Here is a 110,303-nt window from a genome sequence, read left to right on the forward strand (position 1 = left end):
CTTGGATAGGAAAATAGAGCGGGGGCAACGGGGGCTTCAAGAGATATGGGCTGACTCCTTGTCATATTGCTGTGTGACCTTGTAGCTACGGAGATTGAAAATGGTGGCTCACCACCATCTTCTCAAAGGTGATTTGGGATGGACAATAAACACCGGCCTTGTTACTGAAACCTTCATCCCAACATGAATAGGTAAAAGAGATGGCATTTCTCCTGATGAAAGGGATGGAACCAGACCAAAAAAAAATCCTTCTCATCTGGGAGCTGGTGAAGAGCTTTCATGAAGCATCATGTGATCAATTGAGTTGAAGAATACAAAGAAAAACGTTAGCTTTGTCAGACTCAAATGTCAATATGTATTTTTATAAGAACTGTTGGTAGTAAACTAAGGATGTCATTGGAAGAATTCAAACATGAAGGTCAAGGAAGAGTAGACATTAATTATTGAGACTAGAGCATAATCAAAGATTTTTTTAAATTTAGAGATACAGCATAGAATAGGTCCTCTGTCCCTTCGAACTGTGGCTCCCAGCAACCCCAATTTAACCAAGGTCTAGCCTAATGGAGTGACAGTTTACAATGACCAATTAACCTACTAGTGGGTATGTTTTTGGACTTTGGGAGGAAACCAGAGCACCCAGAGAAAACCCATGCATCCCAAACTCCGACGTCCCAAGCAGTAATAGCGTCACACTAACTACTACATTACTGTAGCAACCCAGGGAAAAGGAAGATGGCAATGGGATAGTATTTTACAAAGACAGGCAAGGTAAAAATCAATTAAGTTTCTGGTGTTCAGTGTGGTCATCACTGGATAGAGTCAGTCACCTTAGAGGGAGTAAAGCAGAAAACGCCTCAAAGGCTTGAGGGAGATGAATAGCATTGGATTTAAAATGAGAAGTTTTAGATAGAACTAGGCTGGGCAAGAGGGCAAAGTTGGTTTATAATGCATGTACTGTATATAAATGCAAAATAAATATGTTGAATAACTGCAAGAGTAATTAGCCATAAGATAATGATGTGCTGCACATTGGAGACTGAAATATGGCAGGACTAGGTATAAGATATACCTCTTTAATATAGAACAGTACAGCATAGTTCAGGCCTTTTGGCCCACAATGTGATGCCAACCCTTTAACCTACTCCAAAATAAATCTGACCCTTCCCTCTGACGCAGCCCTCCATTTTCTTTCATTGATGTGCCCATCTAAGAGTCTCTTAAATGTCCCTAATGAATCTGCCTCTACCATCACTCTTGGTAGTACATTCAATGCATCTAATAACACTCTTTGTGTAAAATACCTACCTCTGACATCCCACTATACTTGCTACCAAACACTTTAAACTTATGCACCCTTGGCATTATTGATTAAAGAAAATATTTTAGTGCTAGAGAGAAAGAGTATCCTAGAGTGCCCAATGACAAAATCTATTTAGCTCAAGAAATGAAACAGTAGATATGTCTACACCAACGGGAGAAGATTGAAGGTGGTCAATCAGTGATAAGGTATTGGAGGCTCAAATTTCCGCAGATTTTGGGTAAGGACTTGAAACAAAACTTCTTGCAGTACTGTAGGGGGCAAAGAAGGAAGTAGAATTCCTGGGTTACTCATGACTTGATCATCCAAATGGCCTTCTTCCTTTTGAGATTATATGTCATGAATAAATTGGATGTATTTTTATGCCAATTGGATCATTTCATGCTCAGTATTCCCTGCATGTTCATGTCCCTGTCTAAACATTACGTTATTATTTACTTTCACCACCCCCAATGCTCTCTGTGTAAAAACACCTGCACTATACATTTTGTTTACACATCTCCCCCCCCCCCCCCATCTGAAGCATATGCTGTTGGAGAAAGACTGATCAGTTATGGCTCTCATAGTGTTAAAAGCTTCTGTTCAGTGTCACCTCAGCCTTCAACAATCCAGATAAAGCAACCCACGTTTGTTCAATTTCACTTTACAGCTTATGCATGAGCAATTCCTCTGCAATCCAGGCATCTTGCTCTCCTGTACCATCTCCAACTCCTTTACATCCTTCCTGCAATGTAGCTACCAGATCTGAACACAGTGCTCCAAATGTGGCACAACAACAGCTTTATACAGCTGCAACTTGACTTCTCTTTTGTTCATTGACTTCAGCAAGTGAGACAGCGTACATGGGCTTAGGACTTGCATTTAAAATGAGGAGGGTATGTTCAAAGAGATCTGCGGGGCAATTTTTTTTTACACAGTGGTATAATCCTGGAATAGTCTGCCAGAAGAAATGGTGGAATCAGATAAGAGAGAGGCAGTTAAGAAACTTTGGTGGAGATGGTTGTGAGCTTCAAGTTCCCAAGTGTAAATGTCACAGACAATCTGTCCTGGTCCAACCACGTGGACACCATGACCAAAAGAGCACCAAAGCACCTCTACTTCCTGAAAAGGACATGTCCCCAATGACTCTCACCGATTTTTGCAAATGCACCATTAAAAGTGTCTATCACAGCTTTGTATGGTAACTACTTGGCCCAAGACTGTAAGCAATTGCTGAGTCTATCAATAAAATCAACCTTCCCTCAATTGGCAGTCTGCATTTTCTGTTGCCTTGGGAAAGTAGCTCATATTATCAAGAAGCAACATATTCCTATCCTAGTCATTGTCTCTTCTCCCCACTCCCATCAGGCAAATGCAAAAACTTGAAAACACGTACCACCAGGATCGAGCACAGCCTCTGTGTTCCAAGACTGCAGAACAGACCTCATATGTGATTTAAATGAATTCTTCATCTGTCACCTACCACAACATAGTAGGTTATTTGTTTCCCTGCACTGTCCTATCTCTATAACTGTTACACTGTATTCTTTTTCCTTTAGTACTAACTCAATGTACTTACTGTATGTATGGAATGATCTGTCCAGATATTATGCAAAAAGCTTTTCACTGTATCTCATTACATGTAATAATAATAAGTCAATTAGCATTATTTTTAAATGTGAGTACATCTGATCCCTAAGAATTGTCTCCATGAACTTCCATACCATTGATGTAAGGTTCACTAGCCAATAATTTTCTTACACAAAAAAACAAAAATCTTGCGACCTCACGTATGGCTAGAGAAAATACAAAGATCTCCATCAAGCCTCAACAATCTCCTCTCTTGTCTCTCACAATAGCTGGAATAGACCCCATCAGGCCCTGAGGAATTACCTTTATGTTCTTTAGGAGACCAAACACCACTTCCTTCTTGATATGAACATGTCCTGAAACATTAGCATACCCCACATTTATCTCACTTTCCTCCATGTCCTCTTCAGTGATACTGATCCAAAGTACTCATTCAGTACCTCTCCCAGTTCCTCTGGCTGCAGGCATAAATTCCCTCTTTTGGCCTTGACTGGTCCAACCTCATCCTAAGACTATCCCGTTTTCAATGCCTTGTGATTTTCCTTAATCCTACTTGCCTATGGTATTTCCAATGTAAATAGTTGTTTCTTTACATTCCTTAAATGCCCTGTCCAGTTTTAACTTCCTCACCGTACACAAGCTGCTTTATCTTTCCTGACTCCACTCCTGCACCAGCAGGCCCAGGAAGAGCTTCTTCCCTGAGGCTATGACCCTGCTGAACCTCACATCACAGCACTAAGCAGTATTGCACCCATATTGTACTTACTGTCTCAGTACTTTTATATCTGTGTGCTGTAGCACTTACTTTTTATTTACAGTTATTTTGTAAATAACACTATTCTTTGCATTTCTGGTTAGATGCTAACTGCATTTCATTGGCTTTGTATCTGTACTCGGCACAATGACAATAAAGTTGAATCTAATCTAATCTAATCTAAATGGACAACATCTCACATTATCCAAGATTCTCAAACCTTGCATCCTTATCTTTTTTTACATCACTGGAACATACCAGTCCTGAATTCAGATCAGCTGGTCTTTAACCTACTCTCACACGTCAATGAGGATTTATCAGCTGCTCCCATCTACTCTCCCCAGTGGTTGCCTGATGTTTTCCTTTGCTTCCCCTACTTTAACACTTTCTCCCAATGTCTACATTTATCCTCATCCATTAAAAACCTTAAAATTTAAGATAGTTCCCACAATGCTTTCCTTGAAAGCCCAATCATGTGACCTGGTTTATTTCCCAATACAAAGTTTACTATGGCCCTCCCTGGTTGATCCATCTACATCTACATGCTTTAAAATGCTGTGACTAGTTGACTGTGATTCATTAATTTGTTTTTAGTGGTACTAGTTAAAGAAAAAAAACTGCCAAAATATTGGAAGAATTCTTCTTAGACTAGTACCACAGATATTTAGATATATAAAATGAAATCTCACCTCCATATTATATACCAATAATAGGTTATCTGTTTGATAAATAGTTGTGTATTAGTTCATCCTTACTACATATTTTTCATCTTCTTTGAGAGCAATCATCAATTCTTTGCAAAATGTTTTAAATAGACTGCCAGATGGCTGTGTTCCATGAAATTAATGAAGACTTTTCAAACAAGCCAATTGGTTTTAAAACTGAAGCTAAACAAGCACAAATGGATTTCTTGATAATTGTGAAACATTCCGTCCTCTTGACAAGCAAAGTACAAGAAATTATTGTTGAGCTATCTAAATAAGGGGCATGGGTCAGGTATAAACTCCCACACTATTCAGCTTAATATTCTAATATCATAAACAGTAATTAAATTTATTATGATTTCATATGTGGCTAATGAACATAGCAAGTAACATATTTTTGAAAACAACATTTAAATTTAATGAAAGTTAAATTGATATTCTTGTAAACAAACTAGGGAATCTTGATATATGTAGTGTATTTAATATTGTCAGTAATATTTGAATAACATTGTAAATATTGTTTAAGCATTCTTTGCTTACATAATTCATTATAGGTTTATGTAAGTACATGAATGGCATACATCATTATATCATCACATCACACGTAAGCACCTCATTACAAGAAAGGAAAGAGAAGAACTAAGTAAACGTGTCCCGGCTCATGCGTTTTTCGTTCAATTAGCTTCTGGAGTTTTAAAACAGAACAATATATTGTACAATAATTTAAGTTCTTTTACATTGGGTTGCAGACAACATATTAAATTCATTCTGTCTCTAGTTTTAAAAGATGACTTTAAGCATCCAGCATGTCTTGCACTGTTTAGCGACAATGTATCAAATATCACTGATGGATGGCACTAAGCAGCCTCCTCCTCTTAAAGGGGAGTAATACTGTGAATTCAAGAAGTGGAGGGTGTTTTCTCACAAGTTATCTGGTCTGTGGTAGTCTGAGCCACCGAAAATGAAAATGAAATGGCATCATGCAGTTAAGATAACGAACTGCACGTCTTGGTGGAAGAGTTGGAAATGAACATGGCTCTTCAGTGTTGTAGGAGCCTTTCAGACATATGCTCAGGAAGCAGTTGGGATAAGCAATAGTAGAAATAAATGCCAGGAATGTTGCTCCAACGAGAAGGGCTCGGTAGAAACTTCACAATCTGGCAATCCAGCTTAATTCTCTTAAATAACAGAACATACCATCTGCACCACCGTTTTTATCCACTGCTCAATTCACCCACTGCCTCCCAACAAGCTCTATCAATCAATACTCAGCCGTGAAGTAAATATGCCTTATCTCATCCTCACACAGCTTGCCCTGTTGCAAGCCTTCCAGCCATGATTTATGGCTCGCATGTACTGGCAGCTGCTCAAAAAGACATCCACATCACTCAGACATGACATTCAATCACACATTTCATTCTTGCTTACAAGAAAAGGTTGCGCATACTAGCAGATAACAGGAATGAACAAGAAAGGGATAAGTGCATCTATAAGTTCTAACCTTTTTTAACTCCCCTTCTTCAACACTATTTAACCCTGGTCCCTTTTTCATTTCAGAAGTGAAAGAAGGCACTGAAGGTGCAAAAGAATTATTTAGACTTACACCAACAATCGCCATCTCAGTAGAAGACTGAGTGAGTACAAGTGCATGAGAAAGCCTGCCAAACAAATCCTATTCCCAATCACAAGGAGCATGAAGAATCCAACACTGATTTGGCAGAGGACACCGCACAGTCTTCGGAATTCATCTACTATGATGTGGATTTTGATTGCTAATGGCATTGTATCTAACACAAAGAGCTTTCGTTGTATGAGCAAGGTCCAAGTTCAGCCAAAGAAACCCTGAATGCTGTCTTGCAAATTCAGTCAGCTCACACTATGGCTGTAACATGCTCCCTGATAAAACATGAAGCCAACAAACAGCTTGGTCAGTATTCATTCTGGCACTGCAATGTAGGAACTAGACAACTCCAGGCTGATGTGCAACAGCATTAGAATAACTTCAAAAGATAAATAAACTGATCAAGAGTGGTACAAAGAGAAAATCAATAACAGATTTAGCCGTTGCAAAGGCAGGATTGGCTGCTTGGGTTCCAAGGTTTAGTTGTTTCAAAAGAGACAAAGAGGGAGGTAAAATGGTGGTGGGGTAGGGGGAAAGAAGTGCTGCTAATTAAGGATAATTTCACAGGTGCAGAAAGGGAGCATGTTGTGAAGGGATCGTCCACTGAACCGGTGTCGGTGGAAGTTAGAAACAGCAAGAGATTAAGCACTCTACTGAGAGTATTCTATAGCACTCCCCTTCTCACCAGTAGCAACTGGAACACTGAGGAGCAGATAAGTAAGCAGATTTTATTTATTTAGCAATACGGCGCAGAACAGGTTCTTCCAGCCCATCAAGTCCGGCTGCATAGTAACCCACCTATTTACCCCTAGCTAATCACATGGGAATTTACAATGAACAATCAATCCACTAACTGGTATATCTTTGGACTGTGGGAGGTAACCAGAGCACCCAGAGGAAACCCACACAGTCATGTGGGTGAGAGCATACAAACTCCTTGCAGATGGGGCTGGAGTTGAACTCCGAACTCCAACACCCTGAGCTGTAATAGCATCGCAGTAACTGCTACACTAACGTGGCAGAAAGTGTGTTGCCATGGGTGATTTCAGGTTTCCTGATTTTGATTGGCACCTCTTCAGGCACCATTAGCATAGTTTTATGAGGGCAGATTATGCTTCACAAGCCCGAGTTTTTTGAGGAGTTCATAAAACAAATTTCTAAAGGTGGAATAGTGCTATATTGATTTTAGTAAGACATTTGACAAGGTTCCCCATGGTAAGCTCATTAGAAATTCATTAGGCATGGGATCCAGCGAAACTTAGCTGTATGGATACAGAATTGGCTTGTCCACAGAAGGCTGAGGGTGATAGCAGATGGTGCATTTTATGCCTGGAGGTCAGTGACCAGTGGTGTTCCACAGGGATCTGTTCTGGGAAACCTGATTTTTGTGATTTTTATGAATGACTTGGATGAGGAAGTGGAATTTTGGGTTAGTAACCTTACAGATGACATGAAGGTTGTGGATAATACAGAAGGCTGTTGTAGGTTATAACAGGATATAGACAGGATTCAGACCTCGGCAAAGTGGCAGAAAAAGTTCAGTTGGAAAATTGTGAATTGGTTCATTTTGGAAGATCAAACTTAAAAGCAGAGTAGAAGGTTAAAGACACGATCCTTAGCAGTGATATGTGTAAACCAAATGGGCACATGTACACAGTTTGTTGGAAATAATAGAATAAACAAGATGCAGGTGTTTTAAGAATTGTCAATGTCTCTTAGTGACTCATTATATTCCTGGCACTGGATAGCATTAGAATAAGGTCTGTGCAATTACAAGTTATCAATGAGAACATAAAGATCAAACCTCACAGGAAGAAAGACAACACAACTTGTGTCAAATCACAAAGCAGGCCTACAAGCCGATTGCTGAGGTGGTCTTGGTGGCAAGTTAAAGAACAATCAACATTGTTGACAGTTAATCCTGATCGAAGAGACAATAGCAGCCAAATCATTGCACAAGGTGGATGACCTGTGTGGCTTGAGATGTCGCTAGGTGAGTACTTTTGGTGAAGACCAGCACAACTCCTAATTGAAAGAATGGGATTACACAGATACAGAATAATTACTGGAATTGCTTCATATGTGTGTATATGTGTGAACTTTGGTAAGAGAGGTTTCTACTGATCCAAAGCACAGAGCTCAAATTAAGGGAAACATTGCAGGTTAGTTTAATAAATCAAAAGGTGCAATATTGAACTCAATAGGCTCTCAAGTGATGAGGAATTTCACATAATCTCTTAAGATATGATCAGTTATGACAAAAATGGACAAAAGGACATGCTCGTTAGAGCAGTTTGGCACAGTGTCATGATGTGTATATGAATGCCTTGATGGATATGAGCAGATGCATTATCCTTTCTGAAAAGCCTACAACATTATTCCTTCTGTTCACACAAAAGAATTATTATTGTAGAACAAATAACTTAGTGGAAATTATCAGTATGTGTGAGAATGTACCTGTGCAAAATGATGCTATACAAGAAAAAGAATGTTACATGATTCATTGAAGTGAGATTGAGAAACATATAGAATGTCAGCAAAGCTTCCAATATCCTGAAAGTAGGAATCACAAATCACGTCAGACTGGAAACAAGTACATTGCCCCATTAATGACTTTGGCATTTTCTTAGAGCCTGATTTGTTAGACAAGTCTGTTTGTGTTTTATTCCAAGAACGAGATAAATTACTAAATTCCCACAATCTCACTGTTGATTTTGCATGTCATATTATGAAATATTTGGAAATAGCATCGAGGAATCACTAATAAAAGTATACAATGTAAGCTAGAAATGCAATGGTCATTTACAATCACTGAGCAATATTATTGTGAATTTAAGGTTTCAAACCAAAGTTTGAAACACATGTGCAAAACTGACAAGAATACATGCAATATGACCCTTCATAGAGATAACTAAAACAAGAAGACATAGGTTCAAGGTAATAGGCAAGAGGTTTAGCAGACATCTGAGGAAGAACTTTCATCACCCATGTATTCTTGTCAGTTTTGTCAGGAAGGAGGTTCGGAAGCCGGAAGGCAAACACTCAGTGATTCAAGAACAGCTTCTTCCCCTCTGCCATCTGATTTCTCAATGGACACTGAACCCATGAACATTACCTCCCTTTTTTATTATTTCTGTTTTTGCACATTTTTAATTTAACTATTCAATACACATATTTACTGTAATTGATTTATTAATTTTTTTCTATTTATCATGTATTGCATTGTACTGCTGCCACAAAGTTAACAAATTTCCCAACATACGTCAGTGATATTAAACCTGATTCTGATTCTGAAACTTCCTTCAAGAAAGATCACACTGCTGGAGCTTTCTCAGGTTTAGACTTACACATTGAGGATGTGTGCCCTTTTTTCTTACATTTAAAACATCTTGCTGTTTTGAATTGATAAACATATTATGGATTATTCATAATCTTCCATTATTGAATCCTAGAATAACAACTTGCTTTTTGGCCCATCTTGTCCATGTTGGTCATGAAGTACTCTTCTACACTGATCCCATTTATCAGCATTTGACATGTAGCTGCCTATGCCTTGGCATTTTAGGTGCTTGTGTAGATTCATCCCATGGCTGATGAGAATACCTGCCTCCACCAGCCACTCAGGCAGTGTTCTCCAGTGTTCTTGAATTGCTGAGCATTTGCCTTCAGACTTCTGTACCTCCTTCCTGACAGTAACAATAAGAAGAGGGCATGTCCTGGGTGATGGGGATCCATTTTGAGGCACCACTCCTTGAAGATGTCTTGGATACTATGGAGGCTTGTACTCTTGATGGAGCTGACCAACTTTGCAACTCTCTGCTTTGATCCTATGCAATAGACCCCTCCCCGCCATACCAGATGGTCATGCAAACAGTCAGAATGCTCTCAAGGTACATCTGTAGTAGTTTTCAAGTGTTTTAGTTAATAAACCATCTCCTCAAACTCCAAATGAAATATAGTCCAATATCTTGCCTTCTTTACAGCTGCATCGATATGTTGGGACCAGGCTAGATCCTTAGAGATATTGACACCCAGGAACTTGAAATTGCTCACCCTCTACACCTATGATCCATTTATGGGGATTATTTCATTTTCCCTCATCTTACCCATCCTGAAGTCCACAATCAGCTCTTCAGTCTTACTCACATTTAGTGCGAGGTTGTTGCTGTGACACCACTCAACTAACTGGTATATCTCACTTGTGAACAACCTCTTGTCTCCATCTGAGATTCTGCCAACAATGGTTGTATCATCAGCAAATTTATAGATGGCAATTAAACTATACCTAGCCACACAGTCATATGTATAGAAAGAGTAGAGCAGTGGACTAAGTGCACATCCTTGAGGTGCCCCAATATTGATTGGCAATATGGGGAGAAAAGATCAGATACAAAGGCAAGCTAGCCAAGAATATAAAGGAGGATAGTAAAAGCTTCTTTAGGTATGTGAAGAGGAAAAAATTAGTTAAGACCGAAGTTGGGCCCTTGAAGACAGAAACGGGTGAATTTATTATGGGGAACGAGGAAATGGCAGACGAGTTGAACAGGTACTTTGGATCTGTCTTCACTAAGAAAGACACAAACAATCTCCCAGATGTAATAGTGGCCAGAGGACCTAGGATAATGGAGGAACTGAAGAAGATTCACATTAGGTAGAAAATGGTGTCGGATAGACTGATGGGACTGAAGGCTAATAAATCCCCAGGGCCTGATGGTCTGCACCCCAGGGCACTTAAGGAGGTGGCTCTAGAAATCATGGACGCGTTGGTAATTATTTTCCAATGCTCTATAGATTCAGGATCAGTTCCTGAGAACTGGAGGGTAGCTAATGTTATCCCACTTTTTAAGAAAGGAGGGAAAGAGAAAACAGGGAATTATACATTATAACAGGTACTCACATTTTATTGACTCTGCCTCTCGCCGCTTCTCCCGCCAAGCTCTGAAGGCGACTCTCGCCGCTATGAGGAGGTACTTGGTGTCCCTATCCCAGACCCTTCCGCACCTTCGGGACACTTTCTTCGCCGTCTGTAATGGTCCTACCCGTTATTTCATCCTCCGTCGGATTCATGCCTGCAATCGCCGTTTTTTTGACTTTGTCATGTTAGGCAAAGATCGCAAGATCCTACATCTACGGACTCCAGAGCCTGCTGGCCCTGTAACTAGCAGGCATGAACTTCAGATTGCGGCACTTGCCATTGATCTCGCCGGCTCCAACACCTCAGGACATATTCAAAACCCGGACTCCAGCAACGACCATGGACACCTTCACAGCGATTGCGCAACCACCAACTGCGTCTCCAGCCTTGAACTCCAGGCCGGGTCTTTATGTGCTGCTGTTGTGACTCCCGTCTCCCCTTCCCCCACCAATACTCAGCAATCCCGTCTCCTTCAGATCCCACCGTCAACTCCTGGGTCCTCAGAGGCTCCATCTTCCTCTCACCCCAACCCTCCCCTCTCCATTGACACCCCCAGCCTCCCCTCTCCCCCCTCTGATCCCAGCTCTCATCCGTGCCGGGTCTTTACCATCCCCTCTGACCTTCAACTGTCGGAGGCAGAACGCTCTGTCCTCAGTAAGGGCCTCACGTTTGTCCCCCTTCGCCCACACCTCAGCGAGCTCCGTGTTCGCCACGATGCTGAACTTTTCTTCCGCCGTCTCCGTCTCCGAGCCTACTTCTTCGGCAAGGACTCTTCCACCCCCACCGATGACCCCCTCTCCCGTCTTCAACCCTCCTCTTCTTCATAGACACCCCGCTCTGGTCTTCTGCCTGCTCTGGATCTCTTTATTGCCGATGGGACATCAACCGTCTCGACTTCACCGCACCTTGTCCCCATTCCAACCTCACTCCTTCAGAAGCTGTGCTCTTCACTCCCTCCGCACTAATCCTAACCTTATTATTAAACCCGCCGATAAAGCGGGGTGCTGTTGTAGTCTGGCGTACTAACCTCTACCTTGCCGAGGCACAGCGACAACTCGCGGATACCTCCTCTTATTTACCCCTCGATCGTGACCCCACTAAGGAGCACCAGGCCACTGTCTCCCACACCATCACCGACTTTATCCGCTCAGGGGATCTCCCATCCACTGCTGCCAACCTTATAGTTCCCACACCCCGCACTTCCCGTTTCTACCTCCTACCCAAGATCCACAAACCTGCCTGTCCTGGCCGACCTATTGTCTCAGCCTGCTCCTGCCCCACCGAACTCGTTTCTGCATACCTCGACACGGTTTTATCACCCCTTGTTCAATCCCTTCCGACCTATGTTCGTGACACTTCTCACGCTCTTAAACTTTTCGATGATTTTAAGTTCCCTGGCCCCCACCGCTTTATTTTCACCATGGATGTCCAGTCCTTATATACTTCCATCCCCCATCAGGAAGGTCTCAAAGCTCTACGCTTCTTTTTGGATTCAAGACCTAATCAGTTCTCCTCTACCACCACTCTGCTCCGTCTAGCGGAATTAGACCTTACTCTTAATAATTTCTCCTTTGGCTCCTCCCACTTCCTCCAAACTAAAGGTGTAGCTATGGGCACCCGTATGGGTCCTAGCTATGCCTGCCTTTTTGTTGGCTTTGTGGAACAATATATGTTCCGTGCCTATTCTGGTATCTGTCCCCCACTTTTCCTTCGCTACATCGACGACTGCATTGGCGCTGCTTCCTGCACGCATGCAGAACTCGTTGACTTTATTAACTTTGCCTCCAACTTTCACCCTGCCCTCAAGTTTACCTGGTCCATTTCCGACACCTCCCTCCCCTTTCTAGATCTTTCTGTCTCTGTCTCTGGAGACAGCTTATCCACTGATGTCTACGGTAAGCCTACTGACTCTCACAGCTATCTGGACTTTTCCTCTTCTCACCCTGTCTCTTGCAAAAATGCCATCCCCTTCTCGCAATTCCTCCATCTCCGCCGCACCTGCTCTCAGGATCAGGCTTTTCATTCTAGGATGAGGGAGATGTCTTCCTTTTTTAAAGAAAGGGGCTTCCCTTCCTGCACTATCAACTCTGCTCTTAAACGCATCTCCCCCATTTCAGGTACATCTGCTCTCACTCCATCCTCCCGCCACCCCACTAGGAATAGGGTTCCCCTGGTCCTCATCTACCACCCCACCAGCCTCCGGGTCCAACATATTATTCTCCGTAACTTCCGCCACCTCCAACGGGATCCCACCACTAAGCACATCTTTCCCTCCCCCCTCTCTCTGCATTCTGCAGGGATCACTCCCTATGCAACTCCCTTGTCCATTCATCTCCCCCATCCCTCCCCACTGATCTCCCTCCTGGCACTTATCCGTGTAAGCGGAACAAGTGCTACACATGCCCTTACACTTCCTCCCTTACCACCATTCAGGGCCCCAAACAGTCCTTCCAGGTGAGGCAACACTTCACCTGTGAGTCGACTGGGGTGATATACTGCGTCCGGTGCTCCCGATGTGGCCTTTTATATATTGGCGAGACCCGACGCAGACTGGGAGACTGCTTTGCTGAACATCTACGCTCTGTCCGCCAGAGAAAACAGGATCTCCCAGCGGCCACACATTTTAATTCCACATCCCATTCCCATTTTGACATGTCTATCCATGGCCTCCTCTACTGTAAAGATGAAGCCACACTCAGGTTGGAGGAACAACACCTTATATTCCGTCTGGGTAGCCTCCAGCCTGATGGCATGAACATCGACTTCTCTAACTTCCGCTAAGGCCCCACCTCCCCCTCGTACCCCATCTGTTACTTATTTTTATGCACACGTTCTTTCTCTCACTCTCCTTTTTCTCCCTCTGTCCCTCTGAATATACCTCTTTCCCATCCTCTGGGTCTCCCCCCCCCCTGTCTTTCTACCCAGACCTCCTGTCCCATGATCCTCTCGTATCCCCTTTTGCCTATCACCTGTCCAGCTCTTGGCTCTATCCCTCCCCCTCCTGTCTTCTCCTATCATTGTGGATCTCCCCCTCCCCCTCCAACTTTCAAATCCCTTACTCACTCTTCCTTCAGTTAGTCCTGAGGAAGGGTCTCAGCCTGAAACGTCGACTGCACCTCTTCCTATAGATGCTGCTTGACCTGCTGCGTTCACCAGCAACTTTGATGTGTGTTGAGGGAATTATAGACCAGTTAGCCTGACATCAGTGGTGGGGAAGATGCTGGAGTCAATTATAAAGGCTGAAATAGCGGCACATCTGGATAGCAGTAACAAGATCAGTCTGAGTCAGCATGGATTTACGAAGGGGAAATCATGCTTGACTAATCTTCTGGAATTTTTTGAGGATGTACCTATGAAAATGGACAAGGGAGAACCAGTGAATGTAGTGTACCTGGACTTTCAGAAAGCCTTTGATAAGGTCCCACATAGGAGATTAGTGGGCAAAATTAGAGCACATGGTCTTGGGGGCAGGGTACTGACATGGATAGAAAATTGGTTGGCAGACAGGAAATAAAGAGTAGGGATTAACAGGTCCCTTTCAGAATGGCAGGCGGTGACTAGTGGGGTACCGCAAGGCTCGGTGCTGGGACTGCTATTTACAATATACATTAATGATTTAGGTGAAGGGATTAAAAGTAACATTAGCAAATTTGCAGATGACACAAAGCTGGGTGGCAGTGTGAAATGTGCAGAGGATGTTGAGATAATGCAGAATGACTTGGACGGGTTGGGTGAGTGGCCAGATGCATGGCAGATGCAGTTTAAGGTGGATAAATGTGAGGTTATCCACTTTGGTGGCAAGAACAGGAAGGCAGATTATTATCTAAATGGAGTCAAGTTAGGAAAAGGGGAAGTACAATGAGATCTAGGTGTCCTTGTTCATCAGTTACTGAAAGTAAGCATGCAGGTACAGCAGGGAGTGAAGAAAGCTAATGACATGCTGGCCTTCATAACAAGGGGAGTTGAGTATAGGAGCAAAGAGGTACTTCTGCATTTGTACAGGGCCCTGGTGAGATGACACCTGGAGTATTGTGTGCAGTTTTGGTCTCCAAATTTGAGGAAAGACATTCTTGCTATTGAGGGAGTGCAGCAGAGGTTCATGAGGTTAATTCTGGGAATGGCAGGACTGTCATATGTTGAAAGATTGGAGCGACTGGGCTTGTATACTCTGGAATTTAGAAGGATGAGAGGGGACCTGATTGAAACATATAAGATTATAAGGGGATTGGACATGCTAGAGGCAGGAACCATGTTCCCGATGTTGGGGGAGTCCAGAACCAGAGGCCACAATTTGAGAATAACGGGTAAGCCATTTAGAACGGAGTTGAGGAAAAACTTTTTCACCCAGAGAGTTGTGGATCTGTGGAATGCACTGCCTCAGAAGGCAGTGGAGGCCAATTCTCTGGATGCTTTCAAAAAAGAGTTAGATAGAGCTCTTAATGATAGCAGAGTCCAGGGATATGGGGAGAAGGCAGGAACGGGGTACTGATTGTGGATGATCAGCTATGATCACAGTGAATGGCGGTGCTGGCTTGAAGGGCCAAATGGCCTACTCATGCACCTATTGTCTATTGTCTATTGATCATCAGTGAGGAGTAAATGTTGTTACATATCCACACAGATTGTGGTCCTCCAGTTAGCACGTCCAGGATCCAATAGTAGAGGAAGGTACAGAGGGCCAGGTTCTGTAGCTTTTCAATCAGGACTATAAGAATGATGGTGTTAAAAGTGTTAAATCATCAACAAACAGCATCCTGACATAGGTGTTTGTATTGTCCAGGTGATCTAAGGCTGCATGAAGAGCCATTGAGATTGCATCTGCCGTAGACCTATTGTGGCAATTGGCAAACTGCAGTGGGTTTTCACATCAAAAGGACATGTTGCAAAAGTTTACATGGGATTGAATCCAGAGACTGCAATGTAAAATTGGACATGTATAGCCATTGTGCATATAGGAGGTGAGTCTTTATTAATTCATATTTGCCCAGTCCATGCAATGAAATCTACATCTGATGCTTTAAATTGTGGTCAGAACCTGTCATTGTTCATGTAATAGATAATGGTCAAGAGAAAACAGTTTTGTTTGCATAACATATATAGATGAGGAGTGGGGTGAAATGAACTTAATTTGAGAAAGAAATGTTATTTGTTTTACTTGAAGCAAATATGTTTCTATTCCTTACACTGGTCACAGTCCTGAAGCCTTTGCTGCCAATTCTTGGTTGCAGGTCGGCAACACTAACAGTGATTGTGACAAGAATACAAAGGTAGGCTATTCTCTTTGAGATGCCAATTCAAATATAGAACTTGAAAGCATAATGCAATTGCAGATGCGTTGTCAAGGTTACCATTTGAGAATTCACACACAGGCACTGAGAGTGTGATTTTCACACTGAAAATAACAAGAGGTTTTCCAGTTCACAGTATTGGAAATGGTTGAGTATACAGAAAAAGATTTAATTGTCAGATTTATTTATAAATAAAAGGTGTGTTGAATCTTACAAATGCTCAGTTAAATACATGAGATCAAGCTCTATAGTCAATGAAATACCTTTATTTTGCAATCACTATTTCAATGTATGAAATACAGCTGTCAACCTGCATACAAGGTATCATTAACTATGTGAATATGACATACAATGTTCAATTTTCAGCCTACTCAACTTGTTGAACCAAATGTTTACATTATTATACCAGTTCCACAGCTATCCTTAATATGGCTGACTACAGTGGAATGATGCAATATATGTGCACTTGAGGAAGAAAGCGGGAGGGCTAAAAGAAGGCATAAGATTGCTCTAGCAGGCAAGGTGAAGGAGAATCCCAAGGACTTCACAGATATATTAAGAGCAAAAGGATTGCAAGGGATAAAATTGGTCCTCTGGAAGATCAGAATGGTAATCTATGCATGGAGCCAAAAGAGTTTGGGGAGTTCTTAAATTGATTTTTTGCATCTGCATTTACTCAGGAGGTGGACCCCAGAGTCTATAGAAGTGAGGCAAAGCAACAGCAAGGTCACGAACCCTATACCTATTACAGAGGAGGACATGCTTGCTGTCTTAAGGAAAATTAGGGGGGACAAATCCCCAGGGCCTGACCAGGTGTTCCTTCGGACCCTGTGGGAGGCAAGTGCGGAAAATGCAAGGGTCCTAGCAGAGATACTTAAATCATCCTTAGCAACAGGTGAGGTGCAGGAGGATTGAAGGATAGCTGATGTTGGTCCGCTATTTAAGAAAGTCACTAAGAAGAAACCAGGAGATTTTAGGCCAGTGAGCCTGACATCAGTAGCGGGGAAGTTATTGGAAGGTATTCTGGGAGACCGGATATATGAATATTTGGATAGACAAGGACTGATTAGAGATAATCAGCATGGCTTTGTGTGTGGTAGGTTGTGTCCAACCAATCTTATGGAGTTTTTCAGGATAATACCAGGAACATTGATGAAAGTAAGGCAGAGGATGTTACCTACATGAACTTCAGCAAGGCATTTGACAAGGTTGCCTTGCATAGGAGGTTGGTCAGGAAGGTTCAATATTGAAGTTGCACAAGGTATTGATAAGGCCTAATTTGGAGTACTGTGTGCAGTTTTGGTCACATACCTACAGGTAAGATGTAAATAAGTTTGAAAGAGTGCAGAGAAAATTTACAAGGATGCTGTAGGGACCGGAGGATCTGAGTTATATGGAAAGGTTGAATAGGTTAGAACGTTATTCCCTCAAACATAGAAGATTGAGGGGAGATTTGAAAGTGGTACAGGGTATATGAAATTATGAGAGATATAGATAGGGTAAATGTAAGCAAGCTTTTGCATTGAGGTTGGGTGAGACTACAACTAGAGATTATGGGTTAAGGATGAAAGGTGAAAGTTTAAAAGGAACATGAGGGGAAGTTTCTTCACTCAAGAGTGTGGTGACAGGGTTGAACAAGCTGCCAGTGCAAGTGGAGGATGCGATTCCGATTTCAATGTTTAAGTGAAGTGTGGATGGGTACATGGATGGGAGGAATATGGAAGGCTATTGTCCTGATGCAGGTCAATGGGACTAAGCAGTTTAAATAGTTCACAAAGGCTTGATGGTCTGAAGGACCTGTTTCTGTGCTGTAGTTTTCTATGACTCTATATGCCCTGTCGTTGGAAACAGTGGAATAAAGAAGGTGGAAATATATTATTATCAGTTCTCCGTGTCTCTTAGTGATTCATAATATTCTTGGCACCACTTGAGATTCGAATAAGCACCCACACAAAATTACACTTTTGCGTCAGGGACATGATTAATGTACCTCATGAAGAGATGGTGCTCAGTGCCACTAATTTCCATTTGAGTGATTTATAAAATAAAATGGTATTCAGCACATATCTGTTTCACAGAATCAAACAGCATCAAATGGCATAGTACAGAGATCGCTGAAAATTGCCAAAGAAGCAAAAGTTCCCAAGTGTAACAATGAAACATAGATTAGAAAACCTCTTGCTAAATTACATACAATATCCACATTCCATACAGGTTATAAATGGACCAAAGGCAAAGACACAACTGTATTTGGCTTAGTCAAATTTTGATTAAGGAGGAAAAGAAGCAGTTGAGACAGAAACACAATTATGTCTCAAAGATTTTAAATAATATGACAGAGCTTACACATTAACATCACCTTAGAACTATGGCATCTAGAAACAGGGCATTGAAATATGCATTGTAGAGGAACACATTGTGAAAACAAGAGACAGAATTATAAATCCGGCAAGTTATACATTATACCAAAGAACTATGTGATCATGAGAGCATTCCAGAAGTTAATCCAATGGATACTGTGCTGTAGAAGAAATGGCACAAAACTCTACTAAGTCCTGTCAAGAAGTAACAGCTTCCCCAAGATAAGAACTGGATACAATGCCAAAATCACCGCATTTGAGAAGTTCAATGAGGTGTAACCTATAGAGTTGTAAATCTACAAATAATGCGTACACGTGAACTGATCTTTTCTTTCAAAAAGTAAAAGCAATGCAGCATATGAAGTGTATAATGAGGTCTGTGTACGTGAACAGAGTAGTTGGAGAGAATACATTAGGCAAGATGGGAGTATTTTAGCATTTCTCCATGTTGCTTCAGTATATTCCTAGTACTATATATTGGTGTAATAATAACAATAACATCACTACAATGACAGTTTTGCTGAGCATTTCTTTGTAATGCTGCTGGTGACACAGCCAAATTATTTATATAACAGCAGCGCTGCCAAAGATAGGACTGCTGTCAGTGGTGGTATTGTGAGGTAGATGCAACCCATTTCTAAGATAGAGCAGGGTTGCACCACACAACACAGTATTTTTCTACAGTTAGGAGCCTGGATGGTCCATATCAAGAAGTGCATGTCAATTTTAAAAATGATTTGTGCCAGAAATGACTTGATGCAGTATTTACATGGCTGTGCTGTGCATCAGCCCACTTGAATACTCCTGCGGTGACATTACAAGTGCACAGGTTTGTAAAGAAGGCATATGGCATACTTGCATCTGGAAGCCATGTAGTAGCTGAGGAACATTTTTGTTAGGCTACATTTGGAGTATTGTGTGCAGTTTTATTCACCACTGTAGGAAGAAAGAGGAGGAGGTGCAGAAGAGGCTTACCAGGATATTGTTTCGTTTGGTGTGTACAAGCTATGGGGAAACGTTGGACAATGGTGAATTGCTTTCCCTGGAGTGTTCGAGGCTGAAAGGCGGCCTTAGAGAAATGTGTAAAATTAAATGAGGCCTGGATAGGGTAGAGAGTTCGTTTTTTTTTTGCCAGGATAGAACTGTCAAATACTGGAGGACATGAATTTAAGATGAGAGAGGAAAAGCTTGCACATTTATGAGGCAAGCTTCGTATGCAGAGAATGTTAAGTGCTCTGCACACACCACCATGAAAGGTGTTGGAAAATATATAGTGGTGACATTTAACAAGCACTTAAATAGATGTATTGTCTAGTGGACTTTGGTGATACAAAGCAGAGTAGTTATTTACTGCAAGGACGTAGGTAGTAATGATCACTGCAAAGGGCACTCACTTCCAATGAAGGCAGAACTTGTCCACAAGGATTTTAGTAAGACTTTTAACAATTCCCTCATGATAGTCTTACCCAGAAGATTAATATGCACAAGATCCATGAAGACTTGGCTCTTTTAATTCAGAATTGGTTTAACCATAGAAGACAGATAGTATTGTAAAGTAAAAAAATTATTATCAGAGTACATACATCACCACATACAATCCTGGGATTCTTTTTCTGCGGGCATGCTTCGCTAATCTATAGAACAATAACTGTCAACTGTAAACATCAGGAACTACTAACTGTAAACAAACTGTGCAAATGCAAGTCTAAATTCATAAATAGCAATAAATAACGAGCATGAAATAACAATATAAAAGAGTGTAGTTATCCCTTTTTGTTCAAGAGCCTGATGTTTGAGGGGCAGTAACTATTCTTGAACCAGGTGGTGCAAGTCCTGAGGCACCTGTACCTTCCACCTGATGGCAGCAGCGAGAAAAGAGCATGGCCTGGGTGGTGAGGATCTTTGATGTTTGATGCTGCTTTTCTACAGCAACATTTCATGTAGATATGCTGAATGGTCGGGAGGGTTTTATCTGTCAAGTACTGGGCCGAATCCACTACCTTTTGTAGGATTTTCTGCTCAAGGGCATTGGTGTTCCCATACCAGGCCACCGCCAGTCAGCACACTTTACACCATACAGCTATAAAAGTTTGCAAGGTTTTTGATGACATGCCGAACCTACGCAGACTCCTGAGGAAGTAGATGCACTGTTCTGCTTTCTTCACAATAATATTTATATGATGGATCCAGGACAGGTCCTCTGAGATAGTGACACTCAGAAATTTAAAGTTATTGACTATCTCCATCTCTGACTCTCTGATGCTTACTGGCTCGTGGACCCCTGGCTTCCCTCTCCTGAAGTCTACAATCAGTTCCTTGGTCCTATTAACATTTAGTGAGAGGTTGTTGTTATGACACCACTCAGCCAAATTGTCAATCTCCCTCCTGTATGCTGATTCATCACCACTTTTGATACAGCCCACAACAGTGGTTTCTTCAGCAAACTTGTATATGGTGTTGGAGCTGTACTTAGCCACACAGTCATAGGTGTAAAGCGAGTAGAGCAGGGGGAGACCACAGCCTTATGGTGCTCCTGTGCTGATGGAGATTGTTGAGGAGATGGTTTTACCAATGCAAACTGACTGGGGTCTGCAAGTGAGGAAATTCAGGATCCAACTGCACAAGGGGGTATTGAGGCCCAGGTCTTGGAGTTTACTGATTAGTTTTGAAGGGACAGTGGTATTAAATGCCGAGCTGTAATCAATAAAGAGCATCCTGATGTATGCATCTTTGTTGTCCAGATGTTCCAAGGTTGTGTGAAGAGCCAATGGGATAGCATTTGCTGAAGACCTGTCGCTCTGGTAGGTTGATGGAACCTATCCAGGCTGGAGGTTCATGATAGTGGTGTTCTGCAAGGATCCGTAGTGAGACCTCTGCTGTTTATGATATATAAAAATGACATGGATGAAAATGTAGATGGGTGGGTTAGTAAATTTGCAAAGATTGGTGATGTTATGCATAGTGGAGGATACAGCAGGTATAGATTGGTTGCAGATAGGGGTGGAGAGATGACAGATGGAGTTTAATCCAGACAAATATAAGGTCTTGCACTTCAGGAAATCAAAAGTAATCGGGAAGTACATGGTTACTTAACAGTGTTGATGTACAGGGGGATATTGGGGTCCAAGTCCATAGGTCATTGAAAGTGGCTGTACAGGTTGATATGGTGGTAAAGAAGGCATACAGCTTACTTGTCTTTATTAGTTGAGGCACTGAGTTCAAACATCAGGAGATTATATTGCAGCTTTATAAAAATCTGTTTAGGCCACATCAGGAGTATTGCATTCAATTCTGGTCACTCCATTAAAGGAAGGATGCGGAAGCTTTGAAGAGGATGCAGAAGTGGTTTACCAGCTTGCTGCCTGAATTAGAGGGCATGTGCTATGGGAAGATGTTGGACAGGCTTGGGTTTTTTTTTCTGGTGTGGCAGAGGCAGGGGGGAGAACTGATAGAAATTTATGAGTAATTAGTGATATCTCTTTCCCAGGGTTGAACCACACTCTCAAAAACATTCCTTACTTGCTCAAAAAAATTTACACAACATTCTCTTAACAAATTCACATTGATAGCCCTTGATTAACCCAGGCTTCACTAACTGCTGATTTATGCTACAAATCACAATATTTTTCCATAGTTAGTTATTCCTCTTTAAGTAAAATTTACACAAACTGTAATTGTCTAGCCCCAGATGAGCAATGAATAATTACAATAACAAGAAGACAGCAAAACTTTAAGTGCAATCAGCATACTGCAGTTCAGTTGACCTTTACACTCATGTCCAAATATCTGTGATAAATTATAATACCAGAAAAACAAGGCTTTTCTTTTAAAATATGTTCTTTTGCATCGTTCTTATTCTGTAAAAAGAAAATCACATTATGTTGACTATTATTACGGACATAACAAATGAATTTTATTGGATATTCAGTTGCAAGTCGAATTTACTGTTCCCTTGCATAATAAAACAGTAACACTACTTTTGAAATCTTGAGCAAGATATAGTGTGTCAAAAACGATTAATTAAAAGAATTAATAGTTCAAATCAGGTCTTTTATCTTCTTCAGTTGCAGCATTACATAGTGTCAACCATGTCTGAATTATTTAAATGCTTAATTACATTTTGTCTTGGACACCACTGGGAACATTCAACTAAAATTGTTGAAGGATTTCAAACCACATTTGTTGAAATTTGTTAAGTCAATAGTATAGCTGGGAGAGTCAAAGATTGTTAAAGTGATCATGTCAGTCAAATTATGTGTCATACTTTAAAGTACCTGGACAAAGGCATCCCATAATCTAAAAAGCCTCTTTAGAGTCTATCGGAGCTTAATTAGATCACTAATGTACTTAAGAAAGTCATATTTTCTGTGCATACTGCAGTAATTTTAATGCAGTGTTCCATGCAATACTATGTACCAGAATCAGTTAACTTAGAGCAACCAGCAATGACACAGCAATATTCCTGCATGTTATAACGTATTGATGCAGACTCACTTTAACTTTCATTCCTTGGCACTGAGCTTCAGGTCCAGTTTGATTATTTGGAAATATTGTTTTGCCCTTTGGACATCAGAAGTACTAAGTCTGAAAATGGTGCTTACTTGAGCAATAAAATGAAGTCTTCATTCCTGATTAAAGTAATCCTTGTGAACCAACATGACAAGAAAAATCTATTCAGTCCTGAGCTCACCAACCTATCATTTGAAGATGACGCTGCACATTACAGGAATGACCACTGCACAGTCCTTGCAGAAACAAAAATCTCATTTTCACACCAAAGACACTACCAATATACTAAATTGAATAGGCTCACAACAGATCTCGCAACTTCACATGAAATGCATCAGAAGCAGAAGGATTGTATTCCACCACATTTTAAAACCTAATCATTTTGAATCTATTTCATACTATCATGATCATCAAGCCAGAGAACCTTCAGTGATTCAATGAGGGGTGTAGAGGAGTACCCTAGGAACAGTGCCAGACAAATCTAAAAATGAAATTAAAAAAACAAAGATGCTGTAATCCTCAGCAGTCAGGTAGCATCTGTGGAAAGAGTCCACTCCACCATTTCATCGTGGCTGATCTTGGATCCCATTCAACCCCATACACCTGCCGTCTGACCATATCATTCGATGACCTGACCAGGGATCAGGAATCTATCAACTTCCACTTTGAAGATACCCACAGACTTGGCCTCCACCACAGTCTGAGGCATAGCATTCCACAGATTCACCACTCATTGGCTAAAAAATGTTCTCCTTACTTCTGTTCTAAAAGATTGTGTCTCAATTTTAAAGCCATACCCTCTAGTTCTGGATAACCCCATCAAAGGAAACATCATCTCCACATCCACCTTATCTAGTCACCTCAACATTCAGTAGGTTTCAATGAGATCCCCACACATTCGTCTAAATTCCAGTGATTACAGGCCCAAAGCTGCCAGACACTCCTCATATGTTAACCCCTTCATTCCCAGAATCATCTTTGTGAAACCTCCTCTTGACTCTCTCTGTTGACAATACATTGTTTCTGAGATAAGGTGCCCAAAACTGTTGACAATACTCCCAGTACAGCCTAACTAGTGTCTTATAAATCTTCAGCATTATCTCCTTGTTTTTATATTCTATTCCCCTTGAAATAAATGCCAGCATTGTATTTGCCTTAATTACACAGACTCAACCTGTGAATTAACCTTCTGGGAGTCTTGCACGAGGACTCCTAAGTCCCTTTGCACCTCTGATGTTTGAATTTTCTCCCCATTTACATAATAGTTTGCATTATTGTTCCTTTTACCAAAATGCATTACCATTCATTTCCCAACACCGTATTCCATCTGCCACTTTTTTGTTATCCATTCTTCCAATCTGTCTATGCTGTGATCATAAAGTCATGCAGCACAAAAAAGGGTCTGCACTGACCATCAACCGCTACTTACAACTTCATTTCCCCACATTCCCATCAACTGCCTCTTGCTCCAGTTCCACTACTCATCCATTCACTCAGGACAAGTTACAATGACCAATTAGCCTACCAATACACGTCTCTAGTACGGAGACTGGAGCACCCTGAGAAAACCCAGGCACAAAATGTACACAGACAATGTTGGAGGACAGTATTGAATCCTGGTTGCTGGAGGTGCAAGACCGCAGCTCTAATATCTTTTCTTCTCCAGTCCTGCTGAGGGTCTCGGCCCAATATGTCAACTGAACCCTTTTCCATAAATGTTGCCTGGCCTGCTGAGTTCCTCCAGCATTTTGCACATGTAGCTCTAATCTCTGTACCATTGTGCATTAGAAATGGCTGCCCATGGGATTGTTAATAGGCTGAATGCAATTTAAATTATCTGCTAGCATTTATCAGGGCAACTGCAGAGAATTTGATGGATGACATTTGATCTGATGCTCGCTAATAGCCATTAGATGATGATGTCTTTGGATGAACATTGAGAATAAATATCAGTAAGTTTCAAGTTTTGTACAGTAGCATACTTTACATGTTATTTAATGTGCAGTGTAGGTAACATGTTATCATATTGAACACTTCATTGTTGTCACTAAGACAAAAGTGAGCTCTTGGAGGCTGGCAATTTTCTGGGAGACTACCTTCACCTGAAAGATGAATGGGACTGAATCCTACCAGAACATTCTCTAGAGGTGCCACACTAGGATCTTAAATGCTGCATCTGAGAGTGCAGAAGGCACAGTTCCTAAGCTATACTCAGCTCAATACATCACAGACACGTCTCCCCAAAACTGAAAAAATTTATACCTCAAGAAGTTAATATCTACAAACAAAGACCCCCACTATCCAGGCCAGGACATCTTCTCACAGCTATCGTTGGGTAGGAGATACAGAAGCCTGAAGTCCCATTTCACCACGTTCAAGAACAATAGCATCCCTTCAACCACTGGTTCTTGAACCAAGCCGCACTACAATGAACTGTTTTTTATTCTAATGTGTTCTTTCCTGCACTATTTTGTATAATTTATGCATAATTCATGTTTTTTTCTGAATATTGTGCCTCTAACGCTGTATGTCTATAATGTTTCTGCAAATAAGTTTTTCATTGCACTTGTGCATAGGACAATAAAATGACTTGGCTTGATACCAGCTGCTGTGTCAAATTGTACACAGAATGGAGTGAGTGTAGGTCACATATAATGTACATGCTAAAATTCCCTTAGCTTTTCAGCTTTTCAAATTCGCTGTTCAGTGCCAAAACATTAATGTTTTTATATTAGAGCTCTAGGCAAATTAAAATTATTGGAAAATCAGTAATTAAGATCAAAATTCTGTGCCAGACATCCAACAGGCATATCCTATTACAGTTACACAAGTGGTTTGCAATCTTTATACACAGGAGACAATTAAAATTGTTGTTTCAGTTAATTTCTTTTGACAGCACACACAGAAAGATAATCACTCAAGAAAATAAGGTCAAGGTTTCCAGTTAGGAGAACCCAAAATCATGCAACAATACATTTATCCTTGCTTTGATTAAGAACTTAGAGAACTAAAATAATATTTCCAAACCCTGTAATAATGGAGAATTCAACCAGCAAGAAACATTTTCTCCAAAATGCACTGAAATAAATGAAATATAATTGATATAACATAATAAAGGAATGGGGTTAATGTTCCACATCACTTACATTTCATCAATGCTATCTGATCTACTGAGTATTTTGAGCATATTCTTTCCAGATAACTGGAAGAGTGGATTACTTCACGAACAATCCCCATCTTGTCAAAGTATCTGCGGCTTCTATGCCAGCCCTGTTAGCCACCCAAGAACACAGAAAAATGGAATGGAATTAATTCATCCTCAATTCCAAGGGACTGCCTAAGAAGAAAAACAAGGAAGAATAACTTACATTTATCTGCATTAATTTGAGTGAAAGTACAGTCAAAAGTTGAAATGTTGCCTTGGGACTGAATCCAAATGAATTAATTTGACCTTATGGTTTACCATTATAATGGTCTTTGTTATGACAAGTAATAAAAGCATTCATACTACCTGCAATCAGGCTCACAATAAATGATTTAATAGAAAATGTGATCTATTGTTTTGCTTTAAATTACTTAGATGCCTCCAATAATTAAGTGGCTACATAAGTTACTAAAAAGATACTGATCATACATATCTGTAAAGTTCTACTTTCACAATTAGTGTTAAATTAATTAAGTTCAGATAGAGCACAACAGTTTATCTCTGTACAGGAAGGGCCCAGAAGTATAGAATCAAAGAAACTTTACGATACAGAAGAAAAGCAATTTGGCCCATCATATTCAAGATGGCCAAAACATTAATCTCACTTTCCTTCCAACAGTTGGTGCACAGCCCTGCAAGTCAAGATTCATTAATTGCACATCCAGGCATATTATAAATGTGGCAAATGGTTCTGCCGCCACCACCCTTTCAGGCAGTGAACTCCAAACCTCCTTCACACAGTAATTTTGCTCTTCTCGCTTCTAACCGTTCTGCCAATCGTATTAAACCTAGGCCTCACTGTCTGTTGACCTCCCAACCAAGGGAAATTGGTCATTCCTTTTTCTCTCCAGACACCTCAAAATTTTATACACCACAATTAAACCTCCTTGGTTTCAAAACAAAACGACGGCCTTCCAAATTTTTCATCAAAGCTAAAAGAAAATCGTCGTGAATCTTTTTATGAAATCGCCAGGAAATTTTAATTTTCGAGCCACCTCTTTTGAAACTTGCGAGCCAGAGGCAGTTTTATAAGTCAGTAATAATTGGTTCCACAAAATTATATGCCGTCTTCCATAGAATCGATCCATTCCAAATTACTGTATTTCTAAAAGAAACAACGGAGGACCCCTATTGCCCATTAAACTTTGCTTCCTCCCGCAAAACAGATAACAAAAATTGCGTATTCCGGATTAAATTAAAATGGTTCAAAAAATAGATGGCAAAATGTATGTTTCGATCCACCCAAGAGCACTGTACTGAAATTATAAAAGCACCATCTGTTCATCACAGTGGTCTAATACTACAACAACAACTGAGTTTACACAAGGTTATAAAGATCAGAATGGCTTGATAGTTCTGCAAATCTGCCCAATCCTTTTCACATTCCCGCCTTTATTGCAGGAGAAAAACGAAATACAGTATAAAAGTGATGTGTCGAAGTTCTTGCCGTAAAGCTCATATCTCGATTAGTTTTCGAAAACGGAACAACCTATCATTTTAAAGTGATGTACAGAGTGGCTGGTGCGGGATGAAATAGAAATAAAAGGATCTATATGCTCAGTGCAACAGACGAACGAGCTTCTCGCAAAAGAAGTCAGACTGGAGGGGTTTGTCAGCATTAGGAAAAGCAGATTAGTACAATCGTATTTTGAAGAGACCAGTAATTGTTTCTAAATCATAAGTGAATTTCGTTTACTATCGTAAAATCGTATTCAAGGGACTATTTTCATGCAGATGGATTTCATGATCAAAAATAGCTTTATTGCAATGGTTGTGCGAAATTGCTTAGTGATGGAGTAGGCTGGTATATTTTGAGAAAAAATAGTTTATTAGCGTGTAGTAATTTATCAATGAATATTGCTTGTATTGAATCGACGGCACTTATACGATATGAGTAGCCTACGCACATACTTGAAGGGCATACAGCGGTGCAGTACATTTTAAGGGCCGGATTAATTTTGTGATATTAGGTGTGTTTGGGTTAAAACCGTGGATAGAAATTTTCTTCAGTGACCTGAAGTGTAATTTATGTTAGGAGTGGGTGTTGCTGTGTAGATAAACTCATTTCGAGAGGTGACGATCTTGGCTGTTTGCAGCGTGTATATGTGTATGGAGTTCTTATACTTATGAAGCGTTCATGAATGGTACAATAGTAACCGAATAAAGGGGGAGCGACTGCTGCACTTATAACGAGTGTGCTTGCAAACCGAGATCGGCAAACTGCGCACCGCTGCCGGAGAGCCTCCTCCCACCTTCATTGTTGTCAAGTGGGTGACAGCGCACGGTACTGTGTCCCGGGCTCGGGCTCCTGTCCGCGGCCGGTGGCCGTGCGGGTGTGTGGCTGTTGAGGGAGGTGGGAAGGAACGCCTGGATCCGCTGGCGAGGGGCTGCCGGTTTGTCCCGTGCGGAGCTCCGTAGTCCCAGGGTGTGATGGGAGAAACGATGTCGAAGCGGCTGAAGTCAGAAATGGAGCTGGAGATGGAGGAGAGGTCGTTCGTCAACCCGTACCCAGACAGGGGCGACGTCGCCGCGGCCGGGGGAGCGGGACCGCCCGAACAGCAGCAAGGGATAGATTGCTTCGACGCACATGGGAAGGTAATGGAGTCAAGACAAATATATTGGAAGGTGCTAACAGTGAGCAAGTATGGCGGGGAGCGCGGCTGAAGCGAACCTTTCCCCACAGTACAAGTGGTGGCGAAAATGAAGCTCGGCCAAGGTGGAGGGGAGGGACTGTGCCGGGCCAGGCTGCTTTCTGCCTGAAAATACTGAGTAGTCCCTCCCCCTTCTCCCCTGAGCCCGCTTGGGTCATTGCACAGGGAGGAGGTGTCGGCAAAATAAATTGCCCGCTGATTACTGGAAATATTACAGCACGCGTGGGGCCGCTGCAATTGATGTGTGAGGGGAGAGGTTTTTACGTTAACCATCACATTTACTCGGAGAGTTGTTTTGGATTGCAGATTGAAGCAAAACGGAATATGCCGGAAGCGCTCAACGAATCAAACAACATTCTTGAAGAGAAAAGAATCAATTGGGATAGGTCCATTCATGATCATTTGGAACTGGAAACGTTTTTAAGTTGTAGAGAAAGGATGGGGAGCTTTTGCGATGGGGCGCGTACCAAAATTGTAAAGTTAACTTTGAATACTGTATTTACAGTGTCCACCAAACAGCTATTTCTATATTTCAAAGATCACCCATGAAACACTTCCATCTTCGTGTATTTGGAACTCACAAGTAGTCTCCACTACTTTTTAGAAACCATGCAGATTGGATGATTGCTCCATATGTGAGGGTGACCCATGCTTTCTGCCCATCTATTTTTTCTATTTCACCCCCACTCTGGTTTTGCTATCTCTGGCCAGAGATGCCCAATGTATAGGAAGATCATACTGTTGGAACTCAGTGGGTCAGGCAGCATTTGTGGAGACTGAAAGATGGTTGATGTTTTGAGTTGAGACCCTGCATCTGGACCCACTGAGGTCCTCTAACAGTTTGTTTTATCTTGCTCCAGATTTATACTGAGTAGTTGTTTTATCTGTGGTCTCTTGTATTTCCATTCCCAGTTTAACCTTGAGGAACTCTACCTCATCTTCCATCTGGGCATGTTCCAGCCCTTAGGACTCCATTAGTAATTTTGGTATTTAGCTTTTTATTCTGTCATTTTCTTTTTTTCATCTTTCTCTAGTCTAGTTGTTAGTGTTTAAAGTCAATAATTTTAGCCTGCATTCTGTTACAAATATTGCTTGTGTTTTCTTGCTCTCATTAACTTGCAACAAACTTATCTTCTCACTTTTCGAATTCTGAGAAGGGTCAGTGATTTGAATTATTAACTGTATTTCTCCTTCCATGAATGCTACATGATGTGCTGAGTGCTTCCAGCATTTTCTATTTCTGTATCAATGTTATAGGTTTGGTTCCTGTCATTATTGAAAGACTGCAGTGTGACCTTTTTTTGCACCAAGTTCAACATCATGGATTTTAAATTGTCAAGTGCTAATTAAAATATTCAAGGCATGAGATTAACCAGGATGTTGTCTGCATTGGAGGATTTAGGTAAGGGAAGAGGTTGGATAGCTTGGATTTGTTTTCTCTGGAATAAAGTAGGCCAAGGAGTGACCTAACAGAGGTGGAGAAATTAAGAGAGGTGTAGAAAGAATTGACCTTGCTTGGTAGGATATAAAGAATAAGGATGCAGAACTGGGCTGAAAAGTGGCAGATGGGGTTCAGTTTGGAAAAGTGTGAAGTGATTTATTTAGGAAGGTGAACTTGAAAGCGGAATACAGGGTTAATGACAGGACTCTTAAGAGTGTGGAAGAACAGAGAGATCTTGGGGTCATGTCCATTGATCCCTCAAAGTTGTTGCGCAAGTTGATAGGGTGGTTAAGAGGATTGTATTGGCCTCAATTAGTTCAGGGATTGAGTTCAGGAGCCTCAGGGTGATGTTTCAGCTCTATAAAAGTGATTTGACTGTCCTTGGGGTGTTGTGTTCAGTACTGATTGTCTCATTTTAAGAAGGATATGGATGCTTTTTGAGAGGGTGCAGAGGAGATTTACTAGGATGCTGTCTGGATTAGAGTGTCTTGTGAGGATAGGTTGAGTGAGTTTGGGCATTTCTCTTTAGCAAGTAGGAGGATGAGAGGTGACATGATGAAGGTTTGCAAGATGATAAAAGAATTACTGTAGATCGAGTGGATAGCCAGAGACTTTTCCCCAGGTTGGAAAAAGCTAATGTGAAGAGGTACAACATTAAGATGATAGGAGAATAGAACAGGGAGGATGTCAGAGGTAGTCTTTTTCACACTGAGAGTGATAGGTGCATGGATGAACTGCCAAGGTGATGGTAGTGGCAGATACATTAGGGACATTTAAGAAACTCTTATGTAGGAACATGGATGATTTTTTAAAGATGGAGGGCAATGTGAGAGGGAAGGGTTGGATTGAACTCGGAGTAGACACAACAACATTGTGGACAGAAGAGCCTCTACCGTGCTGTAATGTCTTATGGTGTGCAAACATCAACTTGCAACAGTTGCAGTATGAATTATTTAATCAAGCTTTCATACTAACATAATTTTCAATTAAATCATCCATTTGGACATGGAGCAAAGTAATAATTTCTTCTCTGAAACTCTGTAATTCAGTGATAGTCCCATTTTATCCACAAAAAGTAGCATTGTACTACTTGCATCTTCAGTTTTTAGAGCATTGGAAATCTGTGACAAGGAATAGCCAGTATTAAGAAACTTTAGTACAGTGTGGAGGAAATAAAAACTCCAGTTTCAAAAAAAAAACTAATTTCAATATGGTATCCAAATCAGTGTAATTTAGTATCATGTTACTCTGCATCTTCCATCATGGTATGTAAACGTACAAGGTTCTTGAATTTCAAATAGGGTGAAGCTGAATAAAAATGACGACACAAGAAGAATAGTAAACTAAACCAGCCACATTCATGAGAATGAAAGCAGTAAGTTCTCTGCTAAGAATATGGTAGGAACTCCAGAGCAAAATTTGCCTGTTAAATGTTCAAAAATTTCTCAGATATCATAATTGGGTATTTTAGTTTTATGTTTGAAACAACAGTATAGTGGAGTTCCAGCCTTGAATTTTAGAAACACTTCAGGAATTGAACGAGCAACACACACAAAATGCTGGAGGAACTCAGCTGGCTAGGCAGCATCTATGGAAGAGAGTGCAGTCGACGTTTCGGGTTGAGACCCGTCGGCAAGACATCCTGCTGAAGAGTCTCGATCTGAAACCTTGACTGTACTCTTTTTCATAGATGCGGCCAGGCCTGCTGAGTTCCTCCTGCATTTTGTGTGTGTTGCTTGGATTTCCAGAATCTGCAGATTTCCTCTTGTTTAAGTATTTAACTAATTCACTTGGATGACTCAGATGTCATTAACTGCCAATCAACCTCAACATGCAATTTCAAAGGGCACTTTTTTTTTTACTATTGTATCCCCAAAACCATGCAAAATGTAGAGGTAATTCCACAATAATTTTTTTCTAAGATTCTGAATTCCTCATGAGAAACATTCAGTGAAGTGTAACTTTTATGGTGCTTTTATCTCTATACTTGTGCTTTCCAAAAGCCAATAAAGTTTTGTTAACAATAAATAAAATGTTCTTGCTTTCTAAAGCAAAGCTGCAAGAATGTTGCCTTGATAAATAAAACTACCAAACAAGTTAAAGCTTTTTTGAATACCTTCACAGTCTTATACAGACAGAAGCATCCTTTGGCCCAACTCATCCACACCAACCAAGGTGCCTACCTGAGCTTGCCTGCATTTAGCCCATATCCTTCTAAACCGTTTCTGCACACGTACTTGTCTAATGTCTTTTAAAGGTTGTAATTGTACCCGCCTCTAATACCACCTCTGGCATTTTGTTTCACCTACGCATCACCTATCTGGAGAAAAGTTGTTCCTCAAGTCCCCTTTAAATCTTATCAATCTCACCATAAACCTGGATATTGTAAGAAGAGATACTGAATTTAATGTTATAATGAAATGGGGACAGACATGTCCCAATTGCAATTACTGGATATATTATTAAATATGAAGCACGGATATGGTAAGGCAAGTGACTGTGTCCTTTGCTGTATATTACAAAGGAACACAATAAAATAGGAATAGAAGTTGGCTATTTGGTCCCTCCAGCCTGCCACTGACATTCAATATGATTACTGCTGATCTATGCTGGCCGCAATATCTCTTTATGCCATTTCACTGTAATCCTCAATTCATCAGAGTCTTAAATCTGGTTCCTCTCCATATTGTGAGTTGGAAATGGATTTTTTTCCCCACATAATGAAAATTACTTAAACTTGAAAAATTTATTTCTGATCTTTGAATGTTGGCAGTCCATCAAAATTTTATCAGGTATTATGAAGATCCTATTTTTTTGCAGGGAAAGTATGAAAGTCCTGTGGAGTGAGCCTTGAGCTTTTCTTTTAAAGTATATTTCAGCTGTTAGAGTTGTGAATAATTGATCATGTACAGCTAACAATGTAATTAACTCAGAAAGCATTCTATTTAAAGTTTAGAGGAAATGGGACTTGTAAAAGAGATTGTAATAAATTTCTTTCTCGCCAGAAACGCAAGCACTGAAGATTAGTTAAATTATTAGTTCAACCTATTGCTAAAAATTGTGATAGAGAGTCTTGATTAATGGTGGTATTATCCACTGGTGCCCAATGTCTAGTAATTGTCACTTATTGTAGTCTCTTTTGGAAAAGGTTGCAGGTTAGACCATAAGACAAAGGAGCTGAAGCCGGCCATTCGGCCACTCAAGTCTGCTCTGCCATCTTATCATGAGCTGATCCATTCTCCCATTTAGTCCCACTCCCCCGACTTCTCACTATAACCCTTGATGCCCTGGCTACTCAGATACCTATCAATCTCTGCCTTAAATACACCCAATGACTTGGCCTCCACAACCGCCCGTGGCAACAAATTCCACCATTAGTTTTATCTTCACAGATGTTTTGTGACCTTTGCTGTTTTTCACTCAGTTGTACAAGCTCTGTTCATCTTGTAAGGAAGGGAAACGCTTGCTTATCTGTATTAGTCAAAAGTATTTAAATTACATCCTGGTTTATATACATTGTTGTTTTTAGTATTCTGATCTAAAATTCCATTGGAAAAACAATAATTTTAAATGTTGCTGTTTTGATCAATCATATCTCCAAATTGTTACCAGTGATTCTACTCTCTATTTTAATTTCTATCCTAGATAAGTACATTCAAAGATGGTCAACCTATGGCATGTTTGCCCAAGATGGCACATGCTAAAAAATTTTGTTGACCGATGGCATGCAATGCTGCCCCTCACTCTCTGTCCTTTAAAACTCATCCATAAAAAGATACATAATGATATCTTTACTGCCAAAGCAAAAATTCATTTTATTACAACCCATAAATTCATCCCTTATTCCTTACAGTGCATGATCATTGTTACTAATTAATTAATGATAATCTCTGAATGAAATTACCATGATACATGCGAAAATTATCTAGATTATCACCAATTTTGCACAGTCTCAGAAAGGTTCACCAGTCCTGAATATATCTGAATATAAAAGTATAAAATTAGATTTACTATAAATATGCAGTATGAATTAGGCTTTCTTTACATATCTGAGTGAAGAAGGTCAATCAACTGAAGACCTGAAGAGTACACTACACATTTCCTTAAAGCGCTAAAACCTCCATAATATGTTAGTAAATGGACATGTCATAATAAAGTAGTTTTGTTACTGGACAGATCAAATAGAAGCTTGGATTTATATTTTACAGAGTAATTATCTCTTTTTTTCCCCTCTGACCTCAGAAGCTACCCAAATGTAATTGAAGAGCCCATCATGTTTATCTTTATCCAGTCTTTCAACAATGTATTGATCATCAGGCTAAAACCTTGTACCATTTTGTATTCAGTGTAATTTGTTAACTACATTTTGCTTGAATTTACTTTTGATTTCAGTTTTACTTCTCTTGAATATGTATCTCCACTTCTATAAAGCCCATTATGACTTAAATATTTTACCTAGGCATCTTTGTCCACCCTTTTGAGTATATACAGGCTTGTAATTTTAAAATTACAAGCAGTGTCCTAGAACAGATGGAAAGATTACTTACTAGATACTCTCCTTCTTTTGCTCCAGATTGAGATATACACTATATATTTGTCAGCAAAATAGGAGAGCTACTTGATCCTTGCTGACATCATAGGCACGTTGCAATTTCCACTGAGAGAGATGGGCCTCATTTCAATATGTCGTTCTTAGATCGGCAATTCCAATTATGTACCACTTCTTCAGGATCATGTTGAAATGTTAATTTAAGGAATGTGTTATAATATCTTGATTGTAGTTTCACAGAACAACCTTCATGAGTATAGCAAATGCTCTTTTTAGCCTACCTGTGAAGATTTTCCAGTCATGCTTATTTCCCCTCATCTGAGAACCAAATGGTATTCTGATTCAGATGGACCATTGCACACACTATTTTGAAACTGGAAAAAGGTAATTTTAGATCTGTTTCATTATGTGGAAATCAAAACGTCTAGCCAGCTCTACAATCTACAAGACATTTTTATGTTGGGCACACGTTTCATCCTTTGGTATATACAAAGAAGTCCTGTGTGTTAAAATTCTCATTTATACTCAGTAATTTTGTAATAATAGACTAACTTCAAAACTGTATGATATGTTTGTATTGTATTTCCTTTTGTAGATTTGTCCTGCCTTCATAAAGCGGATTCAGTCTAAAATCAAAGACCTTCTGATGCAAATGGAAGAAGGTCTCAAGACTGCAGATCCTCATGACTGTTGTGCTTACACTGGCTGGACAGGTGAACATTATATTGCTTCAGTCACTTGCAGTTTCAGATTTCAGACTCTAATTTACAATTTTCTTATAAGGCAGATCAAATGTCCAGGTATCCCGATTTCTTTAAAGATTTGCCATATTTTATTATGGTCCACACTGTCACAGGCTTTAGAGTAGTCAATAAAACATAAATACTTTTCTGGAAGTCCCTTGATTTCTCCATTATCCAGTGTGGGTCAGCAATTTGGTCTCTGGTGCCTCTGCCTCTTCTAAAACCAGCTTGTACATCTGGCATTCTGGTTCCATATATTGCTGGAGTCTTGCTTGCATGATATTCAGCATTACCTTACTAGCACGTGAAATTGTTCAGTAATTTGAACATTCCTTTACATTTCTCTTGTTGGGAATTGGGATATAAACTGATCTTTTCCAGTCTAAAGGCCACTGTTGGGTTTTCCAGATCTGCTGGCCTCTTCACGGACTGTTACCTTGTCATGGTGAGGGGCCTTGTGTATCTCAGTGATGCTATGAGCTATACCATGTAGAGCTACACAAGATGGCAGTAGGTTTTTGGATTGGATATTCTTATGAGCCAGAGGAATGAGGGCTCGTGACCCCCTAGGTATGTGAATCAGCAAGTCCGGAGTTTAAGGCCTAGTGTCCGGTAGTTGATATCAAAGGTCGATTGGCAGTCGAGGCCCAATAACCAGTGCCTTAATTCTGTGAATCTCTGTGAGTCATTCTGCTGGGGAAGTTGAAAGCCCAATGTCTGTGAGTCTCTGAGTCCACTGGAAGCAGAAGATGGCTTGGTGTTGGAGGACTGTGTAGATGGGTCAATGGGTGGAAGGGAGGAACAGGGCTTGTGTTGCTGTTGTTATGTCACTTCTGTTCTGTGTTGTTTTGCAGAGCATTGTGAGCATGCTTTGTTGGCACCAGAAAGTGTAGCGACACTTGCTGGCTGCCCCAGCACATCCTGGATGTATTAGTTGTTAATGAGAAAGACTCATTTCATTGTATGTTTTAGATGGACATGTGATAAATAAATCTGAATTTGAATCCTTTCCAGTCTTGATGAAGTGTCTTGGGCCGAAATGTCAACTGTTTATTCCCCTGCATAGCTTACTGAGTTCCATCAGCATTTTGTGTGTGTTGCTTCTATAACCTTTTATGTCAAAGACATGCTTGTAAATTTGCAGATGCAGGCAACCTGTCACAATCACCACCCAAAAACTTGAGATGCAGAGTGAAATAACGTCTTGCAGTATTTAAGCAAAAATATAAATAACAGGCTTTTCCATACACTTTGCATTTCTTGATGTATGTGCAGATGTGCTACTGTGTTACAGAAAATCAAGCTATTGACCATTTTCTAGGAACTTAACTCACCTCTTTTCAACCTCCCCATAATGTAAGTGTCACCAGTACATCATTATAATTACTTAGTACTACTTTTCCATTTGTTCTCAGAATGAAGGTATCTCTGTCTAGCTGGGTTGGGGTGACCTCTACATAAGGGACAGGTTGTATCTAAACTGGAGGGGAACCAATATCCTGGTCAGGAGTTGCATTAGTGCTACTTGGAAGAGCTTAAACTCATTTGGCAGTTAGATGGGAACCAGAGCACCCGGTCAGAAAGTGGAGGGATGGAGAGAATGGTGGATGTTAGGACCAGTAAAAACAGGCAGTAGCAGAATAGTAGATACGATGGAACAAATGGTTTGAAGAGTGTGTATTTCAATGCCTGGAGTATTATAGGTAAAGGTGATGAACTTAGAGCATGTAGTAGTACATGGAACTATGATGTTGTGGCCACTCCAGAGACTTTGTTGAGATAGGGACAGGAGCTTAATATCGTAGGATTTCGATGTTTTAGAAAAGGTAGAGACGGTGATAAAAGAAGTGGGGAGTTGCACTACTAATCAGGGACAATATGGCATTGCACTTAGAGGGAACTTAATGGAGGGCTCATCCACTGAGTCTATGTCGATGCAATTCAAAAACAGGAAGGGTGCAATCACTCTGGGATTGTACTACAAATCCCTGGTGGCCATTGGAACATTGAGGAACAGATATGTAGGCAGATTAAGGAAAGATGTTAAAATAGTAGTATTGTCATGGGGGGATTTCAAATACCCTAATGTAAACTGGGACCTTAGTGCAAAAGATTTAGATGGGGCAGAATTTGTTAGGTGCATCCAAGAAGGTTCCTTTTATCCATATGTAGATAGTGCAGCAAGAGGAGGGGCTGTACTCGACCTGGTGTTGGGTACTAAGACTGGCCAGGTGACTGACATTTTTGTGAGTGAGCAGTTTGGGAATAGTAACCACAACTTCTTAAGTTTTAAGATTGCTATAGATAAGGATCAGTATGGGCCTTACAGGAGAGTATTAAACTGGAGCAGGGCAAATTACGAAAGCATTAAGCAGGAACTAGGAAGAGTTAATTGGGAACAGCTGTTTTTGGGCAGGACCACATCCAACATGTGGAGGGTGTTTAAAGACTGACTGCACAGATTACAAAATTATGTTCAGAATCAGGTTTATTATCACCGGCATGTGACGTGAAATTTGTTAACCTAACAGCAGCAGTTCAATGCAATACAGAATCTAGGAGAGAGAGAAAAACTAATAATAGTAAATAAAATAAAACATAATAAATAAACAAGTAAATCAATTACGTATATTGAATAGATTTTTTAAAAATGTGCAAAAGCAGAAATACTGTATATTTAAAAGAAGTGAGGTAGTGTCCAAAGATTTAATGTCCATTCAGAAATCAATGGCAGAGGGGAAGAAGCTGTTCCTGAATTGCTGAGTGTGTGCCTTCAAGCTTCTGTATCTCCTGCCTGATGGTAACAGTGAGAAAAGGGCATGCCCTGGGTGCTGCAGGTCCTTAATAATGGACGCTGCCTTTCTGAAACACTGTTCCCTAACGATGTCCTTGATACTTTGTAGGCTAGTGCCCAAGATGGAGCTGACTAGATTTACAACCTTCTGCAGCTTTCAGTCCTGTGCAGCAGCCCCTCCATACCAGACAGTGGTACAGCCTGTCAGAATGCTCTCCACGGTACAACTATAGAAGTTTTTGAGTGTATTTGTTGACGTGCCAAATCTCTCCAAGCTCCTATTAAAGTATAGCCACGGACTTGCCTTCATTATGACTACATCAATATGTTGGGACCAGGTTAGATCCTCAGAGTTCTTGACACCCAAGAACTTGAAGCTGCTCACTCTCTCCATTTCTGATCCCTCTATGAAGATTGGTATGTGTTCCTTTGTCTTACCCTTCTTGAAGTCCACAATCAGCTCTTTCATCTTACTGATGTTGAGTGCCAGGTTGTTGCTGTGACACCACTCCACTAGTTAGCATATCTCACTCCCCTACACCCTCTTGTCACCACCTGAGATTCTACCAACAATGGTTGTATCATCAGCAAAGTTGTAGATGGTATTTGAACTATGCCTAGCCCAGTCACGTGGAGGATATGTTATCACCAATCCACACAGAATGTGGTCTTCCGGTTAGGAAGTTGAGGATCCAATTGCAGAGGGAGGTACAGAGGCCCAGGTTCTGTAACTTCTTAATCAGGATTGTGGGAATGATGGTATTAAATGCTGAGCTGTAGTCGATGAACAGCATCCTGACGTAGGTGTTTGTGTTGTCTAGGTGGTCTAAAGCCATGGGAAGAGCTATTGAGATTGCATCTGCCATTGAGCTATTGTGGTGATACGCAAATTGCAATGGGTCCAGATCCTTACTGAGGCAGGAGTTCAGTCTAGTCATAACCAACCTCTCAAAGTATCTCATCACTGTCGATGTAAGTGCTGTCGGGCGATAGTCATTAAGGCAGCCCACATTATTCTTCTTTGGCACTGGTATAAGTTGTGCCTTTTTGAAGCAAGTGGGAACTTCTGCCTGTAGCAGTGAGAAGGAAGGACAAGGATGGCAAGGTAAGAGAATCCTGGATGTCGAAGGAGGTGATGAATTTAGTCAAGAAATAAAAGGAAAAGTATGTAAATCTTAGGAAGCTAGAATCAAACAGAGCCCTTGTGGATTATGAAGAAACCAGAAAAGAATTCGAGAAGGGAAATAGAAAAGCCAAGTGGGGCCATGATAAAGTCCTTGCATGTAGGGTTAAGGTGAGAGCATTGAAAGATAAAGGGGGAATATCTGCTTAGATGCAAAGGATGTGGGTATGATCCTTAAATACTTCACATCAGTATTTAACAAGAAGGACGAGGCGGATAGGGCAATCAGTGACGAGAGTATTGATATGCTAGCACTTTTCGAGGTAAAGGAGGAAGTAGTGTCTTAAAGATCATTAAGGTAGCTAAGTACCCTGGGCCTGATGGGATGTACCCCAGGTTATTGAGAGAGGCAACAGATGAGATTGCTGGGTTTTTGACCAGTATCTTCGTCTCCTCTCTAGCCACAAGCGAGGGTTCAGAGGATTGGTGAGTAGCCAATGTCTTTCCATTATTCAAGAAGGGAACCAGAGATAATCCTGGAAACTATAGACTAGTGAGTCTCATGTCATGGTGGGGAAGTTACTGGAGAGAATTCTTAGTGTTAGGACTTATTAGCATTTGGAGAACCATGGCCTAATTAGAGAAGACCAGCATGGCCTTGTACAGGGCAAGTAATTTCTTACTAACTTGGATTTTGTATTTTAAGAAGGTGACAAGGGTGATTGACGGAGGTAGAGCTGTGGATATTTACATGAATTTTAGTAAGCCATTTGACAAGGACCCTCTTGGGTGGTTCATCCAGAAGTTTAAGATGCATGGGAACAATGATGAATTGGCCATTTGGTTTTGGAACTTGCCCATAGAAGACAGAGGGGTAGTTGCCCATAGTTGTCAAAGGGAGGTCTGGTCTGTCATCAGTGGTGTTCTGCAGGGATCTATTCTGGGACCTCTGCTGTTTAGGATGTATATAAGTTACCTGGATACAAGTGTCCTGGATTGAATTGTCTAATACAGTACCAGAAGGCATGCATTTAAGGGAAGGGCCAAGTTCTTTTTTACAGGGAGGGTGGTGGGTACCTGGAATATGCTGCCTGCTGTAGAAGCAGAAACATCAGGGACTTTTAAGAGGCATATGACTGAGAGGAAAATGGAAGGATATTGTGTAGGCAGAAGAGATTAGTAAGCCACTTGATTACTAATTTAATTGGTTTGTTATAACATTGTGAGCCAAAGAGCCTCTTCCTGTGCTGTGCTGGTCTCTGTTCAATGTTCTGTCTAAGTCAGGGTTTATTGGTCATCCCTCATTTCCCTTGAATTGCTTGTTGGGCTGTTTCAGAGAGCGGCTAATGACTAATCAAATGCTAAGATGAGTACTTCAGATTTCCTTCAGTGAAGAAAATTTATGAACCAAATGGATTTGATGACAATTCACAGTTCACTTATTTAAAGTTTTCTAGCTGCCACTGTGGGATTCATCCTTGTGCCTCGGATCAGTAGATGATTTGGGCTCTGGATTCTGAGCAGGTGTGATTCTATAGTAAACTATCTTAAAATTCCATTCATCTGCCATACATAGGACTTTGGTGCTGGATTGGCATATTTTCTGCATGTGGGATATTATTCTCAACCAATAAGCCAACATTCTTAAGTTACTTTTATTTTTTTGATGTTGCACAGTAGTTATACATATAGGATTAACACCCCTTCTCTGAAAATCTGAAAACCTTCAAAATTGAAAACTTTTTTGAGCACTAACATGACACTGCTAATGGAAAATTCCACAAGGTGTTGGAAAGTTGATTCGCAGGTCTCTGCACACCACAGATCTAAGTGATGTCACATTGGGGCACTGTTGGCACCAGTTTATTTTCAGCAGTCATTGTAGCCAAACCTTTGTGCATTATGCACCATGATTACCATGTGGTTTGCACATATCTTCACAGCACAGCAGAGAATATTGTCGAAAATGTCAAAAAGGTTGCAGTTACCCCAATGGTAATGGCGAAAAGACAAAAATACATTTATGTTTATCTATTACATAAAGTCAAGTTGTCGGAAAAACTTGAGAGTGGTGTAAGTGTGAAGCGTCTGATGAGGAGTATGGTGTTGGTACATCTGCAATCTACAACCCGAAGAAACAGATAGATAAACTTATGGGGGGTGATTGGTAAGTTTGTGGCCTAAGATAGGAGGAGTCAATTTTAGAAAATATGGCACATTTATTTTTCAACATAGTCCCCTCCTACATGTACATACTTAGTCCAGCAGTCGTGGCACATATGGAACTTGGGCCTCCAGAAAGCGCCCACAGATTGGTGATTGAAAAGTTTGTGGCCTTCTACCTTAGGCCATGAACTTATCAATCACCCCCGATGAGTTATTAACTTCAAACTTTCTGCATAATCACTCAGAGTTGAACTGCATGTGCATGTAACGAGAGCTGTATAACTCATCTCCTACCTTAGGCCACGAACTTATCAATCACCTCTGCTGTGGACACTTTCTGGAGGTCCAAGATCCGTATGCTCCACGACCGCTGGACGAAGTGTGTAAATGTAGGAGGGGACTATGTTGAAAAATATATGTGCTACATTTTCTATATGAGAATAAACCCTTTTGTCAGAAAACGTAGTGCTGTTCTTGGAATATTTGTTCATACAAATTCTAATTTTCCTGATTAGGTTGTCTTAAGTTGCTGATTACAAAAATGTTTTTTTTTAGAAATTGTGTTAAAAGATACATATGCCATTTCTGTAGATTAGGCATGCTTTCAATTTAATTGCAAAGCTGATGTATTCTCTTTTTTGGGACTAGGGATTGCTCTTCTTTATCTGCAATGTTTCCGTACAACCCAGGATCCAGCATATCTCCAGCGATCTCTGCATTACGTGAAGAGGACTCTGCGTAATCTGAATGGTCGAAGAGTCACCTTTCTATGTGGTGATGCAGGACCTTTAGCTGTTGGTGCAGTTGTACACCACAAGCTCAAGAATGCAACAGAATCACAGGAATGCATTGCAAAGTAAGACCCGTTTTTCATTAAGTTCAATAAATGAATTTTTAAACTGAATTTGAAGCTTTGTTGTAACTGTTTATTCAGAAGTTCATGAGGTTATGATTTTTTTAGATGAGCTAAAGCTGAATAGTTTATATTTTCTTTCCTTCCATTATTATATTTGAGGAGCATGCCTTATGAGAATAGGTTGAGTGAGCACAGCTTTTTCTCCTTGGAGCGACGGAGGATTAGGGGTGTACAAGATAATGAGAGGCATTGATCATGTGGGTAGTCATAGGCTTTTCCCCAGAGCTGAAATGGCTAGCATGGGAGGGCATAGTTTTAAGGTGCTGGGAAGTAGATACGGAGGAGATGTCAGGGGTAAGCTTTTTACGCAGAGAGTGGTGAGTGCGTGGAATGGGCTGCTGGCAGCAGTGGTGGAGACGGAAGCGATAGAGTCTTTTAAGAGACTCCTGGATGGCTACGTGCTCAGAAAAATAGAGGGCTATGGGTAAAGCCTAGGTCGTTCTAAGGTAAGTATATGTTCAGCCCAGCTTTGTGGGCCAAAAGGCCTGTATTGTGCTGTAGGGTTTCTATGTTTATATAATGTACGTATAACATTTGCAAACAACAGTTTGGAGGTTTTAATTTAAGATGCACTAAGTGCTCTTAACAAATCCAAACTGATGAAATTGTCCTTGTTCTTTCCAATCTACCTTTGGCTTATGCACCTGTGTTGAACAAAACTGGTAGGAGTAACTACTGTACAAGCACTGTGGAGGCAAATTCTGTCTTCACACTGAGCCCTTTCTTCACAAAACATTGCAACTATCATAGACATTGCTCTTTAGCTTGTAATCTTCTTCTTATCATGTCCATGGTCAGTCTATACATGGCCCAGCCAGAACTGGACATATTTTTGTGCCTTGTTGTTGAATTCGGCAAGATCTGCAACAGTACAGGCTTCCTTTAGTGATGGGCATTGCAGGAGATGTTGCATAGTTTGTGGCTCAGTTCCACATTCACAAGTTGTCGGGCTGATTGTATATCCCCAATTGCTTAGTGACACCTTTGAACGACCTACACCAGTCCTAGGTCTGTTAAGGCACTTCCAGGTTGCCCAGTTGCAATTAGCTCCAGGGGGAAGACTTTTATCCGGTGGAATTTCCATCGTTGGGGGTTGTTTGAGGCTGGCGAGCCGGTCTTTCCACAAGGCGATGCGGGCTTCAGATGGAGTTGATTGTAATGGAACAACACTGTCCATGAAGCTCTTCCTTGACTTTAGGCAGCTGGGTGTAGGTGTATGACCATGTAGAGGGTACCTCTCATCTGATGTTTGACGGAGTCGTTCTTTCTTACTGGCTACCGTTCTCCTTATATCACGGGGAGCGATACCCGCCAGGATATATAAGCTGTTGGCGTTTGTTGGTTTTAAACAGCCTGTGCTAAGTAGGCAGCTTGCATTCAGAATGGCATCGATCTTCTTAGCATGAGTAGATCTTTCCCATGCAGAGCAGGCGTATTCGACAGTGGAATAGCAAAGAGCAAGTGCACTGGCTCACAATGTTTTCAAGCTTGCTCCCTATTTTGTGTTAGTGAGCTTATTCAGGATGTTGTTTAATGCGCTCACTTTTGCCTTTGTCTTATTGATGTGGTTCTTGAAAGTGAAGCATCTGTCAAGGGTGACTCCTAAGCAATATTCCCTCTAATTTTTAGTAGTCAATGTGCACAGAAATCTTACGTTGTGCAAATTTTTTTTCCTGTGACAAAAGTATGTGTATACTGAATGCACACATGGCACAGTTTATGTAGGTTTACAAAATATTTGACATAAAACTGCACAGAATAACAATAAAATAACATACATATTTAAGTCACTCAGTTATTTTTTCTGTCTCCTGTCTTTGACATTTACCCATTCTTTGTAAACTCTATCTAGATTAATAGAACTTCCATCCAATTGACAGCTTTTGATTCTCATTAACATATCCAAATGACATTCACCTAAATGGTTTCTCAGCTTGTTTTTGAGTTGATTCATTAGGCTAAAACCTCTCTCACAGTCCGCACTAGAGGCAAGAAAGGTTCCCCCAATGTCCAACGACTGTGCAGGGTCGCAAAACTGTTCATTTTGAAGTACAAATGCCACCATTTGAGCAAAGTTTGAAATCAGTTTGGATTTAATTTTTTCTTGCACAGAAAATTTGAAATCATTAAACTCTAACTATTACAGGATTTTCAGCTAGAAAACCATGATATTTTAGACATAAGGCATTAACTTGTTCATTGCCAAATGCAAAGTCACAATCTGTAATAGCAGAGAAATCAAAAGCTGACCATTCTTGTACCTCATCTTCAGGAAGCCTAAATGAACACAAAAACTATTTATAAAAGTCAACAGCGAACTTGTATCTACTGTGACGTTTTCTTCACGTTGTTGACTTAGCAAAACTTTAACTTTGTCACTCCATGGAACATTGTCTCTCAGATACTGCTTTCTTATCTTGTTAATTGCGCCTCATGCAAAATGAAGTGAATTCATCGGTGTCAGGCCTCTCTTTTGCAGAATCTTGCACAGTTCAGCCAGTTCATCAAAGACATCACTTAAAACCTGTAAAGCTACTTTGTATATGATGTTTATCAATTTCTTGTGACAGTATTTAGCCACAGGGTCATTTGACTGATCTTTTTCAATAAAAACTTAGTAAGCTATATGTTTGCTGGCCTAGGTTAGCATCAGTGACATCAGCAAGTGGTCTGCCACCTGCCCTCAGGGGAAGGAGAGATAAGGAACAATGGAGCAGCGTCTGGAGATGTGTAATGAAGGGACGGGGGAGAGAGAGCTGTCTGGAGCGGCTCCCCCCTTTGAACCTTGAACTGTTTGAAGTGATGGACAGGCGATGCCCCAGCAGGGGGATAAAAAGGGACAGGTTCGCTAAGGCAGACACACACGCCACCCGAGGTAACGAGACCCTGGAAGCGGTACGCTTCTCACGAGTCGGTGGGAAGTACCAGACAACGGCCAGGGTGGAAAGGTAGGATCAGCAGGAACCCGGTGTGTGTCCACCCTTGCCTGGGTGCCGGGTTCACTGCAGAGGATCGACCGCATCTGGAGGAGGGGTCACAGTCGGTGACCTCAGGTGACATCACAAAGGACCTACCCAAAATCGCCGGTCTGTGAGTGAAGTCGTGTCTGAATGATCAGTTGTTCCTGTTCTCTCTCTCTCTCTCCCCCCACGTTGTCCATCACCATGGCAACGATTACTGCGAACTGAACTACTAAACTGGACTGAACTTTGAGTCACTTTGAAATTTGGTCATTTACCCCTAGACAACGATAGAGCTGGATTGATGCTGTTATCTTAATTCTGTGCACATGTGTGTTTATAATCGCTGAACTGTTGCATTTATTATCCTTTCGATTACTGTGTTGCTTGTTTCTTTAATAAAACTTTCTTAGTTCTAGTACTCCAGACTCCAACTGAGTGATCCATTTCTGCTGGTTTGGCAACCCAGTTACGGGGTACGTAACACAGGCCATTCTTTTGCAGAATCTTGCACAGTGCAGCCAGTTCATCAAAGACATCACTTAAAACCTGTAAGGCTACTTTGTATGTGATGTTTATCAATTTCTTGTGACGGTATTTAGCCACAGGGTCATTTGACTGATCTTTTTCAATAAAAACTTAGTAAGCTATCTACAGGATTTGAAACAGATCTTTGTAAACTTTACGATATGATCACTATCCGCCAAAGATGGCTGCCGCCGTGATACAGCTGTACAAACTGGAACAGGAAAGGTGAGGTGACGTAAATTAATGATGTGCATTGTGGTATTTGAAAAACTGACTAACTAGTTAACAGAAACATTCAGCTAAAAGATTATTTTCAATAAGTATAATTATTAATTACTACATTATTTTAGGTAACTAATCTTTTGTGCACACATTAATTTCCTTTGTGCGCTGGTTGAAAAATGTGTGTGTGCACGCACACGCGCACAGCTAAGTAGATAGGGTGCCGGCAATGCATCAGTGTTGCTCCACACCAGGTTACTTTAAGCTGTCGTTTGGCTTCACGGTGTCGTTTGGCTGAGGTGGAATGCAGGAACTTGTGTCTTTGATGGGTTTGCGCGGAGGTGGTTTTCTTCATAGTAGGACGTTAGTCCCTTCAAGGCCTCAGAAAGCGTTTTCTCCACGATGTTAAAATCAGTGCTTTGGGCAGTGATGCATAAGTCATCAGCATATATAAAACGGCGTGTGACATCATCTGTAGATTGGTCATTCATGTAGATGTTGTACATCGGTGGTGTAAGCACACTTCCCTGAGGAAGACCATTCTTCTGAATACGCCACCTACTGCGCCTCCCACCCAGTTCAACATAGAACCGGCGATTCTGAAGCATGCTTTCAAACAGCTCTGTTAAGTGAATATCTTTTGTCAGAGAATCTCTAGGATCTTGCAAAGGAGATGTGTATGGTTTACTGTATCGTAAGCTGCTGACAAGTCTACAAACACAGCACCTGTTACCATCCCTTGCTCACAACCATCTTCGATATATTGTGTGAGGTTGAGCAGTTGGCTTGTTGCTGATTTGCCGGGGCGGAAACCTGCCTGCTCTGGAATGATCTTCTCATCTACAGTTGGTGCTGTCCTATTGAGTAGCAGGCGTTCAAACAGCTTATTGATGTGGCAAAGCAGTGAGATTGGCCGAAAACTCTTAGGATCTGAGGGATCTTTTCCGGGCTTTAACAGTGCTAGTACATGTGACTTCTGCCAAATATTAGGTAGCTTGTGTGTTGCCAGACAGTGGTTGAACAATTGTAGGAGCCATTTCTTTGCTTGCTGTCCAAAATGCTTTATCTGCTCCGATGCTATGTTGTCAAGACCAATTGCTTTCCCGTGTTTTAGACTAGATATACCAATTTCCAGCTCTTCCATGGTGAATGTTCCAGTGAAGCCAGGTTCATCGCTGTACTTCTTCCTATCTAGTTGTGCTCTTGCTTGTTTCTTGTTGGTTTTTCCATTTGGGAGCAACTGGTGTGCAACTTGGTTAGCAGACACATTGAGATGTTGGGCAGCGTTCTTGGGATCGGCTCCAAGTTTGCGTATGAGGGACCATGCCTTGCTGTTTTTTGTAAGATCTGTTGTCTCTATCAAGGTGTTCCAGGTGTTTTGACACTCTTGAGAGATACTTAACATCACCCTCTCACCAGTAGTTATTGTTTCCTCTGAGAAGGGGTCAGGTTCAAACATTGAGACATACTCCCTGTAGAGTTCAGCATTCTCTTTGGTGAGGCCAGAGATGTAATGTGCTCTACAACCTTGGGGGATCTTCCTTTTGGCTGTTTTCTGGACAGCTTTTGCAAACAGGTTGTAGTGCTCAGGTAGTGGTTTAATACGTTTAACCTTATGGTCAAGTGCTCTTGTGAACCCGTTCCAATTGGCCTTCTCGTAGTTGAAGCGCCTTTTGAATGGTACGACAGTTGGTAACACGGCTGCGTTTATCTGAATACCAATAGGACGGTGCTGTGTCTGTGGTATTGGGCCTGTGACAGGCTTCTTGCAGAGGCCAGCGATGTCGTTGCTGACAATGGCAAGATCTGGGTTATAACTGCACTTCCAGCAGGCACTGTGGAAGGAGGCTGGCAATTTAGGATCATGGATGAGACTAAGCTGGGTAGTGTCCATCCATTCTTCGACTGTTTCTCCATCGTTGTTAGACTCCTTGTACCCTTATTGGGTACTGTGGCTATTAAAGTCTCCAATGATGATCTATGGTTTACTGTGCAGGTTGGATACAGGGTCAGAGAAGCTGAAAACTGTGCCCGGTGGCTTGTACGCTGAGGTCACTACTACCTTGTTCAGCTCTACAGTTAGAATTTCAATGTTGTCCTCCTCTGTTTCAGAAGTGGCTTCTATGACTGAACCATCTCTAACAAATACAGCACTGCCATATTGTCGATGAGGTCTTTCAATAACCAGGAACATTCCTGGAATTTTTGGGTGGTTGTTTTCGCTTCCTCTGTGTCCCCTGCAGGCAGAGGATATCACACTGCAACTTGCTGCATAATGCAGCGAGGATTTTTTGTTTAGCTGCAGAGAATCCTTCAATGTTAGCAGATATAACAGTCAATGCCGGTCTTGAAAAAGACCCGTGTTTCTGACATCAATGACCTCTGTCTTCAGGCATGATCAAATCAATGGTACAAAAATGTTGAATACACTACTTGCTGCGCGTGGTAAGTAGTGTAATAAGTAGAACTAAGCGATTTCGTAACAACAGATCATATTGATGCTTTGTAAATCTGCTTGTCGTTAATGTTGATGGAGTAGATTTCTAAAAGTGGGAGGTCGCAGCGTTTGACAGGTTTGAAATACTTGCTATCGCATTCAGCCAGAATTGCTGAGTGAATGATTCATTTTGGCTTCCTCCTTCCTGTAAAATCCACCATCATAGAAACTAGTTGTCAATGAATTTAATTTGCACCAGTGGATCTCAAGACGTGGCTTAGAGCACTGGATTCACCAAAAACTTTGGGAATAGACAGCATCCCATTTGTTGTCCTACAGTATAGGGCCACCCACATATCTACCCACACTGTGAAATAAAAGGAAAATGGCCCAGGTTGCCCTGTCCACAGAAATGGAACCTGGTTAATTACTGCCTTACACCCAGTCTTCAGCTACATATTGGAAGATGTTTTCATCAGTGTTTGGCTGATGCTCAGTTTGAGTTTTACCAGGGCTATTTCACCTCAAGACCTCTATGCAGCTTTGATCAGATCAAGTCAAGTCGCTTTTTATTGTCATTTCAACCATAGAAAACTACACTAGACTAAGTGAGACAACTCAAGGCTACACTAGACTATGTAAGACAACACAAAACTACACTAGACTACAGACCTACACAGGACTACATAAAGTGCACAAAACAGTGCAGAGCAGTACAATAAATAATAAACAAGACAATAGGCGCAGTAGAGCAGGGGTCCGCAACCTTTTCTGCACCGTGGTCCGGTTTAATATTGTCAATATTCTTGCGGACCAGCCGACAGGGGTGGGGGGGGGGTTGGTGTTCAAGTTGGATTAAACTCACCTCAACTTGTCTTTTACAGTTAGGGTTGCCAACTTTCTCGCTCCCAAATAAGGGACAAAAGTAGCAGTCAAATACGGGACACTTGACTTTACTCAAAGAAAGACTACCATGACCATGAAGCCTTGCGTGGGCACCTCTGGACGCATGCACATATGTGACGTGCGCATGCATGTATGTGCTGATTTTTTTCCACAAATCGGTTTTGGCTTAATCTTCTCGACTATACTGTACATACATTATTTCCACTTTATATAGGCTGTGTATTTATCATAACGTTGATGCTTTTACTATATGTTAGTGTTATTTTAGGTTTTATGTGTTATTTGGTATGATTTGGTAGGTTATTTTTTGGGTCTGGGAACGCTCAAAAAATTTTCCCATATAATTGCTTCTTCACTTTATGCTACTTCGGCATGAAAGGTTTCATAGGAACGCTCTACCTTAGTGAGGGAAATACAGGACAAGGGCGGTCCCATATGGGAGAAACCAAATTAGCCCAATTTACGGGATGTCCCGGCAGATATGGGATAGTTGGCAACCCCATGTTCAAGTCCAACAGTGCGTGACAGGGAATGAGGAAAGGTGCAGCTGACTCATATCATTTCCTCACGGACCGGTAGCACATGCTTTGCGGCCCGGTACCGGTCCGTGGTACGGTGGTTGGGGATCGCTGCAGTAGAGGACAAATGATAATAAATGATGTAGATGTCAGTCTCGTCTCTGGGTATTGAGGAGTCTGATGGCTTGGGGGAAGAAACTGCTGCACAGTCTGGTCGTGACAGCCCGAATGCTTCGCTGCCTTTTGCCAGATGGCAGGAAGGAGAAGAGTTTTTATGAAGGGTGTGTGGGGTCCTTCACAATGCTGTTGGCTTTACAGGTGCAGCGTGTAGTGTAAATGTCTGTGACGGCGGGAAGAGAGACCCTGATGATCTTCTCGGCTGGCCTCACAATCCGCTGCAGGGTCTTGCGATCCGAGACGGTGGAATTTCTGAACCAGGCAGTGATGCAGCTGTTCAGGATGCTCTCAATACAACCTCTGTAGAATGTGGACTTAGGAGCTGAGTTCTCAGGATGAAGTGAGAGTGACTGATGTCAAGCTAGCATTTGGCCAAAGAAGTGTTGAGGAGTACTAGCAAAGCTGAAATTAGTGGGCATCACATGGAAAAGTGCTGCTTTTTTTTATGTCGTACAAAATGATATGGAGTGGCTATTGATGGTAAAAGTATGATCTGAAAACCTCACTGTTCATGTTGTTAACACTCTACCCACTGTCTATGCAGGCAGCATAGTTTGTGTACGTGTTGCACCATATACTGCCACAAAGCAACAAATTTCACAGCGTATGTCAGTGATATTAATTCTGACCGTAAGGATAAATCATTGGGCTGTAGGGAAATAGGATAAGGAACTGGACAAGGAGATTGCCCTTCTTGGAACTGGTGTAGAACCAATGCTATTTTTCTGGGTTACATTAACTTCTCCAAATACTCATAGTCATACTTTATTGATCCCGGGGGAAATTGGTTTTCGTTACAGTTGCACCATAAATAATAAAAAGTAATAAAACCATAAATAGTTAAATAGTAATATGTAAATTATGCCAGGAAATAAGTCCAGGACCAGCCTATTGGCTCAGGGTGTCTGACCCTCCAAGAGAGGAGTTGTAAAGCTTGATGGCCCCAGGCAGGAATGACTTCCCATGACGGTCTGTGTTGCAGCTCAGTGGAATGAGTCTCTGGCTGAATGTACTCGTGTGCCCAACCAGTACATTATGTAGTGGATGGGAGACATTGTCCAAGATGGCATGCAACTTGGACAGCATCATCTTTTCAGACACCACCGTCAGAGAGTCCAGTTCCATCCCCACAACATCACTGGCCTTACGAATGAGTTTGTTGATTCTGTTGGTGTCTGCTATCCTCAGCTTGCTGCCCCAGCACACAACAGCAAACATGATCGCACTGGCTCGTAGAACATCCTCAGCATCGTCCGGCAGATGTTAAAGGACCTCACTCTCCTCAGGAAATAGAGAATAAACATATAGTTGTTAAAGTATATGCAAATATCACATGTATCTATCAAAGAACATTACTGATAAAAAAGCAGTAGCACTGAACTACAATGTAATGTAGATTTAGGTAGCAGAAGAGATTTTGCATATGATGTGTCTAAGATGATGAGAGGCATTGATCGTGTGGATAGCCAGAGGCTTTTTCCTAGGGCTGAAATGGCTAACATGAGAGTGCATAGTTTTAGGTACTTGGAAGAAAGTACAGAGGAGATGTCGGGTAAGTTTTTTACGCTGAGAGTGGTGAGTGCATGGAATGGACTGCTGGCAACAATGGTGGTGGCAGATACGATAAGGTCTTTTAAGAGACTCCTGGATAGGTAAATGGACCTTAGAAAAATAGAGGGCTATGCATAACCCTAGATAATTTCTAAAGTAAGGTCATGTTCTAACTATAGCTTTGTGGGCCGAAGGGCCTGTATTCTGCTGTAGTCTTTCTATGTTTCTATCTCAGGACATGGTTGCAGGATATCTCAGGATAGTGTCCTGTACTCCAGCAGTGAGTCCTGGATTTTGGGCAAGGTTTAATTGATGTGATTTGTGGATTGGACTGCAGTTCACGTTATGAAGAGTATCTGGTCATTCCCTTTTCTTTGTTGCTATTTTGGATGATTTTGAATTAGGGGCAGCCTGCAGATAACAAACCCTTGGCTAAATTGAATATGCCTGGACTCTTTGATTTTGTGTTTTATATTGTGTTTTTTTACTTTTTTTTGTGTTGTTATTTGCATCATTTGGCTTTTTTTGTGCATTCGGGGGGTTGATAATTTTCTTTGAACAGGTTCCATGGTTTTCGTTTTTCATGACTATCTGAGGGGAAGATGAATCTCAGAGTTGTATAGTGTATACATACTTTGAATCTTTGTTTTCAACTGCTTCACTGACTGGCCTCTTACCTTAAATTCCGAAGTGAGCATGTATACACAGCATTCATGAGGTTGTTGTCTGCATACAGCGAGACGGAGACAACATTTGAATACTTGCAGATAATTGGCACAAAATGTTCGTGCCAGAAAGTAGTCATCTTCTTGGAGATCACCAGTACTTCTGACACCTATTATCAATATCCTTAAGTCCTGTTGACCAGAAACTTAATTGGATCAGCCACACGTGTACTATATGAAGAGACAATCTGAATATCCTTTGAATGAATGATATCAAAAAGTAAAAGCAGGATTAGGCCATCTGCCCACTCTAGTCTACCCTGCCATCCAATATAAACATGGTTGATGTATCCCAGGCCTCAACCAGTTCTCTGTGCCAGATCCCAGTAGACCTCAGTTCCCCAATCTTTCTAAAATATACCTACCACCTCTTTGAATACTTATAATGATCTAGCCTCCATAACTGTCTTAATTAAAGAATTAGGGATTTTCTGTCCTCTGAAGTGAGACCTTTCTAAGCACACTGGTTTTAAATGACCCCCCCCCCCGCCATTTAAGAAATGTCACATTGTTCAAGAAACACACATCAAAGTTGCTGGTAAACGCAGCAGGCCAGGCAGCATCTATTGGAAGAGTTTCAGTCGACGTTTCAGGCCGAGACCCTTCGTCAGGACGAACTGAAGGAACATTGTTCAAGATGTGACCACAAGTGATAACATCACAGCATCTACTATTATCATGCTCCCTTTAGGGTATTTTATATTTCAATAAGATTATCCCTCATTTTTATAAAATTCAAAGAATATAGACCCCTCCTGTTTAGCTTGTCTTGACAGGAATGTCGTCTTGTACCAGGTATTGGCCTAGGGAACCTCCTTTGGGCCACAGTGTTCTACTTTTTGACTAAGAGAATCAAGAGTGTGTGATCTCACCAATTCCCTGTAAGTTGTAATAAAATTTCCATATCTGTAAACTTCAACATCATTTCAGTAAAGGCTATTATACTATTTCCACCTTAATGCAAGTCTTTCTGTGATCATCAGGGCACTTTATCAGGAGTGATACGGAATACTTTTCACATGTTGGATGAGTGCAGCTTCAACAAAACTCAAAGATTGACAATCAAAATGGCTTTATTAGCACTCCATCCATTATCCCGCTTCTTAATTTTCACCACTACTTGTATATCTTAGAGTCCCTACCACCTACAAATGCATTGCTCTTATTCTCACAGTCATTCCGACAGAAGGTTCCAAATACCTGCCCACTGAAGCAGGCCACAATTGCATGGAATTAATGCCACCCATATGTTCCTCTCCCAAGTCGCACACGGCCTTCATTTGGAATTACATTGCCAACAATGTGTCTTACCCCTGGAATACCCTTCCTAAAAGAGTTCACCAGAAGTACTGTAGGAGTTAAAGGTGATTCACCATCACGTTTCTTAAGCGCATTTAGAAACTGGAAAGATGGCAGACTTTGATTATAGATTTTTAAAAAAGGATTAATATTATATCTAATTGTTTACAGTTCTTTGGATTTAAAGTATTTTCTATCCTGATTGTTGCAATATTTTTTAATGATGACTAAGAGTTTGTTTAGGTGTATATGCTTTTTTTTCTTACTAGATTGATACAATTGCAGAAAACAGTTGTAAGCTTGGACTCTGATATCCCAGATGAGCTGCTGTATGGCCGAGCTGGGTACTTGTATGCTTTATTGTATGTAAATACAGAGATTGGACAAGATACTGTTCCTCGTTCTGTTATTCGGGAGGTAAGAAAAACACCTTTTGATTATATTGTTTGGTGTAATCAATTGCTGCATTATTGGAAAGCTACCCTTGGATGTGGTATGGTGCTGTATTCTGTTTCAGAAGATGTAAAAGATTGTGTGAGAATATTTGGAGCAGAGAGTTCAATGTCTTTTATTCAGTGGAACTGAAGATAATGAATTACTCTTGCTATGTGCTATTGCTTGTAATGTTTTCATTCATAAGTGACAAATATAAATTGGTCCTTAAGAATATGATTAAGGCACTGCAAGAATTTGATTAAGATACTGCAGTAGATTTGTTTGCTTGTCAAAGTATGCCTAATGAAAGGGGGGGGGGAAAGCATGATAAATTAAACATAAAGTTGCCCCTGTCAAATGCACTATGAAAATAGAGACGCAAGAGAGACTGCAAGATGCCAGAAATCTGGATCAACACACACACACACAATGCTAGAAGAACTCAGTGAGTCATGCAGCATCTATGGAGGGAAATGAAGTCTTGATGAAGGGTCTCAGCTCAAAACATCAAATGCTCATTTCCCTACTTCCTCCAGCATTGTATGTGTGTTAACACCGTCAAAATTACCTCCTAAGACTTGTATGCCATACTGGTAATTACACATTACCCCTACTGTTTGTGAATTCTGTTTATTGCACAATACATAAAGATCTTGCTCTGCTTTAATTTCATGTACTTAATATGCAAGATCCATTTTTAAAATCTCTTCGCAATATGTCCCTTATCTGTATAAATATTGGGACAGATCTGTCGTTGCCCTCAAATCACTCTGCTGACCCATATGGCATTTACTGTTTGTTCTCATCTGGCCTTGGCACATGTGCTGTTGGGTGCTGAGTTCCCAACACAAGATATGTCCAGCCCACATGAGAACAACCGTGGCCAGCTCAGTGGCCACTTCAGGGTCATCGACTGACTGATCTCATCGAACTTCTGATAGTTATTAAGGCAGTCAGTTTTGTTAGAGCGATTAAATGGTTGTGACCAGTTTTGAGATTTGTCAGAATTCAGTAATCTGAGCACAAAATAAATTAACTATGCTTAAGATGTTGGGAAAGATTTGTAGCTTGGGTTGAGTATGTTGTTGTTGAGTAGCTCACTGAGCTGGCTTGTTAGCTTGCATATGTTTCATTACCCAGCTAGGCAACATCATCAGTGCAACTTCGAATGACATGACGAATAATTACCACCATGTCATTCGAAGTTGCACTGATGATGTTGCCTAACTGGGTAACGAAACGTCTGCAAGCTAACAAGCCAGCTCGGCGAGCCACTCAACAACAAAATAATTATGTTTTTACACTTTTTTAAATCTTTTAAAAAAGCTCATCCACAGTCTAAAATTAATCAAAATTAATAAACTATCTTGTGTTACCTTTCTCTTGAAAAATGATGTATCTCATTAATATGAAGACTCAACAGTTAGGCATGGGCTGGCATTTCGATGGAAAATTATTGTACCCACTGTGGCACAGGAAACTGGAAGAATTGATGATTTTGTGGAACATCTGTAGAGATCCCAGAAGTCATCATTTTAGCACCACTGTTAGAGCAGTAGATCTGCTCCATTGCTTTTGTCTGGCTGTTCCCTTTTTGTTTTGACAAGCATGTTGTATCTATTTAGGTACCACCACTTTGTTTGTAGACCAGCACTATTGTTGGTATGGGGTTTTGTCTGAGACATTTTGCTAATATAGTGGAGAATTGTCCCTGGTGGCATTAAATTGTGAGAGTTGTTTGTAATCCTGTTTCTTAAATGACCATAATGATCTTTTTTGTAACAAAGGTTACCTCCTCCCAGTAAATATCAGGCTGGACCTGGCCTATGCTGTTTTTTTTTCCCTTCTGTGCTCTGCACCAAGGGTTCCCAACTGAAGTCCACAGACCCCTCAGTTAATGGTAAGGGTCTATGGCATAAAATAAGGTTGGGAACCCCTAATCTTCACAGTGCCCTTGCATTCTGATGATCCGACATTTTAAAAAAAGGAGATGGGGAAATACCTTTTAATTTTTAAGTTGACATTAATGTATGACATTTAAGTGAGAGAAGAAGAGATCTTCATTTAGCTTCTTAGTGAAGGTTAGCAACAATCCAAATGATTGGGACTGTGCTATGATTGGCATAAAGTTTAGAGGCCAAGTATGGCATTATGCAATGAAGCCAGACTGATGATATATGTAAAATAGGAACAAGAGGTCCAATGTATATGATTTCCAATGTGTTCTATAGTCCTGCCCTGTTGTATACAGGCATAATGGCTGACAGAACAATTCAGTACCAACATTGCGTCTTCATCAGAAGTAGCTGTGTTTAAGAAGGTCAAGACCCATTTGAATTCATATTGCAGAAGCCCCTTGTTTTCCCTTAATGTACCTTTTCTGCTCTCTTAATTATCCTTTACCTCCTAAGATCATTTTTCAGAGATTTTCCTTTCTCGGCTGACACTCTTTGTAAATTCATCTTTTGGACATGGATGAATCAGTCTTCCAACAATTTAGTGGAATACAGTACTCAAGTTACAATGTGAACAAGGCACTGTTGCTTGGTCTCTAAATACTTAGATTCTATTTTGAGAATTTGCCATTCTGCTTGAACATCCTTAATTTTGCGTTCACAAAAGCAGGCCTTTCAGTATCTTGTATATCTTTGGTGTGGCAAGCACAACTGCACACAATAGTCCTCATGTCCTAACCAAAGTTTTATGAAGTTGCAACGTGATTTGCCAATTTTTATATTCAATACCCTAACCAATTTAAAGGCATAAATGTTGCCTGCTGCCTTTACCACCCTACCTACTTGTGTTAATGCTTTCCAGGATCTATGTGCATCCCAAGATCCATCTGTATGCAAGTCCTCTGAAGGATTCTTCCTTTTACTGTATGTTTTTCTGTCATATTTTTCTCTCAAAATGCACCACCTCACACCTTTCCATATTAAATTCCACCTGCTATTTCTCTTCCCATATTTCTGGTTGATCCTGCTGTATCCTCTGGCAGCTTTCTTCACTAGCTGCAACTCCACCTATTTTTGTCAGCTGCAGGCTTACTAATCAAACTAGTTGCATGTTGATCCAAATCATTAATATATTACCAATGGAGGTCCCAGCACTTGTGGGAGACTAGTTGGAGAGGCATTCCTTCATTGCTATCCTCTGTCTTCTATGTCTTCAATTTTGTATCAAGCTTACGAGCTGACCGTGGACCGCATGTGACTTAAATTCCTGGACCAGCCAAGCATGAGAGATCATGCGGTATGCATTTCTAAAAACCGGATCAACAGCATCCACTGCTGTATTCTCATCAATAATAAAAAAAATCAAATTTGTATCACAGGACCACCTTCACACAAAAGCCATGCCTTCTTTCCATAGGAAGTATATTTTTTCAAATGCAAATATATCCTGTCCTTAAGAATGTTCACCAATAATTTTTCTACCACTAATATAACGATCACAGACATGCAGTTTTCTTTATTATCCCATTGTCCTCCTTAAAGAAAAGAACAACATTGGCTATTCTCCATCTTCTGGGAGTTTGCCTGTGGCTGAAAAGGATACAAAGATCTCACTAAAAGCCACTGACCTAATTCAATCTCCATGATGAATACTGTTTAATATGCTTGATTTTTTTTTAGTTCAAATTAGATTCTGGAAAGGTGTAATAATAACAGGGCTGTCGTGGTGGGAGATTTTAATTTCCCAAATATCGATTGGCATGTCCCTAGAGCGAGGTGTTTGGATGGGGTGGAGTTTGTTAGGTGTGTTCAAGAAGGTTTCTTAACACAATATATAGATAAGCCTACAAGAGGAGAGGCTGTAATTGATCTGGTATTGGGAACTGAACCTGGTAAGGTGTCAGATCTCTCAGTCAGAGAACATTTTGGAGATAGTGATTGCAATTCTATCTCCTTTATCATAGCATTGGAGAGGGATAGGAACAGACAAGTTAGGAAAGTGTTTAATTGGAGTAAGGGGAAAAATGAGGCCATCAGGCAGGAACTTGGAAGCGTAAATTGGTAACAGATGTTCTCAGGGAAATGTACCAAAGAAATGTGGCAAATTTTCGGGGGATATTTGCGTAGAGTTCTGCACGAGTACGTTCCAATGAGATGGGGAGAGGACGGTAGGATAAGAGAAACGTGGTGTACAAAGGCTGTTGTAAATCTAGTCAAGAAGAAAAGAAGAGCTTACGAAAGGTTCAAAAAGCTAGGTAATGATAGAGATCTAGAAGATTATAAGGCTAGCTGGAAGGAGCTCAAGAAAGAAATTAGAAGAGCCAGAAGGGGTCATGAGAAGGCCTTGGCAGACAGGATTAAGGAAAATCCCAAGGTATTGTTAAGAGCAAGAGGATTAGATGTGAGAGAATAGGACCAATCAAGTGTGACAGTGGAAAAGTGTGCATGGAACCGGAGGAGATAGCAGAGGTACTTAATGAGTACTTTGTTTCAGTATTCACTACGGGAAAGGATCTTGGCGATTGTAGGGATTCCTTACAGCGGACTGAAAAGCTTGAGCATGTAGATATTAAGGAAGAGGATGTGCTGGAGCTTTTGGAAAGCATCAGGTTAGATAAGTCACCGGGACCGGATGAGATGTACCCCAGGCTACTGTGAGAGGCGAGGGAGAAATTGCTGAGCCTCTGGCGATGATCTTTGCATCATCAGTGAGAATGGGACAGGTTCCGGAGGACTGGTGAGTTGCGGATGTTGTTCCATTATTCAAGAAAGGGAGCAGAGATAGCCCAGGAAATTATAGGCCAGTGAGTCTTACTTCTGTAGTTGATGAGTAGATAGAGAAGATCCTAAGAGGCAGAATTTATGAACATTTGGAGAGGCATAATATGATTAGGAATAGTCAGCATGGCATTGTGAAAGGCAGATCATGCTTGAACCTGATTGAATTTTTGAGCAGTAGGTGTAGTGTATATTGATTTCAGCAAAGCATTTGACAAGGTACACCATGCAAGGCTTATTGAGAAAGTAAGGAGACATGGGATCCAAGAGGAAATTGCTTTGTGGATCCAGAACTGGCTTGCCCACAGAAGGCAAAGAGTGGTTGTAGATGGGTCATATTCTGCATGGAGGTTGGTCACCAGTGGTGTGCCTCAGGGCTCTTTTCTGGGACTTCTACTCTTTGTGATTTTGATAAATGACCTGGGTGAATAAGTGGAGGGATGGGGGATGACCCAAAGGTTGGAGGTGTTGTGGATAGTGTGGAGGGTTGCCAGAGGTTACAGCGGGACATTGATAATCCTATTATCAATGCAAAACTGGGCTGAGAAATTGCAGATGGAGTTCAACCTAGATAAATGTCAGGTGGTTCATTTTGGTGGGTCAAATATGATGACAGAATATAGTATTAATGGTAAGACTCTTGGCAGTGTGGAACATCAGAGGGATCTTGGTGTCCAAGTCCATAGGACACTCAAAGCTACTGCGCAGATTAACTCTGTGGTTAAGAAAGCAAAGGTGCATTGGCCTTCGTCAATTGTGGGATTGAGTTTAGGAGCCAGGAGGTAATGTTGCAGCTATATAAGACCCTGTTCAGACCCCACTTGGAGTACTCTGCTCAGTTTTGGTTGCCTCACTATAGGAAGGATAGGGAAACCATAGAAAGGGTGCAGAAGAGATTTACAAGGATGTTGCCTGGATTGGGGAGCATGCCTTATTAGAGTAGGTTGAGTGAACTTGGCCTTTTTTTCTTGGAGTGACAGAGGATGAAAGGTGACCTTATAGAGGTGTATAAGATGATGAGATGCATTGATCATGTGGATAGTCAGAGGCTTTTTCCCAGGGCTGAGATGGCTAACACGAGAGGGCACGGTTTTAAGATGCTTGGAAGTAGGTACAGAGGAGGTATCAGGGGTAAGTTTTTTACGCAGAGAGTGGTGAGTGCATGGAATGGGCTGCCAGCGACAGTGGCGGAGGTGGATATGATAGGGTCTTTTAAGAGGCTCCTGGACAGGTATATGGAGCTCAGAAAAATAGAAGGCTGTGGGTAACCCTAGGTAATTTCTCAGGTAAGGACATGTTTGGCACAGCTCTGTGGGTCAAAGGGCCCGTATTGTGCTGTAGGCTTTCTGTTTCTAAATGGTATGCTTAAATAATTTAAAACCACAATTTTACAGATTTGGTCGTATGACTGTAATTTAATGTTAAGAATTGTGTTGTTGCCTTTAATTCAGTTTTCCTTTCTTCTTTCTTTGACCTTTCCAACCCCAAAAATAAAATCTTTTCTATTCCAAACTCTAAACTTGACCAACAGGTGGTTAATGCCATAATTGAATCTGGCAAGAACTTCTCCAAGGAAGAGCGCAAAACGGAACGCTGTCCCCTTTTGTATCAATGGCATAGAAAACAGTATGTTGGAGCAGCCCATGGTCTTGCTGGGATCTACTACATGCTAATGCAGGTTGGCTTCTAATTCTAAACTTCATTAGAATTGTTTCAATGCTGTTTTTTAAAAAGTCATTGGTTCCTGATGACCAAGATGCTCCATCCAAGCTAGTCCCAATTGCCAGCGTTAGGGTCAAAACCTTGTAAACCTTTCCGGTCTATGTACCTATCCAGGTATCGTTCAAAAGTTGCTATTGCACCTGGCTTAAACACCTCCTCTGTCAGCTGATTCCACATAAGTACCACCCTTTGAGTTTATTTTAAAGGCTGCCCATCAAATTCATCTTAAAATTTTCCCTTCTCACCTTAAACCTAAGCCCTCTAGTTCTTGATTCTCCACCTCTAGGGTTGGGGGGTGTTGTGTGGAGACTGAGTGCATTTACCCTATCTATGCCCCTCATGATTTCATATACCTCTATAAGATCATCTCTCAGTCTCTTTCACTCTAAAGAATAAAGTTCTATTTGTGGCATTTCTATCATATTTTAACAGAGCTAAATTCAATAATCTAGTGGACAGAGAAAGTAACTAGAGAAAGTTATAAGTAATGTCGTGTTGCCTTCGATACCAAGAACTATAATATTATTACAAGCCAGTGAAAGAAAAAGGTGTCAATCTAATTATATACCAATTATCCTAGCCCATGCTTAGTTGTTTAGAAGCAACAGTACTTTGCCACTTTTACTTACTAAAGAACAGATTGGACAACGATTTCAGGTATCGGTACATTCATAGATTTAAACCAGGAGTTTAAGAACTTTTCATTCTGCTCCTCCATGTTTCTTAAGTCTCTTTTTGACAAATTCAACATCAAAGCATGTTAGATGTGAAGTTCTGAAACATGACATTAGGCACACCCTAAATGAGGTTGAAATAGTTGCTGCTTTTCAATTTGTGTAAACTTTAACAAATAATCTTAATTACTACTGAACAGACCATAGCACTAAACTGTATTTTTTAAAGCATCTTGTATCTTAATATTTAATGTTGAGAATTTGAAAGAAACTTGCAATATCTTGGTCTATAGGAAACTTGAATATAATTAAGAATGTTATGCTAAAACTTGTCCATAACTTGTCTGGGTGTTCAAAGGCACAAGCCCCTGAAATGTATGTGTTGAATAATAGTTTTAAATCATTTTGAACATGCCCCCTAAATATGGAGTAAGTGTTTCGTGGAAGTAAAGTTTAGACCTGAACTCAGTAATTAAGATGTTTTCTTTGTCTACATTTTTGAATTTGAAAAGTGCAAATGCTGGCTTTGCATAGGGGTCCATTAATCTTTTGCAAATTCTATATTTGAGATTGGTGAATATCAGCCAATAAAGCAAGGAGGCGGATAGGGTTGTGTTCTATCACCAGACCTGTTCTCCCGGCACAGTGAAAACATCAGGTGAACCATACAAGACCTACCTGGAATAAGTATAGGAGGATACAATATCACAGCCTCCGCTATGTGGATGATACGGTACGGATAGCAAACGGTGAAGTAAATTTACAGAAACTAGTATCTACCATCAACACAGAGAGCAAAAGGCTTGGCCTAACCTTAAACAAAAAGAAAACTGAAGTAATGGTAATATCAAAGAAACCTGATATCCCAAACTGTAGGATTGTATTGGGAAATGAAATCCTGAAACAAGTTCACAACTTCAGGTATCTTGGATCATGGGTAACATCTGATGGCAAATGTGAAACATACATAAGAGCAAGAATAGCAATGGCATGAAGAGCATTTACAGAAATGAGAAACATCCTAATGAACAAGAAAATAGCAATTGACATCCACCTTAGAACTCTCAGCTGCTACATTCTTCCTATATTGATGTATGGCTGCAAGTCATGGACCATCACAAATGCAATGGAAAAAAGAATCAATGCAGCAGAGATGTGGTTCCTCAGAAGAGTGCTATGCATATCATATACGGACAGGATAACCAACGAAGAAGTTCTACAGAGAATGAAAACAAAATGTACATTACTTAAAAAAAATCAGAAAACAGCAATCAAAATCCTTTGGATACATCATGCGAAAAGAGACATTAGAACATTTAGTTACAACTGGAAAGCTGGAAGAAAAAAGAAGCAGAGGCTGACAGAGAATGAAAATGATAGATGGAATAACATCATGGTTAGAAACAGGGGAGGCAACAACTTCAATTCTGAGGGTCAGGGACTGTGATGGGTGGAGAGACATGATCGCCCACGCCAAACATTAAGGCACCTGAATGAATAAAAGAGATTTGATATTTGTTGCACAATTTATAATAAAACGCTTTGAACTTAAACCCGCAAACACAAGGAAATCTGCAGAATTTCAAGCAACATACACACAAAAAATGCTGGTGAACGCAGCAGGCCAGGCAGAGATAGACTATCTCTTCTTTCAGTTAGTCTTAACAAAGGGTCTCGACCCAAAATGTGGACTGTACCTCTTCCTATAGATGCTGCCTGGCCTGCTGCGTTCACCAACATTTTCTCTGTGTGTTGCTTGAACTTAAACCATTATTTTCTGGTCCTTTGCATTTTAAACTTGAATGAGGATTTGCTGATTGCATAAAATTTATGTAATCAATAAATTCAATAATAGAAATATTTAGTATAGCCTAATGTGTTCAAGTGTAGACTGTTCTAGAAAATGTTGCTTACATTTGAAATATTACATGTTCTCTTCAGATATTATTCTTAGGGCTGTAAAAACATCTGAGTTTTTTTTTGTTCTGAAGTTTGTTTACTTGCAGGAACAAGATAAATTTACTTTAAAAACAAAAGCATTTAAAAAAATCAATCAGAAGCAGTAGAAAATATTTTGGAAGCAGGCAAGTTTCTTTAGAAGAATTCAGGACAGCAGAATAATTACATAAATTGTGTCCATGTGCTTAATCTCAGTTACTTGCAGAAGTGTGATCACTAAGCTCCATCTGAAAAGCAATGTTGGTTAATATAAAAAGAGTTGTGAACATTTGTGTAAAGCTGTAATTCATGCAATAATAAACAGCACAAGAAGTTGTGTACTTCGCTCATCAGAGCAAACTTGATTCTATCTATCTGGCAAGAATTTAATGTTACTCTGTTAACTTACTATTTTATGCTCCCCATGATTTCATTGACTAAGTAAAATGTGTAATTGATGCAGAGGCACCTGTTTTTAACATTAGATGTGTTAGGGTGAAATCAATATGTTTTGACTGTGAGAACTAGACTAATCCCACAAGCCTGCACCTGATTTGATTGATTGACTTAAAATCTTTTTCTGTTTATTTTCTCACTTTTACAAAATAAAAACTCCATCCACAGGTATCTGTTCTTATTGTCTCTTATTGTAATGGAGTTTAGTTTTGCATTCCCTCTGCAACAAACCAGCTGCAGCAAAAAGAACTTCCACCAAAAATATGTTTATTTTAATGTTTTTGAATGCTGTTTGTTAGGATTTTTATATTAAAAAATAATTCTGTTCCAGCCGGGTTCAAAGGTGGATCAAGAGACTTTGATTGAATTGGTAAAACCCAGTGTGGACTATGTGCGACATAAAAAGTTCAGGTCTGGAAATTATCCTTCGTCATTAAGCAATGAAACTGACAGACTGGTTCATTGGTGCCATGGTGCTCCTGGTGTTATACACATGTTGATACAAACTTATAAGGTTAGTATGTTTTTTTAAAGGCTCTTTTGGGAATTTTCTGTCATGGAATATGCTTTTATTTTAAAACAGCACTTCCCTTTCCTCGTGATCACGTTTAATGAAAGTAGCTTTAAAGGAAGTGAAGAGGAGCATACTGATATTTTTTTCTAAGGCAAGCCTAAATCTGAGGATCACTTTGGAGCCATGTAATTAGTGGGAAGTATTCTTAGAGATGGTATATATAATTATCTGGATAGACAGGGTCTGATTAGGAACAATCAACATGGATTTGTGCGTGGAAGGTCATGTTTGAAAAATCTTATGGAATTTTTTGATGAGCTTACTAGGAAAGTTGACGCGGGAAAATCAGTGGATGTTGTCTATATGAACTTCAGTAAGGCCTTTGACAAGTTTCCACATGGAAGTTAGTTATGAAGGCTCAGTTGTTAGGTATTAATATTGAAGTAGTAAATTGGATTCAACAGTGGCTGGATGCGAGGTGCCAGAGAGTAGTGGTGGATAACTGTTTGTCAGACTGGAGGCTGGTGACTAGTGGTGTGCCTCAAGGATCTGTACTGGGGCCAATGTTGTTTGTCATATACACTAATGATCTGGATGATGGGGTGGTAAATTGGATTAGTAAGTATGCAGATGATACTAAGATAGGTGGTGTTGTGGATAATGAAGCAGGTTTTCAAAGCTTGCAGAGAGATTTAGGCCAGTTAGAAGAGTGGGCTGAAAGATGGCAGATAGTTTAATGCTGATAAGTGTGAGGAGCTACATTTTGGTAGGACTAATCAAAATAGGACATACATGGTAAATGGTAGGACATTGAAGAATGCAGTAGAACAGGGTGATCTAGGAATAATGGTGCATAGTTCCCTGAAGGTAGAATCTCATGTGGATAGGGTGGTGAAGAAAGCTTTTGGTATGCTGGTCTTTATAAATCAGAGCATTGAGTACAGGAGTTGGGATGTCATGTTGAAATTTTACAAGGCATTGGTAAGGCCAAATTTAGAGTATTGTGTACAGTTCTGGTCACCGAATTAAAGGAAAGATGTCAAGAAAATAGAGTACAAAGAAGATTTACTAGAATGTTACCTGGGTTTCAGCACCTGAGTTACAGAGAAAGGTTGAACAAATTAGGTCTTTATTCTTTGGAGTGTAGAAGGTTGATGGAGGACTTGATAGAGGTATTTAAAATTATGAGGGGGATAGATCGAGTTGACATGGATAGGCTTTTTCCATTGAGAGCGGGGGAGATTCAAACAAGAGGACATGAGTTAAGAGTTAGGGGGCAAAAGTTTTGGGGTAACACGAGGGGCAACTTCTTTACTCGGAGAGTGGTGGCTGTGTGGAACGAGCTTCCAGTAGAAGTGGTAGGGGCAGGTTCGATATTGTCATTTAAAGAAAAATTGGATAGGTATATGGACAGGAAAGGAATGGAGGGTTATGGGCTGAGTGCAGGTCGGTGGGACTAGGTGAGTGTAAGTGTTCGGTATGGACTAGAAAGACCGAGATGGCCTGTTTCCGTGCTGTAATTGTTATACAGTTATATAATTGCCATAAAATACAGTCATAGAATGATAGATTTCATACTTCACCTGCCATCGTGCTTTTCCTTCATGAATTGGCTGAAGTATCTTAAAGCAACATATTCTTAGCAATATTTACTCTTTCATTCCAATTATTATTAACTTCTTTAGCCAGTTGGTGTACAATGAACAAGGTATATAAGGGGATTAACGGTAAACATTTCTTTCTGATGTTCCGTAAATCCATGCAGAATTTTGCCTTGTGAAGTGTCAGAATTGGCAGTGTTTAATTTTTGTAGTGAATATGCTATCTATAATGTAATTTGAAGTATGAAGATTAGTACAATTAAATACTTGTCATCAAAAACAAGATTTATGAAGATTATAAACAAGATCATACAGATGCTGAAAATCCAGAGCAACACACACAAAATGCTGGAGGAACACAAGTTAGGCAGCATCTATGGAAATGAATAAACAGTCAGCATTTCAGACTGACCCTTCCATCAGGACTGGAAAGAAAGAAAGGGAAGAAGCCAGAATAAGAAGATAGGAGGAGGGGTTGGAGGACAAGCTGGAAGGTGATGGGTGAGGCCAGGTGAGTGGGAGAGGAGGGGATGAAGTAAGAAGTTAGGAGCTGATATGTGGAAAAGGCAAACGGCTAGAGTAGAAGGAATGTGATAGGAGAGTAGAGTGGATCATGGGAGAAAAAGGAGGAGGAGGGGCACCGGGGAAGTAAGGAGAAGGGGTATGAGGCCAGAGTTCGGAAATGACAAATAAGGAAAGAGAAGGGGATAAAAGTTACCAGAAGTTGGAGAAATCGATATTCATGCTATCAGGTTGGAGGCTACAGAGACAGAATATGAGGTGTTGCTCCTGCAACCTGAGAGTGACCTCATCATGGCAGAAGAGGAGGCCCTGGACCAACATGTCGGAATGGGGATAGGAAATTAAGTCATTGACCACTGGCAAATCCTGCTTTTTGAGATGCACTGAGGTTCTCAACAAAGCAGTCCCCCAGTCTATGTCAGGTCTCATCAGTGTAGAGTAAGCCTAATCAGGAGCACCAGATACAGTAGACACCCCTACAGATTCACAGGTTAAGTGTTGCCTCACCCGGAAGGACCTGCATTGGTTCCATGTAGCCAACGAAAAGGCAGGTGTAGCTGGGACCCATGCGGGTACCCATGGCTACATGTACAGAGCTGGTAAAGAAATTGTTGAGTGTGAGGACCAGTTCTGCCAGACAGAGGAAGGTGGTGATGGGGGCAAGCTGGTCCGGTCTGTTGTCAGAAAGAAGCAGAGAGCTTTAAGGCCTTCTTGATGGGGGTTAGAAATATATAGGAATTGGACATCCATGGTGAAAAGGAGATAATCAGGGCCATGAAATATCACCTCTACCTTGTGGCCGCTCCTCCTTCCATGATCCACTCTCCTCTCCTCTCAGATTCATTCTTCTCCAGCTCTTTGCCTCTTCCACTTATCACCTTCTCGCTTTTTTTTTACTTCATCTGTCTCCCCCCACCCACCTGGCTTCACCTATCACCATCTTGCTTGTCCTCCTTTCCCCCACCCATCCCCCCAACCTTCTTATTCTGGCATCTTCCCCCTTCCTTTCCAGTCCTGATGAAGTCTTCACCTGAAGCATCGACTGTTTATCCATTTCCATAGATATGGCCTGAACTGCAGAGTTCCTTCAGCATTTTGTATGTGTTTCTCTGACAATTTCCAGTATGCTGTATGACCTTCAATACTAAGATTAAAATTGGTAACTTTTTTTCTGTACAGACTTTCAAAGAAGAAAAGTACCTGAGAGATGCAACTGAGTGCAGTGATGTTATCTGGCAGCGAGGGCTACTGCGGAAGGGTTATGGAATCTGCCATGGAACTGCAGGAAATGGGTACTCCTTCCTTTGTCTATACAAGTTAACTCAGGACAAAAAATATCTCTACAGAGCTTGTAAGGTGAGTTGAAAAATGCATGGAGTAATAAGTATCTGAATTTTATATCTAATTGATTAATACAGAGTAGCAATTGTAACATCCTATGCAAGCATTATTTCATTGTAGATATTTTACTTTCTCTATCTGCTTCCAATTTGAAGTTTTCTATTGATGTGTCTTGTGCATTGGACAAGTTAGTGATGGTGTGAGCATCTAATAAAGGGTGCTTAAACTGGAATGAAATGGGATGCAGAGGATGTGGAAAAAGTTAGAAGTTAGTAGAACAGGTAATTCCACTAAAGTAGGTTGTAAGGGATTGTGGCTGAAATATGAGAAATAATGCTATGTACTGAGTTGAATGTGAACTTAGCTGTATTATTGTTGAGTAATTTAATGGGTTAATGGTGTAATGTAAAAAGAAGTCTTAATGAACTGTCTTATAACATGGGTAGTTTGGAAATATTGGCAGAAAATATTGAACTAAAAATTGGAATCAGGTTTATTATCACTGACATATGTTTTGAAATTTGTTGTGTGGCAGCAATATAGTGCAATAATTTTTTTAAAAAACTTTTTCTATAGATGTAGATATTTTTAGTAAATTGTTCACAAGTTTTGGAATTTTTCTTTTGATATGACATGCAGTGCTTTGTAGATTAGTTCAAAACTTCAACTTGAATATATTTTTAAATTTAGAAAATGAAACAGTAATACCTGAAAATAGTTGTGGGGGCTGAATACTTTTTCAAGGCACTGTTTATGTAGGGCCGAGGATTGATCCTCAGGAAAAATTGACACCTAGAAATCTGAAACAGCTCACCCTTACCATTACTGATCCCTTGATAAGGACTGGTATGTGCTCCCTCAACTTTGTCTTTCTGAAGTCCATAAATCAATTCTTTGATTTTACTGACATTGAGTGCAAGGTTGTTGTGATAACTCTCAACCAGTTGATCTATCTCACTCCTGTATATTTCCTCGTCACTAACTGAGATTCTGCCCACAACAGTTGTTCATCGGCAACTTCATAGATGCCATTTGCACTGTGTCTAGCCACATAATTGTGAAGATAGAGAGTAGAGCAGTGTGCTAAGCATACATCCTTGGGATGTGCCTGTGTTGATTGTCAGTGAGAAGGAGATATTATTTCCAACAGCACTCACTAGTCTCCCAAAGAGGAAGTCAAGCATCTATTTGCAGAGGGTGGTACAGAAGCCCAAATTTTTAACCTAATTAATTAATTAATACTGAAAGATGATGGTGTTGAACACTGAGCTGTATAAATAAACAGCAGCCTGATGTAGGTATTGCAGTTATCCAGCTCATCTAAGGCAAAGTGGAGAGGCAGCGAGATTGCATCTCCTGTAGACCTGTTGCGATGACAGGCAAATGCAGCGGGTCCAGGTCCTTGCTTAGCCATGATCAGCCTCTCAAAGCACTTCATCACAGTGGATGTGAGTGGAACTATGACAGATGTTGTGGCAGCTCACCCTTCTCTTGGGCACTGGTATCAATGTTGCCCTTTTGAAGCGGATGGGAACTTCCAACAGCAGCAGTGAGAGTTTGAAAATGTCCTTGAACACCCCCGCCAGTTGGTTGGCACAGGTTTTCGGTGCTCTACTGGTACTCCAACGAGGCCTGATGCCTTGCAAGAGTTCACCCTCTTTAAAAAGTACTCTGATATTGGCCTCTGAAACAGAGATCATAGGGTCGCAAGATGCTGTAGGGATTTACACAGTTGTAATTTTGTTCTCCCTTTTAACGTGTGCATAAAAGGCATTAAGCTCACCTGGGAGTGTGGCATCATGCCCAATAATGATTGCCTTTTGGAAGTAATGGCCTGCAAATGTTGCCATGGCTGACATGCATCTAATTCCATCTCTAACTTCACTTGGAATTGCTTTTTCACTCTTAAGATAACTTTCTGTGATTCATAACTAGACTTTGTGTAGGATTCTGGATCACACTAGAGCTAAAAATTAAGACTAGAGTCTAGAGGTAAAAACAGGATGTTTCAGCAAAAAGTGCACAAGATGGGTGAATTTTGGAGACTGATACAGCTTTCAACTCTATGGGTTGTGAAACTCTGCTTGAGGTTGAACAGTATGAAGTTGCAAACAGTTTGTAGACAGCTGCCAAGGACAGGTGTGAATTTTGTGGAAATAATAAGGTAGTTGTTGCTGGTCCATGCGGCTACGTGGCCAAGTGGTTAAGGCATTTGACTAGCGATCTGAAGGTCATGAGTTCAAGCCCCAGCCAAGGCAGAATGTTGTGTCCTTGAGCAAGGCACTTAATCACACATTGCGCTGCGACGACACTGGTGCCAAGCTGTATGGGTCCTAATGCCCTTCCCTTGGACGACATCGGTGTCGTGGAGAGGGGAGACTTGCAGCATGGGCAACTGCCAGTCTTCCATACAACCTTGCCCAGGCCTGCGCCCTGGAGAGTGAAGACTTTCCAGGTGCAGATCCATGGTGTTTAATTTAATTTGTTGCTGGTCCGTAACCTTGATCTTGCTAATAAATTCCACAAATTAGGATTTTCACTTGTGCACTGTTAAATGTGAAAATTCTGAATTGACTGGTGTGGAACTCAACACTGGATCACTGTCTTACTGAGATTTCCCAACATTTTTGGATAATTGCCCTCTTTGGATGATATGCTGCGTACGTACAGGATTCAAGAACCTACTGATTTTAAGTCTTTGTCTAGCTCTTTCTTGTAAGTTTGCTGATTATTCTTTTGAATCAGTATCAGCAAGCAAGGCCTGTCTGTATCAAAGTATGGGTGCCGAATGTCTAATCAGGTTCGTGGGTTTGGTAAGCGAGACAGGAAATGCTCTGACTTCGAGTAAGTATATTAATAATTTATTTACATACAATAAAACTTTGTCCAAATATTCATGTTTCCCAAGTTACAGGCAATATAGAGATGAATACTCAGCAAACATATATACATTCAACAAACATACTTAACTAAAAGGGCACGGAGAGCATACCTTCCCAATAGTCTCGCCTAAAACAAAGGAAGAAGAGAGCAAGCCCTTTCCACGTGTTATTTTATGTACCCTGGGTATTTGAAACTGGACGCCAGGCATCTATCCCATGTGAAAAGCAGCTGCAGCATCTGAACTAACCAATCACAATGGAAGTGACTTCCGACAATCAGAATAAGGCACGCCCCCACAGGACAGGGTGTGACGCTTCTGGGTCTAGGCTATAATATGTGACTCATCACCACTGGATATTCTTGCATATAACTGCAAAGCAAGGACATTTATTCAGAACTGGTAGGCTGACAAGTATTGTGATAGAACTGAAGAGCACCAAATTTAGTGTCATATTTTGATTTCTTCAGATCACATGAATGTGAATCCATTTGGGGATACATCTGCAATAAAACTACAAATGGATTATACAGGAAAAGAAATTCCTGACTAAAATTTACTCTGAGTTTATCAGTGCTTCCTTGCTGGTGCACAGCTTGACAATGCAGAATGATTACAATACTGAAATAAGCTAGTACATAGAACATAGAAATTTACAGCACATTACGGGCCCTTCACCGACAATGTTGTGCCAACCATGTAACTTACTCTAGAGACTGCCTAGAATTTCCCTAGCACATAGCTCTCTATTTTTCTAAGCTCCATGTACCTACCTAAGGGGCTCTTAAAAGAGCATATTGTATTCGCTTCCACCACCGCTGCCAGCACTGCATTCCACACACCCACCTCTCTCTTTGGAAAAAAAAATTTACCCCTGATATCCCTTCGGTACCTAATTCCAGGCACCTTAAAACTATGCCCCCGCATGTTAGCTATTTCAGTCCTGGGAAAAAGCCTCTGGCTATCCGCTTGATCAATGCCCCTCTTCATCTTATACACCTCTATCAGGTCACCTCTCATCCTTCGTTGCTCCAAGGAGAAAAGGCCAAGTACACTCAACCTATTCTCATTAAGTATGCCCTCCAGTCCAGGTGACCAGAACTGAACAACAGTCCTCCAAGTGGGGTCTGACCAAAGTCTTGTATAGCTTAGAGTTGATGAATGCCAGCACACCATAGGCCTTCTTAACAACACTGTCAACTTGCACTGCAGCTTTGAGTGTCCTATCCACATGGACCCCAAGACCTCTCAGATCCTCCACACTGCCAAGGGTCTTACCACTTGTATTATATTCTGTCTTCAAATTGGACCTACCAAAATAAAACACTTCAGACTTATCCGAGTTGAAGTCCATCTGCCACTTCTCAGCCCAATTCTGCATCCTGTCGATGTCCCGCTGTAACCTCTGACAACCATCCAGACTGTCCACAACACACCCAACCTTTGTGTCATCAGCAAACTTACTAACCCACCCTTCCACTTCTTCATCCAGGTAATTTATAAAAATCACGAAGAGGAGGGTTTCCAGAACAGATCCCTGTGGAGCACCACTGGTCACTGACCTCTGTGCAGAATATGAACCATCTACAAACACCCTTCATCTTCTGTGGGCAACCTAATTCTAGATCCGCAAAGGCAAGGTCTTCTTGGATCCCATGCTTCCTTACCTTCTGAAGGAGCCTTGCATGGGGAACCTTATCAAATGCCTTACTGAAATCCATATACACTACATGCACTACTCTACCTTCATCAATGTGTTTTGTTACATCCTCTAAAAGAATTCAATCAGGCTGGTAAGACATGATCTGCCCTTGACAAAACCATGCTGACTATCCCTAATCAGATTATGTCTCGCCAAATGCTCATAAATCCTGCCTCTCAGGTTCTTCTTGAACAAGGGAACAACACTTGCAACTCTCCAATCCTCTGGTACTTCTCTCGTCCCTATTGATGATGAAAAGATGATCGCAAGAGTCTTAGCAATCTCCTCCCTTGCTCCCCACAGTAGCCTTGGGTATATCTCATCCGGTCCCGGTGACTTATCTGACATAATGCTTTTCAAAAGCTCCAACACATCCTCTTCCTTGATGCTCAAGCATTTCAGTCTGCTGTAAGTAAACCCCACAATTGCCCAAGTCTTTTTCCGTGTTGAATACTGAAGTAAAGTATTCATTAAGTACCCCCGCTACCTCCTCCAACTCCGTGCACGTTTCCACTATTGCATCTATTCTCACACGGCTCATCCTCTTGCTCTTCACATGCTTGTAGAATGCCTTGGGGTTTTCCTTATTCTTGCTCACCAAGGCCTTCTCATGGCTACTTCTAGCTCTCCTAATTCCATTCTTAAGTTCCTTCCTAGCAACCTTGTAATTTTCTAGAGCTCTAACAGTACCTAGCTTCTTGAACCTTTCGTAAGCTTTTCTTCTTAACTAGATTTTTTACATACTTTGTACACCATGGGTCTTTAACTCTACCCTCCTTTCCCTGCCTCAATGGAACATACCTATACAGAACTCCATGCAAGTGTTCTCTGAACATTTGCCATATTTCTGCTGTGCAGTGCCTGAGAACATCTGCTCCAAATTTTTGCTCCCAAGTTCCTGCCCAATAGTATTATATTTCCCCCTATCCCAATTAAATGATTTTCCAAATTGTCTGCTCCTATCCCTCTCCAGCATTATGGTGAAGGAGATAGAGTTGTGGTCACTACCTCCAAAATGCTCTCCCACGGAGAGATCTGACACCTGATCAGGTTCATTTCCCAATACCAGATCAAGTACAGCCTTTTCTCTAGTTGGCTTATCAACATATTTCATTAGGAAACCTTCATGAACACACCTAACAAACTCCACCCCAACTGAACCCCTTGCGCTAAGGAGATGCCAGTCATTATTAGGGAATTTTAAAACTCCCATCACAACAACCCTATTATTATTGCACCGTTCCAGAATCTGTCTCCTTATCTGCTCCTCGATATCCCTGTACTGTTGGGGGGTCTATATAAAAAAAAACACCCAGTAGAGTTATTGCTCCTTTCCTGTTTCTGACTTCCACCCACACTGACTCAGTAGACCATCCCTCCATGACTTCCTCCTTTTCTGCAGCTGTAACACTATCCCTGATTAGCAATGTGTTCCCCCACCTCATTTGCCTCCTTCTCTGTTCTTTTTGAAACATCTAAAGCCGGCACACTCAGCAGCCATTCCTGCTCCTGAGACATACATGTCTCTTTGGTGGTCACAACATCATAGTTCCACATATTGATCCACTCTCTTAAGTTCATCCGCCTTTGTTTTGGATACTCCTTGCATTAAAATGGACACATCTGAAACCATCAGGCTGAGTGCATCTTTGCTCTAACAACTGCTTATCCTTCCTCACAAACTCCCTATGAGCTGTCTCTGCTTGTGTTCCAACCTCCCCATCCTCTGCCTCTTCACCGGTTCCCAGCTCCCTGCAAATCTAGTTTAAACCCTCCCAGTAGCATTAGCAAACCTACCCGCAGGATACTGGTCCCCTTCAGATTCAAGTGCAACCATCCTTTTTGTTTAAGTCACACCTTCTCCAGAAGAGATCCCAGTGATCCAAAAATCTGAATCCCTGCCCCCGCTCTAATCCTTCAGCCCATGCATTTATCCTCCACCTCATTTCATTCTGATACTCACTGTTGCATGGCACAGGCAGCAATCCTGAGATTACTGCCTTTGAGGTCCTGCTTCTCAGTTTCCTTCCCTACTCCCTGTATTCTGCTTTCAGGACCTCCACCATTTTCCTACCCATGTCGTTGGTACCAATATGTATCAGAACCTCTGGCTGCTCACCCTCCCATTTGTGGATGCACTCAGAAACATAATGAACCCTGGCACCTGGGAGGCAAACTACTATCCTTGGTTCTTTTTTGCACCCACAAAGTCGCCTATCTGTCCCCCAACTCTTGAATCCCCTATTACCGCTGCCTTCCTCTTCTGTTCCCTACCCTTCTGAGCCACGGGGCCAGACTCAGTGCCACTGTTGCTTCCCCCAGGTAGGTTGTCCTCCTCCAACAGCACTCAAAATGGAATACTTACCGTTAAGGGGGCAGCCACGGGGTGTTCTCCACTACCCAACTCCCTCGCTTCCCTCTCCTGACTGTCACCCACTTATCTGTCTCCTGTGGCCCCGTGGCAAATACCTGCCTGTAGCTCCTGTCTATCACCTCCTCATTCTCTCTAACAAGCCGAGCATCATCAAGCTGCAGTTCCAGTTCCCTAACTCACTCTCCAAGGAGCTACAGCTGGATGCACCTGACACAGATGTGGCCATCAGGGAAGCTGGAATTCTCCCGAAACATCCCACATCTGACACCCAGAACAGAAAACTGGCCTCATGGTCATATCCACTATTTCTAATGCGCCGAGCTCTGTGAGACGCTCCTTTTTTTTTAAAAACTCTCCTCCCCGACCTGTGCGAAGCTCTCTGTTTCTATGAATTAATTGGTCTGCTGCTAATGCATTAAATTAATCTTGTCTCTCATTTAAGCAACTAGCTCCAGGCAGATTTTCTTATCCTTATTCTGTTCTATCTTACTCTTTAGCACTTCAACCCTACTTCCTTCATTCATCTAACCAACCTAGCACTGATTGTTAAATTTTGCTCTATCCTTAATCCTGCAAATGATTTTCACAGCTTCCAGTCTGAATTAGTTGTCTTTCCCTATCATTAACAAATTTGCATTTACAGTACATTGTTCTAACACTTAAGTTACTGGAAGCCATGTACTTTTTCCATGTATCTCTTTTCATCCCTTTGTAGTTATTTAATTTCTGTCTAATTGTAATCTCAATCAATATTTAGTATTTATTTCCGTTTGGATTAGCTTTCTGTTGCTGGCCATTGCTATATGTTCTGTGAAATATTAGTATTTATCCCTATACCGAACCATCATTGCTTATAGTACTCCAAATTCAGCTGCTGTTTTCGGTATATCTTCGTTATCACTTGGTTGTTTCTGCATAATGCAGGTTCTTTACCCACTACCCTCTATCCCTTGTTAGAATACATTTAAAATTGCTTAATTTGAGCAATTTTCCCCCTCGCATACAAAATATCAGTTTCCAAAAAGTATATCTTAATAAGGGAGATAAAATGGGGATTTATGGAACAAAGGGTCTCTGTTAACTACAATAAAATTCAAAATACCATTTGGAAGCCAGATGTCCCTTGTGTACAAATCTGCTTTGCACACTTACTTAACAGTGTACTTTGCCTCTGGTCTGTATCCCATCTCATACAATCCAATTATCTTGGGAAAACTTGTAATATCAACAGTGAAGGATCAAATATGGGTTTAGTGGGTGTATTGATGGCAGTCAAAAAAGAAGGGATATTGTCTAAAGGAATCATTTGCATTGGGGTTCTGTTCTGAGGCCATTAACCTAAGTTAAACAATCTGATTAGAAAACAGAGTTGACTTATGATTGGATGATTTAAGTGTAAAGATTTTCATTGGGCTATAGTCATACAACTTGGAAGCAGGCCTTTCGGCTCAACTGGTCCATGCCAATTATGTTGTCTAGTGAGCTAGTTATGTCTGCCCATGTTTGGCCTATAGCCCTCTAAAGACTTTTAAATGTTGCTAATGTCCTGACCTCATCCACTGCTTTTGGGAGCTCGTTCCAGGCGCACATCAGCATTTGCCTGAAAAAGCTGTCCCTGATGTCTTTTTTAAATCTCTTGCATCTGATGTTACATCTATGTCCTCTTGTGTTTTGTTTAGAAAGAAACCCCTCCCGGAGGGAAAAAAGACTGTGCTTTCGCCCTGCCTATGCTCCTTTTGATCTTGTATATCTCTTTCTTTAGCTCACTCTTCAATTCTACTGCTGCTGTTGCTGCTTGCCTTGATCTGCTGTGAGCATTCTGTGATGGCGCCAGAGTGTGCGGCGACACTTACAGACTGCCTCTGGCACACCCTTAGGTGTATTGGTTTTTATGTAAACAATGCTTTTCACCATATTTTTCAAAGTACATATGATTAACTTTGAATCTGCTCTCCTATGTTCCAGGGAATAAGGTCCTAGTCTATGCAACCTTTGCTTGTAACTCGGGCTTCCAAATCCAGGCAATATCCTTGTAAATCTTTTCTGCAATCTTTCCAGTTTAATAACATTTTCCTTATGTGTGACTAAAACTACACAGTACCCCATGTATGGCTTCACCAACATCTCGTATAACTGCAACATAACTTCCCAACTCCTTCACTCAGTGGCATGACTGATGAAGACCATTGTGCCAAGTACCACATTTACTGCTATATCTACCTGTGGATACTGTTTTCAGCAACCTATGCACTCTACTCTGAAGTCTCTTTGTTCCGTAACATTAACTGGTGTCCTACTGTCCATTGTACAAGTCCTACCCTTCTTTAACCTCCCACTATGGAATACCTCTCATTTTACTGGATTAAAACCCACTTATCAATCCTCAGCCTGTATACCCAGCTGATCCCCCAGTAATTTTTCCGTAACCTACACCACCACCAAATTTTAGCATCATACACGTATCTACTAACTGTGTCTTGTACATTCATATCCAAATCATTTTGTATAAATCACAAACAACAAAAGTTCCAGTACTGACCCCTGAGGCACACCACTAGATATAGGCCTTCTTGTCCGAGAAACAGCCCTCGCCCGTCGCTCTCTTCTACTGATTCAATTCTGAATCTGGTCCACTATCTCCCCTGGATCCCATGTGATCTAACCTTCCACACTAGCCTGCCATGAAGAGCCTTGTCAAAGACCTTGCTAAAACAACATTCACTCCCCTACCCCATCTAACCTTGGTCTCTTCCTTGAAGAACTCCAGGAGGTTTGTCAGACACTATTTTCTATGACTTGTGTGGCTTTACTGAATGATCCCCAAGAATAACCTTTTCTAAGGACTGTTGTTATGTCCTCTTTCATCAAGAAAGCAATCCTCCATCCTATTCACCTGCACTTCTGACACACCTGTGGCAAATGAATCCTGCAACATTGAGTTGCCAGTTCTGCCCTTCCTTCAGGCATGTTTCTGTCACCAGTGCCAAGCCATAACTTGAATTCTTCCACATTGCCTGCTAAGCTTTTTGCATCAAAATAAATGCCATTTCAACCAATTGCTTTTCCTCTCCCTGTACTATGCTGATGAATAAACTTTGTTCTCAATAGCCCCTGATTTTTCGTCAACCACCTAACTGCTCAGGACCCCAGCCCTCTGCTGCTCCACTATAAATCTTCTGAAGTAGCATTTCCAAAATTCCTATCCAGCATATTGATTCCCCTCCAGTTCAGGTTCTCTTATACATGACACCCCTACCCCAGAAGAGATCCTAGAGATCCAAGAACTTGAATCCCTGTCCCCTGTACCAGCTCCTTAGCTGCTCATTCACATGAGCTTTCTTTCTGTTTCGACCCTCTATATGTGTGGCACTTGGAGTAATCCAGATGTTACTACCCTTGAGGTCTTACTATTTAGGTTCTCTCTATTTTCACTGCACAGGACCTCATCCCTCTCTCTACTTACACATGTCTTTAGTACTAACATGCATCATAATCTCTGGCTTCTTACCCTTAACATTGAGGATATTCTGTAGCCTGTCCAAAATGTCCTTGACCCTGTACCCATGAGACAACACTCCATCCTGGCATCTCATTTCAGGCACAAAATCTCCTGTTTGTTCCTTTAACTATCGAGTCTCCTATCACAACTGTCCTCAGGACCCCACCCCTCTGTCACTCTAGTATAAACCTTCCAGAGTAGCATTTACAAATCTCCTATCCAGCATTTTGGTCCTCTTCCAGTTCAGATGCAATAAGTCTCTCTTGTACGGGTGATCCAAGAACATTCCTCTTACCTGCTGAGCCTCAGAGCCAGTCACCGTGCCTCCAACAGTGCCACTATTGCTGTTCCTCCCTAGCGGTATCCAGATATTGTTAATGCTGAGGGGAATGGTCACAGGGAGACCCTGCTCTATCTGTCTCTTCCCCTTGCATCACCTGGTGATCACTCAGCTTGCTGCAGCATACACCTTAGGTGTGACCACCTCACTAAAGCCCTTGTCTCCAATTCTCTCAGCGTCTTGAAAAATCCAAAGTATGTCCAAATCTAGCTCCATTTCTGTTGTGTGGTCAGTCAGCAGATGTACCTGGGCACACTTCCTACACATGTATCTTTGGGGACTCTGGGAATCTCATTGATCTCCTACATCTTTCAGGAGTAGCAAACCACTGGCCTAACTGACATCCCAACTGCACTCATTCTAAATAGTGAAGTTAAAAATAATTTGCTAGACCTTACTTGTTTCCTTCCTCTGCTTCACTCCTCTGAGCCAAACACTGCACTCAGGAATTCAAACTCTGCTATTTATGATTATGATAACTCTTTGCCTTGCCTTTGTTTTATTGGCTGTCCTCTTTGCAAATTAGCCAATCAGACTGTTTTGATGTTCTGTGCAATGTTCAACGTTCATAGTGCGTTTAATATAACCATACCTAAACAGAACATGGAACATAGTATAGTACAGCACAGGAATAGGCCCTTCAGCCCATGATAATTTAAACTACGTATGGTCCATATCCCTGCCAGTTAATGTTTATATGTAAATGCCTTTTAAACATTGCATTCATATCTGCTTTCACCACTTCCCATCTGAGTTACGAAAACTGGCCTTGTACTGTAAATCTTTCTTGAAGCTTTTTCCCTCTTAACTGAAATCAGAATCAGATTTATTGTCAGCTAATGTAAAATATGTCTGAAGCACTGTCTGACGCAGCAGTACAATGAAAAGACAAAAAAAATTTACTATAAATTACAAAAATAGTGCAAAAAGAAGGAATATTGAGGTAGTGTTCATGGCCTCACAAACTGTTCAGAAATCTGATGGAGCGAAAGAAACTGTTTCTGAATCTTTGAGTGTGGGTCTTCAGGCTCTTGTACCTCCTCCCTGATGGTCGTAGCAGGAAGAAGGAATGTCTCAAATGGTGAGAGTAATAAGACCAAGGAGCACAATTAGACCATTCAGCCCATCAAGTCTGTTCCACCATTCCATCATAGCTGATTTATTATCCCTCTCAACCCCTTTTCCTGCCTTAGCCCCATAGCCTTTAACACTCTAATCAACCTATCCACCTGCACCTTAAAATGTACCAAATGACTTGGCCTGCACAGTCTTCTGTACCAAAGAATTCCATACTTTCACCACCCTCTAGCTAAAGTCACCAAGACCAGATGGACTACACCCCAGGGTTCTGACAGATAGCTGAAGAGATTGTGGAGGCATTAATGATGATATTTCAAGAATTACTAGATTTTTGAAATTACTGGAAATCACTGGAAAATTGCAAATGATATTCCACTCTTTAAGCAGGGAAGGAGGCAGAACAAAGGAAATTATAAGCCAGTTAACCTGACTTCAGTGGTTGGAAAGATGTTGGAGTTTCCCTGTCTTCTCATTTTATACTGTCTTTGACTTCCCTTTTCAGCCACAGTTGACTCATCCTCCCTTTTGAATACTTCTTCACCTTTGGTTTGTATCTTTCCTGCACCTTCCAAATATCCCCAGATGCACCACTTTAGCCATACTTTATAAGTATTTTGCATCATCCCTTCTAGTGTTCCCTTTCAATCTTTGTGGCTGTCTGCAAGGAGACAAGTCTCTAGGTTGTATGAAGTATTGTTTGTGCTGTTCCTTTTTGCGCTTTGTGGCACTTCGGGTGGTATTTTTGCTGTTTCTGTAATATTTGACTTTTTTTATGAGGCTGAGTTGCTAGTTTAATGGGTGGAAAACATGCAAGGAACCGGCTGGATTCGAACTTGGGACCAGTAGCCTTGAAGTCTGGTGCTGATGCCACTACACCACCAGCCAGCTTATGTATGAAGTATACATACTTTAATAATAAATGTACTTTGAACAATCAACTGTGGCCAACTCCTTTCTCATACCTTTGTAATTCCCTTTACTCCATTGTAATACGGATACATCCAATTTTAGCTTCTCCTTCTCAACTTCATGGTGAATTCTGTCATCATATGATCACTGTCTCCTCAGAGTTCCTTTACCTTAAGTTTCCTAATCCAATCTGGGTCATTATATGAGTTTTAATCCAAAATTACCATTCCCTTAGTAGGTTCAACCATAAGCTGCCCTAAAAAGCCATCTCGTAGTTATTCTACAAATTCCTTCACTTGGAATACAGCACCAACTGAATTTTTCCAATCTATCTGCATATTGAAGACCCCATGATTATTGCAACACTGTCCTTTTAACATGCATTTTCTATCTCCTGTTGTAATTTGTAGCCCAAATCCTGGCCGCTGTTCGGAGATCTATGTGGCTCCCATCAGGATCTTTTTATCCTTGCAATTTCTTAACAATACCCACAAGGACTCTACATCTTCTAATCCTTTGCACCTCTTTCTAAGGATTTAATTTCATTTTTTTAACAATAGAGCTACCACACCCCTCTGCCTACCTGCCTGTCCTTTTGATACAATGTGTATCCTTGGGTGTTAAGCTCCCATCTGTGGTCGTCTTTCAGCTACGACTTGGAGATGTGCACAGCATCATACCTGCCAGTCTCGAATTGCGCTATAAGATCATCTGCCTTATTTCGTATACTGCGTGGATTCAAATATAACAGCTTTGGTCCTGTATTTATCATCCTTTTTGGTTTTGGCCCCCTGTTACACTTGAACTCCTTCCACTTATTGCAATTTTCCCCTAACATCTGCCTGTACTTCCTCACAGTCTCACTACACACTGCACCTACTTGCCAACTACCCCATTGCTGATGGTCAACATTATGATCAGCCCTATCATTGATGACGGATGCTGCCATTTTGCGGCAAGCTTTGTGAAGACGTCTTCAATGGTGGGGATGGTTGTACCCATGATGGAGCCAGCTGAGTCTACGGCCCTTTGCATCTTCTTGTGATCCTGTTCATTGAAGACTCTATTCCAGGCTGTGATGCAACCAGTCAGAATGCTCTCCACTGTGCATCTAAAGAAATTTGTAAGAGACTTTGGTAACGTACTGAATCTCCTCAAACTCTAATGAAGAGTGTGCGCTGCTCTCTATGTTTGACATTTTTTTCTGGGGATAAAACTCTTGACTATCGAAGCTATCCATCAGCCTTTGCTCCTGAGAAAACAATCCAAGTTTGTCCAACCTCTCTTTATAGCTAATGTGCTCTAATCCAGACAACATACTGCCTAGATGGTTCCATTCACTTAGGTGTCAAGAGGTGTAGGGACGCTGAAGCGACAGCACTCCTGATTTTTTGAGATACTCTTTTCCTCTTTGTTTTCCCTATTCTAACTTCCTCATGTATGAGCCCCACTTTTTGTGCAGTTACACTAAGTAAATGATCCAGCGCTTGAGCACAGTGGTATATGTTAATGTTGAAGCTCTTTGGGGATGTTCTACAGGAGACTTTGAATCTCTTTTTTATGCCTCCCATGTGATCATTTGCCCTCAGATAGTTCTCCATAAAGTAACAGATTAGGTATTTTGTCCTTAGACATTCTTCGGATATGTCCTGCCCAATGACATGTAATTCTTTTAACAATGGTTTTTGGGACATAATCTGTGTGTTTTGGAATCTTGCCACTTCACATGGAGTATTCTACATAGTTAGGCCACATGGAAATGGTTGAGTTGTCTGGCATGCCTATAGTACACTACACAGTCTCACAAGCATGAAGTGGGCATGACAACAGAATAATATATCTTCAGCATGATCCCTCTTCCTTTCCAAGCTTCTCAATCTTCCAAAAGCAGTGATGGCTTTGTTATCTTGTCTTCATTTTCAATGTTGACTGATCTGGAGAGAGTGATATACAGAAAGCCTCTGACCTTTCACAAGGACATTTGATTCTGTGCATGGGGTGTTTTGAGTATGCTGGTTGTGAAGTGAATTGAAATGTGAATTATGATAGAAACTTGTCCAGAACAGATGAAGTATCAACAAATGGAACAATTAGTATGGTCTGCGTTTTCACTTTGTTTTCTTTTTTTTAAATTCTCTTTCAAATTATTAGGCTAGTATATATATTTTTGCATGAGGTTAACCATTCTTTAAGCAATCTTTAGGTTGCAGAAGTGTTAATTTTGTACATTAATTTATGCTTCGTGTGTGTGCGCGCGCGCATGCCTGCAATAAAACTATAGGCTTAATTTTAAAGCTTTATCTCTGAACATTTAATCCTGACAAAGTCATCTCTGTTGGCCAAATTCACCTCATTTGGCTTTTCTAATTTTCTGTTTCTTGATGCTAGGATGAATGCCCACGCCCACTCCCCCCTCATACCCTATCTATTAACATCTATCTCCATAATTGTAATTCATACCATAGTCTTGTTCGAAACTTGCATGCCTTGTTAAAACCTTAACCCTGGCCATGCCATTTGAATGTCATACACAATAGCCTTGTCCACAGTACATCCACTAATATATTTCATCTGTGTTGGCCTTGAGCTAGGGTTGTTCATGATTTAGCTTATCTGAAGGTGTGTGCCTGTTAGCCAGGGAAAAAAAAAGCTTCACAGAGAACTGAACTCCAGTCTAAATATCTGAATTCTTCCTTTTCTACCTACAGCTAACCAACACAGTCATATGTAAATGTGTGCTCATTTTTTTTTTATTATAATGGACTTATTAGATTATCATCTAAATAGTTAAAAAGTGGTTGGGAAATGTTTATCAACTTACAATCTAAAAATTATTAGATTGTATGGCAGAATTCTAGTAGCTTCACATTGAGAGGGAAATATCTTTATTTCTTACGTCTTGCGTCTCTCAATGTAATAACTTGTCTTGGACTTCTTCATTAGTTAATATGAAGGAATACATGTTGTTCAGCACTTAACTTTTTTAATCCTACCATCAGGAGTCTTGAAACAGTGTATGTATTCAATTTTTTTTTCAGTTATCTAAATTTATTAGTCACTAATTCTGAATTATCAAATTGTTAAAAATAAATGTGTTGTCCATAGGTGCATTTGCGACTCATTATAATTTTGATTGACTGCATCACGGTGTCTCAGTTGAAACCTAAAATACAAAACATTCCTCAGTGTTCTATTTTAACTATATCCTTTGTTTAAATTTCAAAACTGGCCCAATTTTATTATTCCTCAAGAGGATGTGGGCACATAATTAGCTTTTAATCCTAATTATTTTTAAACCAGCTGTGGGGTATATGACAGTGAGTTCATGATTTAACCAGCTTCCCCCCTCTTTTGAGCCATTTTACCATTTCACATTTTTTCTGTAAGCCTTTATATGCCTGATATTCTACGCTTTTTTCTGTGAGCTTTTATATGCTTGCTGCTCACAAGCAATTTTTGACTAGTTATTTAAAACAACTTAACGCATCTTTGAAACTTCTCATTTATAGTTTGCAGAATGGTGCTTGGATTATGGAACTCACGGATGTCGCATTCCTGACAGACCATATTCTTTGTTTGAAGGTAACACATTGTGCAGTATGTTGGCCTTTTAATAATGTTTCGAGATGATACAAATCTCTGTATGATTTGACAATCTGAAACAAATTCAATTTTATGAAAATGCTGAAAATACTTAACAGGACAAGTAGTGCTTTTGGAGAGAAAAACAGTTAATGTTTCAGTTGAACAAGTCTTCATCTGAAAATCACAAATAAAAGCTGCAGATGCAATAAGCTAGAAATAAAAATAAAATTCTAGAAAATCTCTGCCCTGTGGAGTGTTGTAGAATAGAATGTTCCAGGGCTGTAAGTACATAATTCCCATAAGTTCTGGCACCTGTAGACTGGTGATGAAAAGGCATATTGTATGTTTATCTTCATGGGCTAGCACATTGAGCAGAGGGACTGGGATGCCATGTTACAGCTGTACAAGTCGTTGAGATTATACTTGGATTATTGTGTGTGCTTTTGGTTGATGTACTCTATTAAGGATGTGATTAAGCTTGAGAAGGTACAGAAAATATTCACAAGGATATTATTTGGACTGGAGGGTTTAAGTTTTAAATTGAGACTGGATAGGCTGGGACAACAAAGCAGACTGAGGGGTAACCCTATAGAGCAGGGGTCCCAACCTGTTTTATGCCTTGGACCAATACCATTAACCAAGGGGTCCGAGCACCCCAGGTTGGGAACCCCTGACACAGAGGTTTAAAATCATAGAAGCGTAGATACAGTGAATAGGCACAGTCATATTCCAGTTTAGTGAAATCTAAAACTAGAGGGCATGGGTGTGGTGGATATGGGGGGGGGGGGGAATAAAAACTGGCAGAGAAGTGGTAGTGGTAGGTACAATCACAATTAAAAGACATGGATAAGGAAGAATTTGGGCCAAACACTATCAAAGGGGACTAACTCAGGTAGGCACTTTGGTCCCCATGAATGAGTCAGGCTAAAGGGCCGCCTTCTGTGCTGAATGACTGTTCGAGCAGCATCTGTGGAAAAAGAAATAGTTAACATTTCAGAGTGAAGACCCTTTGTCAGAAGTGAGAAAAAGAGAAAGCTAGATATTTTAGGTAGCAGAGAAGGTGGAGAGGTTAATATATGGGAACAAAATAAGTATATGTTGTAGCATGAAATAATCATACAAAATGGGCATTTGAGCTCTTTTGACTGTAGAATGGGTTACTAAATTTAAGAAGGGTGGGTAAAGTATAGGTGGCAAACTGGGGTAAGTCCAACAGGCCAGAATATACAAAGGAAAGAAAGAGAGTGGCAAATGAAAAATGACCAGTCCTGATACAAACAATGAAAGTGCAAGATACCTGAAGATACAGACTTCAAAATTGAGTTCTGATGGTCACAGACAAAAGATGACATCCTGTTCCCTAAGATTACATTGGGCCTCTTCATCTGAACTTGCTAGACAAGGTGAAAAAGATGCCATTGCTGGGTTGATCTACAAATTGATAGGCATTGTATTTTTTTTAAGTTTGCTGATTCTGAAGCAAATATTAGATTCTGATATTCTCCTATTTCCTGTATCTTCCATTTTTATTTCAGAGTAATTGTTTCTACAGTATTACATTTTTACATAGTTTCAACTGATGTAATTCTTACATTTGTATCCTGTAAACTCAAACATTATTGGTACAAGTAAATTCCTCCAAATAAATGGAACTCTATTTAATAAGGCTACCATTTTCCGTTAAATATTTGCTATTATATTGAGTCAGGACCCAATATACATTTAGCTTGTAATGGAAGTTGAACAGATTGCATGAATGAGGACATATTAGCCCTCTAAATACTGTAACAGAGTAGATTTATTGCACATGTTATACTTTACTGAGGTGGGGGGGTATGGATGTTGTATGCCAAAATGACACAAAAGTTGCATACAGATGATGTGAAAGTTTGCAGTGTTGGTGGATAGATTAGATAATATAGGTGCTTGTTGTATGGGACACTGATAGGATACAGAGCAGGGCTGAGCAGTGGCAGATGTAGTTCAGTCTGGAAAAATATGAAGTGATACTCTTTGGAAGATCAAACTTTAAGACCGAGTACAATGTTAATGGCAGGATTCTTGGTATGGAATGTTGATTCCTAGTATGGTGTGTTGGCCTTCATTAATCAGGGTATTGAGTTCAAGAGCTGCAAGGTAATTCTGCAATTCTCTAAACCGCTGGTTAGAACAAAGAACAGGACAGCACAGGAACAGGTTCTTCAGCCCACAATATTATGCTGAACCAGCTAAGAAGTAAATCCAAAATCCCCAAAAACAAATCCATCCTACCTACACAATGTCCATATTTCTCTGTCTTCCTGATATTCATGTGCCTATCTAAACGTCCCTTAAAAGCCTCTAATGTATTTGCCTCTACCTGCATTCCAGGTATCCACTACTCTGAGTACAAAAACTTATCCCTCACATCCCCTTTGAACCTACTCCCCCTCACTTTCAATGCATACCCTCTGGTATTAGATATTACTACTCTGTAAAAAAGATGGTCCCTATCTACTCTTTCTATGCCTCACATATTCTAATAAACTTCCATCAGATCTCCCCATAGCTTCTTCTGCTCCAAAAAAAACAACCCAAGTTTGTCTAGCTTCTCATGATAGCACATGCCCTATAAACCAGGCAGCATCCTGGTAAACCTCTCCAAAGCCTCAACATCCTTCTTATAGTGGGGTGACCAGACCGTATGCAGTACTCCAGATGTAACTTTTAAACCAGAGTTTTTTAAAGTTGCAACAAATCTCATGACTTTTGTACTCAATGCCTGGATTAATAAAAGCAAGCATTCCATAAGCTGCCTTAACCACCCCATCAACCTGTGTAACCACTTCCATGGAGCTGTGAATATGGACCCCAAGGTCTCTCTGTTCAGCAACACTTAAGCAACTACCAAAGTGCAGCACCTTAGATTTATCTGGGTTAAACTCCATCTGCCATTTCTCTGCCCATGCCTGCATCTGATCTATATTGCACTGTATTGTTAGCCAGTCTTCTACACTATCCATACCTCCGCCAATCTTGGCATCATCTACAAACTTACTAACCTACACGTCTACATTTTCATCCATGTCACTTACATACACCACAAACAGCAGAGGTCCCAGCACCGATCCCTGTGAAACACCACAAATCACAGGCCTCCAGCTTGAATAAGTCCCTTCAACCATTACCCTGTCTTCTATGCACAAGCCAGTTCTGAATCCACATAGCTAATTCGCTGCATCCTAATCTTTGGATTAGCCTCCCATGAGGGACTTTGTCAAACGCCTTACTAAAGTCAATGTAGACAATGTCTACCGCTCTACCTTCATCAGTCTTTCTTGTCACCTTGTCAAAAATCTTAATCATCTTGGTAGGACATGACCTACCCCAACAAAGCCAAGCCGGATCTCCCTAATTAGGTCACGGGTTTCCAAATGCTCATATATCCTGTCCTTAAGAATTTTCTGCAGCAATTTCCCTACAACTGATGTGAGACTCAACAGTCTGTAGTTCCCAGGATTTTCTCTTGTTCCCTTCTTAAACAGAGGTACAACATTAGCAGTCCTCTGGCGAATAACCTGGGGTAAATGCCATCAGATGCTGGGGAGGTATCTGTCTTAATACTTATTAGGCAATCAAACACTTCCTCTTCCTTGATCTCTAAATGTTCCAACATATGAAGGCACTGAGCATTGATCTCCTGATCCTCCATGTCCTTTTCCTTGGAAGTACTGAAGCAAGGTACTCATTAAGTATCTCACTCAGATTCTCTGCTTCCAAGCAAATGTAAGACCACACATGGAGTAGAAAAGATGTGCAAGCTTTACAAAGAATGCGGAGAAGATGTACCAGGATACTGCCTGGATTAGAGAATGTGTCATGAGGAAAGCTTGAGTGACTATAGCTTTTCTCTTTTAATCAAAGGAGAATGAGAGGATACTTGACAGAGGTGTATACAATTATGAGTGGTGTAGACCGAGTGGAAAGCCAGTGTCTTTTTCCCCAGGCAGGAAGTGGCTAATACGGTATGAAAGGGCATAATATGAGATGTACTTGGTGGAGAAGGTATTGGAGGAGGTCAGAGGTTTTTTTTCCACAGAGAGTGGTAAGTGCGTGGAAAGCACTGCTGGGGATGATGGTAGAGCCGTATACTTTAGGGACACTTAAAAGACTCTTGGACTCATGAGTGAAAAAATATGGAGGGCTATTTGGAGTAGGTTTAAAAAGTCAGCACACAGTGTGGACTGAAGGGCCTGTGCTGTGCTATGCTGTTCTAGTTCTATGTAAAATAGAAATAATTATCAATCACAGTCTCCTTACAGATGCAACCCAGTTTGACAGTTAATACATAATGCAAAGAGAAAATCAATTAAATCACTCAGAAGTTACACATGTATGCCATTCTTCATCCTTTTACAATCTGCATATAGTTTAAAAAAAATAAGTGCCATTGACACTGAAATTATACACCTGTAATAATTGACTAAGGATCTAAAATAAAAAGACCAGTAAAAGATTCTTCCAAGTAGTGTTATAGATTTATAAGGCTATAGATTAACACATCAAGGACATGGGTGCTTTGGCCTGACAAGTCTGTGATGACCATGCTCATCATGCCACCCAGCTAGTCCCAATTCTCTGCATTTAGCCCATAGGACCATAAGATATAGGAGCAGAATTAGGCCATTTGGCCCAAAGAATTTGCTCCGCCATTTCATCATGGCTGATCTATTTCCCTCTCGGCCCCAGTCTCCTGCTTTCTCCCTGTATCATATATCATTCTCTGCCTTAAATATACCCAGTGATTTGTAAACAGAAAATACTCTGCAGATGCTGGGGTCGCTCAGATTTACCTCATGCTCAAGATCCACAAGCCTGACTGTCCTGGTAGACCCATAGTTTCTGCCTGCTCCTGCCCCACCGAACTTGTATCTGCCTACCTGGACTCCATTTTGTCACCCATAGTTCAGTCCCTCCCCACCTACATCCGGGATACATCCCATGCCCTCCACCTCTTCAATAACTTCCAGTTCCCCGGTCCTGACCGCTTCATTTTCACTATGGATGTCCAATCTTTATACACTTCGATTCCCCATCAAGAAGGCCTCAAAGCCCTCCGCTACTTTCTGGACAATAGACCTCACCAGCTCCCCACCACCACTACCCTCCTCCAGTGGAGGAACTGGTATTCACACTTAATAACTTCTCTTTTGGCTCTTCCCACTTTCTTCAGACCAAGGGTGTAGCTATGGGCACTCACATGGGCCCCAGCTATGCCTGCCTCTTCGTTGGTTATGTGGAACAGTCTATGCTCCAAACCTGCACTGGTACTGCTCCCCAACTTTTCCTTTGCTACATTGACGACTACATTGGTGCTGCTTCCTGCACCCATGCTGAGCTCATCAATTTCATTGACTTTACTTCAAACTTCCACCCAGCCCTCAAATTCACTTGGTCCATCTCGGACATTTCTCTCCCCTTTCTCGATCTCCATCTCTGGAGACAGACTGCCAACCGACATCTTCTATTAGCCCACTGACTCTCATAACTACCACGACTATACCTCTTCCCGCCCTGCCACATGCAAAAACGCCATTCCCTATTCCCAGTTCTTCCGTCTCCACCGCATCTGCTCCCAGGATGAGGCTTTCCGTTCCAGGACATCTCAAATGTCCTCTTTCTTTAAGGATCATGGTTTCCCTTCTGCTGTCATCAACGATGTCCTTACCCGCATCTCCTCCATTTTCCGCACTTCAGCCCTCACCCCATCCTTCCGTCACCACAACAGGGACAGAGTTCCCCTTGTCTTCACCTACCACCACACCAGCCTCCAGATCCAGCATAGCCTCCGCGACTTCTGCCACCTTCAACAGGACCCCACCACTAAGCACAGCTTTCCCTCTCCACCCCTCTCCGCCTTCCGCAGGGATCGGTCCCTCTGCAACTCCCTGGTCCACACGTCCTTCCCCACGGATCTCCCACCCGGCACTTATCCCTTTAAGTGTAAGTGCTACACCTGTCCCTACACCTCCTCTCCTGCCACCATTCAGGGCCCCAAACCGTCCTTCCAGGTGAGGCAACACTTCACTTGTGAGTCTGTTGGGGTCATCTATTGCATCTGGTGCTCCCGGTGCGGCCTCCTCTACATCGGTGAAACCTGACGCAGATTGGGGGACCGCTTCGTCAAGCACCTCCGCTCCATCCACCACAACAGACAGGATCTCCCGGTTGCCACCCACTTCAACTCTTCTTCACATTCCCATTCAGATATGTCCATACATGGCTTCCACTACTGCCATGATGAGGCTAAACTCAGGTTGGAGGAGCAACACCTCATATACCGTCTGGGATGTCTCCAGCCCCTTGGTATGAACACTGAATTCTCCAACTTCCGGTAGTCCCCTCCCCCTCCCTTCCCCCATCCCAGTTTCACTGCCCCCTCCCCCAGCTGCCTATCACCTCCCTCATGGTTCTGCCTCTTTCTGCTACCCATTGTGCTTTCTCCTATTCCTTCTTCACCTTTCCTGCCTATCACCTCCCTGCTTCCCCTCCCCCACCCCTTTATCTTTTCCCTGACTGGTTTTTCACCTGGAACCTACTAGCCTTCTCCTTCCCACCCTCCCCCCACCTTCTTTATAGGGCCTCTACCCCTTCCCTCTTCAGTCCTGACGAAGGGTTCCGGCCCAAAACATTGACTGATCATTTCCACGGATGCTGCCCGACCTGCTGAGTTCCTCCAGCATGTACCCAGTGATCTGGCTTGCACAGCCAGCAGTGGCAATGAATTCCACAGATTCAGCACATTCTGACTCAAGAAATTTCTCCTGCTGTCTGTTCTAACTTGACATCCCTCCATTCTGAGGCTGTTTCCTCTTGTCTTAGACTCGCCCACCAAAGGAAACATCCTCTCCACATCCACTCTCTCAAGGCCTTTCAACATTCAATATATTTTGATGAGATAGTTCTTCATTCTTCTGATTTCCAGTGAGAACAGATCCAGAGCCATCAAATGCTTCTCAGTAGATAAGCCTTTTAATCCCAGAATAATTTTTGTGAACCTCCTTTAAACACTCTACAATGTCAGCATGTCCTTTCTTAGATAAGACACTCAAAACTGCTCACAATACTCCAAGCGAGACCTCACCAGTGCCTTATGAATCCTCAACATTATTTCATTGTTCTTGTATTCTAAGCATTCATTTCGAGAGGACAGCATTGCATTTGCCTTCCTCACCACCGACTCAACCTACAAATTAATCTTTAGGAAATCCTGCACGAGGACCTCCAAGTTCCTTTGCACCTCAATTTTTTTAAAGTTTTCTCTCCATTTAGAAAATAGTATATGCTTTTGTTTTGTTTACCAAGGTGCATGACCATACAATTTCTGATACTATATTCCATCTGCCACTTCTTTGCCCTTCTCCTAATCTGTTTAAGCCCTTCTGTACCCTCTGCTTCCTCAACACTACCTGCCCCTCCACCTGTTTTCATATCGTCTGCAAGCTTGGCCACAAAGCCATCAATTCCATTTTAAAAATCATTGACAATTAATGTAAGAAGAAGTAATCCAATGCAGACCCCTGTGGAACACCACTAGTCACCAGCAGTCAACCAGAAAAGGCTCCCTTTAGTTGCACTCTTTGCCTCCTGCCAGTCAGCCAGTGCTCTATCTATGCTAGTATCTTTCCTATAATACCATGGCTCTTAACTTGTTAAGCAGCCTTATGTGTGGCACCTTGTCAGAGGCCTTCTGAAAATCCAAGTACACAACATCCACCGATTCTCCTTTGTCTATCCTGCTTGTTATTTCTTCAAGGAATTCCAACAGATTTCTCAGGCTAGATTTTCCCTTAAGGAAATATTCTGACTTTGACCTATTTTATCATGTGCCTCCAAGTACCCTAAAACCATATCCTTAACAATTGACTCCATCTTCCAACAATGAGGTCAGGCTAACTGGCCTTTAATTTCCCTTCTGCTTTTCTCCCTTCTTCAAGAGTGGAGTGACTTTTGCAATTTTCCAGTCTTCCAGAACCATGCCAGAATCTATTCATTCTTGAAAGATCATCACTAATGCCTCCACAGTCTCTTCAGTCACCTCTTTCAGAACCCTGGTATGTAGACCATCTGGTCCAGGTGTTTTGACTACCATCAGACCTTTCAGTTTCCTCCCATGCACCTTCTCCCTAGTAATAGCAACTGCACTCAGTTCTGCCCCCAACATTCTCAAACTTTTGGCATACTGCTAGTGTCTTCCACAGTGAAGACATGCAAAATACTTATTCAGGTCATCTGTCATTTCACTGTCCCCATTACTATCTCTCCAGCAGCCGATATCTACTTTCACCTCTCATTTACACGTTATATATCTGAAGAAACTTTTGGTATTCTCTTTAATATTATTAGCTAGCTTACCTTTGTATTCCATCTTTTCCCTCTTAATGACTTTTTAGTTGCCTTCCGATGGTTTTTAAAAGTTTTCCAATCCTCTAACTTCCCACTTTTTTTTTCTATATTATATGCCCTCTCTTTGGCTTTTACATTGGCTTTGACTTCTCTTATCAGCCATAGTTGCATCATCCTGCCTTTAGAAAACGATTTGTTCTTTGGGATGTATCTAACTTGTGCCTTCCAAATTGCTCCCAGAAACTCCAGCAATTGTTGCTGTGCCGTCATCCCTGCTAGTGTCCCCTTCCAATCAATTTTGGCCAGCTCCTCTCATATTTCTGTAATTCCTTTTACTCCCTGTGATACTGATACATCTGACTTTAGCTTCTCTTTCTGAAATTGCAGGGTGAATACTATCATATTATGATCACTGGTTGCTTTACCTTAAACTCTCTAATCAATTCCAGTTCATTGCAACAACTCCCAATCCAGAATAGCTGATCTCCTACTGGGCACAACCACAAACTGCTCTAAAAAGCCATCTCATAAATATTTTACAAATTCCCACTCTTGGGATCCTGATTTTTCCCAATCTACCTGTATATTGATGTTCTCCCATGCTTATTGTAACGTTGCCCTTTTGACATGCATTTTCTATCTCCCATTGTAATTTGTAGACCATATCTTTGCTACTATTCAGAGGTCTGTATATAATTCCTATCAGGGTATTTTTCCCCTTGCAGTTTATTAGCTCTGCCTACAATGATTCCACACCTTCCAATCCTATGTCACCTCTTTCTAGTAATTTGATTTCATGTTTTACCAATAGAGCCACCCACCCCTTCTGCTTCTCTGCCTGACCTTTCAATACAATGTGTATTTTTGGATATTAAGTTCCCAGCTATAATCTTCTTTCAGCCATGACTCCATGATGCCCACAAGATCATACATGCCAATCTGTAACTGTGCTAGTCATAGTAGTCATAGTCATACTTTACTGATCCCGGGGGAAAATGGTTTTTGTTACAGTTGCACCATAAATAATTAAATAGTAATAAACCATAAATAGTTAAATAGTAATATGTAAATTATGCCAGGAAATAAGTCCAGGACTACAAGTTTATCAACCTTATTCCGTATACTGCATGCATTCAAATGTAACATTTTTAGTCCTGTATTCATCAGTCTTTTCAATTTTGTGCTCAACTCATCCCATTGACTTCAATTTTGCCCTATCATCAGCCTCTTATTAGCAGTTGTACTACACACTGCCTCTGTTTGTAAACCAACGACCCCATCCTCAGCCCTATCACTCCAGCTGTTGTCCCCCAGCCAAGATTTGTCTCCTCCCAAATAATCTAGCAAACCCGCCTGCAAGGATATTGGTCCCCTTAGGGTTCAGACGTAACCCAATCCCTTTGTACAGGTCATACCTTCCCTAGAAGAGATCCCAATGATCCAGAAATCTGAACCCCTGCCCTCTGCACCAATTCTTCAATCACTCATCATCTGCCAAATTATCCTTTTCTTACCTTTATTGGCATGTGATTGCAGCCCTCAGGCAGCAGTCTGGAGATTACTACCTTGGAGGTCCTGCTTTTCAGCTTTCTACTTAGCTCTCTAAAACCTCTCTTCAGGATGTCCTCAGCTTTCCTATCTATGTCATTAGTGCCAATTCATACCAAGACTTCTGGCCAGAATGCCATGGACCCAAAACAAGACATCCCTGACCCGGCACCTGAGGGATAGCATACCATTCGGGTACCTCAATCGCACCCACAGAATCTCGTATTTATTCCTCTATGGAATCTCCTATCACTACTGCAACCCTCTTCATCTTGCTTCTCTTCTGAGCTGCAACGCCAGACTCAGTGCCATAGACTTGGTCGCTGTGGCTCCCCCCTGGTGGATTGTCTCCTCAACAGTATTCAAAGTGTTATCCTTAATATTAAGGGGAATGGCCACAGGGTTGCATGGGCTGCCCATTTTCCTTCCATCTTTGAGGAGGCAGACACCCAGTTACCTGCCTGCTCATTTCCCTTTAAGGCCCTTCCCTGCATGTACCTATCCAAGTGCTTCTTAAGTGATAGTATTGTACCTCAACTGCTTCCTTTGGCAGCATGTTCCATAGTAACTATTCTCTGCATGAATAAGTTGCCCCTCAGATCTCTTTTAGATCTTTCCCTCTCACCCTTAATCTCAGCCCCCTTGTTGTAGACTTTAAGGAAAAGACCGTAAGCACCCACCTTATTAATGCCACATAATTTTAAATATTATTTAAAATAATGTCAGGTAACTCCTTGTTCTGCTATGTTCAGAGCAATAAAGACTGAGCCTGACCAATTTCTACAGATCACTGTTTACAATTTCTATTTTCAATCAGAAATTGAAATGTCTAATATTGCACAGAGCTCCAGTTTCTACTAAAAAAATCGATGCACAAGGTGGTATGTGGAAATTGTTAGCTGGATGACCTCTCTTACTGGACTATAGATGGATAAATGGGGTAATAACTGTACTTTTGTATTTTATTTTACAGGGATGGCTGGCGCTATTCACTTCTTGTCTGATATTTTGAATCCAGAAGCAGCTCGATTTCCAGCCTTGGAACTGTAATGTACAACAAAGTTGTGCTAATTGAAGAATGAATGATTTTGGATTTGGCGTAGGACATCTTTTCTGTGGAGAATAGGACTTCTTGGTACCTGTTTCCTCAATACCTATGTACTCCCACTGCTATCTTAAGAACTTCAACAATCAAAGGCAACAAATGAAGCAAAATCTCTGAATAACATTGTTTTTGTCTTGTAATTCATTGCATTTCAGTTGAAACAAAATTAAATAACTAAAATTAACACTCCTAATAAATTCAGAGTTTGATTGTATGCACGCTTAAAATCTTAAGCATTTTTAGTTGTCTTCATTCATTTGGGATCCATGCATTTTGTAAAATATTGGTCATAGTACATTTTGTGCATGTGAAGAAGGTGATCATTGCCACTGGTGCCAATTTATTTATGATTCTGCTTGAAGATACCTTTTAGAATAAGGTAGTATGTAGTTAGGGTTGTTGGTCCTGTTTGATTTTTTTTATTTGCAACACGACAAATAAAGTACATATTTGCTAAATCTGGCAGCTGGCTTGTGTTGAAAAAAAAATTAAGTGGAATTATCCCCAAATAGCATCTTTCTCACTTAAGTTTCATTTCTTTCCTACTCTTTCATTATTACCATTCGGTTGTGTTATAATCTTGCAACATCAGTTGTAATACAAATGTTGATTTAATACTGGTTTTGCTGTTGGTGATGAGGAATAATTGCTATAGAAAATTAAAACATAAAAGCAACCTTAAAGGATTTTATATGACAATAAGATAGGAGTAGAATTAGGCTATTCAGCCCATTGAATCTGTTATGCCATTCCATCATGGCTGATTTATTATCCTTCTCATTCTCCTGCCTTCTCTCTGTAACCTTTGACACCCTGCTAATCCATACCTATCAATTTTTGCTTTAAATATACTTAATAACTTGTCCTCCACAACCAACCTTGGCAATGAATTCCACAGATTTACCACTCTGGTTTAAGAAATTCCTCTTCATCTCTCTTCCTCAATTCTGAGGCTGTGCCCTCAGGTCCTAGACTCCCCTACTATGGGAGACATCCTCTACACATCCACTCTGTCTAGGTCTTTCAATATTCAAAAGGTTTCAATGAGATCCTCCCTCATTCTTCTAAACTCCAGCGAGTACTGGCCCAGAGCCATCACATGCTCCTCATCCAACAAGCCTTTCATTCCCAGAAGCATTCTTGTGAACCTCCTCTGGACCCTTTCTAATCCCAGTGCATGTTTTTGTAGATAAGCGGCCCAAAACTGCTCACAATACTCCCAAGAGCAGTCTGACAAATGCTTTATAAAGACATCACATACTTGCTCTTATATTCCAGTCCTCTCAAAATGAATGCTAATATTGCATTTGACTTCCTTACCACCAACTCAACCTGCAAGTTAACATGGTGGGAATCCTGCACAATGACTCTCAAGTCCCTTTGCACCTCTGATTTTTGAATTTTCTTCCAGTTAGAAAATTGTCTACAATTCTATTCCTTCTTCCATAGTGTATGACCATACATTTCCCTCCACTATATTCCATCTGCCACTAATAGCCCATTCTCCCAATCTGTCCAATTCCTCTGCAGTCCCCCTGCTTCCTCAAAACTACTTGCTCCTCCACCAATCTTCATATCACCTGCAGACTTGACCACTAAGCCATCAGTACCATCATTGAATTATAGTATTGTGCAAAATTGTTAGGCACGTATTGTGAAAAGAAGCAGTCTCAGTAGCGACCCCTGCAGAACACCACTAGTCACAGTCACCAACTAGAAAAGGTGCCTTTTATTCCCACGCAACACACACAAAATGGTGGAGGAACTCAGCAGGCCAGGCAGCATCTATGGAAAAGAGTGAGCAGTCGGCATTTCGAGCTGAGACCCTGATGAATTCCTCCAACATTGTGTGTGTGTGTGTGTGTAGCCTGGATTTCCAGTGTCTGCAGCTTTTCTCTTGTTTACTTTAATTTTCCCATTCTGTCTTCTGCTTGTGTGCCAATCTTCTATCCCTGCTGTAATACCATGGGTTCTTGTTAAGCTGCCTTATGTGTGGCATCTTGACAATGGCCTTCTGAAAATCCAAGTAAGCAACATCCACTGACCCTCTATTGTCTATCCTGCCTATTATTTCCTCAAGGAATTCCAACAAATTTGTTAGGGAAGATTTTCCCTTAAGGAGACCATGCTGGCTTTGGACTATTTTTATCATATGTCTCCAAGTATCCTAAAACCTCAACCTTAATAATGGACTCCAACATCTACCCAACCATTTAAGTCAGACTAACTGGCCTTTAATTTCCTTTCTTCTGCCTCCATCCTTTCTTACTAGTGTAGGGTTTCACTGATGATGTAAAGGTTCCTCTGTAGCAGCAATGTTTGGGTTATGACTAGAGATGAGGGGGTTTGGAATGCTGTTGTTCTTTCTTGTGAGTCTGGAAGAGAGATTTTCGTGGTCTTTTGCTGGGGAGAGATAAGGAGAGAAGACAAGAATGGAGAGAGTTGGTAGACCGCCGGACGGGTGGACTTGGAGCGAGGGTCCGAAGAGCAGCGACGATCGGAGGAGGTCGATGGTGGACGATATCAGTGAGCTCCAAAATTGCACATTAGACTGTTTCATAAGATTGGGCCCTTCTTTCTTTTTTTCATTTCTTTACTAACCGTATAATCAAAGTAAGAATTATAAAGCGTAGTCATTTAATCGCATATTGTGTACTGTTTGTTATTCTGGGGTACTGATTTGTAATAGGGGACACATCACACAGCATCCACCCAATCAAGATTTCTTAAGTTTGGCTGGGCCGGGGCCCATCACCCCCTATACTAAGCCACTAGCCCAAAGCGAGAGTTACAGTGGTATCTTTCCTGTAATACTATTGGCTTTTATCTTGTATAGCAGCCTTGTGTGCAGCACCTTTTCAAAGGCCATCTGAAAATCCAAGTGAACAACATCCACTGATTCCTTTGTCTATCCTGCCTGTTACTACTTCAAAGAATTCAAAACAGATTTGTGAGGCAAGAATTCCTTAAAGGAAACCATGCTGACTTAGGTGTATTTTATCATGTGCTTTCCCCATAAAACCTCATCTTTAATAATGGACTCCAATATTTTACCAAACACTGAAGCCAGACTAACTGCCCTATAATTTCTTGTCTTTTGCCTTTCTCTCTTCTTAAAGAGTAGAATAACATCCGCAATTTTGCAGTCTTCTGGAACCTTTACAGAACCTTGTGATTCTTAAAAGATCTCTACTAATCCCTCCACAATCTCTTCAGCTACTTCTTTCAGAATACTGGGGTGTAAGTGAATTTGTTCCAGATGACTTGTCTACCTTCAGACCTTTCAGCTTCCAAAGCACCTTCACCTTAGTAATAGCAACTATGCTCACTTCTGTTCGCTGACACTCTTGCATTTCTGGCACACTTCTAGGGTATTCCACAGTGAAGACTGAAGCGAAATACTTAAGTTCCTCCACCATTTCTTTGTCTCCCATTGCTAATTATCCAGCATCATTGTTCAGCAGCCCGAAATCCACTCTTATCTCTCTTTTACTCTTTATACATGTGGAAAAACTTCTTGTATTTTTTTTTAATATTTGCAAAAATGAGAAAATCTGCAGATGCTGGTAATCCAAGCAACACAGACAGAATGCTGGAGAAATTCAGCAGGCCAGGCAGCATCTAAAGAAGAGTAAACAGTCGACATTTTGGCCCAACACCCTTCATCAGGACTGAAAAAAAAAGATGAGAAGCCGGTGGGGGGGGGGGGCGGGGGTAGGGGAGGAAGAGGTACAAGGTGGTAGGTAAAATTGGGAGAAAGGGAGAGGTGAAGTAAGAGATGGGAAGTTGACAGCTGAAAGAGATATAAAGGGCTGGAGGAGGGGGTATCTAATAACAGGGTTAAAAACCATGGGAAAAAGAAGGGGGAGGAGCACCAGAGGGAAATGATGGGAAGGTGGGAGATTAGGTGAGTGAGAGAAACAGAATCTAGGAATGGTGAAGCAGAAAAGTTTGAGAAATTGATGTTCATTCTATCAGGTTGGAGGCTACCCAGACGGAATAAAAGATGTTGCTCTTCCAACCTGAGTGTGGCCTCATCTCCTCAGTAGAGGAGAGCATGGACTGACATGTCGGAATGGGAAGTAGAATTGAAATGAGTGGCCAGTGGGAGATCCAGCTTTTTCTGGTGGATGGAGCATAGGTGCGTGGCAAAGCAGTCTCCTAATCTGCATCAGGTCTCAACAATATACAGGAGACCACACCAGATACAGTAGATGACCCTCAACAGACTCGCAGGTGAAGTGTCACCTCACCTGGAAGATCTGTTTAAGGCCCTGAATGGTGGTGAGGGAGGGTGCAGGGGCAGGTGTAGCAGTTGTTCTGCTTCAAGCAAAATGTTGGCTGTTTACTCCTTTGTATAGATGCAGCCTCGCCTGAGTTTCTCCAGCTATTCTCTGTGTGTTCCTTTTTTATATGATGAAGGCTAGCTTACCTTCATATTTCATCTTTTCTCTCCCTATGACTTTTTAGTTGCCTTCTGTTGTTTTTTAAAAGCTTCCCAATCCTCTAACTTCCCACCAATTTTTCCTATAGTATCTGCCCTCCCTTAACTTTTTATGCTGACTTTGACTTCCCTTGTCAGCCATGATAGCCTTATCCTCCCTTTAGAAACTCATTCTCAGTGTTATTTTTTGACTTTTTTCTTTATTATTGGCACAATTTGTCTCTTACACATTGGATATTTGTCAGTCTTTGTTATAGAGTATATAGTTTTTCATAAACACTATATATTCCATAAATGCCTGCAAGAAAGTGAATCTCAGGGTAGTATATGGTGACATACAGTATACAGTGCCTATTAAAAGTATATACCCCAGCCCCCCAGAAGTTTTCATGTTTTACTGTTTTACAATATTGAATCACAGTGGATTTAATTTGGCCACTGATCAACAGAAAAAGACTCTTATGTCTACAAAGTGATCTAAGTTAATTATAAATATAAAACAAAATAATTGATTGCTTTAGTATTTGCTCCTTTAATATGACACACCAAATCATCACTGGTGCAACTAATTGGTTTCAGAAGTCACAATTAATTAAATAGAGATCAACTGTGTGCAGTCAAGGTGTTTCAATTGATTGTAGTAAAAATAAACCTGTATCTGGAAGGTCCAACTGCTGGTGAGTCAGTTTTGTGGGAAAAACTATACCAGGAAGACAAAAGAAGACTCCAAGAAACTCCACAATAAGGTTATTGAAAAGCACAAGTCAGGATATGGATACAAGAAAATTTCCAAGTCACTGAATATTGCTTGGAGGACAGAATCATCAAGAAATGGAAAGAATATGGCACAGCTGTAAATCTGCCTCAGGCAGGCCATCCTCAAAAACTGAGTGACTGTGCAAGAAGGGGACTAGTGAGGGAGGCCACCAAGAAACCTATGATAACCCTGGAGGAGTTACAAGCTTCAGTGGCTGAGATAGGAGAGACTGAACATACAACAACTGTTGGCTGGGTGCCTCACCAGTCACAGATTTATGGGAGAGTGACAAAGAGAAAGCCACTGTCAGGGGGGAAAAAGTCACATGAAATCTCAGCTAGAGTTTGTCAGAAAGCATGTGAGAGACTCCGAAGTGAGTTGGAAGAAGAAAGTAAAATTGATCTTTTTGGCCATCAGTCTGAACACTGCCAAACACTGCACATCATCAAAAACGCACTCTAAAGTATGATGATTGCTATATTGTGTTATGTGGATGCTTCACTACAGCAAACCCTGGCAGATTTGTGGAGGGTAAAATGAATGCAGCAAAATACAGGATACAGTAATCCTGGAGGACAACCTAATGCAGTCTGCAAGAGACCTGGGGGGAAAAAAATTTGTTTTCCAGCAAGACAAATCACCCCAAGCATAAAGCCAAAGCTCCAAAGGTATGGCTTAAAAACAACAGAGTTAATGTCCTGGAGTGGCCAAGTCAGAGTCCAGACCTCAATCCAATTGAGAATTTGTGGTTGGACTTGAAAAGGGCTGTTCACTCATGTTCTCCATGCAATCTGACAGAGCCTGCGCAGTTTTGTAAAGGAGAATGAGGAAAAATTGTGGTGTCAAGGTGTGTGAAGCTGATAGAAACGTATCCACACAGACTCAAGGCTGTAATTGCTGCCAATGGTGCATCTATTAAATACTGACTTGAAAGGGATGAGTAATTATTTTGTGTTTAATAATTGTAATAAATTTAGACCAGTTTGTTGAAATTTGTTTTCACTTTGGCATGAAAGTCTTTTCTGTTGATCAGTGTCCAAAAAAAACCAAAGTAAATCCACCGTGATTCAATGTTGTAAAATGATAAACATGAAAACTTCTGGTGGTGGGGGGAGATACTTATAGACACTTTATGTACTTTGACAACAAATTTACTTTGAACTTTATATATTAAAAATAGTTAACCCAAACTGATCATTGCAACTCTTATTATAGCTTTGTGGTTTGATTATTGTTTTTTATTATGATTGATATAGACCTTCCCAGTTAATTAGGTCCCATTAACCTGAAAAAAAAGCTGTTAAATGTTATTGGTTTTCACACATTTATTTCTGTTCTGTCTACTGAAAATCAAATTGTATCTGTTGTGCTTGTTATTGAGACATAGTGCAGAGTACATTGAGAACTTCACCTCCAATTTTGCAAATTCACATTTCTTTTTGTTTAGGGTGATTCCAGCCTGTTTCAATTTCTCCAAGGTAGCTTTCACTCTTTTGTCAGGTTCCTCACTTGAGCCTCTGAAGATGAGTATTTTGTCCATGTGCAGACTACTTCTTCCATTCCCTCCAAAATTTGGTTCATCCTCATCTGAAAAATTTTAGGGGCTGATGAGATGCCAAAAGGGAGGCTCTTGCAGGTATAGCATCCATAGGTTGTGGGCTTCTGTAACTCAGGAGCTAAACCATGAGTTTGCATCTAGTTTAGTGTAGAACTTTGCTCCACCCAGCATACCCAATGTGTGCTCAACAGAGGGTAGAATAAATTTCTCCTGCCTCACTGCATTATTCAGTTTTCTTAGATCAACACAGATTGCCATTGTGTCATCTGGCTTGGGAATAGGAACAATACCTTCACACCAGTAGTAGGTCCATTCACTCTAGTTCTGATGTCAAGCACCTCCATTCTCTCAAGTTCAGCTTTGACTTTGTTCATCAATGGGACTGGTTTATGCTGCGCTCTGGTAAGTGAGTAGGGTATCACTCCCGGCATTGGTTGGATAAGGTACTTTTCTTTCAGTAGCCCCAGGCCTGTGAACAACTCCAGGTACTTTTCCCGCCACTGAAGATTGTTCAGTGAATCCAGTCTTGCAATGAGGTTCAGCTTCTCGATGGCATGTTGTCCCAATAGTGGTGAGAAAGTTTCTGAACTTTCTCATTTTTACAAATGGAAGTAGTAAACATCCCTTTCACACTGAGCTTAGTTTTCCCAGCCCCATGGGCACTTTCTTTTTTGAGTTCAGCATAATGCCTGTTTTCTTCATCAGTTTTGTGATCACACATTCCAGGATAGCTGTGGCATCTGCCCCAGAGTCTATTTTGATTGTCACTGACTCACTTTGCAACTGAACCGTAGTACACCAGTCTTGTCTGTTTGAATCTACAACCCCAAGGAAGGCAATGCACAGGGCTCTCTTTTAATCTGAATCATGGTCTTCTTTGACCTCCTGAAGAACTGTTTTTAGAGTAACACTGGCTTTTATAACGGCCAATTCTAATGCATTGGTGGCATTTCACTTCTGCTAAATAGAGCTCTTTGACATGGAATGAAGATTTACCACATCTCATGCAGTTGGACATTTTACCTGCACTTTGCTTGTCTGTTTTCTTTGAGCAGACCTCTACTGTCTTCTCTCTCTGTAGTCTTTCTGACTGCACTTTGTTTGTACCCTTTTTGTACAGCTTCTAGCTTTACTTCAGCATTGTTTGTGTCTTGAGTGCTGTCTGTCGCTGATGAACATTCTCACTCAGCCCAACCATAATAAGCTTTCTTTAGTGTGAGACATGCCAGCATCTGATGTCTCTCTGAGAATTTAGTGTCTAGTTGCCAGACAACAATCCTGTCTCTAATGACCTCATCTCTCAGATTCTTATATGCACAGTTGTCTGACAGGAATTACAATGCTGTGATGAAGTAATTTACACTTCCATCTGGCTCCTGTTTTCTGGAGTTGAACTTTGCGCTCTTGTATATTACATTTTGCTTTCCTGTGAAATATTATGAGTTTGTCCTGCACTGTTTTGAACTCCTTTCTCTGAGCATCTTTCAATCCTAATGCACCCGTGATGTCATCTGCTTTGTCACCTATGCAGTATATCAGTGTGCTTACTTGATGAACTTCTGAAGCTTGAGTGAGATTGCTTGTAACCCTAAATCTGTCAGTGTCTGAGCCATCTCTCAAAGTCCCATGGTTTAGAGAAATCAAATATCTCAGGAGGCTTTATTAAGTAGATGCAGGTACTGCAAGCATTTGCCCATTTTCCTGTTTGTTTACTTATTATTTGGACTACAGAAGCCTTCTTTTATCTCCCAGAGATTTTGACTGACTTTTCTGCTGTGTATGTGTCCTGTACACTTCCCCAGGCTAGTGGCCCACAGATTATGACAATGTATCCACTTTTGGATGTAGCTTGAAGGCGTTGCCTAACAACCCTAGCCTTTTCTCAGCTCAGCCTTGGTGGACACAGTGAGAAAACTTGTATAGGCAGTTTATGTTGATAAATCGCTGGATATTTTTCATAGATGTATGCAAACAAGAAAGGCAGAAAAAGGTGGATAATAGTGCTGAATATGAGATAGTTCACTTACAAACAGAGGAGTGAGGAGAGGCTGTTGATAGGGCAAAATTAAAATGGAAGATAGGAAAAGCATGCCAAAAGAGCAATGCTACAATAGTCATGGGGGACTTCAATACACAGGTAGATTGGGAAAATCAGTGTATGAAGTTACTATAACCAGAGAGGGTTCTTGGGAAACTGAAAGGTCTGCAGGTAGATAAGTCACCTGGACCAGATGATGTACACCCAAGAGTTCTGAAAGAGGTGGCTGAAGAGATCATGGAGGCATTAGTAATGATCTTTCAAGAATCACTAGATCCCGGAATGGTTCTGGAAGACTGGATAATAGCAAGGGAGAGAGGAGGAAGAAAGGAAACTATAGGCCAGTTAGGCTGATCTCAGTGATTGGGAAGATGTTGGAGTTGATTATTAAGGACATATAAAGGTAATTAGAGGCATGTGATAAAGCTGTAGTCAGCATGGTTTCCTCAAGGAAAAGTTTTTCTCTGACAAATCTGTTGGAATTAACAGGCAGGATAAACAAAGGAGATTCAGTTAACGTTGCATTCTTGGATTTTCACAAGGCCTTTGACAAGATGCCACTTGTGAGGCTGCTTAACAAGCTATGAGCCCAAAGTATTACAGGATAAAGTAGTGGCTGATTGTCAGGAAGAAAAGAGTGGGAATAAACAGAAGCCTTTCTGGTCAACTGCCAGTGACCAGTGGTGTTCCACAGGGACCTCTTTTTTTGGACCTTTTTTTTTAGAACGCTTTATGTCAATGATCTAGCGGTGGACCAATGCATTTGAAGAGAGAGAGAGTTCCACACATGTTCAGGAGAAGAGTTTAAAAAAGGAGGGTTTCATGGGGCTCGGCGCACTGGTGACAGACCAATCGATTCAAAGAGAGAGTGAGCTTTGCACAGGTCGGGCAGAAGTGCACAGACACAGTAACGCCGTCGCATAAGGGTGCTGAGAAAGCTCCAAACTGAGAGAGAGACGCTGTCTAGCGGAGTGGTCATCAAAAGAGTGGGCATCGGAGTAGTGTAAGAGTAGTAGGGCTTTGGCTCATGGGCTTCAGCAAGGATGGGCCCAGGCAAGGTAAGTTACTTTTTTTCCCACACCCTCTAACAAGAATAGTGGGTATGGCTGCGAGGCCAGTTTTCTGTTCTGGGTGTCAGATGTGGGATGTCTGAGAGACATCCAGCCTCCCTGATGGCCACATCTGCACCAGGTACATCGAGCTGCAGCTCCTTCGAGACAGAGTTAGGGAACTGGAGCTGCAGCTCAATGACCTTCAGTTTGTTAAGGAAGAGGAGGTGATAGATAGGAGCTACAGGTAGGTAGTTGCCACAGGGCCACAAAAGACAGACTAGTGGGTGACTGTCAGAAGAGGAAGGAGAGGGCATCAGGTAGTGGAGAGCACCCCTGTGGCTGCCCTCTTAACAATAAGTACTCCATTTTGAGTGCTGTTGGGGGCTGCTGACCTACCTGGTGGAAGCGACAGTAGCTATGCCTTTGGCACTGAGTCTGGCCCTGTGGCTCAGAAGGGTAGGGAACGGAAGAGGATGGCAGCGAAAATAGGCAACCCTCTAGTTAGGGAGATAGATAGGTGATTCTGTGGGCGCAAAAAAGAAACAACGATAGTAGTTTGCCTCCCAGGTGCCAGGGTACATGATGTTTATGAGCGTGTCCCCAATATCCTGAAATCAGAGGTTGAGCAGCCAAAGGTCGTGGTACATATTGGTACCAACAACATAGGTAGAAAAAGGGTGGAGGTCCTAAAAGTAGAATACAGGGAGTTAGGAAGGATGCGTAGCTGAAGGATTGGAGCAGGGGGCAGGGATTCAGATCTTTGGGTCATTGGGACCTCTTCTGGGCAGTTGTGACCTGTACAAAAAGGATGGGTTCCACTTGAATCCGAGGGGGACCAATATCCTGGTGGGGAGGTTTCCTAATGTTTTTGGGGAGGATTTAAACTATATTTGCAAGGATGTGGGAACCGAAGAGAAAAGGCAGAGGATGGGGAGGTTGGAGCACAATTAGAGACAGCTTGTAGGGAATTTGTGAGGAAGGATAGGTAGATGTTAGAGCAAAGATGCACTGAGTCTGATGGTTTGAGATGTTCTATTTTAATGCAAGGAATATCATAAGACGGATGAACTTAGAGGGTGGATCAATACATGGAATTATGGCGTTGTGGCCATCACAGAGACTTGTATGTCTCAGGAGCAGGAATGGCTGCTGAGTGTGCCAGGCTTTAGAGATGTTTCAAACAGAACAGAGAGGGAGGCAAAAGAGGTTGGGGTGTGCAATTGCTAATTAGAGAGTGTCACTGCTGCAGAAAAGGAGGAAGACATGGGGGGGATGGTCTACTGAGTCAGTGTGGGTGGAAGTCAGAAACAGGAAAGAGGCAGTAACTACTGGATGTTTTTTTTTAAAAATAGGCCCCCCCCCCCCCCAGTACAGGGTTATCGAGGAGCAGGTAGGGAGGTAGATTCTGGAATGGTGCAATAATAATAGGGTTGTTGTGATGGGAGATTTTAACTTTCCTAATAGTGATTTTGGCATCTCCTTAGCGCAAGGGGTTTAGATGGGGTGGAGTTTGTTCACGAAGGTTTCCTGACACAATATGTAGATAAGCCAACTAGAGAAGAGGCTGTACTTGATCTGGTATTGGGAAATGAACCTGGTCAGGTGTCAGATCTCTCAGTGGGAGAGCGTTTTGGAGGTAGTGACCACAACTCTATCTCCTTCACCATAGCACTGGAGAAGGATAGGAGCAGACAATTTGGGAAAACATTTATTTGGGGTAAGGGGAAATATGATGCTATTAAGCACGATCTTGGAGCAGATGTTCTCAGGGAAATGCACAGCAGAAATAGAGTTCTGTACAGGTATGTTCCATTGAGGCAGAGAAAGGATGGTAGGGTTAAAGAACGATGGTTTACAAAGGATGTAGAAAATCTAGTTGAAAAAAAGCTTGTGAAAAGTTCAAGAAACTAGGTGCTGTTAGAGCTCTAGAAAATTACAAGGTTGCTAGGAAGGAGCTTAAGAATGGAATTAGGAGAGCCAGAAAGGGCCATGAGAAGACCTTAGTGAGCAGGATTAAGGAAAACCACAAGGCATTTTACAATTATGTGAAGAGCAAAGCCGTGTGAGAATAGGACCAATCAGGTGCAATAGTGGAAACGTGCATGGAGTCAGAGGAGGTAGCGGAGCTACTTAATGAATACTTTGTTTCAATATTCAACAGGGAAGAAGACCTTGGCAATTGTGGAGATGACTTGCAGTGGACTGAAACACTTGAGCATATAGGAATTAAGAAAGAGGATGTGCTGGAGCTTTCGAAAAGCATTGAGTTAGGTAAGTCATCAGGACTGGATGAGATATACCCCAGGCTATTGTGGGAAGCAAGGGAGAAGATTGCTGAGCATCTTGTGATGATTTTTGCATCATCAGTAGGGATCGCCAAAGGATTGGAGGGTTGCAAATGCTGTTCCCTTGTTCATGAAAGTAGCTAGAGTGTTTCTCTGGTAGGGAGCTATCACATGTTGAAAACTAGAATAGCCATAGAGAAATACAGCACAGAAACTGAGTTCACACCAAAAGAAACTACAAAGTTCAACTCAAAATATTGCAAGCAGAAATGCAATTACACTTGTGATAAACGTAGGTACAGGGTATGGAGCAAATGTAAAAGGAGTACTGCTAGATTACCAGAATGAATGAATTGGCTTTATTTCTTACATCCTTCACTTGTGCTACCTGTTGGCTGCATGTTGAGAATTAAAAACTGTTTTGTAATCATAGTATTTTAAGTACACTTATACATGTTCAACGTACACCATAACTCTGCAGTAGTGGGAAGGTGATGAATGACTGGCAATGCTGGGAAGATGCTCTAAGGATCCATGAATGTTGGTAACCAGTTTGGGGAATCTGGTTACTTGGAGCAGGGGAGGATTTCATGTCTCAGGGCAGCTATTGAGTGGTGAATTGGTTAATTTGAAGCAGTGAGAGGGTCTGATATTTTGGAATACATAAGGAGAGGATCCAGGGTTATTTAGTGAAGAGGTGTAAATGGAATTGAAATAGAAAATAGGCATGCTTTATATTGAAAAATCAAAACATAACTGCAGATGCTTTAAATCCAAATAGAAATTCTGGAAATACCTCAGTCAGGCCACATTTGTGAGAAGAGGAAGAGAGCTAACATTTCAGATTGAAAACCCTACGTCAGAACTGGGAAGATGAGAAAAGTATCTCATTAAACTACAGAGAGGGTGGTGGACTAGGGAATGACTTGGATGTGGTGAAACCTAATTGACTGCAAGGATAGCCAGCAAACGAGATTATCTTGTTAGTAAACAAATAAATGTGAACAGTTGAAGAGTGACCACATATCTAATTGAGTTTTTTGAAAAGGTAACTGCAAATTGTTGAAGGCAGCATGATCTAAATAGATCTTAGCAATGCCTTTGACAAGTTCCCACATGGTAGACTGGTCCACAAGTTTAAAACATGTTGGCAAATTGGATCCAGAATTAAAGCCAAAAAAAAAAAATTGCCAGAGGAATTCAGTGAGTTTGGTAGCATCTGTGGAGGGAAAGGAATGGGTGACATTCCAGGTTGAGATGATTCTAGATTCTGCAGTCTCTTACAGATCCAAAATTGGCTTGGTGGTAGGGGACAGAGGTAGTGGTGGGTGGGTGTACTTCTGCCTGCAAGTCTTTGAGCGTGATTGGTGCTGGGAACTTTGTAATGCATATATGATATGTGTATAATGACTTAGCATGCAAGGAATATCATTAGTAGTAACATGCAGATGACTAATTTCAGAGTCATAGATGTCAAAAATGGTTGTTTCAGGTACAGTGAGACAGGAGCTGGAAAATATGGCAGAAGCAAATGGAATTTAATGTAGACAAGTGTGAGGTAATTCTCTTTAAAGAAAAATACTTTTAGGACCTGTAAAATTGCAGGAATCTTAAAAGCTTTGATTACAGAGAAACTTCAAGTGTATGGCTGTAGCTCACCGGAAGTGGTAACACTGGTGGATAGTAAGGCCTTTGGTATGCTTGCCTTCTTTGGCTGAAACATTGAGTATGAGAGTTGACATTATCTGGCAACTACACAAAACATCAGTTTGACTATATTTGTAGTGTTGTGCAGTTCTGGTCATTGCACTACAGGAAGAATATGGCAAATAGTCTCAAATTAGGGATGATGGTTAAAAGAGTAACAGGTTGGTAAGTACTTAGATAAGGAATTCTTTGCCTTGGAAGATGTGCATGCTCAATCATTCAATAAACCCAATGGAAAGATTAATAGAAACTAAGGAATTAGGAGAATATGGAAAGTGGTAAGATTCTTGAGGCACCAGATCAGTTGTGATTTAATTAGATGGAGCTGGCTCAGAACTTTTCAATGCAATCTTGCCAACTTTGGACATATCCTGAAAAAAAAGGTCATCTTATTTACACTCTCTTTTCAGAGCCAAAAAAGGATTCAACCAGAGCAGAGAAATTATTTACAAATGATCCAGCAGTGAACTTGGTACAATAATTCTGCAAAATTTGATTACACCTCAGCCCAGCCACACACAATACACTGGTTAAAGTAGGGCAGACCGTGTGAATGTAGGGCAGAAATCTTTCTTAATCTAAAAGGTTTGTTAATGTGTACCCAAGGAATTCTCCACTCAATAGAGACTGAATTGTACACTACAGTTGAGACAACAATCAGAATTTGATTACCAAAGTCAGGAAAAAATGGATTGTGCAAGAGCTGGAGTAGAAGTGACCTGATTAGGCATTAATAAATAGCAGAGAAAGTTTGAAGGAAGACAGCTGCCTCCTCCAGCTGTTTACATATATGGGGGGGGGGGGAAGAAGACACACATTGATGACAGCATGAATGACCAGCTTATTCATGCTGTCATCATTTAGAAACAGGAAAACCTCAGTAAACATCTTTAATGAACGAAAAGTTAATTTAATGTAAACTTTAGTGACTTGAGGCATGAATCCTCAATGTCTTGGATGAGCAGCAGTGCCACCTGCTGTTCAAACATCTATTTAATGGCTTTTCAACCCACAAAATAAAAAATTCAAGTGCCTGGCATTAATTTGAAAGAGATGACTAAGTCAGTAACACTGACAAATGGGAATGCTGTTGGGCACAGGACTCAAACACATTTTGGATTATAATATGAATGCACAAAGTGGTGTTGTGCATACTAATAACAAAGTAG

General features: G+C 41.1%; 1 protein-coding gene and 1 long non-coding RNA gene across 2 annotated transcripts; one reads left to right on the top strand and one right to left on the bottom strand.

Moving 5' to 3' along the window:
* Window positions 1-16,439: 16,439 nt before the first annotated feature.
* Window positions 16,440-28,621, bottom strand: LOC134344365 (uncharacterized). Its single transcript, XR_010017425.1, has 3 exons — window positions 28,496-28,621; window positions 26,185-26,375; window positions 16,440-22,386 (listed from the first exon to the last, which is right to left on the bottom strand). It is a non-coding gene; the product is annotated as an uncharacterized LOC134344365 (long non-coding RNA).
* On the top strand, window positions 28,525-95,751 carry lancl2 (LanC lantibiotic synthetase component C-like 2 (bacterial)). The gene is made up of 9 exons (XM_063044028.1): window positions 28,525-28,838; window positions 35,480-35,597; window positions 42,359-42,566; window positions 54,219-54,366; window positions 60,649-60,795; window positions 64,239-64,421; window positions 67,724-67,900; window positions 84,180-84,252; window positions 95,162-95,751. Exons 1-9 carry the CDS (start codon window positions 28,674-28,676, stop codon window positions 95,236-95,238), a joined length of 1,296 nt encoding a protein of 431 aa, XP_062900098.1. The 5' UTR covers window positions 28,525-28,673; the 3' UTR covers window positions 95,239-95,751.
* The last annotated feature ends 14,552 nt before the right edge of the window (window positions 95,752-110,303 follow it).

Source organism: Mobula hypostoma, chromosome 3, assembly GCF_963921235.1.
Source record: "Mobula hypostoma chromosome 3, sMobHyp1.1, whole genome shotgun sequence".
In the NCBI taxonomy this organism is placed as follows: domain Eukaryota; kingdom Metazoa; phylum Chordata; class Chondrichthyes; order Myliobatiformes; family Myliobatidae; genus Mobula; species Mobula hypostoma.

What these genes read in the sequence shown, in the direction of transcription:
- lancl2 (XM_063044028.1), top strand. Translation starts at nt 28,674, where the DNA reads ATGGGAGAAACGATGTCGAAGCGGCTGAAGTCAGAAATGGAGCTGGAG. An exon ending in TGCTTACACTGGCTGGACAG is followed by an intron (nt 35,598 to 42,358) that starts GTGAACATTATA and finishes TTTTGGGACTAG; the next exon opens with GGATTGCTCTTCTTTATCTG. An exon ending in CTCGTTCTGTTATTCGGGAG is followed by an intron (nt 54,367 to 60,648) that starts GTAAGAAAAACA and finishes CTTGACCAACAG; the next exon opens with GTGGTTAATGCCATAATTGA.